Source organism: Equus caballus, chromosome 8, assembly GCF_041296265.1.
Source record: "Equus caballus isolate H_3958 breed thoroughbred chromosome 8, TB-T2T, whole genome shotgun sequence".
NCBI lineage: Eukaryota > Metazoa > Chordata > Mammalia > Perissodactyla > Equidae > Equus > Equus caballus.
The window spans coordinates 26,760,795-26,881,391 of NC_091691.1; the positions used below are offsets into that span (position 1 = coordinate 26,760,795).

The 120,597-nt window shown below is 52.6% G+C and overlaps 3 protein-coding genes, 3 long non-coding RNA genes, 4 other non-coding genes and 1 pseudogene across 15 annotated transcripts; 6 read left to right on the forward strand and 5 right to left on the reverse strand.

Moving 5' to 3' along the window:
* The first annotated feature begins 26,342 nt into the window (after positions 1 to 26,342).
* On the forward strand, positions 26,343 to 29,799 carry LOC100629555 (large ribosomal subunit protein uL11-like; annotated as a pseudogene).
* LOC111774869 (U6atac minor spliceosomal RNA) lies at positions 28,974 to 29,101 on the forward strand. Its single transcript, XR_002810169.1, has one exon. It is a non-coding gene; the product is annotated as a U6atac minor spliceosomal RNA (small nuclear RNA).
* A 10,775-nt stretch (positions 29,800 to 40,574) lies between the features above and the next one.
* UBC (ubiquitin C) lies at positions 40,575 to 43,358 on the reverse strand. Its single transcript, XM_023647315.2, has 2 exons — positions 42,745 to 43,358; positions 40,575 to 42,020 (listed from the first exon to the last, which is right to left on the reverse strand). Exon 2 carries the CDS (start codon positions 42,015 to 42,017, stop codon positions 40,644 to 40,646), a length of 1,374 nt encoding a protein of 457 aa, XP_023503083.2. The 5' UTR covers positions 42,018 to 42,020; positions 42,745 to 43,358; the 3' UTR covers positions 40,575 to 40,643.
* A 54-nt stretch (positions 43,359 to 43,412) lies between these two features.
* LOC111774677 (uncharacterized) lies at positions 43,413 to 47,869 on the forward strand. The gene is made up of 3 exons (XR_011420880.1): positions 43,413 to 44,222; positions 47,513 to 47,579; positions 47,688 to 47,869. It is a non-coding gene; the product is annotated as an uncharacterized lncRNA (long non-coding RNA).
* Positions 47,870 to 48,334: 465 nt separating this feature from the next.
* TRNAA-UGC (transfer RNA alanine (anticodon UGC)) lies at positions 48,335 to 48,406 on the reverse strand. The gene has a single exon. It is a non-coding gene; the product is annotated as a tRNA-Ala (tRNA).
* A 2,900-nt stretch (positions 48,407 to 51,306) lies between these two features.
* On the reverse strand, positions 51,307 to 51,379 carry TRNAF-GAA (transfer RNA phenylalanine (anticodon GAA)). The gene has a single exon. It is a non-coding gene; the product is annotated as a tRNA-Phe (tRNA).
* Positions 51,380 to 53,471: 2,092 nt separating this feature from the next.
* Positions 53,472 to 55,807, reverse strand: LOC111774678 (uncharacterized). Its single transcript, XR_011420879.1, has 2 exons — positions 55,618 to 55,807; positions 53,472 to 54,230 (listed from the first exon to the last, which is right to left on the reverse strand). It is a non-coding gene; the product is annotated as an uncharacterized lncRNA (long non-coding RNA).
* LOC111774679 (uncharacterized) lies at positions 55,659 to 60,011 on the forward strand. Its single transcript, XR_011420881.1, has 3 exons — positions 55,659 to 55,820; positions 55,989 to 56,289; positions 59,292 to 60,011. It is a non-coding gene; the product is annotated as an uncharacterized lncRNA (long non-coding RNA).
* Positions 55,889 to 55,960, forward strand: TRNAA-UGC (transfer RNA alanine (anticodon UGC)). The gene has a single exon. It is a non-coding gene; the product is annotated as a tRNA-Ala (tRNA).
* A 566-nt stretch (positions 60,012 to 60,577) lies between the features above and the next one.
* Positions 60,578 to 93,897, reverse strand: DHX37 (DEAH-box helicase 37). Of its 4 annotated transcripts, none has more exons than XR_011420878.1 (28): positions 93,651 to 93,874; positions 90,349 to 90,518; positions 86,775 to 86,887; positions 85,857 to 86,178; positions 83,593 to 83,741; positions 82,360 to 82,452; positions 80,719 to 80,815; positions 79,747 to 79,860; positions 77,428 to 77,529; positions 77,086 to 77,200; positions 74,244 to 74,339; positions 73,986 to 74,068; positions 73,080 to 73,230; positions 72,368 to 72,444; positions 71,791 to 72,023; positions 69,854 to 69,965; positions 68,468 to 68,574; positions 68,114 to 68,302; positions 67,186 to 67,310; positions 66,981 to 67,097; positions 65,527 to 65,699; positions 64,630 to 64,744; positions 64,398 to 64,535; positions 64,104 to 64,198; positions 63,937 to 64,010; positions 62,454 to 62,551; positions 62,083 to 62,302; positions 60,578 to 61,568 (listed from the first exon to the last, which is right to left on the reverse strand). XR_011420878.1 is itself a non-coding variant. In XM_023647318.2 (27 exons), exons 1-27 carry the CDS (start codon positions 93,754 to 93,756, stop codon positions 62,217 to 62,219), a joined length of 3,450 nt encoding a protein of 1,149 aa, XP_023503086.1. In that variant the 5' UTR covers positions 93,757 to 93,897; the 3' UTR covers positions 60,578 to 62,216. The 4 variants fall into 4 exon arrangements, 2 of the variants coding, with proteins under 2 accessions (XP_023503086.1, XP_023503085.1); XR_002809794.2 differs by having other exon boundaries at positions 85,857 to 86,181; positions 93,651 to 93,867; XM_023647318.2 differs by having other exon boundaries at positions 60,578 to 62,302; positions 93,651 to 93,897.
* A 2,527-nt stretch (positions 93,898 to 96,424) lies between these two features.
* Positions 96,425 to 119,824, forward strand: BRI3BP (BRI3 binding protein). Of its 3 annotated transcripts, none has more exons than XM_023647319.2 (4): positions 96,434 to 96,780; positions 104,408 to 104,510; positions 114,469 to 114,555; positions 114,981 to 119,824. In XM_023647319.2, exons 1-4 carry the CDS (start codon positions 96,577 to 96,579, stop codon positions 115,400 to 115,402), a joined length of 816 nt encoding a protein of 271 aa, XP_023503087.1. In that variant the 5' UTR covers positions 96,434 to 96,576; the 3' UTR covers positions 115,403 to 119,824. The 3 variants fall into 3 exon arrangements, with proteins under 3 accessions (XP_023503089.1, XP_023503087.1, XP_023503088.1); XM_023647320.2 differs by having other exon boundaries at positions 114,472 to 114,555; XM_023647321.2 differs by lacking the exon at positions 114,469 to 114,555 and having other exon boundaries at positions 96,425 to 96,780.
* The last annotated feature ends 773 nt before the right edge of the window (positions 119,825 to 120,597 follow it).

Sequence of the window (120,597 nt, forward strand, 5' to 3'; positions counted from 1 at the left end):
GAAGCGCCGTCTCTCCGGGACGCTTGCTCACAGCAAACGCCTCAGATGAACGGACGAGGAGCTTTTGGGGGCTGGGCCCTGCGTCAGGGCCTCGCACACGCACACGATGGCCCCATTTTACAGACAAGAAAACCGACTCTCAGAGGTTGAGTCAGCAGAGCTAAGTTTCCGCTTTCTAACGAAAAGGGAGACAGATGATGAGCAAGCGAGCCAATGAAGGATGGATGATTGCAGATGGGAAGCGCTCCCAGAAAACAGGAGAGGTGGGCTGTGCGCCCCTGCAGCCCTGCACAGCGCCCGCCTGGCCTGCAGCCCCCACCCCACGCTGGGTCCTGGACCGCTGGTGTAGGCCAGTCCCCTGTCTCCAGAAGCGGCTGTGGAGAGTGCACAGGCGCTCGCGCAGGCTGACACGGGATGGGAAGGCTGCGTCCCCAACACCGGGGTGAGGCAGGCCAGTCCCCGGGGGCTCAGAATAGGGCTTTTGAAAACTCTCATTCAGCCCTGGAAGGAAGCCCCCTTGTCCCAGGCCCATCCTTGAGCAGGACAGCCGGCCCGAGTCCGTATTTATTGAGCACCTCCTGTGTACTGGCCAGAGAGCCTTGAGCGCACTGTCTTCCCCTCAGGAGACCCACCTTGTCCAGGGCCTCAGGAGCAGGGGCCCAACCCCTGACCCAGATGAGGGCGGCGAGGGCAAGGCTGTGGTGTCAGACCAGAATGGTTCGAGAAATTCGTGCTCTGGGGTTTCCCACCCCAGAGTCCTGGGGCAAGTAGCGGGGCCCTCTCTGTGCCTGTTTCCTCATCTGTCGAATGGGGATAAGAGCCTCTCTCCAAGGGCTGTTGTGAGGATTAAATGAGTTGGGAAAATGCAGCAGTGCCCAGAATGTGTAAGCACAAGCTAGATGGTGGTGGTGGTGGTGTCCCAAGGCCCTGAGTGACCCAGCTCCTGCCCACCTCTCTGTCCCCATCCCCCCAACCTCTTCCTCTGTTCCCTCTACTCGCAGCCTCCTGTTCTTGAAGAGCCCCAGCTTATCCCTGCCACCGGGCCTTTGCACGTGCTGTTCCCTCTTCCTAGAGTTCTCTTCCCCCAGATCTCTCCAGGCCTGACTCCTCCTCCTCCTCCAGGTGTCAGCTCCAAGGCTACTCCTCAGAGAAGCCTTCACTGTTTAATCTGTGCAAAGTGGGAGCCCCAGCCCACCAGTTGCTCTCCATCACACCACCCCGTTTTCTCTGAAATCATTTTATTCATTTATCTGTTTACTTCCTCGTCTCCCCAGCTCCCAAGAGAGAGAAACGGGTCTGTTTTTGCTAATATATGTGTCCCCAGCATCTGGAACAATACCTAGCACCTAGTACATGAGTTAGCTAATTCATTCATTCATTAATCAGTCAAGTAACTCTCTGATTAATTAATTAATATGTTTCCTTGAATTCCTTAAAGCTTTCAATGGCCATCAGCTGTAGGGATTATTTATTTTTAATCGCTTTTGTATTTCTTGGGAATTAACCCATTCACTAAAATCTGGGGTGCGCCCTGGCCCCGATGCACCCCCTTCCTTGACACCGGCATCCCTCAGCAAGGACCAACTCGCCTTGACCATGTCATCCAATCTGGCTTTTATTTATTACTAAGACTTCAAGGTCTGGATGTGCATGGCGCTTACCCCAGAGAGCCCCAAGGCCGCAGCAGGAAGGCCCTTGTGTCACGCAGCGCCATCACTTGACAAGAGAAAGGCAGAGATGAAAGGACGTTTGACACATGTGACCAGCTGTGACCTCGCTGAGGGGAGTTGCTTCCGATGGTGGGGGCAGGGTGACCTCCGAAGCGGGAGAAAAGACCATCACGATTTAGAAAGAGGCCGGGCTGGGATGAGGAAAGACACGAACTCAGAAGAAGGGAGATGAGTGATAGTAAAGCGTGGTCAGCACGGACGTCAGAAGGTTCTGCAACAACCTGGTCAGGTGACTCTGCTGCTCGGCTCCGAGCCTCCCAGGGTCAGAAGACAGCCCGCGACTGTCGCACAGATGTGGAGGAATGGCAGCTCTCGTGCGCTGCGGGTTGGGCTGGGAGAAGAGTCTGGAAACGGCTGGTCCACTGCTGGGTGTACTCCCGAGAAATGAAGACTGTGTCCCCACGAACGCTTGCACCCCGTGGCCATTACGGCGCTAGTCACAGCAGCCAGAAGGTGGAAACAACCCAAACGGCCCTCAGCTGACGAGCAGACAAATGCAACAAGGACTGTCACACAATGGAGCATTGTTCGGCAGGGAGAGGAATGACAGACTGACACCTGCTACAGTGTGGACGGACCTTGAAAATTACCCTGAGTGAGAGCAGCCGGACACAAAAGGCCGCGTGTTGTAGGATTCCACGCGAGTGAACCGTCCAGAACAGGCCGATCTGTGGGGACAGAAGGCAGAGGCGTGCCTGCCCCGGCTGGCAGGGGGAGAGTGGGAGTGACAGCTGAGGGGTACAAGGCTTCTTCTTGGGGTGATGAAAAATGTTCTAAAATTGATGGTTGAGGTGGTGGCACAACACCGTGGATATATTCAATCTGTTGAATTGTGCACTTTACGTGAGTGAATCATATACTATGTGAATTATATGTCAATAAAGCTGTTAATAAGAAAAAGTAAAACCTTCGTATGGCCCCCACCTCATTCCGAGTAGAAGCCAGAGTCGTCGCCGCAGCTCACGAGGTCACCACCGTCTGCCTGGCTCAAGTTCGCCTCTCCCCGCTGGCCCACTCTACTGCACCTCCTGGGTGTTCTCCAAACCTTGCTCCTGCCTCAGGGCCTTTGCACTTACTGGTCCCTCCACTGGACCTCTCTTCTCTGGACCTCTCCTCTCTCGAGCTTCATGCGGCTCACCCTCCCTTCCTTCCAGTCCTTCTCAAATAGCGTCTTCTCAACAAGGACTTCTTGTCCACTCTTTTTAAATTACAGCCACACCCACAACACCCCCTATCTCCCTTCCCAGCGTACCTTTCTCCAGAGCACTTATCACCATCCAGCACACCACGTCACACATGTATTCATTTATTTTACTGGCTCTCTTCCCCGCTAGAATGAGAAAGCTGCACAAGAGCAGGACTCTGTCCATGCAGTCCACTGCCGTGTCCCCAGCTCCTAGAACAGTGCCCAGCACACAGTAGGTCCTTAATCCATATGTATTGTTGAATAATAGCTACCAGCTCCCAGTGGTTAAGAACTTGCCTCTCCAGCCAGGCAGCATAGCTGGGTGGCCTTGGGCAAGTTGCTTAACCTCTCTGTGCCCTGGCTTCCTTTTCTGTGCAGTAGAGATGATCCCAACAGTGTCCACCTGCTGGGGTGGTCTTGAGGACTAAACGAGTTAATGCCAGTTACACACTTAGCAAGGTGCCAGTGTTCAACAGGATCAACGCCCCCTGGAGGCAGCCGCATGCCGTCCGCCCCACGCCAGCCCGGGAGGCATCGTGACCCCCAGGGCAAGGGCTGCGGGGGATGGCATGGAAGCTGAACGGCTGGATTCAGCAGAGTCATCGCTGGTTAGCGGGAGAGCAGTCCCTCGGCTCTGGAGCCTGGGCGCAGATCTCCACTCTCTGCTGAGGAAAAGCAGCGAGAGGACAGGGAGGAGAGGCCGGGAGTGCGGTGGAGGGCAGACGGGCGGAGCGGAAGGACGGGAACAAGGGGAACGCCGGGCGGGAAGACGGACGCTCCGGCCTGGCCACATCGGCCACCCAGGTCGCGCTCGGGCATGAGCCCACTGGCCACGTGCAGCCACCAGGCGTGCGAGATGGTGCTCGTGCCAGGGGAGAGGTTCTGTGTCACAGACACGCCAGGTTTCAAAGGCTTAGGACGAAAGAAAGAACATAAAATATCTCAATATTTTTATTTGTTTTTTTTTATTGCAGTAACATTGGATTATAACATTATATAGCTTTCAGATGTACATCGTAATATATTACAAATTCTGTGTAGATTACATCATGTTCACCACCCAAAAACTAGTTATAGTCCATGCGCTCACACGTGAGCCTAACCACCCCTTTGGCCCTCCCCCCGCCCATGGTGACCACCAATCCAGTCTCCGTTGCTATGCGTTTGTTTGTCGTTGTTTTTATCTTCTACTTATGGGAGGGATCAGACGGTATTTGACTTTCTCCCTCTGACTTATTTCACTTTGTATAATACCCTCAAGGTCCATCCATCAATATTTTTATATTGATTACACGAGAAATGACAGCATTCGGATACTTTGGGTTAAATGAAACGTACTATTAAAATTAATTATGCCTGTTTCTTTTAAATTTTTAAAATGCGGTTATTAAAAACATTTTAATTGCATGTGTGGCTCCCATTGCATTTCTGTTGGACAGCACCGTGTCATAGGATGACACTGGCTTTAGGGGGAAAAGTCAGAGAACAGGGTAAGTGCCACCAGTGGGGGGAGGTGTAACTTGAATGGAGTGGCCTCTCTGAGAAGATGGCTTTTGAGAAAAGACCTAAAGGAAGTGCAGGAACGAACCATGCGGATGTCCGGGGGCCGTGAGGATGGCTGGGGGGCCATGCGGGTGTCCAGGAGCCGAGAGGATGTCCGGGGAAGAGTTTCACGCAGAGGGAGCAGCCAGTGCAAAGTCCGTAAGGCAGGAGTGTGCCTGGATAGGTTTTAATTAAGATGCTAGTTTCTCATGTTGATGCAAATGACGTCTTAGGAGCTGTGCTTCTTCGGGAGGTGAGAATGCCCCCTAGAATGTCGTGAGCGTTCGTTCTGGAGGTCTCCAGAGCCCCCAGATACCCCCCGGGAGCCTCGGTCTGGCCCCATGAGAAATCTCAGCTTCCTAAAGTCATTTACCCGTTGTGAGTCTCCAGCGGCCTCCCTTCCCCGGAGCTGGCAGCTGAACGTCACCTTCGCCCCCAGCTCTCAGGACTTGAGACACCGCCTCCCGGGTGGGCGAAGCCTCTGACACAGAGCCTCTTCCCAGGGTGCAGGTGCAGGCGTGTGGGAAGCACCAGCGGCCGCGGAGCAGTAGCGCGGCTCGCGTTCCGCCAGGCCACAGGAGGAAGGAGGCCTCTGTCAGCCCCCACAGTCCGCAGCCGCTGCAGACACGGGGACGGGTCCTGTCCCAACACCCAGAAGTTCCTCAGGGCCCCCAGCCCTGCCGTCCCTGCCCAGAGAAGGGATGCACCATTCATTCATTCATTCACGTGGCAAACATCTGCCAAGCACCCACCCTGTGTGCCGGGGGCTGGAGACAGAATGCTGAACCAGACAGGCAGGCTCCCTCTGTGCCGGCCTTGCTTTTCAGTGAAGGAGAGAGATTTAAAAACAAAACAAAACAAAAACACAGAAACAGGTAAACAAAGATTCTAGGTGACGCCAAGTGCTAATGAGAGAAACAAATGAGGTGAAGCCACAGAGAAATGAGGGGGTGGAAGGGTGAGCCCTGAAGGGCGAGAGCCATGGCAGGACATTTCTGGCAAAGTGCCCAGTGAGAGCAAAGGCCCTGTGGCAGGGAGGTGTCTGGCTTGTTCAAGGAATGGATAAGCAGAGATGGGCTGTGAAGGGCCCCTTAGATAGCACGACCACCCCGGTTCATACCTCTTGTCCCAACATCGTTGTTGATGGCACCCTTTTATTCGAAAAGTTTGTACAGTAAATTATATTGTCACCTTGTCCTGAGGCTGCAGTAAAGAATTCTGGTTTTAACCGTGGAGGTCTTGCGACAGAAGAGCAACCTGATCTGATTGAGGTTTGAAAATATCTTCAAATGATTGCTAATTTGAAAGGGGTGCTAATGGTCTCACGGTGACAGGAGGTGACCACCAGGCTTTGCAGAGGCACCTGCTGTAGGACGAGGCGGAAAGACCCCACGGCTGAGACCAGCTTCTCCTGAGACCAGGAGAGAAAGAGAGGAGGTGAATGAAGCCCAATTGTGGAATCTGGAAAGCGGATTTATGGGGGCTCCTGGTACGATTTTCTCTACTTTCGCGTCTGTTTCTGCTGTGGGCTGAGTGTCTGTGTCCCCGGAATTCATATGTTAAACCCTAACCCCCAGCATGCTGGAGTCAGGAGGGGGCCTTTGGGAGGAGTTAGGGCACGAGAGGGAGCCTCGTGACGGGGTTAGTGCCCTATGAAGGAGACCCCAGGAAGCTCAGTCGCCCCTCCCGCCGCCTGAGGACACGGGGACCCAGGGACCGTCTGCGGACCAGGAAGCGGGCCCTCCGCAGACGCGGAACCTGCCGGCGCCTTCGTCTTGGATGTCCAGCCTCCAGAACTGTGAGAAAGAAGTGTCTGTTGTTTGTAAGCTGCCCCTCTGTGGTATTCTGTTAGAGCAGCCCGAACAGACTACGACAATCTCCCTTTTTTTAGAATAAAAATGCATCTCCCCAGCCGCAGCTTGGGGGTCAAGAGTCAAAAGCGAGCCTCGGCTATGAACGAGATGCGGTTGCCCTGCGCAGCCTGGGCCATGGTGACCAGGTTTGGGGGGCCAGGGAGAGCCGGATGGACTCCAGGTGTGCGTGGGCTGCAGATCCCACAGCGCAAGCAGCTGGGTGGGGAGTGAAGGGGAAAGGGGGGTCCCATCAGGAAGGACTCACTCATTCAACAAATATTTGTTGGGCACCCACGCTGTGCCAGGCACAGTGCGGGCCTGGGGACCCAACCGGGGCAAAGCAGCCGTGGTCCCAGCCCCTCGGAGCTCACGGTCTGGAAGAAGAGATGGCAAACAAATAGTCACAGAGGTCTAGAATTGCAAATTGCACAATAACAGACAAACAGAAAGTTCTAGAAGGGCTTGAGGGAGGGAGGTATGCTAGGAGAGCCTCCTCTCCCTCAGGAACCACCTTCTGCTTCTGATCCCAACATCTTCCCTGAGAACCAACCCTCAGGAACCAGGTCCGCAGCCGCCCTGTCCTCTGGGTTCTCGCTGGCTCTGGCCAACGGGAGGTAGGGGATCTGAAGGTGAGCGAGGGAAAATGAGATTTGTACTGAGCTCCTAGTGCAGGAGATTAGAGATGGCCACTAACCCTCCTCTGCTACTCCTCTTATTGAGAATCAGTTTTCCTTCCCCAGAATCTGGACTGACACTGTGACCTTCTGCCTTCGCCTCCTAGAACATTCCTTCTTCTTCTTCTTCTTCTTTTTTTTTTTTTTTGGTGAGGAAGATTGGCCTTGAGCTAACATCTGTTGCCAATCTTCCTCTATCTTGCATGTGGGATGCCACCACAGTGCAGTTTGATGAGCAGTAGATCTGGGCCCAGGTCCAAACCCACAAACCCCAGGCCACTGAAGTGGAGTGCACCAACTTAAGCACTATGCCGCCAGGCCGGGCCCAGCACACTTTTTCTTGAACTCAGCTGCCGTGTTGGGAGGAAGCCCAAGCAGCTGTGTAGAGCAGCCATGAGAAGGAGAACCAAGTCCTCCGCCCACAGCCCAGCTGGCTGGTAACCAGCACCCTGAGGGAGGCCCTTTGGGACCTGCCAGGCATCCCTGCATCCCAGAACTGCCTACTTAACCCACAAAACCGTGAGAAATGCTCAGTGGACAAAGTTTTAAGTCACTACATTTTGGAGCGGTTTGTTACGTGGCAGCAGATAACAGAAACACTCGGGCTGGCCGCCGCCCCTCCTGGCCCGCAGCACTCTCCCCTTCCAGGTCTGGTACCCCCCCTCCCCTCCAACCTCCAGCCCTGGGGTGAGACCGGCCCCACCCTGCACCTCGGTAAATAGTCCCTCTGTTCACCCCCCTGCAACGTGCTGTCCCCTTCCTGCTCTGACTCTCACAGATCCAGGAAGGGAGTCTGTGGTGAAGAGGAATTAACCAGAGAAGAGGACGGAGATGCAGAGGCGGTGGCCCGTGCACAGGGAGCAGCCGGGACGGAAGCCCGGAGGCAGCAGTGCGCAGTTGTCGAAAACAGCAGGTCTGGACCCAGGGGACCAGCTGCGAGTCTCTGCTCTCCTGTGGGCAAGATCCTCGACTCCTCGGGCCTCGACGGCCCCGTCTGTAAAACGGAGCTCGTAATGCTCCTCTCCGAGGGTTGTGGTGTGCACGGAGTGGGCTCCTATCTGTGAGGCCCTTAGAACTGTGTTTGTTAAAGAAAACAAACTGGGGCTGGCCTAGTGGCGCAGTGGTTAGGTTCGCACGTTCCGCTTCAGCGGCCCGGGGTTCACCGGTTGGGATCCTGGTGCGGATATGGCACTGCTTGGGAAAAGCCATGCTGTGGTGGGCGTCCCACATGTAAAGTAGAGGAAGATGGGCACGGATGTGAGATCAGGGCTAGTCTTCCTCAACAAAAAGAGGAGGATTGGCAGCAGATGTTAGCTCAGGGCTAATCTTCCTCGAAAAAAAAAAGAAAAAAGAAAAACTGGTAGTGGGAAGAGACGAGAACACGGGATATGAGGCTAAAAAGCGAGCAGGGGCGGGGCCCTGGAGGACTCAGGGACCCCAAAACTCCGAGAGCAGATGGGTGCTCTCAGGATGTGCAGGGGAGTTGGGAGATCCACTTTGACCACCCCCACCCCATGCCCGAGGCCTCATCCTCAGCATGTCTCTCCCGTTTAATCCACCCCTGCACTGCGACAACAGTAAAAAAAAAACAAGCAGCACCCAGCTATTTTTTGAGCGTTCACTGTGTGCCAGGCGCCATCCTGAGGGCTTCGGACGTGTCAGCTCACCGCATGCTCCCTGCCAGGCGGGTGCTGTCATGCTTGTTCCCGTTGCACAGATGGGGAGACTGATGCCCAGAGAGAGCAGCCGCCGCCTCGTTGCTGTGAGACCAGACGCTCACCCACTGCCGGGCCCTCGTCAGCGGAAGACGAGGTCCAGGAGGGGCGTGTAAGGGGCCCCTGAGCGCAGGCTTTACCTGAGCCCCTGCGTCACTAGCCGCCAGGGGAAGAGAAATCAAAGCCACAACGAGATATCACGTCACATCATCAGGATGGCTACTGGGAGAGAAACAGAAAATAAGTGTTGGCAAGGATGTGGAGAACACAGAAGCCTGGCACTGGTGGTGGGGACGCACGATGGCGCAGCCGCTGTGGGAACCAGTCTGGCGCTTCCTCGAACAGTTAAACACAGAGTCACCCTCTGACCCAGCAGTTCCACTTCTGGGTGCGCACCCAAAAGGACTGCAAGCTGGGCCTCAGACAGATCTCTGTGCGCCCGTGTGCACAGCAGCATTATTCACAACAGCCAAAGGTGGAGACGGCCCGGGTGTTATCGCGGATGAGCGGGTAAACAGAACGTGGTGTCTCCGGTAATGGAATACGATTCAGCCTTAAAAAGGAAGGAGATTCCGACACCTGCGACAGTAGGGGTGAAACTTAAGGACATTATTTTAAGTGAAATAAGCCCATCACAAAAGGACAGCTACTATATGAATCCATTTGTGTGAGGTGCTCAGAGGAGTGGCATCCACAGAGACGGGATGGAGAACGGCGGCCTGGGGCTGGACGCGGGGCTGGGAGCCCATGTGGAAGGGGGCAGAGGCTCAGTGTGGGAAGACGATAACGTTCTGGAGACGGATGGTGGGGAGGGTTGCACACAGCGTGAATGTGCTGAATGCCATTGAGCCGCACTCTTAAAATGGCTTAAAAGAGACAAAGAAAGAAATCTACACAACAACAAAAGTCTGAGGCAGACAGAGGGAGGAGGGGTCCCCCGCAAAGTGTAGGCACAGGAGTCAGAGCTTCAAGAAGCCTCTCAGGACCCTGGAGGGAAACTGAGTCACGAGGAAGCAGACTGGGCAGTCGGTCTTTGAGCAAGATCTGGGGAGGCAGCAGGTGAGAAGCTGGGGAGGGCTTGGCGAGGAAAAGCAGGTCCATGAAGCAGCGGGCCCTCTGGAGAGTTCTCTGCAGCCTCCGGAGGAGGAAAGTGAGGGGCTGATGGAGGCCTCTGTGGAGGCTGTGGGCTCCGAACTGTCACCAAGCCCAACCCAGGGACTTCTTCCCTCCCTCCCCGTCCTTGGCCAGCGGGACAAGTGCTGCCAAGTGTGCGGGAGGAGCCTGCTGGCTTCCGAGCAAACAGACCCAGACGCAGCGTCTGCCCCCAAGAGCAGCCCCTCCTCGCAGGGACAGGGAGGAGAGAGGTGCTAGCCAGCGATGGGGGGTGCTTACTGACTTCCAGGCCATGGGAAAGAGCATGGGGCAGCCAGCCTGGATTTCTGCACAAGCTGCTCAGCCACTCGGAGCCCCAGATGCCCCTCACAGTCCCAGGGGCCCCTCTGAGCCCCAGGTATTCCTTCTGAGTTCCAGGCATCCCTTCCGAGGCCAGGTGCCCCCTCTATAAGACAGCAATCAGAGGTGCACCAAGGGCCAGACCATGGATGCAGTCCCCTCGGGGCCTCGACTTAATTTAAAAATAATAATAAAACCCACTCAAAGTCAGTCTGCTTTTTATTATCACCATGCACCAAAAAATGTCAGTGACAAAATATTCCCCCAGAAAATGTCCTTTACTGGCCTAAGTTCTAAGCCAAGTGTTGGCAAACTACAGCCCACAGGCCAAATCCGGCCCCCAGCCTGTTTCTGTAAATAAAGCTTTATCGGCACACGGCCACGCCCATTCATCACGTGTCGTCTCTGGCTGCTTTCCTGCCTCAATGGCAGAGCCCAGTAGTTTAGCAGAGACGCTATGGACCCAAAAGCCTAAAATATTTATCTGGTCATTTACAGAAACGGCGTGCCGATCCCTGTAGGAAACAACGGCAGCGGTTGCTGCTGAGTTTTAATAACATGCACATAAGCTTCAAATTAACACACGTGCATTAGTCACCTTTTAATAAATAGTATATTATACATGGATTTCAGTTCAGAGAACTCCAGATGCCCACACACACACACTGGGTCACACACACGAAATATTTTAATAAGTATCTTTAAAACAGAAATGTATTCCTCTTTTCATTTATTTTAAAACTAAAGGAGGAGTCCAGAAAATCTGATTCTTACTGACAATAATTGTCGTCTAAAGCGGGGTGTTAACAAACGATCCCCTCGGGGCTGGCACATGGGGCACAGCGCTGACGGGGTTTTGTGAGGACGAACTCAGTCACGGAGCTGTGGGAGGACACGCCGTCGGCGGCCTTCCCAGAGCTTATTCTCTCCCACCCTCTCCCTTCCTGGCGGCAGAGCGTCTGCCTTCCTCTAAGCAGCCACAGCTGCTCAGGAAAGGGGACCCCGAGCCCAGCAGGAAGGAGTCCTGAGTGTGCCAAGGCAGTCTGGGTAACACTACGCCTCGCACTGTGATTGACTTGGGGGTGGACATGTGACCAAATTCCGGCCAAGAAGACATGGGGTTGGTATGTGGGGAGACCTCCGAGAAGGGTGGTCTGCCTGATAAAAAGGGACACGAGGAGGAGACGCTCCCGCACTTCTGTTGGAGGCCATCCCGTCTGGACGAGACACCTGGATGGATGGCAGCCCTCTTGCAATGCAGAAAATGCCGGAGCAGGGAGATGCAAAGAACCTGGTCCTCGGTGACGTCCGACCACTGGCACAGAGAGCCCTGAAGCCGCTCCACGCCAGGACGGGCCCCCACGAGGAAATATTAAGTCTTCACTGTTCAACCTCTTGGGTTGGTGCTTTCTAGCACCTTCAGCTGAAAGCATCTCAAGGAATACAGATACGAAGGCCTCTGACAAGGGGCCAGCAGGAGCAGTCAAATTTATTAGTTCATTGACTATTTGCTGAGCTCCTTCTGTGTGTCAGGACAGTTCTGGGCCCCAGGGATCACTAGAGAGGTCCCTTCTGTCGCAGAGGCGCATTCCACTGGGTGAAGACAGACGCAAATGTGAATCCATAAATGAGCAAACAATAATCTCAGATAACGATAAATGTCAAGAAAGGAATAAAATAGAGTGGAGTGATCGAGAGTGCATGAGGGGGAGGCTGCTCAGGGAAGGTGACATTTGAGCAGAGAACTGATTGAAGAAGAGCCAACCATGTCAAGACCCAGGGAAGAACTCCAGATAGAAGGCACAGCAAGTGCAAAGGCCCTGAGGTGGGTGGTGGGAGGGAGATTTGTGTGTTCGAGGAACTGAAATGTGGGACGGGAGGTTGGCGTGATTATGGCAGAAGCTTTCAGGAAAGAATCCAAAAAGGTACAAAAGGCTCACAGTCCAATCTCTCTCTCTCTCTCTCTCTCTCTTTTCCTTGGGGCTTTTGTTCCCAGGCCCAAAGTGTTTGAGCTCTGCTTTGTTGAAATCTGGGCTGAGTTTCCAGGCTTCTCTTCCTAACTCGAGAGAACCACTTAACCTCTCACTGTGGTGGGGGGCTTGCCACACGCTTCCTTTTTACACCAAAGCCAAATTTTCATGTTTCGGCCTAACTACACAGCTCCACTCGCAGCAAGTCGCATCTGTTTCGCTACTTCTCCTGCCAGAGCAGCCTCTTCTGTCCCACCCAGACAACAGCAGCTCCCGGCCAGGCCCGTCCTCTCCAACCCCTGCCCCTCGGCCCGGGGCCTGCCTAGGGCGGCCTGGGGACACGTTCCCACGTTCCCACGTCAGAGGTGGGGGCCGGGCTGTGCAGGCAGGAGCCTTACTGAGGCCAGTGCTGGTTTGAGGACTCCTTTAGGAGAGGAGAGGTCCTTGCCCGTTTTAAAAAGTCACTCACCTGCACAACAGCCAAGGGGCCGGTTTCCTCCCTAAGGGGGAGACTGTCCCCAGGCACCGGGCTGAGGTGGATTCCAGAGACGGCTGGAACCCGGGCAGAAACAAGTTCCAAACATATTCTTTGTTAAGCAATGATAGCGACACCATTCGGGACACGGCTGCCAGCAGCCGGCACTCCTGAATGGGCGGGGTTGGGCCGTGCCAAGGGGGACCACAGGACACTCGCCCACAGGGTCGTTGTTTGTGTTTACTGGGTGTTTCCCACGGGCAGGGGCACAAGGCAGCACAGCCATGGCCTCACACAGGCCCGGGACCAGTGGGGGCCGAGAGATCATGCTCACACCAATGCGTCTGTACTGACACCTGAGAAAAGCGCTCTCAGGGAAGAGGATCAGCTTTGGGGAGGGTGTGTGACAGAGACACCAGAGTGGACCTTTTCAGAGGAAGCCTGATCATGTTACTTCCTGCTTAAAGCCTCCGCTGGCCTCCCGTTGCACAAGCATAAAGCCCAGACCCGTCCCAGGGGCCCCCAAGGCCCTGCAGCCCTGGTCCTGGCCCACATCCCCCACCACCCCCCCACTCACTCCCTGAGATGCAGCCACCTGCGCCTCTTGTAGATCTCCCCACGTGCCACAGGACCTTGGCACATGCTTCGCTCACTGCTTTAAACACTCCCCACAGGTGTCCATGGCAGCTCCCTCGTGGTCTAGCTCCAATGTCACCTCCTCAGAGAGGCCCCCCCTCACCCCCTGGCCAGCCCATTTAAAGTGACGCTCCTTATCACATCTTCCTGCTTTATTTTCATGGCACCCTGACACGGGCCCACCTGGTTGTTTGTGTCTGTTTCCTCTCCTGGTAGGAAAACACCAGGAAGGCAGAGACCTTGCCCGTCCTCACAGCAGGGCCCAACGCTTGCGGGGGCCTAACGGTTTGCGGAGTGAATGAATGAACAAATCGGCGAGGGGCCCAACCCTCCGCGGTAGCTAGGGAAGGCTTTCCCACTTGCCATCTGATGACAAGGAGGACCCGGGCTGTTGACCTCGAACCTGCTGACCATTAGAACCCTGGGGGGCTGTAAAGACGCCAGCCCTTGGGCCCCATCCTCAGAGAGTCTGGGAGTCATGGGTCCGGCCCCGGGGGTTGATGCCATTTTTAACTCCCCGTGTGATGGTCATGTGCAGCCAGGGCTGAGAGCTGAGCAGCAGTGGCCGGCCACCTGGAAAGTGACGACATGCAAATTACCCATCCTCACCCCGGATCTTCCCATGATGATGACACTCTGAGGCACAGTGATCTGTTTCCACAAGCCCTTCGGTTTCTGATGCAAGCTCGAGACAGGCGATGGGAGGAGAGAGGAGAAGAAACTTCCGGAAGAACCAGTGCAGTGAGCCAGGCCTGGGGTGGGGAGGGAGGGGCTCCCACACAGAGAGTCCCCTCAGTGCTCCTCGCAGAGCCAGGCCCCAGGCCGGCTCCCACTGCAGCCTTTCCCTTGAGACACGGCCCTTGGACTTGACCTTGGCTCTGGCATGTCCCTGCTCTGGAGCTCCTGCAGTGGCCCGGGGGGTGTTGTCGCCCCCAGACCCGCCCCCAGGGCAGGAAGGAGTTGTTTTCCTGCCCTGTTTACTGATCCCAAGATATTGGAATCCGGCTCCTGAAATTCTATTCTGAGGAGCTGTTTGGAGAGGAAGGAGACAGCAGCGTGGCTCCCGCGCCGTTCTTATGTAATCGCAGACTTCCGAGTTATTTTTCTCTTCATCCTACTTCCGGGCCCCCTCCCCCATCTGATCACTGGGACTTCTCTTGGTTGGATCTTTCCTGAATCCTTCACGTCGCTCCGTCTGCAGCGGGCAGACCCACGCCCCTTAAAACGATCTGGCCCAGTGCCACCCCCGGGCCGCAAGTGTAGGCCTATTTGGAAGGAGAGTCTTTGCGGATGCGATCAGCGAGGACAAGGTCACCTGGGATTAGGGGGTGCCGGTGGACCCAGTAAGACTGCTGACCCATAAGAGGACAGGACACGCGGAGACGCGGAGGGATGCAGGCCCTGTGGAGACCGAGGCGGAGACGGGAGCAGGGAGCGCCCGGGGCGCCAGGAGCTGGAGGAGGCAGGAAGGAGCCTCCTCGGAGCCTGTGGCGTTTCGTGGCTTGTGGACACGTCTGAGGCTCGGTCGTCTGCTCCCTGAGCGTCGTCACGGCCCCTGAGCGGAACACGCTGCACCCGGACCCCAGCCCGCAGCCGCTGGGAAAGCCCCTCCTCTGCATAAGGAGGCCAGTCCTACTGGGTCAGGGCCAGCCACTGGGAGGGCCTCACCCTCACTAATCTGCGACCACCTCGTTTCCAGATCGGGTCACAGTCAGAGGTGCTGGGCGGTAGGGCTTCCCCGCAGCCTTTCAGAGGACGCGGTCAACCAGAGCCGAGATGGGCCGTCACCACAGCTGGTATTGCCGAGCCTCAGCACGCCCGGCACCCTTCAAAAGGCTTTGCATCTCCACTCACTCACTCCCCACACTGACCCTCTCAAGTCGGAACTGGTATCAACCTGACTTTTCAGATGAGGAAACTGAGCAGTGAAGCGACTTGTCCAAGGTCACACAGCTAGGCAGTGACAGAGCCCGGATTTGAACCCGAGTCTTCAGATCTCAGAGCCTGAGCTCTACAAAATTCAGGAGAAACAGAGACATATTTGACAAAAAGTCAATCTCCTCCCTCACCTGTCGCCCAGCCACCAGTTCCACCCTCACAAATTCTGGAAAGGCTTTGGTATTTAATGTCTTAAAAAGGCATCCAGGGGCTTGGCCCCATGGTGTAGTGGTTGAGTTTGGAGTGTTCCACTTCAGCGGTCCAGGTTTGTGGGTTCAGAGCCCGGGCACAGACCTGTGCCATTCCTCAGCCATGCTGTGGCAGCAACCCACATATAAAGCGGAGGAACATTGGCACAGATGTTAGCTAAGGGCTAATCTTCCTCAGCAAAGGAAAAAAAAAGCATCCAAGGAGTCAGCATGAGAAGATCATTAGAAAGCATTAGACCTGCCTGTACTTTCTTTACTGCCGAGTGGTGGGGTTATTTTGAATTACTTCTTTGGGAGAAGGCACCATAAAAGTATAGAGATACGGGGCCGGCCCAGTGGCACAGCAGTTGAGTGCACACATTCTGCTTCGGCGGCCTGGGGTTTGCCGGTTCGGATCCCAGGTGCAGACATGGCACTGCTTGGCAAGCCATGCTGTGGCAGGCATCCCACATATAAAGTAGAGGAAAATGGGCATGGATGTTAGCTCAGGGCCAGTCTTCCTCAGCAAAAAGAGGAGGATTGGTGTAGATGTTAGCTCAGGGCTAATCTTCCTCAAAAAAAAAAAAAGAGAGAGAGAGAGATACAATCAAAACGTGTATTTTTTAAAAAGCAATCTGAACACAGATTTAGGAGGATGGTGGCCTCAGGCGAGGAAAAATAGGTCAAGTGGGTGGGGACCATATATGATCTGATACAGGTCATTGTCAAAGCCTTAATTTTTGTTTAGCATAATCGGTTATTTTAAAATAACCAATTAACTCTTTAAAAAAGGAAACAATTTTATTGAGATATGTCACACGCCATAAAATTCAGATTTTTAAGGTGTACAACTAAGGGTTTTCTAGTATAGTCATAATGTTGTACAATCATTACCACCATCTAATTCCAGAACATTCTCATCACCCCAAAAAGAAACCCCATCCTCTTTAGCAGTTGCTCCCTGCTCCCCTCCCCTCAGACCCTAGCAAATAAGAATTTACTTTCTGTCTCTATGGATTTGCTTATTCTGAACATTTCAAGTAGAATCTAATTAAATGTTAAAGAAATAAATAGAAGTGGGCCATGTATGGACTGAATGATAAGATTGTGGTGTGAACCAAGGAATAATGAGATTGCGGTGTGAACCAAGAAACTGAGGCCCAGTGGAAAAAAACAGAATCTGGGTTCTCGCAGCGGTGTTCACATACTCAGTTAACCCTCACTGGAGTAGGCTTGTCTCTGGCTTCTTTTTGTGCAGGATGACAAAGGGCTCCATTGTTAGAGTCACTTTTGATTCTGTTTTTATTTACTTGACACCGAGATCACTCAAACTGATATAACCCTCACACACACACACACACACAGACACACACAGACACACACACCCTTCTATTGCTGCTACTCCTTCCAGCAAAGGGCCTTTGCACATGCTGCTCCCTCCTGCCTGGAAAGACTCTGAGCACATGTTGCTTCCGCCTCCTTTTGGCTAATCCCTACCTATCCTTTGGTCTCTGTTTAGAAGTCACCAGAAAGTCTTGTCTAGGGGCTTGTTGGAGGTCCCTCCTACATCCTGCTGTGTGGGCCCCACCAACATTCACGACACCTGTACCGCAGAGGAGAGAGGGTTCTGCTCGGGAGGAGAAAGGAGGAGAACGAGGCTGAGAGCCACTGTCACTCGGCTGCTACTGCCCAGCAGGTGCTGGAACATGACGGTGAACAGGAGGCACGAGGCCGGTTCGCACAGAGCTCCTGTTTCAGTAAAACCACTCCGAAACACAAAAGCTGAAGCCGTGTGGAAAGGAGAATGCCCCCTACGTGAGGGTAAGTTAAGCTTCCATAACAAAGAGACCCAAAAACACAGTGGCTCTAACAAATTAGAAATTTATTTCTCTTAAGTTTTAAGGGAAAATAGGATCTTTACAAAATTTTATTTCTCTGGACTTAACAGTCCAGAGGCGGCTGGTGGTTCAGGGCGGGTAGGAGAGCCTGTGCCCCAGGGCATCGGGACAGCCTCCTGCTGCCTCAGTGCTCCGGCACCGCCCGGGGTCCGAGCTGGCTCAGCAGCACCCGGCCCACGTCCCAGCTCAAAGGAAGCAGGACAAGGAGAGTGGACAACCAGCTTCCTTTTCAACAGGGAGGCCCAGAAGTGGACCCCTCGCCTCCATCCATGTCTTGGAGGCCAGAACACAGCCTCGAGGTCACCCCTAGCTTCCTTGCAGGCTGGAAACATCACCTCCAGCTGGGTGGCCGTGTGCCCGCTGAGATGCTGAGCTCTAAAACTAAAGGAGAAAGGGGCGAGTGGTAATCGGGGAACGATTAAAATCCCCCACATTCTCTACAACTGAAACATCGCAATGTTATAAACTATCACGACCTCAATACAACGGTAAATAAACAAATAAATAGAACCCCTCCCCACACGCTCGCTTCGCCACCGGCCGCCAGCAGGAGAGGAATCAGCACAGGACAGCAGTTTTGATTTCTTCTGGCTGTCACATCTCCTGTTCTTTGGAATTTCTGAGAGATAAAGAACCAAAATTAGAGTTTCGCCCGGCACAGAGCTGACAGAGGAACTGAGTTCTTATTTAAATGAAACAAAACACAAACGCACGTATTCCCGCAGAAGAGCAGCTCAGACACTGCTCAGAGCGAACGCTGTCTCCCTGAAGACATCACCTGTCAGGCCAAATCGGAACCCCCGGACCCGTGTGACAGGACGCGGGAGGGCGCGGCAGGGGCACCCCAGCCCGAGTGTTCACCCAGAGACGGCGGCAAAGAGGGTCCTGCCCCAGCTCCCTCTCAAATGCAGATGGAGAGGTCCCAGCAGACCTGTCACAGGCCCACAGCTCACTGCGCAAACTCTGCCCAATTTCTCTGGAAACTTTATGCTCAAAGCCCCAAAGAAAACCTCGGAAAGCTCCAGAAGAAAGTGGTAATAGAGGTTGTCCCCACAGAGGGCGGGCAGAGCAGGGCGGCACTTCACTTTCCCAGAGAATCTTTTTATTCTTGTGGTGGCTTTAAAAGCGTATCTGAGAATTCTTTGATATTTCTTCATAAAAAGGTGGAGTTTATTGTGCGTCAAAGGATACAATCAACAGAGTGCAAGGGCTGCCTACAGAACGGGGAAAAGACTTGCAAATCACACTCCTGATGAGGGATTAACAGCCAGAATATGTAAAGAGCTCCTACAACCCCACAACAAAAGGGATCAAGTAGCCCGATTAAAAAGCGGAGGAAGGACTTGAGCAGAAATTTCTCTTAAGGCGATGTACGAATGGTCAACCAGCACAAACGTTGAGAAAGGATTTTCAACATCACTGATCATCAGAGAAATGCAAATCAAAACCACAGTGAAGAGCCCAGCCCCGTGGCCAAGTGGGTAAGTTCACACGCTCTGCTTTGGTGGCCCAGGGTTTCGCTGGTTCGGATCCTGGGTGTGGACATGGCACCACTCATCAGGCCACGCTGAGGTGGCATCCACATAGTGCAACCTGAGGCTCTCACAACTGGAATATACAACTATGTCCTGGGGGGCTTTGAGGAGAAGCAAAAGAAAAAGATTGGCAACAGTTGTTAGCTCAGGTGCCAATCTTTAAAAACAAAAAACAAAAACAACAAAACTACAGTGAGATATCACCTTGCACCCACTAGGCTGGCTATTATCCAAAAAACGGAGAATCGCAAGTGTTGACGAGAGTGTGGAGAGGTTGGAACCCTGTGCACAGGTGATGGGAATGTAACATGGTGTAGCCATTATGGAAAACGGGATGGCAGTTCCTCAAAAAATTAAAAACAGAACCACCATATATTCCAGCAAGCCCACTCTGCATATATACCCAAAAGAATTCAAAGTAGGATCTCAAAGAGATATTTGCACACTCACGTCCATAGCAACGTCATTCATAATGGCTGAGAGGTGGAAGCAACTCAAATGTCCAGTGACGGATGAAGGGATAAACAAAATGTGGTCTCTCCATACAATGGAATATTATGCAGCCATGAAAATCAGGAAGAAACCCTGTCACAGGCTGCAACATGGGTGAACCTTGAGGCCATGATGCTAAGTGAAATAAACCAGTCACAACAGGACAAATACTGTATGATCCCGCTTATACGAGGTATCTAGAGGAGTCAAACTCACAGACAGAAAGCAGAAGGGTGGGTGCTGGGGCTGGGGGAGGGCGAAGGGGAGATGATCGACGAGTTTTAGTTTTGCAAGATGCAAAAGTTCTGGAGCTCTGTCGTCAACGTGTATATACTTAACCCTGCTGAACCGCACACCTAAAAATGGTTAAGATGGTAACAGTTGATGTTATTTTTTTGTTACCACATTAAAAAAACAGCAAAAACCGAAACAAAAAGGGGGAACCTAGCTCTCTTCCCCTTGACTATGGGCAGCTGTCTTTCTGCTCCGTCACCTGCCAGGGTCAGAGCTGGCTCACCAGCACCCTGTCCGCATTCCAGCCCCAGGGAAGAGTGAAAGAGAGAGCAGAGGACAACTGGGTTCCTTTCTCATAACGTGCCGTTGAAGTCATACCTGCTAGGTGTCCTTGTTTCTAACGCGTAGGCTATGATGGAAGGGGTGCCGTGTTCGCCTGGCTCTCACGGGCCGCTAGGTCTTGGAATCCAGCCGCCACACAGGGAGGAAACCCAGACCACAGGGAGATGCCCTGTGTAGCCTTCTGGCAACACCTCCCTCTGAGGTTCCAGCCAAAAACCAGCTCCAGCTGCTGGATGCGTGAGCGAGGAAGCCCTCTTGACTCCCCCAGCCATTCCCGACACATGCTCACGAGACGTCCAAGCGTGAGCCGCCTTGCTGAGCCCAGCCGCGCCAGAACCATGTGAGGTCGTCATAACAGATTATTGTCGTTTTCCGCCACTAAGTTCGGAATCGTTTATTGAGCGGCAACAGATAACCAAAACAATACTGTAGAACTTTAGTTGTCTATATGTATTAGGTGTACTTTTAATTTTAGAAAGATAATTACAGCCTTATTGCTGCTTTTAAAGTCTAAAGATTTGCACAAAAGCTAAAAATGTTCTGGATCACAGATTTTGCCCATGTATCCTAAGGAATTACTTTCAGAATTTTTTCCTGATGGTGGAATATTTTAAACATTCATAAAAGGATAGAGAATAATATAATGAACACCACGCACCTAGCATCCAGCTCTAACAAATCTTAATATTATGACATATATGGTATGTTTTTGAAAACACTTTTTAAACATTTTTAATTGTGGTAAAATGTCCAGAACATAAAATGCGCCCTCTCAGCCATGTTTAAGTGGGCAGTTCATACATTCACGTCGTTGCACCACACGGCCTCCGCCTCGGAACTTTCACACCTTGCAACACTGAAGCTCTGTTCCCATTAAACAATGTCTCCCCACTTCCTCCTGCCCCCCAGCCCCTGCCATCCACCAGTCTACTTTCTGTTTCAATGAATTTGACTTCTTTACATACCTCCTGTAAGTAGAATCATACAGTAATTGTCTTTTGGTGACTGGCTTATTATTATTATTATTTTTTTTTTGGTGAGGAAGATTGGCCCTGAGCTAACGTCTGTGCCCATCTTCCTCTATTTTGTGTGGGGGATGCCTCCACAGCATGACCTGATGAGCGGTGTGCAGGTCTGTGCCCAGGATCTGAACTCACAAACTCTGGGCCGCTGAAGCAGAGTGTGTGAGCTTAACCGCTAGACCACTGGGCCAGCCCCTGGCTTATATATTTTTTTAATTGGAGGGAAATAACACAAAATTAACCATATTGAAGTGAACAATTCAGCGACATTTAATACATCCACAATGTGTGCAACACCACCTCTGTCTATTCCAAAACCTCTCAGCACCCCAAAAGAAAGCCCTGTACCCATGAAACAGTTACTCCTCAGCCACCCCCAGCCCCTGGCGAACACGAATCCAGTTCCTGTCTCTATACATTTGCCGATTCCGGACATTTCATATAAACGGAATCACACAATTTGTGGTCTTTTGTGTCTCTGCTTGTTTTTAAGAAATGAAGTATTATTGACACATTTGAAGACTCACATATCCCCTACCCAACATCGTGCTCATTCCAGCCTCAGAACTAACCATTTTTTTAAATGAAGAGGATGTTTCAGGAAGAGAACAAGACCCAACCTTGTAACAGAAGTATCTCCCCAAGATAGAAAAAATCATTGTTACTCATTCAGTATTGATTCCACAAATATTTATGGAGTACCTGCTGTTGTCAAGCCCTGTCCTAGGCACCAGGGCCACCACAGCGAATGGACAGACGAGGCCCCTGATTTTAAGAACAGGGGAGAGGCAGACAATAGTAAACACCGAAACGTAAATAAGAAAAGTGTTAAAGAAAGAAAGAAAACAGCGTGGTAGTGTCGAGTGACCAAATGGCCACTTCAGGCTGGGAGGCCAGGCGAGGCCTCTCTGACAGGTCAACTGAACCTGGAATGACAAAAGGAGCCTGCCACTCAAAGACAGGGAAAAGCATTCCAGGCAGAGGGAACAGCAGGTGCAAATGTTGGGAGGTTTGAACTAGCTCGATGTGGCAAAGAACAGCAACTTGATCAATGTGGTGCGGACACCAAGAGGTGGGAGAAGCGCCAGAGTGTCTCTGAGCAAACGACTTTGATGTAAGAACCGAATAGTCAGAGGGGGGAAGGCGGGAGATGAGGTCGGAAGGACCAGCAAGGCAAGATCATGTAAGGCCTTATCGGCCGCCATAAGGAAGTTGAATTTTATGTGTGTGCCCTGGGAACAAGCCGTTGGAGGGTTTAAGCAAAGAAGGGGCAGGATCGAGGCGTCTGTCTTGAAGGGATCTCAGGCTGCTTTGTGGAGAACAGACGGGTTTCAGATCTGAGCTGAAAACATTTTAGGTTGAGAAGGTTTGCTCATCAAAATCAAAAAGGAAGCAGGAGAAGAGTCTGGCGGTTCCCCCAGAAGTTACGCACGGAGTTAGCACGTAGCCAGCAGCTCTGCTCCTAGATGCGCACCCGAGGGAACTGAGGACAGGCGTTCACGCAAATGTGCTCCTGCACATGCGCGTGCACAACAGCACAAATGCCCACGCCAGAAAGCACCCACTGTAACCATGCCAGGACCACTTGGAAACAGCCCAAACACCCACCAACAGAGGAATGGAGAGACAAAATGTGGTCCAGCCGGACAACGGACTGCGAGTCGGCCACAGAAAGGGAAGCACGGACCCCTGCTAAACGTGGATGGACCTTGAAGACATGAACGCCGAGCGAAACAACCCAGACACCAACGGCCACATACTGTAGGGTTCCATGTGCAGGAAATGTCTAAAATGGGTAAATCCATAGACACAAAGCAGATTGGTGGTTGCCAAGGGGTGGGAGGAGGCAGGATTGGGGAGTCACTGGTTAATGACTATGGGGTTTCCACTTGGGGTGATGAGGAAAGTCTGGAACTAGATAGTGGTGATGGTTGCACAGCAATGTGAATGTACTAAATGCTACTGAATTATCACTTTAAAATGGTTAAAATGCTGAATTTTATTTTTTTAATTTTTTTTAAGGAAGATCAGCCCTCAGCTAACATCTTTTTTTGCTCTTTTTGCTGAGGAAGACCGGCCCTGAGCTCACATCTGTGCCCATCTTCCTCTACTTTGTAAGTGGGACGCCTGCCACAGCATGGCATGCCAAGGGGTGCCATGTCCACACTCGGCATCCGAACCGGCAAACCCCGTGCCGCCGAGAGAAGCGGAACATGCGAACTTAGCTGCTGCACCACTGGGCTAGCCCCTGCATTTTATGTTACATGAATTCTACCACAATTTTTAAAAAGGAAGGATGCCATTCTGGTGGGGGACGCTGATAGTGGGGGAGGCCGTGCATGTGTGTGGCACAACGTGTATGGGAAACCTCTGGATCTGCCCCTCAATTTTGCTGTGAACCTAAAACTGCTCTAAAAAATGAAATCTATTAAAAAAAAAAAAAACGAAAAACAAGAAGGAAGGAGGAAATGGAGGAAGGGAGGGAGGGAGGGACAGGGGCGCAGAGGAGGAAGGAAGGGAAAGGCCTCTCTGCACGCTGAGCCCCTCATCGCGCCCTCTTGTGGCGGCTGCCGTTGGGGGCGGCCTCGGCGAGAACGGGGTGCCAGGCACTCCCTGTGCCTCGAACAGTCCAGCCGAGTCCCAGCCTCCCCGCTGAGGTCGCCAACTCCTCCCTGGGGGCCCCCTCCGCCCTGAGACACCGTCCCCCCCGCCCCCCCCAGAGCATGTGGTGAAACCCGCGCGCCGGGTGATGAGCAGATGGTGCATCTTCTGGGCGACATTTAACAGTCTCCCACGTGGGAGCCTCCAGGACTATTTTCTGTTTCTCTGCCTATTTCCTAACCACTTTTCTATGTCTTGCCACTATATACATATATATATATTTTACCATTTTAACCGTTTTCCGAGTGTTTAGTTCAGGGGCGTTAAGTACACTGACATTGTTTGCAACCCTCCCCACCATCCGTGTCCGGAACTCTTCCATTTTCCCAACTGACACTCTGTCCCCCTTCAGCAACAACTTCCCACTGACCGTCCCAGCCCCTGGCAACCCCCCTTCCTCTCTCTGTCGCCATGAGTTTGACTCCTCCTGGTCCCTCACATGACTGGAATCACACAGCATTTGTCCTTCTGTGACTGGCTTATTTCACTCAGCGTAATGGCCTCAAGATTCGTCCATGTTGCAGCGTGTGTCAGAATTCCCTTCCTTTTCATGGCTGAATACTCCTCCTTTGTATGGATGGACCACATTTTATTTATCCATTCGGCCATCGGTGGACGTTTGGGGTGTTCCCACCTTTCGGCTGTTGGGATAGCGCCGCTGCGGACCTACGTCAACAGTCCAGTGTGCCTGCGGCTGCATGAATTTTGGATTCCAAGAGCAAATCAGTGACCCAGTCACTGAGGCTGAGGCCAGGGAACAGCCCTTGCTTGTTCAGGCCAGCGAACAAGCCGCACCTGGTAGCTAAGCCTCCCGTGGAAAACATCACACGTTCTTTCAGAAGTGACAGCCGGGCACCCTCACTGCCGGGCACCGCGCTGAGCCCTCCACGTCCAGTTTCACCTGTTCCTCTGCACCCACCATAGCTAATCATTAGCAGCGCACAGTTCAACAGCCGTGATGGATGAGGCAATCAATACAAACATGAGACGCCCTCCCGGAGGACAAAGTCTCCAAGTGAGACACAAAAAAGCTCCGAGAAATGTTTTTCACGTTGAAAGTGACTTTGTCAAGGGGAATAATGAATGAGGTCCTTATCGTGTTAGGGGGAAACGTAAAATAACTTTTAGGCTAAAACTATATGAGATACCGTTGTTCACCTAGGGGACGGGCAGAGATCAAAGTCTGAGAAGCCCCCTGTGCCGGCCCAGGGGCGGGAGGCCGGCGGTGTGGACTCCGGCTGGCAGCAGGGTAAATTTGTATAACCTCTGTGGAGGGGGATTTGGCAAAGGGTGTGTACATTGAAAATGCATATGCCCTTTGACCCAGCGAGTTCCCCTGAGAAGTTTATCTTTCAGACACACACGCACACGGGCAAAGATCTAGGTGCAACAGTAGCCTTTGTTGCACTGATTATAGTAGCAAAATATTGGAAGCAAGGTGAATATCCAGCAGTAGGGGATTGCCTTACTAAGTTACGGCCCATCCGCACCAGCACCATCTGTTCTGTGTGTTAGCTTCAGTCAAACCCTTCTACTGAGCACTTGAAATATGGCTAGCAATTGAGAAACGAATTTTATTAAATTTTACTTAATTTAAATTTAAACAGCCACATGTGATTAGTGGCTGCACTGTTAGTACAAATCTACACAATAGAATTTTTTTTTTTTTGAGGAAGATTAGCCTTGAGCTAACTAATGCCAATCCTCCTCTTTTTGCTGAGGAAGACTGACCCTGAGCTAACATCCATGCCCATCTTCCTCTACTTTATACATGGGGTGCCTGCCACAGCATGGCTTGACAAGTGATGCCATGTCCGCACCCGGGATCCGAACCAGAGAACCCCAGGCCGCCATAGCGAAACATGTGAATTTAACCGCTGCACAGGGCGCTGGTCTGACACAACACAATATTTTGTACCTGGGAACAAGAATGGGACAGATCTACATATACTAATAAAAAAGTTCTTCTCAAACTATATTCCTAAGCAAAAAAAGCAAGTTATAAAGAGTGTACATGATATGCTTTCATTTACGTAGGGAAAAGGGAATGTAAACAGCCTTGCAAATACATGGAATTTCCAGGGCACACAAGAAACTGGTACCCATGTGGGAGGGGAACTGATACGGTCTGAACTCCTTTTCCACCCGCAATTCCTGTGCTGAAACCTCCCCTCGATGTGATGGAACGGGAGGAGGGCCTCCAGGAGGAGATTAGGCCGTAAGGGTGGAGCCCTCACCCTGGGATTAGTGAGCTGATGAGAAAGACCCCAGAGAGCAGCTTGGCTGCTTCCACCACGAGGACACAGAGCACACAGCCGTCCAGGGACCAGGAAGGCGGCTCGCACCAGCGCCCAGGTCTGCTGACATCTTGACGTGGGACTTCAGCCTCCAGAATTGTGAGGAGCAAATGTCTGCTGTGGAAGCCCCCAGTGGGTGGTGCTTTGCTCCAGCTGCCCGAACAGACTAAGTCAGAGGGAACAGAGGGCCACAGACAGGGACGCAAGAGAAAAACGCCCTGTTTACTGTCTTCCATTTTTAATTTTTCACACGCACACGCATGCCTTTCTAAAAGTAGTTGTTTCAGTTCTGACAAGAAGGATGCGCTCCATCAGCTCCGCGAAGCCGTGGCTGCCTTGGAAACAAGGAAACAACCCGTGCTTCATAAATAAGCATTCGGGACTTGCTTCCCACCCTCACCCCCTGGCCAAAAGGATTTGTTCTTCTTTGTCCCTAAACTCACAGATCTGCCCCCGGACCTCATCTACACAGCTTGACAATGAACAAGCAGTGAAGGACAACATGCCGTGCTGGACGGAGGCCTTCGCCACTCGCGATCACGACCCGCCATCAGGAGGCAATTTAGACAGTGTGTTACAGAGATCAGGTGGCGGCCGGCGGGGCAGCTCGTAGCCCCAAAGGCAGTGTGTGAGCACCCCAGCCCATCTGAAAGCCAGGCAGGAAGCTGGCCAGCTCCTTCCCGTCTCTGCTTCCTCCCCGCCTCCTCGGGCTGCAGCAATGTGTCCCAGCAGAGGTCTGCAGAGTGTTTTCTCGAATTCAACAGTCCTGTCAAGGTTCTGGAAGGCCCCTAACATTTTTGGTGTAAACATTAACTCAGGTACCCCATTGCAAGGGAGTTCTTGGAAATACGGAATTTCAGACAAATGCCAGGTCAGTGGGGACACAGTTCTCCAGAAGAAGATCCTTGTCCATGGCTGGAAGAAGCCCACTGCCGGGCAATGTCCTATGAATAATTTGGATAAATACCCCGCCGTGACCTTTGTGATTCACCTCCAGGAAAGCGAAATCACGGTCCATCTACACTGGCACTGTCCAACAGAACTTTCCGGCATGATGAGAATGTTCTAGATCTGAGAATGTTCTAGATCTGTGCTGTCAAGTAGGGCAGCCCCTAGCCTTATGCTTCTACTGAGAGTGGAAAGGTAGCTAGTGCAATTGAGGAACACATTCTATTTCATTTTAATTAATTTACATTTATTTTTTATTTTTATTTATTTTTTTGAGGAAGATTAGCCCTGAGCCAACATCTGCTGCCAATCCTCCTTTTTCTTTTTGCTGAGGAAGACTGGCCCAGAGCTAACATCTGTGCCCATCTTCCTCCACTTTCTATGTGGGATGCCTACCACAGCATGGCTTGACAAGCGGTGCTATGTCCGCACCTGGGATCCGAACCCGCAAACCCCGGGCCACAAAGTAGCAGAATGTGCGCACTTAACCCCTGCGCCACCAGGCCCGCCCCTAATCTATGTTTAAATAGCCACACATGGTTAGCTTCTTAGAGTCAGCCACGAACCTGCAGCAGCCTGGCCTCGGCTTTGGTTTTTCCACACCAGCAACCTATTCCCGAGAGCTCCCTGAAGCCGTTGACTCTGCCACTCCCAAACGTGCGACCTGGTGAACTGTTCCTGAGGCCCTTGGCTTGCTGAAATGGCTCCGCCGCCCGTCCCAGCAAGAAGATGAAATGCTGTTTCTTGGGATTGGAGCCCGATTCAGGCCGTTTGGGTCCTCAGTGCCGAAAGCTGCCATCGGAGCAGAGAAAGTAACAGAAAAAGCCCTAATCTTTGCGGTGCTTAAATGCAGGTTCTGAGAGTGTCACGGTCAAGAACTCGGAGCTGGAGCCAGACTCCCTGGTGACCCCACATTACCTCTCTGTGCCTCAGTTTCCACACCAGTGAAATCTGAGAGAGCATCGTGCCTTCCTCCCAGGGCTGTTGTGAAGCTAGAAGCTAAAGCGCATGCTCAGAACCGCGCGGGGTGCAGTGTGAGTGCTCAGCCTGGGTGGGTATCAGTATTCTCGTGGGGTGCGCACACACAACCAGTCAGAGAGTTCCAGATACTGGAGCGCCAGATAAGGGAGTGCTGCGAAGGATATAGACGTGGATCACGGAATGAGAGAGCGAGTAGTTGGGGGCAAGTGGACTAGTTTAAAATGGTGGTCAGGGAAGGGAGGTTCCAGTTGAGACCTGCAGGAGGAGAAGGGGCCTCTGGTGAGAAGATCGGGGATGGGAGGGCGGGGGGGGAACATTCCAGGCAGAGGAGACTGCAAAGGCCCTGAGGCAGAAAAAGGCTCAGCCTGCTCAGGAGCCAGAAAGAAAACCGAGTGATTGAGGGCGAGCGAGCGGTGGGCAGAAGGGCCGTGCCGAGCTGGCTGCCCAGGGCCAGGAGCTGGGAGCGTGCTCTAAGCAGCGTGGCGGGTGGTCTTGGCGGAATGTTAAGCTGGGGGAGGAGAACCCTTCTCATTTTCAACAGCTGACTGGGACTGGCAACCCAGCAAGCAGGAAGACTCAGACACGACGGCCGGTGAGGCACACTGTCACCTTCTGGGGGTCCCAAGGCTCATCCCCTTCCTCCTGTCGTTCAACCCCATGTGTCTTCCTTTCCTGGTTGTTGTTTTTGCCCAAAGAGAGAGTCGGAAGTGAGGAACGAGGGACACGGGCTCAAGTCATCATCTCTCTAGAAATCTGCACCCAGACTGAGAGGAGTGGAGTGTCCAGGCCCACGTGAGAGCAGAGAGCCCAGCTTGGGGGTTCCGATAGAGAAATCGGTGGCTTGGACCAGGGCATCGGCAGGGAGGCAGGGCTGCCAGAGTCTGGCTATGTTTTCGAGGCTGAGTGGACGGGCTGCGCAGGAGGGAGGAGAAGAGAGAGGTGAAGGCCCAGCTGGACACGAAGACATGCTGGAGCCATCAGCTGAGCTGGAAAGACGACGGAGGGACGGGTGGAGACGGCAGCGCAAATTGGCAGATAAATGCGTTCTACTATATATTTTTCAAAATGGCACACTTTCATAAGGAAACAATCCGATGAATCCAGAATAGGGGACATTTCTTAAGTCAGCTAGCTTGATTCTTCAAAGTCAATGCCTTAGGAGATAAAAAAGGCAGGAGATTGTTCCAGATTAGGAGACCGAGGAGAGTTGTGTAAAAGGAGAGAGGTTAGCACTGCCCCGGACAAGGGTGTTCGAGGCCCTCAGGCCTGACAACACACGCACCGTCAAGGCTTCTGGCATGGCCACCTCGCCATGGTTTTTCATTTTTTTTTTCTTTTTTGTTTTTTTTTAAGATTTTTTTTTTTCCTTTTTCTCCCCAAAGCCCCCCGGTACATAGTTGTATATTCTTCGTTGTGGGTCCTTCTAGTTGTGGCATGTGGGATGCCGCCTCAGCGTGGTTTGATGAGCAGTGCCATGTCCGCGCCCAGGATTCAAACCAATGACACACTCGGCCGCCTGCAGCGGAGCGCGTGAACTTAACCACTCGGCCACAGGGCCAGCCCCTCGCCATGGTTTTTCAAAGTTGTGTACTTGAGGTGCACTGGTGGGAAAGCTGCTGCCACATCCCCCAAGATCAGCCCTCTGCGTCTGTCTCCCAAAAAGTTTGGTGATGACATCGCCAAAGCAACTGGTGCCTGGGTCTGAGGACAGCAGCGAAACTGACCATTCAGAACAGACAGGCCCAGACTGAGGGGGTAGCTTCCGCCTCTGCCCTGATCATCGAAGTCCTCGAGGAATGCCAGGAGACAGAAAGAAGTAGAAAAGCATCAAGCACAGGGCAAGTGTCACCTTTGATGAGATTGTCAACATTGGCCAACAGATGCAGCACCAGTCTTTGGCCAGAGAACTCTCTGGAACCGTTAAGAGGTCTGGGGACTGCCCAGTCTGTGGACTGTAATGTTGATGCTGCCACCATCACGACATCTTAGACGACATCAACCCTGGTGCAGTGGAATGCACAGCCACCTAAAAACTAGAAAGGAAAACGTTTCAATAAAGGATCATTCGACAACCAAAAAAGAGAGAGAGAGAGATGAAGGAGGTACGATAACCAATGCAAAGCACGGATTTTTATTGGCTCCTGGTTCAAAAAATAAATCAGCTATACAGACATTCTGGGATGATCAAGAAAATGTGAATGTAGATTGGATCACAGATAAAATTTATAGTATTCATTTTATTAGATGATAATAGTATCATGGTTATGTAAGGGAATGCCCTTCTTAGGAGAGACAAGCTGAAGAATCAGGATTTAGGGATAAAAATATGATGTTTTCAGGGCCAGCCCTGTGGCCGAGTGGTTACGTTCGTGCATTCCGCTGTGGCGGCCCAGGGTTTCGCCGGTTTGGATCCTGGGCACGGACATGGCACCGCTCATCAAGCCATGCTGAGGCAGCGTCCCAAATGCCACAACTAGAAAGACCCACAACTAAATACACAACTATGTACCGGGGGGGCTTTGGGGAGAAAAAGGAAAAATAAAATGTTTGAAAAAGAAAAGAAACTAGATATTTAAAAAGTATATTTGATGTTTTTTACAAGCATCTTCTCCGATCATAGTGCTATAAGGCTAGAAATTAATTACAAGAAAAAAAGCTGAGAAAGGCACAAAGATGTGGAGACTAAACAACACACTACTGAACAAGCAATGGATCTTTGAAGAAATTAAAGAAGAAATCAAAAAATACCTGGAAACAAATGAAAATGATAGCATGACATACCAACTCATATGGGATACAGCAAAAGCTGTATTAAGAGGAAAATTCATCGCAATACAGGCACATCTTAACAAACAAGAAAAATCCCAAATAAGCAATCTTAAACTACACCTAACTGAACTAGAGAAAAAAGAACAAATAAAGCCCAAAGTCAGCAGAAGGAGAGAAATAATAAAAATCAGAGCAGAAATAAATACTATTGAAATGAAAAAGGCAGTAGAAAGGATCAATGAAACAAAGAGCTGGTTTTTTGAGAAGATAAATAAAATTGACAAACCCCTAGCCAGACTTACAAAGAAAAAAAGGGAGAAAGCTCAAATGAACAAAATCAGAAATAAAAGAGGAGAAATAACAACAGACTCTGCAGAAATACAACGGATTATAAGAGAATACTACGAAAAACTATATGCCAACAGAATGGATAACCTAGAGGAAACGGATAAATTCCTGGACTCCTACAATCTCCCAAAGCTCACTCAAGAAGAGGCAGACAATTTGAACAGACCAATCACAAGGAAAGAGATTGAAACAGCAATCAAAAACATCCCAAAGAATAAAACCCCAGGACCAGATGGCTTTCCTGGGGAATTCTACCAAACTTTCAGAGAGGATTTAATACCTATCCTTTTCAAGCTATTCCAAAAAATTAGGGAAGATGGAACACTTCCTAACACATTCTATGAGGCCAACATCACACTGATACCAAAACCTGACAAGGACACCATGAAAAAAGAGAACTACAGGCCAATATCACTGATGAACATAGATGCAAAAATTCTAAACAAAATTTTGGCAACCAGAATTCAGCAATTCATCAAAAGGATCGTACATCATGATCAGGTGGGATTCATACCAGGGACACAGGGATGGTTCAACATCCGCAAATCAATCAACGTGATACACCACATCAACAAACTGAGGAATAAACACCACATGATCATCTCAATAGATGCAGAGAAGGCATTTGACAAGATCCAACAGCCATTTATGATAAAAACTCTGAACAAAATGGGCATAGAAGGAAACTACCTCAACATAATAAAGGCCACATATGACAAACCCATAGCCAACATCATACTCCATGGGCAAAAACTGAACCCCATCCCCCTGAAAACGGGAACGAGACGAGGATGCCCTCTATCACCACTCTTATTTAACACAGTACTGGAGGTCCTGGCCAGAGCAATCAGGCAAGAAAAAGGAATAAAAGGAATCCAAATAGGGAGGGAAGAAGTGAAACTCTCGCTGTTTGCAGACGACATGATCTTATATATAGAAAACCCCAAAGAATCCATTGGAAAACTCTTAGAAGTAATCAACAACTACAGCAAAGTTGCAGGGTACAAAATCAATTTGCATAAATCAGTAGCATTTCTATACTCCAATAACGAACTAACAGAAAAAGAACTCAAGAACACAACACCATTCACAATCACAACAAAAAGAATAAAATACCTTGGGGTAAATTTAACTAAGGAAGTGAAGGACCTATATAATGAAAATTACAAGGCCTTTCTGAGAGAATTGGATGACGACATAAGGAGATGGAAAGACATTCCATGTACATGGAATGGAAGAATAAACATAGTTAAAATGTCCGTTCTACCTGAAGCAATCTACAGATTCAACGCCATCCCAATCAGAATCCCAATGACATTCTTTACAGAATTAGAACAAAGAATCCGAAAATTCATATGAGGCAACAAAAGACCCCGAATTTCTAAAGCAATCCTGAGAAAAAAGAACAAAACGGGAGGCATCACAATCCCTGACTTCAAAACATACTACAAAGCTACAGTAATCAAAACAGCATGGTACTGGTACAAAAACAGGTGCACAGATCAATGGAACAGAATCGAAAGCATAGAAATAAAACCACACATCTATGGACAGCTTATCTTCGACAAAGGAGCTGAGGGCATACAATGGAGAAAAGAAAGTCTTTTCAACAAATGGTGCTGGGAAAACTGGAAAGCCACATGTAAAAGAATGAAAATTGACCATTCTTTTTCACCATTCACCAAAATAAACTCAAAATGGATCAAAGACCTAAAGGTGAGACCTGAAACCATAAGGTTTCTGGAAGAAAATGTAGGCAGTACACTCTTTGACATCAGTATTAAAAGGATCTTTTCAGACACCATGCCTTCTCAGAGAAGGGAAACAATAGAAAGAATAAACAAATGGGACTTCATCAGATTAAAGAGCTTCTTCAAGGCAAATGAAAACAGGATTGAAACAAAAAAACAACCCACTAACTGGGAAAAAATATTTGCAAGTCATATATCTGACAAAGGCTTAATATACATAATATATAAAGAACTCTCGCAACTCAACCACAAAACATCAAACAACCCAATCAAAAAATGGCCTGGAGACATGAACAGACATTTCTCCAAAGAAGATATACTGATGGCCAATAGGCACATGAAAAGATGCTCCTCATCGCTGATCATCAGGGAAATGCAAATCAAAACTACACTGAGATATCACCTTACACCCGTTAGAATGACAAAAATATCTAAAACTAATAGTAACAAATGTTGGAGAGGTTGTGGAGAAAAAGGAACCCTCATACACTGCTGGTGGGAATGCAAACTGGTGCAGCCACTATGGAAAACAGTATGGAGGTTCCTCAAAAAATTAAAAATAGAACTACCAAACGATCCAGCCATCCCACTACTGGGTATTTATCCAAAGAGCCTGAAGTCAGCAATCCCAAAAGTCCTGTGCACCCCAATGTTTATTGCAGCACTGTTTACAATAGCCAAGACGTGGAAGCAACCTAAGTGCCCATCAACAGACGAATGGATAAAGAAGATGTGGTACATATATACAATGGAATACTACTCAGCTGCAAAACAGAACAAAATCATTCCATTTGCAATAACATGGATGGACCTTGAGGGAATTATGTTAAGTGAAATAAGCCAGCTAGAGAAGGATAATCTGTGTATGACTCCACTCATATGAGGAATTTAAAATTATGGACTAAGAACAGTTTCGTGGATACCAGGGGAAAGGTGGGGTGGGGGGTGGGCACACAGGGTGAAGTGGTGCACCTACAACACGAATGACAAACATTAATGTACAACTGAAATTTCACAAGATTGTAACCTATCATTAACTCAATTAAAAAAAATATGATGTTTTCAATTTACTTTCAAATGATTCAGCTAGGCAGACAGATGAAGCAAATACGGCAAAATGTTAATTATGGAATCTAGGGGTAGGGTTCACTATACTGTTACATTATTCTTTCAACATTTTGGTATATCTGAGAATTTTTAAAATGAAAAATAGGTGGGAAAAGTTGAGAAAACAGATGTATTTATATGCATCCCAAAATGCAAATAACTTTTTTCTGGATTTTCAGATTGCAAATTAATTAATTGTTTGGTGTTTCTGTTTTGCCGGCATCAGCTGGCCAACAGTGTGCTTCCAGAGGAGAGTCCCATGCATACGAGGGCACACAGACCCGGATTATCCCGCACCACAAAGGGAGTGATTTGGCCCATTTCTTGGAAAAGCATCCCAGTGAGGAAGCAGCATTTTAGGGGTGACACCACTGAAAAGGGGGACGAGTTGGCCTCCAACACACAAGAACCATGTGAGGCAGTGTTTCTTCAACAACATCCAGAATCCCCAGGCGGTTGATTAAAAATGCAGATCCCGAATAAAGGCCATACATGACCAGCCCACAACCAACATCATACCCAACAGGGAAAAAGGAACGCCATCTCTCTGAGAACAGGAACAAGACAAGGGTGCCCACTCATGCCACTCTTATTCAACATAGTACTGGAGGTTTTGGGCCAAAGCAACTAGGCAAGAAAAAGAAATAAAAGGAATCCAAACAGGCAGGGAAGAAGTGAAACTCTCACTGCTTGCAGACATGATTTTATACATAGAAAAGCCTAAAGAATCTATTGGGAAATTTTTAGAAATAATCAACAACTACAGCAAAGTTGCAGGATACAAAGTCAACTTACAAAAACCAGTTGCATTTTTATACTTTAATAATGAACTTACAGAAAGAGAACTCAAGAATGCAATCCCATTTACAATCACAACAAAAAGAATAAAATATCTAGGAATAAATTTAACCAAGGAGGTCAAAGACCTATACAATGAAAACTATAAGACATTATTGGAAGAAATCGATGATGACATAAAGAAATAGAGAGATATTCCATCACATGGATTGGAAGAATAAACATAGTTAAAATGTCCATACTACCCAAAGCAAGCTACAGATTCAATGCAATACCAATCAGAATCCCAAAGACATTTTTCACAGAAATAGAACAAAGAATCCTAAAATTCATATGGGGCAACAAAAGACCTTGAATGGCTAAAGCAATCCTGAGAAAAAAGAACAAAGCTGGAGGCATCACAATCCCTGACTTCGAAATATACTACAAAGCCACAGTGATCAAAACAGCATGGTACTGGTACAAAAACAGACACACAGATCAATGGAACAGAACTAAAAGCCCAGAAATAAAACCACACATCTATGGACAGCTAATCTTCAACAAAGGAGCTGAGAACATACAGTGGAGAAAGGAAACTCTCTTTAATAAATGGTGTTGGGAAAACTGGACAGCCACATGCAAAAGAATGAAAGTAGACCATTGGGGGCCGGCCCCGTGGCCGAGTGGTTACGCTTCAGCAGCCCAAGGTTTCACTGGTTCAGATCCTAGGCGTGGACATAGCACCGCTCATCAGGCCATGCTGAGGTGGCGTCCCACATGCCACAACTAGAAGGACCCACAACTAGAATACACAACTGTGTATTTGGGGGATAAAAAACAAAAAGAAAGAAAGTAGAGCATTATCCTTCTCCATACACAAAAATTAACTCAAAATGGATCAAAGATTTGAAGGTAAGACCTGTAACCATAAAACTCCTAGAAGAAAATATAGGCAGTACACTCTTTGACACGGGTCTGAAAAGGATCTTTTCAAATTATACATATATATTATTATATTTTTATATATATAAAGACTTACAGGGGCCGGCTCCGTGGCCGAGTGGTTAAGTTCGCGTGCTCCGCTGTGGCAGCCCAGGGTTCGGATCCTGGGCGCGGACATGGCAGCACTCGTCAGGCCACGTTGAGGCGGCGTCCCACATCCCACAACTAGAAGGACCTGCAACTAAGATGTACAACTGTGTACAGGGGGTGGTTTGGGGAGATAAAGCAGAAAAAAAAAAAAAGATTGGCAACAGTTGTTAGCCCAGGTGCCAATCTTAAAAACAAAACAAAAAAACAAAAGCTCTATCTGAGATTTCTATAAATGATTGAGGAATCGGGCTTTCACTAAAAAAAAAAAAAAAAAAAAAAAGACTTACACAACTGAACAACAAAAAAACAAACAACCCAATCAAAAAATGGGCAGAGGACATGAACGGACATTTCTCCAAAGAAGATATACAGATGGCCAACAGGCACATGAAAAGATGTTCAGCATCACTAATCATCAGGGAAATGCAAATCAAAACTACAATGAGATATCATCTTACACCTGTTAGAACGGCTATAATCACCAAAACTAAAAATAAATGTTGGAGAGGATGTGGAGAAAAGGGAACCCTCATACAGTGCTGCTGCGAATGCAAACTGGTGCAGCCACTAGGGAAAACAGTATGGAGATTTCTCAAAAAATTGAAAATAAAAATACCATATGACCCAGCTATCCCACTACTGGATATTTATCCAAAGAGCTTGAAATCAACAATCCAAAGAGACTTATGCACCCCTATGTTCACTGCAGCATTATTCACAATAGCCAAGACGTGGAAGCAACCCAAGTGCCCATCAGTTACGACTGGACAAGGAAGATGTGCTATATACACACAATGGAATACTACTCAGCCATAAAAAAAGACAAAATCGTCCCATTCGCAACAACATGGATGGACCGTGAGGGTACTATGTTAAACGAAATAAGCCAGACAAAGACAAACATTGTACGATTTCACTCATGTGGGAGATAAACAAACACATGACAAGAGAACAGACTAGTGGTTACCAGAGGAGAAGGGGGTGGGGAGCAGGAACAAGGGTGAAAGGGGCACATATGCATGGTAATGGACAAATAATAATGTACAATTGAAACTTCACAATGTTATAAACTATTATGACCTCAATTAAAAAAAAATGCAGATCCTGGCACTACCCCAGCCCTGCTGAATCTGGGCCTCCGGGAGGGGGCTGAGGCACTGCATTTTTAACAAGTCCCCATGGTGTCCTCTTCTACACTGCGTCCTAAGAACCACTGGTCTAATGATGTGTAACACTGAGTTTTACCAAGACGACAAAAAATAAGAGTGCCCTTAGATTTCATTATCGCTGCTTTTAGCTGCCCACCCCTAGACCCATGACCGTCTTTTTGCTTTACTAATTCTGATTTTTTTTTCAAGGTGGAAATACAGCCAGCCTCAAGCAATGGATCATGACTGGTCTAAACCAGCGGTTCTCAAGGGGGGATGATTTTTGCCTCCCAGGGGACTTCAGAAACATCTGGAAATATTTTTAGTTGTCACCACTGAGGGCTACTGGCACCCAGTGGACAGAGGCCAGAAATGCTGCTAAACATCCTGCAGTGCACAGGACAGCTCCCACAATAAAGAGTTATCCAGGCTAAAAGGTCAATAGTGCTGAGTTTGAGAAACCCTGTATTTTAAACCATTCTGGCCCCTTGACCAGTTCTGATCAACGAGACCTGAGGGTAAGTCAGTGAAAGCCTGTATTTTCTTCATTAAAAAAACCTGACGTGGCTGACCCCACTGCTCCGCACTTCTCCCTGCTTTGAATACAGATGTGATATCTGGAGCTGTGACAACAATTTTGCAACTATGAGGGAAAGAACAAGAGAATCACAACAAAGCAAATGCTTGGGGTTTACATCCAGACTGCTTGTTATGAGAAGATGAACACCCCCTTGTTTGATCCTCTGTGATTTGGATCTTTCTGTGTCCTGTAGCCAAAAGCACTCCTAACTCACACACTGTTGTTCAGTCTAATTCTAGTTGGAGGACCACTGAGATTTCAGCCATCTCACCTCTGGTTACAGCCCAAGGCTTCTCTTCTGCCTGGTAAAAAACTAATGCTGTCGCAAAAGCCAGTCAAAAAGCAGAATGGCTTAAAAAAGGAAACAAAGACGCCTATATTCTTGACCACTCTGCAAGACAGAAATCAACTTTTTCTGGTGGTAGAGACAGGGCTTGACACAAACCACTGACTACTATTATTCATTGATTTACTACTCTTAAAAGCATCCTTTATTACTCGTTGAAAGCCTCTGATCATACAACCCCATCATTTTACTAATTGTTCAGATCTGTGCAATATACGTTTCAAGGTAGAAAACATTTGCCTTCTGTCTTCTATCTAGCTCTGTGCCTAGTTTTCTTTTCAAGCAAATTAGGAAGCCCCACAGGAATCATTTCAGGATTTCTACAGCCATCTTGTCTGGGGAAGGACTAATGAAGAGCCCATGAAACACTACATCTCATACTTAATAAAGACGCCACTGTGCTGGGGAAACACACAGGAGCAGAGCTCCCTCATTTGAGTGAAGAGCTTCAACACAAAATAGAAAGAGCTACGCGATTTCAGGGAAGACAGCCACTGTCCAGCTGGGACAGTCAAGGCAGGCTTTGGGCATTCTTTAAATCAGGGCTTGACATCGGGCAGGATTGGATTTGTCGAGGTGGGAGGGGTGGTATTTCAGAAAGACGGAGTAGCTCGAAGGAAAGAGGTGCAAAATGGCAGGGAGCAGGTGGGGAAAAGAAAGTGGCCAGCGGACAGGGGAAGCGGGCAGGAGGGCATTTGAGCGGTGAGGGCTGGTGAGATTCAGTAAGAAAGAGGGTCTGAGTAACAGCTATATTAGATATTATGGAGTAATTCGAGCTGGGGTAGAAACGGAGGTGGCTGCAGCACCGGTAGAAGGAGAAAAATGAGAGTAAAGTAACCCTTGCTGGTGAGTACATCAACTGCCTGGTCAACCGCAACCGCCTGGGAGCACTGCAGGCTGCAGGCCTCCACCGAAGTCTGTGCCCGGAGCTCCCTCTGCCGGCAGAAACCAGCACCGCACGCTAAGGTGGCTGACCGGCTTCATTGAAGGGCCCTTGCCGATCTCTCAACATTCTACCTCTATTAGGGCCATACTCATAACTTGCAGGAGATCCTGTTTTTAGTGAAGACTTTGTTGTGCTTTCAGACAAAACATAAAAAGGAACATGAGCTTAACACAAGCCATGCATATCTTTTCTGGTTTGTTCAAGAGACAGAACCACATGTCTGTGAGTTCTTACATAGTATTCATTCAAATGTGAAACCAAACTTTGGGGGGCTTTAAGATTTAACAATCTTTCAATGAAACTGAACAAGTCCAGCAAGTCTGCTCTTAGACTAAGGATCCCCTGATGGCAGAAAACCTTCTCATCCATCACTGGATCACTACGGCTTCTGACATGCCGTTTATTGGGTGGAGGGTACTGTAAAAGTTCACTAGGGATTGTGTTGCCCGGGTGGTTTGTCCTTGAGAAAATTACACAAAAGGTGTTTTTCCTTTATACAAAATGAAAAGATGTTAGAACTCTGCCAAAACCATGATATATAATACAAAAAACAAGGTGCAGGACAGACTACAAACCAGTATGCTACTGTGTGAGTGGGAATTAATACTTAGTAGTTGCCTGTAATACATTAACACTGACTAAGAACCTTACACCACCTGTCCTGCAGAGCGGTCATTTTCAAGATGCTATTAAGATGTTTTCCCTGTACTACGACCACTCATTTCTAACAAGCACCAAAATCACTTGCACAAAAACTCCTAGCATCGTAACTGGTAACTGGTTACAGCTGCTGGTGAAGTTCCTGGGGTTCTTGTAATGTTGCTTCCTGACCTATGTTATCTTGTACGGGCAAGGGATGGAAATTCAGCAAACTGTGTTACACATGCTTCTACCAGCCTATTGTGAAAAACCACAGAAACTAACAGACTTGCCTAAGATTTATGGATTTCTCAAATGGCCTCAATTTTCTAGTTGTGATCCCTGAACCTAGGACTTAAACCTGGTTCTGGCCATTTTACAACTGGCAGTGACAACACAAAATTTCCTTCTACATCAGAGGTTATGCATGGATACCCCAAAACTGGGGGAGTGCAAGGGAGCAGTGGAGGGAATGGTGCTCTCTGGAGAAGACAATCCCTTCCAGCGCTTAGATGGGGCTCCGATTTCTGGGGTGCCCATCACCAAGGGCCAATTGCTTATACTAGACCAGCTTCCCTGCAACCTCCACCTTAGGTTCTAGTTAAGACGTAAAAATAATCCCTTATCAGCACCAGCTGAGTGGGTAAATGCCACCACCACAAACTTCTGGAAACTAAGACCAAAGGCCAGATGCTCCACCCACCACCAATGAAGTTATATACAAACCTTTATCTGTAGCCACATGAAAACCGAGGAATCACCTTGACAACTTACTTCAGCAGTAATTATGACATTTCAAATAACCACTAATGCCCAAACACTAGCATAATGCCTACCAGGTAATTTTTATTTAATATACAATACTCGCCATATTCTTTAAAGTCTGTCAGATGACAACCTTCTGTGCAGCTCGTGGATTTAAGTACAGCTAGACATTAAAGCTACTTCTGTAAGTTCCCTTCTACCACAATCACCCCTCCTCTTATCTCCTTCCTGCTAGTGTTCCAGAAACTTCCCCATGCTCAGGTACCTCACAACCACCCCCAAACTCAGTATTTTTAATGTCAGTAGCCCTCAAATGTCTATATATGTGTATATACAGGAAATTCTAAAAGCAACCTCTAATTTGCCTAGTCTTTATTTGTACCCACCCACTACAATTCTATATTAAGGCAATCTTTTACTGGTATTTCTTAACTCTTGGTTACCAGAGAATCATTTGGTAGACTGGAAACCATGATCCCTTGCACCACACCCTAACGAAAAAGAACCTCACATGACATTAAAAAACCCACACTATTTGGGAATGCAACAACTTTATTGAAAGAAAAGTGCAATGTAATTTGTCAGAGGCTTAAAAGGGGGACCTTAGACACCTCCCCTCAAGCGCAGGACCAGGTGCAGAGTAGATTCTTTCTGGATGTTGTAGTCAGACAGGGTGCGCCCATCCTCCAGCTGCTTCCCGGCGAAGATGAGCCTCTGCTGGTCGGGGGGGATACCCTCCTTGTCCTGGATCTTGGCCTTGACGTTCTCGATGGTGTCGCTGGGCTCCACCTCCAGGGTGATGGTCTTCCCCGTCAGGGTCTTCACGAAAATCTGCATCCCACCTCTGAGACGCAGGACCAGGTGCAGAGTGGACTCCTTCTGGATGTTGTAGTCAGACAGGGTGCGCCCATCCTCCAGCTGCTTCCCGGCGAAGATGAGCCTCTGCTGGTCGGGGGGGATGCCCTCCTTATCCTGGATCTTGGCCTTGACGTTCTCGATGGTGTCGCTGGGCTCCACCTCCAGGGTGATGGTCTTCCCCGTCAGGGTCTTCACGAAAATCTGCATCCCACCTCTGAGACGCAGAACCAGGTGCAGAGTGGACTCCTTCTGGATGTTGTAGTCAGACAGGGTGCGCCCATCCTCCAGCTGCTTCCCGGCGAAGATGAGCCTCTGCTGGTCGGGGGGGATGCCCTCCTTGTCCTGGATCTTGGCCTTGACGTTCTCGATGGTGTCGCTGGGCTCCACCTCCAGGGTGATCGTCTTCCCGGTCAGGGTCTTCACGAAAATCTGCATCCCACCTCTGAGACGCAGAACCAGGTGCAGAGTGGACTCCTTCTGGATGTTGTAGTCAGACAGGGTGCGCCCATCCTCCAGCTGCTTCCCGGCGAAGATGAGCCTCTGCTGGTCGGGGGGGATGCCCTCCTTGTCCTGGATCTTGGCCTTGACGTTCTCGATGGTGTCGCTGGGCTCCACCTCCAGGGTGATGGTCTTCCCCGTCAGGGTCTTCACGAAAATCTGCATCCCACCTCTGAGACGCAGGACCAGGTGCAGAGTGGACTCCTTCTGGATGTTGTAGTCAGACAGGGTGCGCCCATCCTCCAGCTGCTTCCCGGCGAAGATGAGCCTCTGCTGGTCGGGGGGGATGCCCTCCTTGTCCTGGATCTTGGCCTTGACGTTCTCGATGGTGTCGCTGGGCTCCACCTCCAGGGTGATGGTCTTCCCCGTCAGGGTCTTCACGAAAATCTGCATCCCACCTCTGAGACGCAGGACCAGGTGCAGAGTGGACTCCTTCTGGATGTTGTAGTCAGACAGGGTGCGCCCATCCTCCAGCTGCTTCCCGGCGAAGATGAGCCTCTGCTGGTCGGGGGGGATGCCCTCCTTGTCCTGGATCTTGGCCTTGACGTTCTCGATGGTGTCGCTGGGCTCCACCTCCAGGGTGATGGTCTTCCCCGTCAGGGTCTTCACGAAGATCTGCATTGTCTGTCAGGACAGAGACATAAAGAAATAACTCAGGCGCTGAGCAAGCGGCTCACGCGTCCACCTGGTCCCGCGCTCAGACCAACTGTCACGTGACTCAAACGACCACCACAGACGTCTCCCCTAAGCCACCTCACGGGAGCAACCGGCACCGGCCTGACGAGCGAGCCGCGCCCGCTTCCGGTGCCCCCCGGAGAGCAGGAAACCTGACCCACGAGCCGAAGCCTCACGTCTGCGCCGCTGGACCCGCGTCCCCCGTCGGCCCGGCAGCGTCTCCCTCAGGCCCGGGACAGCCGCGGCCCCCCAGCGGACGCCCCCTATGAGCCCACAGAGAGTGACGTCACGGGCCGCACCCTCTCCCCCCGCGGTGCCGGGTCCTCCGGAACCGCCGCGCTACGAAAGCCCGGGCTGCGCGCCAGTCAGGCCGCCGGACGCGGGCCCGCCCGCGGGTCCCCACGCGCCGCCGCGCTCCCCCGCTCACGGCCTCCGCGGCTCCTTGCGCCCGCGAGCGGCCGTCTCTCGCCAACCTCCCTGCCCGCTTCGGAGCCGGAAGCAACCGCCATTTTGCTCGTCACCCTCCCCCCACCCCCCCGGGCTGCCACGCTCGCAGGCCCCGGCGACAAGCTCCTCGGCAGCCTCCCCGCCCGCGGCGCGCCGCCGTGCCTCCCGCCCGCCCAGCAGCCTGACAGCCGCGAGAGCCCCGGCCACCGCAGCGGCCTCCCCTCACCAAATCGCGATGACAGCCGCACGCAGAGAAGAGGAAGCAACGAACTCCCGGCCTGGACGAAACTGGCTGCACCACACCCGGCGCGCCCTTATATAGCAACCGTGGCCCCGCCCCGCAAGATCCCTCCGCAGAAACGCCTAGAAGGGACTACTTTTCTCAGCCCTTCCTGCTGCCTGTAGAGAAGCGCAGCCCCCCGGAATCCCCTAATCCCCCTCCTGAAGTGTTCCCCTGTTAAGACCGGGGCTCTGGAGCGGAGTCTGGTGGGGAGGGGGCCGCAGTCCTGAGAGGCCGGGCGGAGGGATCACCGCGTTCTCGGCGCGCTGCGTCCGCGGCGTGGCCGGCGTTCGACGGCGGGGGCGGGGGAGCGGCCCGCGGCGGGCGCGAAAACCCGGCGCGGAGTCTCCCGGGCGGCCGGAGCGGGCTCTCCGTGCAGCCCGGCCCCAGCGCCCCCTCCCCTCAACCCTAACGACCCCGCGTCTCCCGGGCACGGGACCCGCCCCTGGCGGACAGGCCTCCGGCCGAGCGCCTCAGGCGGAGTCGGGTCCCGCTCCCCTCGCGCGCACGCGCCCTGCGCGCCCCCCGCGACCCTGAGGGACCCTTGACAGGGTGACATTGAAAGTAACGGCAGTGTTCGTGCTTCCCCAAACTCCCTCCCCCCGGGCCGGGCCGGGCGCGGGCTCCCCGGGGCCCCAGCCCATCCCCCGCGCCGGCGGGCACCGGGACAGGGCGGATGACTCGGCAGATCGCGGCTTCCGGCCGGACGCGGCGGCGGCGCGCCCGCCCCCGACAAGGTGCTCGGGCCCGGCTGCCCGCCGCCGGCCAGGAAGGCGGGAATGCCTCCCGGCCTCGTCAGACCCCCGGCGCTGACAGGGCAGAACCTTCCAGATTGTTCTAGCCCGGCTGTGCGATCGCCTGGCCTTCCGCCTGGGACCTTTGTCCCCGATGATAACCGAGGAGCCCCCCGAATGTCAGCTCTGTCGCTGTGCAGCTGCGCTCGGAAATTTCACGTTTCAGAGATTTAGGTCAAGGCTCAGACAGACGCTGAGTGAGTCTCGGCCCTGTGTGTTTCTGGGGAAATAACCCTCAGTATCCCACACGCGATATTTAATTCCAGAGGCAAATCCCATTTTGATTAAAGCGGAGAAAAGTGTCTTAAAACACGTGAGCACGGTGCAGAGGTAAAGCAGGTCTGTGAGAGCTGGCGGTGAGAAGGCCCCCTCGTGCCCCCGTGCTGCAGGCCGCTCCTTCTGGACTCTTCTAGAAGTACTCCCTGTTTCTACAAATGAGCAGGAGGGAGGGCATTTTAATTTCCGCCCTGGAAGCTTCAGGAAGAAAACAGAAAGGCCGCTGACTGAAAGCTGTTGCCATCAGGAGAAGACCACACTCCTGTTCTAAATTCTGAGCACTTTAATATTTAAGCGTTCTCCCTGAGATGGGAATCAAGACGGAACTGCCCTGCGTCTCCCCGGGGAAGCCGTGTACGTGTGTATTTATGAAGAAGGGCTGAGGGACGCCGAGCCATGGGCGCCGTGTGAGCCAATTAATCACAACCAGCTAGGGGTCGAGAGAGGAAGTTTAATTCCGGCAAATCGGAAGATGGGTGACTAAGGTCTCAAAAACCCGTCTTCAAGGATTCCAGGGTCTCGAGGCAAATATAGGGAACGGGCAGCGAGGAGGGGTGCGGGCATCACGTTGCTCCCTTCTGCCCGCTGTGGTGGAGGCCTAGTGGGTGTGCCTCCCGCCTGTGGGCAGCCCGTGCCTGGAGGGAAACTCACAGAACAAAGTTTGAGTTTGTGAAGCTGTCAGGGAGCACCCACGTCAAGCGGAGGCCATAAACCAGGAGGGCGTGCGAATGCTTGTGCAGAGTACGTGCAGAGCGGCGAGTGGTCACACGGAGGAGGGGCTGGGGCCACTTAGCACAACAAGATGGCCTCACTCATGCTCACTTCCATGAGCGGTGCTGAAGATGCTTTACCCTCTGTGATTTTTAACCTTGTCCAAAGAGAATGAATTTATTAGTAGGAAATTAAAATAAATGGTAAAAATAGAATTCATTGTTCAGGAAAGCAGGAGACGCCAGCGACTGCCAATAAAGATTTGGGTGAAGGTTATTTCTTTCTAAATTTCTGGAAAGAGGTTTTAAAGGAACACCATGCAGAGGCTCTTTATGAGGTTATTTCTCCCTAAATTCCAGGGAGAAGTTTTCAAAGGAACGAAAACTGAGGTTCTTTCTCCGGTGGCCAGGCCTCACTTCAAACCACACCTTGTTTGCTTTCGGCTGTTGCTCGGCTGCAAGCCTTGTGATTCATGTCGTTTAAGGGCTGAGTCACACGCTTTGTGACGTGGCTTCTTTCGGAGTCCAAAAGGCATGGAGAAAAACAGGCCTGATTTCTGAGGGCGAGGAGGGGGGAGAGCGTCTCAGGGGGCGGGGAGAGGCCCAGGGTCAGCTCCGAAGAGAAAACAACATTCTTCGGAGCTGAGAACACTGATTTTTTTTCTCTAGCAGAAAATCTTCTCTGAAAACGTTTGCATCCCCTAATTTAAGTCCAAGAGTGAGTTTTTGTTGAAGCAAATAGAAGTAAACATTTGTCCCAGGGCACTGAGCGAGAGAGGGGAGGCGGCGCTGACCTCCCCCAAAGAGAGGGACTGGTGTGCCTCTGGAGCAGCGCTTCTCAACTGGGAATCATTTTTGCCCCTCCGTGGACACCTGGCAACGTCTGGAGGCGTTTTTGCCTGTCACAACTGTGGTGGTGCTTGGTGGGGGTGGGGGGCGCTGCTAGCATCTAGTGGTAGAGGCCAGGGATGCCATGAAACTTCCGACAGTGGACAGGCCCCCGCGACACAGAATCACCAGGCCCTAAATGTCCGTAATTTGGTTGAGGAACCCTGCTCTAGAGAGGATTTTTGTTGTTGTTATTGCCACTGCTTTTCCCTTTGCTGAGAAGGGCTCCCAAGGTCTAAATGTCCCGCTCGGACTCGGGAATCGGGAATCAGGTACCAAGTCACGCTCCTAAAACCTGAACGCCTCTGACTCAGAATGCAGTGTGCTGGAAGGTGCGAGAAGCTGGATGAGTCCCTGGATCCATTTTCAGTTCTTTCCGCCCACACAGATCCGTCCTTTGCAGGCGCCCCAGAAGAAATTGCTTCAGAGCTGGCACCAATGGGAAAGTGACAGAGGCCAGCAACAGGGCGGGATTGGCGGGCAGATCGGGCACGTGATGGGCTGAGCTCACAAAGGGCCTGGGTGTTGGGCTGTTGCGGGGAGGGGGTTGGACTGGTGCCTGTGTGTCTGCCTGCCTTTCTTCCTTCCTCCAAAACATTCGTTTCCCCTGAAGGTCACAACTAGTATGGGGCTTCACTCAGCCTCGTGAGAATGTCTCAGAGCACAATGGGCCGCAAACAGTGTCCTCCCAGGAGAAAGGGTGAAATCGGAGAGCTGGGTGGGAAAGGCTTGCCTTGCTTTGTCATCGGTTATATAACCGTAAAAGGGAGTCAAGGGTATCTGCAGCTTAGGAAGAAAAAAAAAAAGCCCAAGGGATTTTGTTCTTTTTCCTGTTTACATTTGTGCATTTGTGTTGTGTGCCAGAACACAAACTGCTCCAGTTTAAAAATAACCAATTTCGTCCCCTGCCAGTCAGAAAATCAGCCTTAAGTTCCAGTCCCTGAATTTGCCTAGTTTAGGAACGTTAAGGAGTTAGTTAACCTATTGGGACTTTTTTTTTTTAGATTGTGGCAAAATACGTATGCATAAAATTTACCATCTTAGCCATTTTTAAGTGTACAATTCAGTCGTGTTAAGTATGTTGGAGGGAAGGAGAAATAATTTTTCCTCTACTCTTCAGAGTTCTCAGCTGAGACCCCTGTAGTAAAAGATCAACAAGAGAAAAAAATGCCCAAAAGTTTATGGACGTGTCACCTTCATGTGTGCGTGAGAGAGACCCAGGGGAGAATGAGTGAGTCCCAGAGGAGCTTTAGCATTTAGATTTAGGCACCATCTCAGTCGGGGAAGGGGACGGGAACGCAGGCCTCAGGGAAGAGTAAATGGTTTTAGGAAAGATGACCAGGCCTTAGAAGAATCGCTGGGAGGTGTGACAGTTTGTGACATAGTTTGGTGTCAAGTCCTAGTGTCCTCCTTGTGACAAGAGCCAGTCACCTGGTTGGTGAGACTCCCGGGAGGGGAGCTGTGACCACGAGCTGCTTTGGGGGGACCTGTCTTCAGGCAGAGAAGGGGGCACAGAGAAAGCCTCTCCCGCACCTGCTGTTTTTCAAGCACCCACTGCTCAAAATCAATAAACCAAAGCAGCATAATTTAGGGCGGCCTGTTCTGGGGCCTTCCACATTCGCATTGCTGTGCAACCATCACCGCCAGGCATCTCCAGAACTCTTCATCAGGCAAAAAGGAAACTTTGTACCCATTAACCAGTTCCCCATCTCCCCTCCCCCAGCCCCCGGCAACCACTGTTCTGCTTTTTGTCTCTATGAATTTGACTGCTCTAGGGACCTCAAATAATGGGCTCTTTTATATATGTATATAAAATAAAATGTAGTAGTTTAAAAAACACTTTCTTCAAAGGTTCACAAAGACTTTTCTAGGAAGCTGCCTTTCCCCACACAAGCCTTATGTATTTTTTCCTTGTCACTGCACTATGGGAAATGCTTAATTATAAGATACAAAGTAAAACAGAAACATAATTGGTTTTGTGTTAGATGTGATAACTTTAGAAATAACCTCAACGTTTTGTTCCCTTAAAACCTTGTTGACATTTAGGGAGAAATAACCTTCACGGAAGCTCCATAGAAACAGGGGCTATCACCACTCCCCCACGACCTAACTGGTGAGTCATTTCACGAATTTCAGTGTCGTCATCTCGAAAGTGAAGGCTTTGCAAAGAGTCAGGTCACTCCAGATCTCAGAGGAGATGTTTTCTGATTTAAAACACCAGGTCAAGTCAAATGAGACAGAAGACTTCCTGGGGAAAGAATTCATTCATTGTTACAGCAGACAAAGGACTGCACCTCCAGGATACAACAGGATCTCTGCTTTCAACAAAATACACCTTTTATTTTTATTGATAAAATACAGATACAGTGTATAAATATAAAAATAAACGATATGTGCACCAAAGCCATTCATTCCTTCCTTCGTGGCCTGTTGCTGATGAAGCGGGGAGCAAACCCTGCCTGCTGGGCACGCTCCGGCTCCCTCTGAGAAGGCCGTTGCTGACCGCACGGACACCCAGAGACTCAGAGCTTTCCCTCGCTTACACACTTGCCCTCTGACGGCCAGGAATGAGTCCCCAGGCCTCGAGGCCTTTCCTGCAGTCACGAGGCCAGGAACCGTGCGGGAAACTCCCCAAACCTGTGGTGTCAGATTTTGCCTTTCCATTTTTCTGCTGACTGCTCCTTTTCTGACAAAAGTACCTTTGGAGTGTTGGGGGTTTCAGAAAGAGAAGATCATGCCTTGTGAAAATCCCACCTCCAAGTAGTAATTGGGTACTTGTTAATAACTTGATAATACTTGTTATAATCACATCCATGGCACTTTAATGATGGGCAGAAACTAAAAAGAAAAAGTTCAGGAAAACAGCAGTGGAGATGCCGGGGATCGAACCCGGGGCCTCATACATGCAAAGCATGCGCTCTACCACTGAGCTACATCCCCTGACCTTGCTTCTAGGTTTTCTGAAATTCTCTGCTATACTCTATTCTTAAGATTTTTTTTTTTCTAAATTAGAATTTTGTATAGTATTTAAATGGATGTTAGGGTTTAGCAAACGCAAACCAAAATAAGTCATTTTATGTCTCCCAAGCAGACCCGTTCTTCACAGCCTTGCAGCTGAAATTCTAGCTGACACCGGAAATAGCCCTGTTCCTGAATGTTTCTCCTCACAGACAGAAAAGAAGGGAAGGGAAAGGAAAGCTTCCTTCCAATAAGCAGGAGTGTTGCCCTGACTGCACCTCCACCCAGAAATCTCTGCTTTCCTGTCCTTTAAATCCCTTCCAAGCTTCGGTGACTTTGAGGTTTCCACATGTGCGTGAAGACCTTTTTTTCTCCCAAAAGAACTCTTCTGAATATAAAAATGAGCAAACTAGAAGGAAGCAGATCCAGCCCTCAGGATGACGGGTTAAACTCTGAGGAAGGGACCTCTTTGCAACAGCCCACTGAAAAACGCCATTCTCTACCTGTCAGGGAGCCCCTCTCTTCCAGATACTTAGCATCCTGCTGGGGTCACCAAGGGCTACCCAGTGGGGAAGGAGCAGGTGAGTGGCAAGGAGAGGGCTCCAAACTGAAGGCCACACCTCTTTCCACCAGCGCTTGAGATTTCCTGGCAGGAAACAGTGACTTAGGGAGAACCCCACCCAAAAATGTCCTGCCGGCTTGGTCCGCAGTCAGCTCCCTTCCAGCGTGCTGAGGCCTGACACCCTTTGCAGCTAAAGGCCTAAGTGAGCTGGTGCACAGGATGCTGGACCCAGCAGCTGTGACTTCCTCTGGGCTCGTCTGTAAAATGGAGATGGAATAGGACCTGCTTCACAGGGGGGTTGTGAGCATTGAACGAGTTACACGTAGAAGCTTTAGAACAGTGCCTGGCACAGGGTCCGGGCTTGGAAACGTGAGTCGTCTTTATTGTACACGTTGTTAGGATGTGAAATCCCGGGAAGGGCCCTGCGTCTCATCTTCACCCCAGGTGTGAGCTGGTGCTTTGCTGATGGTTTTAGTGAAGCAGAACAGATGAGCAGGAGGGCAGCGGGGCGAGGTGCGGAATAGGGCTCTACGTAAGCCGCTCTTTGTCCTTATCCTCTAGCTCAAGGAGGTAGCCACGAGAGAGCGACCTTGGCCACAGAAAGATGGCGCCACAGATGGCGTTCTTTTGGACAGGGTTTGGGAGGGAGCTAAAGGGTTGTATGCAGTTCTGGAAGTGCCCCTGCTTGCTCTCTCGCCAGACAGCTCTGCTCAAAGCAAACTCAGTTATGTTTCCCCGCCGCATAAAACTCTCGGAGTCAAATCCATACTCCGCACTCTGCCCTCTGTGATCTGGCCTCTGTGGACCTTGCTAACATCCCTGCTCTGCTCCTCCTCCCTGGGGGCCCTCCAGCCACAGCTGCCTGCTTGCTGTTCCCCAGGCATGCCAGGCTCCTCTGCACCTCCGTGCCTTTGCACTTGCCATTCCCTCTGCCTGGAATGCGGTTCCCCAGATCTCTGTGATCGGCTCCTTCTCATTGTCCAGGTCCTCGGAAAGGCCCTCCTGGCCTCCTCTCTAAAGGGCCGACGAATCCCATGCATTGTTTTTCTTCACAGCATCTGCCACCCTCAAAAGCTGTGTTTCTACTTGTTCACTGTCTGCGTCCCTCCGTCGCTCCCTGGCTCAGCAGGGCAGGGCCTAGTCTCCCTCCTGCTGGATCCCCAGCGCCTGGCGCATCCCGGGTGCCCAGCACCGATGCGAGGGATGAATGTGAAGCGAACAGACAAACGCAGGAAGGCAGGCGCGGGAGCCTGGGAAGCGGGAGCGCTGTGTTCAGAGGTGGAGTCTGCAAGGTCAGAGGAGAAAACGTTCCTGTTTGGAGGCACCCCGCCTCCTGCCTCAATCCCTAAACCTTTTCCGAGAGCCAGGCTCTGGGCTGGAAGGACGTAGGAAGAGGGGAGGTTTGCAGCCGAGCGAGCAGCTCCGGGCTGAGAACCTGACGGTTTCTGGGAAACGATCATGTACAGCTAACGCTCTGCGGCCGCGCCGTGGGCCTGCAGGAATCGAAAACACCGCTTCAGCGAAAGAACGGGGACTCTTTTTTGCAACCACGTGACACTGGGGAGCCAGAGCGTGCCTGGGACTAAGCTGCCGAAAGGCAACTGCTGTCAGGGGGAGTGTCGCCTGCCTGTCGGGTGTATTCTTCGCGAGGAGAATAAGGAATTTCTACGGCAGTTGGAGAATTTTATTTGTTTAGAAGAAAAAAGAAAAAAATAGAGACGAATGGTAAAACATAGACAGCCTCCCCGTCGGGGAATCGAACCCCGGTCTCCCGCGTGACAGGCGGGGATACTCACCACTATACTAACGAGGACGGGCGCTACCCGCCGCTCCTCAGACCTCCCCTTTAAGGCATGCTTAGCTTCCCCTAAATAGTAATATGTTTCCAATGGTTCAATATTTTATCTTTTCCTACAAAACCAAAGAATGCAAAGTCCCGTTTGGCTTAATTCCGTCTTAAAGAAGCCGTTTCCTGCCGGATCCTTGATTTAGCCGCTAGGTTCAGACAGCAGACGTTAATAAACAGCAAAAACTAACGGACAGACATCAACAAACATGCAACAGAGATTAATAAACGTTTACGAAATTAAAGAAATGGGGTCAGGAAAAACTCGGCCTTGGTGGATATCCCCGGATGAGGAGTTGCGCGCAAGTTTCCATCCCTCTGGCTTCCCGTGGCTGCTGCTCGGAGCTGTTTGAAACTAAAAAAGTGAAATGTCTTCGTTCATTGGGAAGAATCGGCTTCGTCTATTCACTCCCTGCCCCCCGCCTCTTTCTCTTGGGGGAAAGACAAAAAAAAAAAAAAAAAAAAGCCACCAGCTGCCGAAACCCGGGATCGAACCAGGGACCTTTAGATCTTCAGTCTAACGCTCTCCCAACTGAGCTATTTCGGCCACTGTTGGCGGTCGGCTGCGATTCTCTCCTCCTCGTCGTCCTGACGGCCCTGGGTCTTCGACTTGGGGACCAGATGCCGCGAGACCAGGAGCAGGTGGAACCCGTGACCGCCAGGCTCGCCCTGCACCTGCCCCTTCGCGTCCTTTAAGGCCACCGCCTCCAAGAAGCCTTCCCTGACCACTCCTCCAAACAAGACCCCAGCCCCTTATTGTTTGTTAGCTTATGTATTGTTTTCCTTTTCCAATACCTGTCTCTCCAGCTAGGACAGACCCAGGAGGAGCAGGGAAGTCATCTGCCTGTGTCACTGCTGTATCCCTCAGGGCCTGGAGCAGTGCCTGGCACATAACAGGTGCTTAATAAATATTTGCTGAATTAATGAACGAAAGAACGAATGAATGAATCCTACTTGGCTCAGAGCTTTGCTTTTTCAAGCTCCCTTCTCTGTGCGAAGAAACAAGGCCAGCTTCCCAAGCAGCCCAAGGTATGGCAGGGATGCTGACCACGCCAAGGCGCGTGGGAGGACGCATTGGCCAGAAGGTGGCTTTCCTTGGGGCCATGAGTGACTCACATCCGGCCTGCAATCACGGCGGCCGCACCTGTGGCCCCTGCGGCACCTGCTCGGCAGCCTGGCATGGGGACACCGACAGGTGGGCATCAGGGTTCAGATCTGCATCCCTCCCCTTTGGGCAATGGGTGGGTGGGGAGTGTTGTCTGGGAGCTGATGAGCAAGTGGGGAGGTCCTTCATGATGTGTTTGCTGAGCACCCAGTGACCCTCTGGCCCATCCACAAATACAGTAACAGGATAGTTGGGTACAAGAGTAATGCTGAGAAGTACAATAAATCGTCGTGATGGGGTGGGATGCCAGGGGTGGGAGCAGGACGAGAAGAGAGAGGAGGAGAGAGCTGGGAAGACCTGAACAGTGAAGAGCCAGCTGTGCCGGGAGCTGCAGGGAGAGCCTCTGGGCAGAGGGGACAGCAGGGGCAAAGGCCCTGAGGCTGAAACAAGGTCAACTAGTTGGAGCAACAGAAAGAAAGTCAGCCTGGAAGAGCTGAAGAGGGGAAGGGGGGTGTATCTGATGCAGCAGTAATGGAAAGGAAGGGTGAAGGATGACACCAAGGGGCTGGTCTGCACTACCAGGCAGCTGCTGGATGCTCTGGAGCCAGGGCGGGAGCACCGCAGGCTGAGTGCGGGAATCGAGACTCTGTCACAGAGGCCTGAGGTTTTGAGACGCCAGCTAGACTTCCAAATGGAAACTCGGAGATGGCCATTTTCCTGAACTTGCGGGAGCAAACCAGAGTCCTCTCAGTGTCCCCAAACCCAATGTGATGGGCTGAATTGTGCCCCCTCCGAATTCCTGTGTTGAAGCCCTAACCCCAGCCACCTCAGAACGCGGCCGGATGTGGAGACGGGGCCTCTAAAGAGGTGATGAAGTTAGAAGGGGTCGTTCCTCCAGCAGGACTGGTATTCTTCTAAGAGGAGGCTAAGACACGGACCCAGAGGGACTGCCATGTGAGGTCGCAGCGCCAAGTCAGCCCCCTGCACGCCAGGGACAGGCCTCAGGAGAAACCAAACGCCAGCACCTCCATCTCAGACTTCCAGCCTCCAGGACTCAGAGAATACATCTGTGGTTTAAGCCACTCCATCTGTGGTGTTTTGTTTTGGAAGCTGCGGCAACTAATACACCCGCCTGCCCGTCCTAACACCTACCGTGGCTGCATTTTCCTGGATGGGGGAAGATTTCTGATTTCAAGGGTCTGGGAGAAATAGGAATGTCTGTCTCCCTTCTGGAATCCTTGGCTCCCTCTCTATCGAGAATAGGTCCCCTTCTGAAGATCCTCCTGCAGAGGCCTTGCAAATGGCCTCTCAGAGGTACAGCCCAGTGTGTTCATTTCTGATCAGGTGTCAGGTCTGGCCAGATCCAGCTCCAAACAGCCAGACCAGCAGTACAGCACACCCAGCCTTGCACATCTGAGAGAAGAGCAGGCTTCAGTGTCCATTGGGCATGAATCTACAGTGATCCTAAAGCAAAATGTGTTTTGGAAATGTAATTGATGTCATTAACAACTGAGAAGGTAAAATGCTATCCCAGTCTCATGACCATTGTTACTACTTTTTAAAATGGTTTATTCACTTTGTTTTGTTTCCTCATAATTTCTTTCCCAATCATTCAGTTCATGCAGTCTGTCCCGTTCTTCTCAAACATGTCAGCCCAATGACCAGGAGAGAGGAAGCTGGCAACAAACATTTGTTGAATAAATGAGTCACGAGGTCATCATTACTGTGTCTCCTGGGGCTGCTGTAACGAATGACCACAAACTGGATTTATTCTCACAGTTTAGAGGCTAAAAGTCTGAAGTCAAGGTGTCCGCAGGGTTGGTTCCTCCTGGAGGCTTCGAGGATGAAACCTCTCGGAGCTCCTGGTGTGGCGGGCAATCCTCGGCACTCCTCGGCTTTTAGATGCATCGCTCCATCGCTCCCCCGTCGGCCCCTGTCCTTCTACGTCTCTGTGTGGCCTTTCCTTTTCTGTCTCTTGTAAGGACACGTGTCACTAGACTCAGGACCTACCCTAATTCACGATGATCTCCTCTCGAGTCTCTTACTTTAATGACACCTGCAAAGGCCCTTATTTCAAGATCACACTCCTAGCTTCCAGGCGGACACATCTTGCGGAGGCTACTATTCAGTCCGCTACAATCACTGCCACATCATTTTATTTTTATGATTGATTTTTTATCAAAATACACTCAAGATTGAAAACCACAGAAAAGTATCAACAGGTGGGCTGATGCACGCCCACATTCCGCTGCTGAGAAACAGCCTCATGAGAGCAGCTGACGGAATTCCACCTCTACAGACATAAACAGAGAGAAAGGGAGAGAGAGAGATGGGCGCTTCATTTTTATTAAAATAGGATCACATTCTATATCCCGTTTTTAACAAAAAGCATCAACATTAACTTTATTTTAATTTAACAAAAGAAAAAGAAATCATAATGAAACGGACAGAGTTACTGAACTTCAGATAAATGTTTTCTTCACCCCCAAAAGACAAGTTGGTTTCTAATGAATTGTTAATATCACATGTACGGGGCATCACAGGATTAAATAGCGACTAAACCCAAACCAGCTGCGAGACTTGAGTTTCTATAGTGCGTTAACCGGGGAAGGGCACGGGAACGCAGGCCTCAGCGGAGAGGAAGTGGATTTTAGGAAAGACGACCGGGCCTTGGAAGGACAGCTGGGAGGTGACAGCTTGTGACGCAGTTTGGTGTCAAGTCCTAGTCTCCTCTCCTGCGACGAGAGCCAGTCACCTGGCTGGCGGGGCTCCCGGGAGGGGATCTGTGCGCACGAGCTGCTCTGGTGGGCCCCGTCCTCAGGCGGAGAAGGGGGCGCAGACAGAGCCTCCCGCACCTGCCGCTGTTCGGGCCGCAGCTCGGGGGCGGCGGTGCACCGAGCACACGCGCCGGCCCTCGGGAGCAGGGGCGCAGCAGGGGCGCCCAGGCCGCGCTTCGGGGCGGCGCAGCCGGTCTTTGCAAACCGTTCAGGTGCATCGTGTCGACAGAAGCGGAGTGGAGAAGAAAGGAAGGGAGGGAGGGAGGAAGGAAGGGAGGGAGGGAGGGAGGGAGGGGGACGGGAAGACACATTTCAAACAGTCCAGAGAGGCGGGGAGTGGAAAGTCGGGGTCGCCCCCGTCTCCCCGCCCTCCTCCCCCGAGGGCAGCGGGGCGCAGAGCGGACGGTGCGGCGGCCGGGGCCTCTCCATGGGCCGCGCCCCACGGCGCCCCGGGGGAACGAGGCGGCCCCACACCGCCCTGGGAGGACGAGGCGGCCAGACACCGCCCCGGGGGGAGCAGCGCGCCTGCACGGGCCGCACGGACGCCGCCCGGCGCCCGGTGGGAACGAGGTCGCGGTGAGCTGCTGTCACTGTGATGCCGATCAGAAAAGGAAATAGAAACGTACTCCAAGATATGGACACACCTACTGGGGCCTCCGCTGAGGACGCAGCTTTTCTGGCTCAGCGCCTTCCGGGGCAGCACGGCACCTCTCGCAGGCGCCCTAATTTACACGGTTCCAGGCACAACGGGGACGGACGGCTCCTCGTGCGTCTGCACAGAGCACGTGTCAGAGAGCACCTCGCGGCGGCGGTGACGAGTCTCTTTTTAGTTAAAAGATGCACCTGGCCTCCCCGTCGGGGAATCGAACCCCGGTCTCCCGCGTGACAGGCGGGGATACTCACCACTATACTAACGAGGACGAGCCGTTCTCGCTCTTCTCCAGGTCGCTCCATATGGGGACCGGGTTCTCCGGCTACCGCTGCCGTCTGCTCGGGGCCGGGTCTCCGGAGTCGCAGCGCCGGGCGCCCCGGGTCAGCGAGCTCCCGCAGCGCTCCGAGAGACCTTCTTGAGCCCACGGAGACGCTGAGCGTCCTTAAAGTAAGAAGTAGGTACAAGCGGAGCGAAGGCGCGACTTCCTACATCCTCATTCCCGGAAAACGCGCTTAAGAGTCAGGGGATGTAGCTCAGTGGTAGAGCGCATGCTTTGCATGTATGAGGCCCCGGGTTCAATCCCCGGCATCTCCACGTTTTAGTCTTTTTCTCTAAACCACAGTTACCGGTTGGGAAGGCCAAGCAGCGAAGGGGTCTCCGACGCCCCCATCAGCCAGCCTGAGGACGGAGCTCCCTTGGAGCAGGCAGCTCTAGGAACCGTCCCTGAGCCGCATCGCAGACACCCGGATTCCCTCCGCTGGAGAGTTGGGCGCAGTACGTCGGCGGCGGGCCAAGGAATCTGCATCTTTAAACAGATGCTCCTAGCTATCCACGTCATCAGGCAGTTGGGAAAACACTGGGTTTCTAAGGAGAGTTTTGCAGCGGCCCATTCACCCGATAGACTCCTGAGCGCCTGATGCCAGGTAACGTGCACACACTGAGCACCTACTGTGTACCCCGGTAGCGTCGAGTACCATAGTATATCCCTGGATAAGACAGGTAAGGTTTCTCCGCCCTCCTGGCCTTTATATTCCAGTTCCAAGACTAGCACTAAGCGAGTAGTGATAAGTTCTATGAAGACAGTAATAGCAATGAGATGGAGACCGAAGGGGGATGCTGTAGACAAGCTGTCAGGGAGGCCTAACTGCAGAAACAGAGGAAATGGTAGGTGCAAAGGCCCTGAGGTTGAAGGTGTGTGTGTGTGTGTGTGTGTGTGTGCTCTGTGTCAAAGGGACAGAAAGAAAGCCTTGTGCATGGAGTGTAGTTTATGGGCTTAGGAGGGGGTTGAAATTTAGCTGGAAGGCCTGATACAGGGGAATGGCATGATCTGATTTAGATTTTAAAAGGCTCCCTCTGGCTGCCATGTTGGAGAATACACCACGGGCTGGCAGGGTGGACACCAGACACCAGCGAGGAAGCCACAGCCATGGCCCAGGCGGCCAGTGGGGGAGGCAGGCTGTGGAAGGTGGGTGGGGGCTTGCAGTGCAGGTGGTGAGCATGGGGGTCCTGGATAAAGGCTGGAGGTGGAGCCCACAGAACCTGCAGGCGGCTTGAATGTAGAGAGACAGAGAGAGAGTGGGGGAGGGCTCCTAGGCTGGGGGATGGGGTTAGAGGCCCGGCTGTGGAGAAGCGGAAGAGTTTTGGAATATTAAACGTGGATCTTTGTTGTCTTGTTTTATTTATGTATTTATATGATGGAATTTATGCATTTACATTGTGATAGCACAAACTGACTTAGGAAAAATACCTAAGTGAGAGGAAATCAACTGCCTCTCCAGACTCACGGTGCCAGATGACCATCCTAACAGGTCCCGAGCGCCATCTAGATGTTTCCATACACACGTGTGGGCCGGGGAGGATGTCCCCATGACCACCCCCACATTCAGAGGTTCTCTAGACGGATCCACTGCACTCGGTGTACAGTTGCTCTCACAGCTGAGATTTATGATAACAGTGTAGGGAGGATACACACTCGGATCTTAAGGGAGAAGACACTGGTGGCGTCTGGAGGAATCCACCTGTGGGCTTCCTCATGTTCTCTCCCTGCCATGGGGGACACCGGGGCACGCTTCCCCCAACAACAAAAACAGAGCAGCACGTGTTCAGAGCTTCTGCCCAGGGAGGCCCCTGAGAGACTCAGCACGCCAGGATGTCACGGGGGTCTGACCACGCTGGCATCCTCTGCCCGGCTTGCAGCAAAATGTCAGACTCCCCAAAGGAAAGCAGGTGTGGAGCACAAGCCATGTCATTTGTACAGTGTGGGCGCAGTGAGCCAACCCTTATCAGTCAGAGAGCAGTGAGAATCCTCCTGAAACCCAAGTTCCGGGACCCAGCCCAGGGCCCAGCCCGCCAGCTGGGCTTTCTAAGGAGGCGCTGCGGCCGGCCATGTGAGCTCCTCTCGCGCGGCACAGACAGGAGCTCGCCGGGCAGCTGTGTAGCCAGATTGTTTTCACTCAGGGCACTTCTGAGATGCTGCTTTGTGTTGATGGCATTATGACATCACGTTGAAGGGCTGCAAAGTATTTCACAATCTGGTTGTGCCGTAATTTACTAATACCCTCTCCACGTGTGATATTTCCAAATTTTTGCTGTTAACAGCATCTGTCATGAACATCCTCCACGTATGTCTTCATGCTGTTTTCCTATGATTTCTTTGGTCTTGCAATGTGAATTTGTTTTCTTTTCTTCTCTTATTTCTTCAGTTTGTCCCTCTAACCCCCCCGACCCCCCAGATAATCAGTTGGGTGCCTTTCACATCGTCTCCCTCTCTCACAGTATCATACACGGCAGTGAGGGCGGGGGACGGTTGGGGCTGTCTGCTGTCTTTCCTGAAGTGGAATCATGCAGTTTACGCTGACACTTGCTTTTCTCACTTGATGGGCAGTGGGAGTCCCTCCAGGTGAGCAGAGACCAGGCTCATTTGTATGAGTAGTGTACCACACTCCCCTCAGCCGATCAGCCGTCACTCAGCGCCCTGTGCTTTGTCTCCTGAGGAGCTGTGGTCAACATCTAACCCATCCGTGAGGCTTGCTTCCTGGCTCCCGTCTCTGCGCGAAGGCCCCCGTGGAGCACTGTGTTTTTACTGTAAATACTGCTGGATTTCTCCCCCAAGGCTGTGGCGATTCCCACAGCCACCAACACTGTGAAGATGCTTTGTCCCATGTTCTCACCAGTGCTGGGTGTTGCCACGATTCTTAATGTTTTCTGGATCTGCTGTTATTGCATTACTGATTTGATGTTCATTTCCTGCCCATTTGCGAGGTTGAGCATCTTTCTGAACCTACCAGCCACTGAGACGGGCTTTCACAGCTCCCCTCGCCACAGCCTTCTCTCTCGTCTTTTTCTCATATCGCAATAGCTCATCCACTGGTATGTTGTTTCTTTATCATGTTTGGCAATATTTGTCTATTTTTTCATTTCCTGACCTCATTTCTATCATTTTCCACATCACATGATCGACAATTTCCCCGACGTCAGACGTCTTCCCTTTCCTTTAGATTCCTGGGACGCCTGTTTGGCTTCAGGTTTTTCTTTTTACAATTTGCTGCAATTTTCTCCTAACATTTGCACTCCCACGTGTTGGGGACACAAGATGACGAGCGAGACACAGGCTTGCCCACCTAAGTGGATGGCAGCCAGGCCAGCTTCCCTGGGGATGGTCCAGAGGGGCTTAACCCTGAAGGTGAGAAGCCACCCAGAGGGCGCGAGGGAGCAAGGCACAGAAGCGTCCCGGGAGAGGGAACAGCACCTGGGGGGGCTGACAAGGGTGCTTGAGGGAAGATGGAAGGAGTCCAGGGTGGTCCGAGGGCTGTGGTGTGAGATGACGCAGGGGTGCAAGGTCTGTGCACGCACACCCTTGGAAGCTGCGTCACAGGGGTGGCCTTCAGCCCTCAAGTAATGGAGAATCTTCCCACGTTTTAAGCAGGGCAGTGACGTGGCCCAATATGGTCTCGAGGAGAGCACGGTGGGAAGCCCAATCTCCCTGGAGGACAACGGGACCATCTTTCACACAGACACGAAGTGACACATACACAAGGCTACCCAACACAGCTTTGCTTGTAGCAGCAAATGATTCCAGAGGCCCATCCCTGGGGCCTGGGCTAACAACCGCGGCAGGGCTGCGCTGTGGGCCATCGCGCAGCTGCTGGGAAGGACGGGGCCACTCCGGAGCAGAGGGAATCTCGGTGATGTGCTGAGGAAGCCGGGGGTTCAGATGCCCCTGTGCCGATTCCCAGGCAGGAAACTGGCTACAGGGGGGTGCCTCTGGGATGGGGATTCATGTTTCTGCTAGAAAATTCTGAATTTCATAACGTGCAAAAATTCTTTAGTCAGTTCAGAGATAAACCCCATGCATCTATGATTAGCAAATTTTTGACAAGGGTCCCAAGACCATTTAACGGGGGAAGTAACAGTCTCTTCAACAGACAGTGGTGGGACAACTGGATAACCACACGCAAAGGATGTTGGCCACCTACCTCACACCGTTTACAAAAATGAACTCCAGATGGATGACAGACCTAAACCTAAGAGCTATGAACTCTTCTGAAACTATGAACTCTTAAGAAAACACAAGGGAAAAGCTTCATGACATTGGACTGGTTTCCTGGATGACACCAAAAGCACAAGCAACCAAAGGAAAAAACAGGTAAGCCGGATCCACTGAAACCTCTTGTGCTTCAAAGGGCGCTATCAAGAAGGCAAAGACAGGGGCTGGCATGGCAGCATAGTGGTTAAGTTCACATGATCTGCTTTGGCAGCCCAGGGGGACCATGGCTTTGGATCCTGGGTGCGGACCTACACACACTGCTCATCAAGCCATGCTGTGGTGGCATCCCACGTACAAAATGGAGGGGGATTGGCAACAGATGTTAGCTCAGGGCCAATCTTCCTCACCAAAAAAAAAAAAAAAAAAAAAGTGAAACGACAGCTCACAGAATGGGAGAAAGTATTTGCGGATCATTTATCTGATAAAGAACTTGTTTCCAGAACTCTTACAATTCAGTAAGATGAACTGGGTAATAGCAGCATTATTCACAATGGCCAAAAGGTGGAAACTCATGTCCATCAACAGATGGATGGATAAACAGAATGTGGTAGATCCACACAATGAATATCGTTCAGGCATAAAGGAATCAAGAGCTGACACCTGCTACAACCTGGATGAAACCTGAAAGGGTTGTTAAATGAAAGAAGCCAGACACAAAGGCCACATGTGGTGTGATTCTTTATAAGAAACACCCAGAGCGGGCACATCTATGGAGACAGACAGATCAGTGGTTGCCTACAGCTGAGGAAGTGGGGTTGACTCTGATGGGTACAGGTTTCTTCCTCTTTTTTTAAAGATTTTATTTTTCCTTTTTCTCCCCAAATCCCCCCGGTACACAGTTGTATATTTTTAGTTGTAGGTCCTTCCAGTTGTGGCATGTAGGATGCCACCTCAGCATGGCCCAACGAGCAGTGCCATGTCTGTGCCCAGGATCCGAACCGGTGAAACCCTGGGCCACCGAAGCAGAGCCGAGAAGTTAACCACTCAGCTACGGGGCCGGCCCCTGAGTACGGGTATTTTTTTCGGAGCCATGAAAATGCTCTAGAATTAGACAGTGATGACAGCTGCACAACTGTGAACATAAGTCATTGAATTATACACTTTAAAACAGTGAATTTCATGGTACGTTAATTATATCTCAAAAATCTTTTTTAAAAACCTGCCTAATCAGAACAGTTTTCCTTTGCTGAGTGAGATGGAGGAGGGCCGGGCGGTCAGGCAGGAGGCTGCGCAGCACCGAGAGGACGGCTCCCACGGTCACCTGGGAACTGCCAGCACTTGTGTGCTCAGAGTTTTGTAGAAAAGCTGGAGATCGGGACTTGTGAGTGGGAAATATTGCAGTTCTACACATCAGCGAGGAGGTAAAGCTGCCCTCAGTCACGGCAGGCACGGGTCGAGCAGCCTGGTCTGCAGGCCACCCGGGGCCGGGGAGGGGTGTGGAGTGGAAGCTCGGGGCCTGGCACCCCGTCTGAAGGGCGGGAGGGAAGAGGCAGCCCGTGAAGGCCTTCGAGAGACGCCTGGGAGGTGGAGAACCAGTGAGGGGGCCTCCCTCAGGAGCCGGAGTCGGGCAGCAGGCAGGCCTGGCCGACGAGCCACGCCCCTGGAGCGGCCAAGTGTCCATTGCTGCGTCCTTCCCCGAGTCAAGGACAAAAGGGTCTGGGCGGAAGGGATATTTATTTTGTGACGCCGCCTCCGTGTGCAGCAGAAGCAGGACGCTGGTGACGAGTCCATTCTGTCTCTCGCCTTGCAGGATGGAGGGGCATGGCCTCGGTCCAGCCCACAGCCCTCTCGTCCTTCTGTCCTGCCCAGGGACCCCCCTCTGCCCCTCTACTTTCCTCCTTGACCACCAGAGAAAAGGGGGAGGGAATGGAAGGGGGCAGGGTCCCGGGGGCTCCACTTCAAGGGCAGCAGGGCAGCTGTGTGGGTGCCCAGCACAAGCCCACCCTCTGCGGGGTGCAGTGTGAGCTCCCTGCCGCCCAGGGGCTGACCACCGGGGGGAGATGCTCTGCTCCATGCTGTCACCCTTCCACACGGGAGGGTGTGGACTGTGGGGGAGGCCAGGGGGACGAATGAAGTCCACAGGGCACATTTAAAACGGCATGAGCACGGGAGCTAAGTCATCATCCACCACGCAACCCACGCAATAAATAGTTTAAAAAAAAAGTCACACCTCGGTCAGACTGCCAGGGCAGGAGCAGGCTGTGTCCAGAATCGGGCTGGACCCGCCTCCTGGAGTAGTCCCACGCCAGGGTGACCAGCCCCTGGGCTCCAGAGCAGCCCTCGGCCCCGTGGCCAGGCGTCGACTCAGCGGTCAGGGGTGGGCGGCCAGGCCTTCTCCACGTCGGCGTGCATGGCCTGCGGGAGCCACTCGCAGTACTCGGCCAGCAGGTCTGTGGGGCAGGTGGGGAGGCAGTGTCAGGGTGGCCCTGTGCCAGGTGCTCACTGCAGGGCAGACCCCCCCGACCCTGGGCGGCCTCAGTGGGCCCCATCCTGCCCACTCCCAACCCTGAACCATCGGGCACCTACGCTGGTCAAACTCACATTTGGGGTTTTTCTTCCAAGCAGCCAGCAAGGCATCTCGGCAGTCAGCTTTCTCAGCTACAAGGGCTCTCAGGAGGCTCTCTGTCCTGGGCTGGAGCCTGTGGATGGGACGTGGGTTAGAGGCCACCATGCTGGCCACCGATGGGCCTGGTCAGGAGCCATGGGAGTGGGCAGGCGGCACCGCCAGGCCAGCCCTGTCGGGAGGGTGAAGACACTCCTTCCATCACGCCAGGGGTGTCGGCCAATGGAATGATCTAGACTCCATCGCCTCTCCGACCCCACCTCCTCCTATCACTTGAGTCTTTGCTGCCCCTGATGCAGCTGCCCTGGCCTTCCTCATGCTCCCCGAGCACCTGCCTTCCCAGGCTGCTTCTGCACCCACTGCTCATCCCACCCAGAACCTTCCTCCAGGCTTCCGCCCGCCTCACAGCCCTGCCGTCCCCGAATCTGCTCAGTCAGGCTCTCCTGACCACCCCAACCCCGCCCGCGGCCTCGTCCCCGATGCCCTTCTTTGTCCCTTCATAGTGGCGCCACCACCTGCCGTATGTTCTAGTCACATTCTGTTTGGCGTCCACCTCCATGTGCGGGAACACCCCCATGGGGACGGGGTCGTGCCCGCCTCCTAGCACGAGAACGTGCCAGCAGAGGGCGGGCGCTTAGAGCGGGCTGCTGGGTGAATGAATGGGCTGGCAGCAGCCTGGAGGGGGGCCCAAGCCACAGGGAGGGAGGCACCTGCCTGCACCTTCAGGGCCCCGCATCATCCAGCTTCGGGAAGGGGAGGGGTCTTCTTGGGGCTGAGCAGTGGGCAGAAAGAAAACAAGAGGGAGGGGCAGGGATAGGTGGGGAGGAGGGGAAGGACGAGGGGGAGGAAGATGGGGGGGAGGAGGAGGAGGAGGAGTTGGGAGGAGGGGGAGGAGGACAGTGAGGAGGAGGATGGGCGCGACGGAAGTGGGCTTGTGCTCAGCTGGCAGGAAGGCCCCAGGGGCTCAGGTGTGCAGGATGCCCCCGGCTAACACCTGGCAACTCCATAGTAGGTTGACCAGTGTCCCCCCAAAAGTTCATGTCCACCCAGAACCTTAGGATGTGACCTTATTTGGAAAGAGTCTCTGCTGATGTTAATTAAGATGAAGTCACACTGCACTGGGGTGAGGCCTGAGTCCAAGGACTGGTGTATAAGAGAACACAGACGGAAGGGACGGCCACGTGAGGAGGGAAGCAGAGATGGGAGGAATGCGGCCACAAGCCAAGGAACGAATGCCCGGAGCCACCAGGAGCTGCAGGAGGCAGGAGGGACCCTCCCCTGGAGCCTTCAGAGGGAGCACAGCCCTGCTCATGCCCTGATTTTGAACGTCTGGCCTCCAGAGCTGTGAGAGAAGACACTTCTATTGTTTTAAACCCCTCAGGTGGAGGTCATCTGTTATGGTCACCCCAGGACACTAGTCCCCGCTCTCTTCACTGCCCCGGTGCTCTGGGAAGGCTGTACCTGGCCCATGTCTTCAACATCGTGCTGGGGCTGGACAGCAAACAGCCCTGGTACGAGGCCAGCTTGCGGAAGACCTGGGGAGAGACCACAAGACAGGGTGAGGGACCCCGGGCTCATACCCCGCCACGGCACCAAAGAAGGGCTGAGGGAGCCGCAGGGCCGCATACCTGCCCCTCCAGCAGAACCCGGGCGAAGTGCTTGTAGCGGTCAATGCCCTCTGGGAAGTCCACCTGGACCGCGGGGAGTGGCCAGCTGACGCGATCTGGAGGGCGGGAGCCGCTGAGCGAGGGACGGGGACGGGTTCCCACGGCCCCCAAGTCCTTCCCTGAGCCCCGGGCCCCACCCATCAAAGGCGCAGGTGCCCTGGGATGACACTACCCGTGTCACACAGTTTCCAGGGCAGGGTGGGGGACCATGTGTCTGCCGGAGCCCAAGGCCACCAGGAAGTCGCCCCAACTCACAGAACACGCTGGCCCGGTGGCACAGCACCCGCCCCTTCTCGGGGCAGTAGGTGGGGGGTGGCTCGTCCAGCGGCTGGTCAAACTGGCAGTAAGAGGGCAGCAGGACTGGGATCCATGGCACGTCTACGGTCGAGACGCCTGGGGACCAGGGGAGAAAGGCTGGGGGTCACAGTGGACACAGCTCAGCAGAGCCACATGGGTGAGGCGAGGGCCCGGCCGCCAGCTCTGCTACCTTTCATGTACATCTTGGTGGTCTCCACAATTTCCTGGTAGACCACAAACTCGGGGAGCTCTCTGAAAAGGACGGAACTGGGGTGGATGAAGACGGGGTCGTCGAGGAGCGGGGTCTGCGGAGAGACAGGGAGTGGACGTGAGTCCAGGAGACACAAGCACCAGGTGAGATGAAGCCACGTGAGTGCAGCTCCACACTCAGCCCGAGAAGCGTGAGAGCGCTCCATCCACAGACGGACAGACGGGCCAACGTGGGCGTCTGTGTCACGAAGAGTGTTCCGCCACGGAGGATACTGGTGCGGGTTCTGACAGCTGCTACACATGGACAAACCTCAAAAACAGGATGCTGAGTGAGAGAAGCCACACACAAAAGGCCACACACTGTCCGATTCCACTTATGTAAAATGTCTTAAACAGGCGAATCCAGAGACAGAAGGTGGCTTCACGGGGTGGGGAGATGAGAAGAGGGAGAGTGACTCCTAATCGGCATGGCGTCTCTTTTCGGGGTGATAAACGTGTTCTACATGTGCTTGTGGTGACGGTTACGGAACCGTGAATATACTAAAAACCAGTGAATTGTACAGTCCATGGTTTACATCTCAATTAAGCTGTTATAAAAACAAAGTTGGGGGTGAAGCTAACACCCAAAGCAAGACTGACTCCACCGTACACCCCACCCTCTTCCTTGGTGGGGATGTTCCCTGAGGCTGTGGGACCCGTGACGGAGGAGGACAGGCCCACCCAGACCCCCACGGGTCCCCCGGCTACCCCTCACCAGGTGTCCTGACGATGCCCAGGCTGGGGGGACGAGAGACACATGGAGGGTGGAGAGGGCAGGGCAGTGGGGGCGCCTGGGGGCAGCGACTGCCACGCCGCCCGTGCCCCGCCAGGGACCAACCTTGTAGGCGTTCCTCCACTTGTCGTCCAGCAGATCCTCACTCTGGACCCTGCGGGCCAGGCGGTCGCCCAGGCCGGCCGCCACGATCTGCCGCAGGTAGGTCACCTGGCTCTCGGAAGGCGGCTGCATCTTGGGGTCCACGAAGAGCCCGGCCTCAGGGCACACAGCGTTGACTGGGGGGAGAGCCCGCTGTGAGGATGGCAGCAGCCTGGGGCTGGCTTTGCCCTGACCTTCTGGAAGGCCCCACACCACTCGACACGGAGCTCCAGCCTCAGGCACCTGCTTATCTTGGCCCCTGCTGGGGGACCTCAGCAGGGCAGAACGCGCTGCCCACCCACACCCACACCCACGTGCTTGTCTTCCTTAGGACAAAACCCCAAATCCTCTGTGGGTGGCAGAGCGAGCGGCTACGAGGGGACTTGCCCAGCCTGCGCTGGAACTCCCGTTAGCCTCAGTGCAGGCAGCCTGCCCAGAAGATCGGGGCGTCCTCTCTGAGTGTGCACGACCGGCGGAGGCCACCTCTCCTCCCGAGGGTCCCTGGTGCCGCGACGGGACAGTCACCCTTGCTGCCGAGCCCAGGCACAAACCCAGGGCGACACTGTGTCCTTCCGCAGGAGGGAAGGACGGGAGCTGAAGCTCTGGGGACACCGCGGAGGGGCAGAGAGAGGGGACTTCGGGCGCTGCTGCTGGGAGTGGGAGGGGGCAGAGAGGGGCAGAGAGAAGACAGAGGAGCAGGCTGGGGAAGGAAAGCGAAGACAGGGTGGATTTCCTTATTCTCAGGTTTGCAACGTAAACCTCTGATTTCCCTTCAAAACCTTCAGCAAGAAATACACTGTTTAATTTAAAGAGAGACAAAAGGAAAGAAGTAAGAAGGAAGGAGGCATCTAGGACAGGACACAGGAGCCCTGCCTCCCAAACCCGGCCCTGACGTGGCCTCAAACAGGTCCCGTCTCTGCCAGCCCCAACCATGAGCAGGAGGGCGGTGGGCACAGAATCGCCAGCTGCTCCCTGCTCCACAGCCAGAGAACAAACTAGCGCCAGCCCTACTCCAGAGTGGGACCCCAGGATGAGGCCAGGGGCCCAGGGGCAGCTGGGCAGGAGGTGGCACGCAGCCGGTCCAGGCCAGAGCCGGGGACACAGGGTGATGAGACAGATGTCACCAAGGAAAAGACAAGACCAACGGACGACCTGACAGGAGACCACGCACGCTGCTCGTGTGAGTGTCATCGAAGGACCACAGAAGCACCGAGTGCTAATTTTGGGGTTACAAGTAAATTTTAGTGAGCAGGGGAATTCGCAAACGTGGAATCTGTGAGTAATGGGGATCAGCTGTACACAGGTAACATTTCCCAGAACAAGTTTTAACGTTCAAAGGGCCAGCTCAAGTTCTCGGCAGGGTGCTGCCGGTGGACGGAGGACCTGGGAGCCCCGGGAGGCCGACGCGGGGGCTGTACCTGCAGTGGTCAGCTGGCCCCGCAGGCGCCGGATCTCCATCATGGCCTTGTACCGCAGCCCGTTGGCCTCGCAGAACTGGGGTGAGCAGCCGGCATATTCGCAGGCTCCCACGGCGCCTGTGGACGAGGGGGCACGCTCACTCACTGGCCGCCCCACCCCAGGCCCGCCTGACCCTCCCCTCCCCCTCCACAGTCGGGCACGCACCCAGCAGCACCATCAGGTCCCCGAGTTTCAAAGAAGCGCCTTGCCCAGCCCAGATCCTCTTCATCTGGGCCACCCGGGCCCGCCTGCCCTTCAGCGTGGCGAGCTCCTTGTCGCTGGCAGCCGGTCTGCAGACACACACACATCACCGGGGTTACTGCCCGGGCCGCCCTCGGGGCCACAGTGGCAGGAACACAGCTGTCAATCAGGGCAGGCTCGCAGGCTTGGGGACAGACAGAATGCCTGGTGGGATTGCTCATCAACACGAGTAAGGGCTTAAACTCTGGCTCAAAATTCACCTGCGGCAGCCACTAAGGTTAGAAACGTGCATGCCTCCCAACTAGCAATTCCACGTTTAGAGAGTAACAGAAAGAAGCAATCCCACCAACGAGGAACGTCAGACACTGCTGTGCTGCTTACGAAAAATAAAAAACCCTGAAAACTGACGTAATATCCACCAAATGTACACTGGATAAAGGAATTATTCTTGTGGTTCCCAAACCTGAAAATAACAGCTGACATGTACACTCGTGTCAGGCACAGTTTGAAGTCTTTTACTCGTGCTAATTTACAGCTAACAACAACTTCAATATTATCAACATCTCATCCCCATTGTCCTGATGGGGAAGATGAAGCCCAGAGAGGTGAAGCTGCCTTCCCAAGGCCACACAGCTTGGAAGTGCAGAGGGAGATCTGAATCCAGGTGCCTGGCCGAGTACAGGCGCTTAGCCATCATGCTACAGAGCCTGGACGCTAGCACCGCTTGAGGAATGTTACTAAAACAGAGTTCTGCAGAGATCAGAATGCTGTCGAGCTCAGGGAGGACAGGGGTCTTGCACAAGGCCACCCATGAGCCATTACTCCCATGGAGCTGGGCTCCAGGTTGCCTCTCAGGCCAGGGGCCCCTGAACGCCCAGCCCCCAGGCCCCACCTGTCCAGCTCCTCGAACAGCTCCCGGACGGTCATGGCAGCCACAATGGTGATGGCGTAGGGGAGGCAGCCGTGCTGCCTGCTTAGTGCCAGCATCTTGGCGTAGCGGGGCGCCACAGGGAACGTGGCCATGGTCCTGCCCAGCGTGGTGATGGGGCAGCTCAGCCGGGACCTCTGCAGCTGCTTCATCCTGGAGGACAGAGGTCTGCGGTTGCGTGCTCCTCCAGGCGGCTTTGGTGCCAGAGCTAAGAGGCCCCAGTGCCCAGGGCAGTTCAGGAGAGGGGAAGGGAGGGGCAGCGTGCCGAGAACAAGGCGGGAACTAGGCTCTCCGCCCCCGCCCTCGCCCCTGCCCTACCTCTCTGCTTTCTCCGGCGCCTGCAGGGCACCCAGCGCGATCAACAGCTCCTCTGCGGCAATGAGGGCCTCCACGGAGGGAGGGGTTGGAAAAGGGAAGTTGATGACCTGGGACAAGGGAGACGAGGCACGAAACAGAAGTAAACGCAGAGAAGCCAGCATGGTGACCGCAAGAAGGAGCCAGGCTGGGCCCGGCAGGAGGACGGGGCTCTGCCTCTGTCCTCTGAGCACCAGCCATGCCAACTGCAGCCCAGGGCCTGGACGCCCAGAAACGGGCCCTGGGTACTCTCACAGCCCACGTGCCAGGGAACCCACAACCTCCCTCCTTCACTGACTCCCATCATCAACTTGCACAAAAGCACCAAGCACCCAATGTGTGCACGTACTGAGCACCTAATGAGCGCCAGGGGCTGCCCCGCAATGGAGACAGAGGGAAGCACAGGGCAAGGGCTCTGTCCCCACCGAGCTTTCATTGAGTCACAAGGGACCACAGGTAATCAGTGAGTAAATATGTAAACAAATGGGAGTAAAAGTCCCCAGACAATAAAATGGTGAGGGACAGAGCGACCCAGCTCAGGAATGGCGGCACCCTGGAAATAGGCCAACTGACAACAGAGTTCAAATAAGTACTTGTATGCGAATGTTCACAGAAGCCAAAAGGTGCCAACAGCCCGAGCATCCATCACTGATGGACGGATGGACAGAATGAGGGCCCTCCACCCAAGGGAGTACGATTCAGCCACGAGGGAGCAAAATGCTGACACGCTACAACATGGACTAACTATTAAAACACTTGGCTGAGTAAAAGCACCCAGTCATAAAAGGACAAACACCGTGTGACTCCATTGATAAAAAACGTCTCAATGGACAGATCCATAGGAACACAAAGTAGACGCGTGGCTGCCAAGGGCTGGGAGATGGAAGGAACGGGAGCGACTGCCAAGAGGTGGGGGTTTCCTGTGGGTACCGGGTTTCTCTATCTGCCTGCACGACCCCTCCTGGAGCAGGGGAGAGGTGGGTGACCCTGGACAAAGGGAACATGAGGATGCTGTTCCTCCTCCCCGCAAAGGACTGAGTCAGCAGAACATTCTGCGAGCCCCCAGGACACTGACAGCCCTACACACATGGGGTGGGCCCTCTGCCCGGCTTCTCTCCCAGGCAGCTGTCCCCTGGGTGTTCAAGGGGTGCAGCATGGGGCAAGCGGGGGTCTCGGGAGGCAGGAAGCCCAGGGAGGCTGGGCAAAGCCCTCTGGGCTCAGCTCCTGGCTCCCTGTGTGTGGGGAAGGGGAGACGGCCCGTGAGGGGCTGGGGCCGCCCCACCGACCAGGCCGGATGCAGGTGCGCTGGGAGCTCAGCGGGAGACGGCAGGCCTAGGGGCTGCGACAGACCTTTTCAATGTTGAGAGCTTTCATCTGAAGGATCAAGTCCTCGACGGGCCTCCGCGTGATTTCAGGAGGAGGAAACTGCTCAAAGTCTCCAAAAACCGCAGATGAATAGAGCCTGCGCGGAGGGGAGCACCGACCACAGAGGACGTGAACAAAGGCAAAGAAACTCAGCCACACCACCCGGCATGAATCTGGACTCGGCCACCTACTAGGCAAGGTGTCCACCTCTTCCTGTCTCACTGTCCTCACCCGGGAAACGGGCCTAACCAAGCAGCTGCCCTCGGGCCTGGCCAGATACCACATCAGAGAGCTCAGAACAGTGCCCGGCTCCCAGCACCCAGGCAAGCTGAACTACTGTCATTCTTTAGCAGTTTCTCAACTTTCTTTTTTGTAGTTTAAAACAATGTTGAAAACAGCAATAAAGCTATTAAAAAATTACAGCACATGGGGCTGGCCCAGCGGCACACTCGTTAAGTTCACACGCACTGTTTTGGGGGCCCAGGGTTCGCCGGTTCGGATCCTGGGTGTAGAGCTACACACCACTCATCAAGCCACGTTGTGGCGTTGTCCCACACATAAAGTAGAGGAAAATGGGCACAGATGTCAGCTTAGGACCAGTCTTCCTCAGCAAAAAGAGAAGAATTGGCAGTGGATATTAGCTCAAGGCTAATCTTCCTCAAGAAAAAAAATAATAGTAACAGGACACAGACTGGGAGAAAATATTTGCTAATGATACCTCTGATAAGATCTTAATATCCAGATTATATGAACAACTTTTATAACTCAATAATAAAAAGACAAATAACCCCATCAAAAAATAAGTGAATGGGGTCAGCCTGGTGGGACAGCGGTCAAGTTTGCACGTTCTGCTTTGGCGGCCAGGGGTTCGCCGGTTCGGATCCTGGGTGCCGACAAGGCACTGCTTGGGAAGCCATGCTGTGGCAGGCGTCCCATATATAAACTAGAAGAAGATGGGCACAGACGTTAGCTCAGGGCCAGTCTTCCTCAGCAAAAAGAGGAGGACTGGCAGCAGTTAGCTCAGGGCTAATCTTCCTCAAAAAAAAAAAGTAAGTGAAAGATCAGAATATACATTTCTCCAAAGAACATATACAAATGGCGACTAAGCCTGTGCAAACATGCTCAGTGTCATTAGCCATGAGGGAAATGCACCACAGTGAGCTACCAATTCACATTTCCATTTTTAAAAAATGGAAAATAACAAGCGTTGGCAAGAATGTGGAGAAATTAGAACCTTCACACTATGAATGTGGGAATGTAAATGATGCAGCTGCTGTTACCATCTGACCAAGCACCTCCGCTCCCAGGTACAGACCCATGAGAAACAGAAACAGATATTCAAGCAAAAACATGTCCATGCACGTCCACAGCAGCACCATTCACGACAGCCAAAATGTGAACCACCCAAATCATCAACAGACACACACAACACGGTCCACGCACCCAGTGGAATATGAGTCGGCCGTAAGGAATGAAGCCCTGACAGCTGCCACATCATGCATGGACCTTGAAAACATGCTAAGTCAAAGAAGTGAGACACAAAAGGCCACACACTGTATGACTCCACCACAGGAAAGGTCCAGAACAGGCAAATCCATAGGGACAGAAAGCAGACTGGTGGCTGCCAGGGGCAGGGGTGGGGTGGGTGGGGAGAAGTGCCTAACGCGTGCATGATGAGAACGTTTCAAAATTGATTGTGGTGATGGGTGTACCACTCTGTGAATACACTAAAAACCACGGAATTGCACACTTCAAAATGGTGAATTTTGTGGTATGAGAATTCTATCTTGATAAAGCTGTTCACACAACAAAAACAAATCAGCTAAGAACAAAGTCTGCCTTCAGCTGCGGAATAAAGAAGTGAGGACGGAATGAAGAGCGAGCCTGCGGACAAGCCAAGGAGAGTCCCCGGGGAGCCCCACCTGTAGCAGTGCCCGGGCTCTGTGCGGCCTGCGCGGCCCGCCCGCTGATCGGCCGAGGCCTGGGAGACCCAGGTGACGCGGAAGGAGGACACGCCAGTGACACGGTCGTAGTGCCGCTTCTTGACCTTCCCGCAGTCCACCACATACTTGATGCCCGGGATGGTGAGGGATGTCTCGGCCACATTGGTGGCCACGACACACAGCCGAGTCCCCTCTGGAGGAGGTTTGAAGACCTAGGGTGCGGGGAGGGGCAGCAAGAAAACATCAGAATCAGAAAAGAAGTCGTGGGACAGAGGTGGGGGCAAAGCCAGGAGGTGTCTCTTGATCACAGAGAAGTCGGCTGGGCTGGACGGGCCCGGAGGTGACAAGGCTAAGTCGTCTCCTTGCCTCCGGCCACAAAGTGCCTAAGCTGGATGCAGGGAAGCGTTTCTGTCCTCCGAGAACGAGATGCCAACAGCCCCTCAGAAATCTGGGTGCTGACAGGGTGAAGGACTCAGGGCCTGACCCGCACCCTCTGGAGGCCGTGAGGAGGGCCCCAAGAGCAGCCCGGCACCCGCCCGAGACCCCGTGCTCGTACCTGTGCTTGCTTCTCCGGGGCCAGCAAAGAGTAGAGCGGGAGCACGTACAGGGGCAGCGAGGCATCCGGATGGTCACCTGCAGGGCGAGCAGAGGCCTGCTGGCACCCCACTTGCTCCCCAGGGAAGCCAGCTGCAGGCAGGCAGCACCCCCCACCCTGCTCTGTCGAGAGGTCCCTGTGCCAGAGCTGCTGCCAGGGGTCAACCCAGCACAGGGAGTGGCGGAGCCTGGGTGGCCAGGAGAGGCTCCTGAAGGCCCTCCTGCCCACTGCCCTGGCCCCAGGCGGGCATGGCCACCACACAGCAGAATGTCCGCCTCGGAAGAGCCCGGCCTGGCCTAGAGCTTGCTCTGGCACTGCTGCAGTGTGGCTCGTGGGGCTGCCTGACGGCTTGACCTTGGCTCCCCCTGAGGGTGTGCATTCGCCCAGCGGAGCTGAGCTCGGGGCGGCACCCTCATCACAACCAACACAACAAGTGTTTGAGGGCCTCCTCTGGGCCAGGCAGCTGCTGCAGCTCAGAAAACAGCAGGGAACGAGCAGCCAGAAAGCCCGGCTTTCTTGGGGCACAATGCCAGTGGGGACCAAAGATGCTCCAGGTCACCTCACTTGGCTCAAAAGCCCCCCAGGGTGGGACAAACGAGTCTGGGCTACAACAGGAGCTGGTGCAGCAGGGGCTCCACAGACAAGGGGGCAGGAGGCCCTGCTGAGGTCATACCTCCGTCCGCTCCGTCATCCCCACCGTCTCCCAAGTCCAGGTCGAGGTCGGAGCCCAGGGCCTCCTCGTCATCCATTTCCGCTTCCCTGTCCTCGTCGCCTTCACCCACTGGCAACACTGAGTAATTGTCCAAACTGATCTGGGGCAATGTCTGCGGTAAACAAGACATCGGCCCATGAGGCCGCTCAAGCCCGAGGCCCAGCCCCACCACCCTTGGGCCACGCCACTGTGGCAGGTCACGCAGCCCCGTTCTGCCTCAGTTTCCTCATCTAAAAATTGGGGACAATGCTAGCACTCTACTGCCAGGGCTGCCGCGTGCACTCCATTAGTTAACACACGTGGAGCGCTCGGCGGGCCGCCGGGCATGCTGTGAACACAGGAGGTTACCAGCTCTAAGTAATGCCGCCAATGCCAATGGCTCCACGGCGACATCGTGCAGACGTCCTGGGGGTGAGCGTCCACCACGGCCTGGCCTGGCCCTCACCTCGCACCCTCCCCTGGGTCTTGAGCAAGCCCTGAGGGTCCCTTGCCCTTGTTCCACCCGCCCTCCCTGGGAATCCTTGCAGGCCCTACTCAGGGCCCAGCCTTCTAGAAGCTTCCTCTGGGCCCACAGCACAGGGAACCTTGAATGTTTCAAATCACAGCCCCTTGCAGCCTCTAGAGCAGCCCCATCCAACAGAACTCCCTTTATCAGTAGGAAGGTTCTAGACCTGCGCTTGCAAATGTGGTCATCATAGCCCAGGAGATCACCGAGCATCTGAAATGTGTCTAACACGACCGAGAACTTGAATTATAAGTTTACTTTATTTTAATTAAATCTGTATCTACACAGGCGCACAGGGCAAGCGGCAACCATACAGACAAGGCAGCTACCGAGCCCGAGCAGCCCCACGAGACCCTACGTACCGCCACCCGGGCCTTCTTTGCCCTCGCTCTCGACTTCTTAAACTTCCGCATTTCTTCTGCCGAATCTTTCTGATCCTCCTTTTCTGGGAAAGATGAGCAGGTTAGGGGCAGACACCCAGTGGCCAGGGCCTGGGTATCAGGACTCTGCTCGTCCCGATCCAGAGCGAGGTCACTGCAGCGGTGACCTTCATCGGGAGGGGCGACGGAGGGAGGCCTGGAAGCCTGCTGGCGGCCCCAGCCTCTCGGGGCGCCTATTACCTGGTGGCCCGGGTGTGGCACGTGGGAAGGCTCTCCTCAGCCTGCGGCACAGCGCATGGACCTCTGCCTGCCCCGTCAGGAACACCAGGATGCCGCCTGCGGAGAGAACGGGGCCCCCATGATCTGGCCATTCACGAAGCAAACACCATCCCAGTGACGACCAGCTGCCGAGCCCTGCTCTGGGGGGGGACGGGCAGAGCAGGGCTGCAGACACGGACGGGCCACGGGCAGCCGCCTCCAGACAGAGGGCACTGGGCGGGGAGTCAAGCAGAGACACCAGACGACCCGGCAGTTGCATCCTGGGCAAGCGCCCACAGGAAGGGGGAAGAGGGAAGCAAACCCAAAGCTGTCCAGACGCTCGTGCATCTGGCGTCACGACAGCCAAGACGTGGCAGCCGCCCAAGTGTCCACAATGGATGAACAGACGTACAAGGTATGGTCCATCTGCACAGTGGAACAGCATTCAGCCACGAAAGGAACGAAGCACTGACACCTGCTACAACCTGGATGAACCCTGACAACATTACATTAAATGAAAGAAGACGGGGCCAGCCTGGTGGCGCAGTGGTTAATTGTGCACCTTCCACTTCGGTGGCCCGGGGTTCCCTGGTTTGGATCCCGGGTGTGGACCCATGCAGTGCTTATCAAGCCTTGCTGTGGCAGGCGTCCCACATATAAAATAGAGAAAGACGGGTACAGATGCTAGCTCAGGGCTAGTCTTCCTCAAAAAAAAAAAAAAGCAAGCAGACAGACACAGAAGATTACCTACAGTACGATCCCACTGATATGAAATGTCTAGAATAAGTAAATCCTCAAAGATGAAGTAGATTAGTGGTTGCCAGGAGCTGGGAGGAGGGCAAATGGGGAGTTAGTGTTTAAAGGGGACACAGTTTCTGTTTGGGGCGATGAAAAGTTCTGGAGACAGACGGTGGTGATAGTTACACAGCACTGTGAATATACTAAATGCCATTGAATTGTACAAAGATGGTTAAAATGAAAAAAACAGTTAAAATGATAAACCTTATGTATAGTTTACCACCAAAGAAAAGCTAGTGACATTAAGCTGAAGCCCCGGGGTGGCCGTGGCTGTCCAGGGAAAGGGCATCATGTGGGAAGAGGGCCAGGCATAACCATGAACCACAGTGACACCCGAGGGGGAGGAGGAAAAGGAGCGAGAGATGAGACGGAGAAAGGCCAGAGGTGGGTGACACCACCCAGAGGAGGTGGGGGCCGTCTCTGTTGACCAACGGCACCAAAAACTCAGCAGGACCTTTTCACAAGTGTAAAGAGAGATGGTGGTGACCTCAGGGAGGCAAGTTCAGGTGTGGGGTGCAGAGGCCGCGCCGTGAGCTGAGGAGCTGGTGAGAAACGGGTGCAGAAGGTGGAGCGCTCTCAGGGAGGCTGGACCGGAGGGCTTCCCCAGGGACGGCATCTGAAAACGTTCCCTGGGACGGCGGGAGGAGGAGACCAGAGGCCAGTGGGAAACAGGAGGCGCGGGAGACATGGCCACCCCCAGGCGACGCAGGAAGAGGCGGTGGGTTAAGGAGGGCTGGGCATTCGCAGCTGCGATGGCAGCACATTGGTGGCACTCCCCATCGACGGCCCCCATCCCCTCCGCGGGAGGAGTGACCAGGGCGGGGGGAAGAGTGGATAAGGAAACAAGACCGCCAGGCACAAGGGAGGGACAGGCCCTGGCGTTCAAGACCCCAGTCCACACAGCAGCGTGGCGGGGGTCCCGGATCAACGTCCAGGAGGTGGACACGACGAAGAGAACACAGGAGGGCCGAGGGGAGGACGCGGTGAAAGAACAGGAGGAAACGAGCCGGGCAACCTCCGCTGACGAGCAGACCGCCCAGGAAGGGGAGGCCACTCCACCGCGCCCGCCCAAGCTCCTGCCTCGGCCTCACGCCCTCTGACCTCCCGCCATCTCCTCCGCCACCAGCTCAGTCTCCCAGAGGCAGCAGGTGAACACCGAGACGCCCTAGGCAGACATGCACAGGGCATCGGGAGCACCTTCGCTGCTCTCAGTGCCTCCGCAGGGGAGGCGGGCTCGGTCGGCCTCAGCGGCCCCCGCTCGGCTAGAAGTCACCACGGCTGGCTCAGCTGTGGCGTTTCCTCTGCGTGGTGACCGCCTATGTCTGCTCAGTGAAGCTGGTTCCTATCACCGTTGTTCCTTTTGGCATCCACTTGTTCACCCAGAAAAGGTCAAGCCAGCTTAAGTAACACCATTCCATAAATAACCCAGCGAGCACCACGGGGACACGGTGAAAGCGCGGGCAGGGGCAGGAGCGAAACCCAGGCAGGACGCCTGCTCACCTGCCCTGTATCCGGGGCGCCTGCCTGGGTCAGCGCGGACGAAGGCGCACCCCCACCCCCGACCCAGTTAATCACTGAGCAGCACCACCCTCTGGGTGGGACCCAGCGGGGCAGGTGTTGAGAACGCTCCAGAACCAGGGAGGAAACCGAGGCCCAGCTGGGACCAGGGACTGCCCCACGCCCCGAGCTGGGCCCAGAACCCAGGCTGGCCGCGCCGCGGGTCTGCAGGGCCAGGCCGCCTCCCTCCCTCCGGCCTCACCCGCGGGTCTGCAGGGCCAGGCCGCCTCCCTCCCTCGGGCCTCACCCGCGGGCAGCAGGGCCAGGCCGCCTCCCTCCCTCGGGCCTCACCCGCGGGTCTGCAGGGCCAGGCCGCCTCCCTCCCTCGGGCCTCACCCGCGGGCAGCAGGGCCAGGCCGCCTCCCTCCCTCGGGCCTCACCCGCGGGTCTGCAGGGCCAGGCCGCCTCCCTCCCTCGGGCCTCACCCGCAGGCAGCAGGGCCAGGCCGCCTCCCTCCCTCGGGCCTCACCCGCGGGCAGCAGCCGGTGGATCCTGCAGACCTTGCGGAAGCACTCCCCGCTGTAGTCGTCCAGCGGCGTCCGCTTGTTAAAGTGAACCGTCACCGGAAACTGCCGGGCCTCGACCTGCCAGACGCCCGGGGAGGCGACGGGGTGGGCATGAGTATCTGCTCAGGCTCGGCCCCTCCCCTTTCCAGAACTTTCTGCCCACGCTGGCCTCAGTCTGGTGCTCGAGGCTCTTTGCTGCCTCTCCTGCACTGACAACCCTCCACGTGGCAGAGCGAGGGCTCCCTGCCACCAGATGTCCTCGCTGTCAGCCAAGAGGCCCCGTGTCCCCGGTGGCCCGGCCTCACCTTGATGACTGGGGGTGGCGTGGCAAAGAGCCGCTGGTTCTGGGTGAAGTCCTCCACCCGCAGCGTGGCAGACATGATGAGCAGCTTCAGCGGCAGGTGCCTCTGCGGGACGACAGCCTCGGTGACCCACCGCCTCCCAGGGCGGGTCGGGGAGACCTCTGCCCTCCCAGCCTCCCTCCAGCCCCCACCCGAGGGCCCTTTCCAGCTGCCAAAGATCCCAGAAAACGTGGAAAAGTGAGCTGAGGCAGGGGCTGCCTCTCCTGAGGCAGAGGCTTGTCAAGGGCGGTCCTTAAAGTCCCCCAAAGTCATGCTCCACGGGCAGACGGTGAAGCTGGAGGGCTGGGCCTGGGGGCTGCCCAGTTCTCAGGGACAGTGGGCGTGGCTGCCGTCAGCTCCCACGCCACGTCATGCCTGTGTTTGTCCCTGAGATCCAGGAGAAGCGGCCCTCCCTCTGGCGTGTGGAGGGGGTCCCTGCTTCCTGGCCCCTTGGCAGCACCCGATGTGCCTCATGGTGGGCTTTGCTCAAGTCCTGGACGCTGTCCTCTGCTGCCGGTAAACCCCAAACCCCAAAGCTAAGTGCAGAGTGTTTTTGGTGAAAAAAGCCCAGGTGAGAGGCCTGGCGCAGATCAAAGGCCCCTCTCCTGCCGACGAGGTCCCCGAGCTGGCCCCACTGGCGCCCCTTCCTGCCCACCTCCTGTTTTCCCTCCTCGCTCACTCGGCTTGGCCGCCCCAGGCTCCCTGACGGTCCTCAAAGACACCAGTCAGAACCACGAGACACCACTTTACCCCTAGGGACAGAGGGGACTAAAAACACGGACAATAACCAGTGTTGGTGAGGATGTGGGAAGTGGACCCCCGTACAGCGCTGGGGCGGCCACATGGTGCAGCCGCTGTGGAGAACGGCCTGGCAGGTGGTTCAAGTGGTTCAACGTGGAGGCCTGTGTGAGCAGCCTTTCCACCTGAGCCACAGCCCCAAGAGAATGAACCGTGTCCACACAGAAACCTGCACACGAATGTTCACGACAGCCAGAAACTGGGAACAAACCACACGCCCACCAACAGATGAATGGATAAATGTGGTCCACCCACAGTGGAATACTATTCAGCCGTGAAAAGAATGAAGCACTGACACCTGTGACAATGTGGATGGAGCTTGAAACACTGCTGAGTGAGAGAAGCCAGCCACAAAGGCCACGCATTGTATGATTCCATTCATACGAAATGTCCAGAATAGACAAACAGAAAGTAGACTAATGGATACCTGAAGACGGGAGGAGTGTGGGTGGATTGGGGCTGACAGCTAAGGGGTACAGTTTCTTTTCGGGGTGATGAAGATATTCTAAAACTAACCATGGTGATGTTAGCACAACTCTGAAGAGACTAAAAACCACTGAACTGTACGCTTTACGCAGATCAATTATATAGGATAGAGCTTGTTAAAAAAAAAAAGATAGCAGGCCAACTGCTGCCCCAGGGCCTTTGCACCATTCTTCTCTCTACTCAGAATCTCTTCACCCAGTAGCCACTGCTAGCTCCCCACCTTCCTTCGGCCCACCACTCAAAGGCCCCTTCTCTCACCACCTGCTCTCCACCTTCCCCCTGTCCCCAGCTTTGTCCATCATCAGCTCACAGACTCTCGGACTTTCTTACTGCCAGCTGCCCTAACTAAAACGGAAGCCCCAGGAGGGTAGGAACTGTTGTCCCGTGCCTTGAGCATGGCCTGGCACAGCACGCACAGAACCGCTATCTGCCTGATGACCGGTCCTCACTGTGAGAATCAGGCACAGTCACATGTCGTCTTCTCGGCAGGGCTGGGCAGCCAGAACAGGCCGCCTTCGTGGAGCCCCCACCCCAGGGCGCAGCCTCAGCCCTGCAGGCCTGCCGTCCACCTCTGCCCCCGAGGGGTGAGGTGCAGAAGACAGAGGGAGAGGCTGACCCAGCGGGGAGCTGGGCGAGCCTATCGCGGCACGGGGAGCACAGGGCTCAGCTGGCGGCCCCGCCCGCTCTGCAGGTTGCACAGAACTGCCACCATCTCAAAGCCGGCTCCACGTGAAGCCTGGCCCACCACAAACCCCCTGCTCTGGACAGAGGGAAGGGTCGCAGTCCACGAGGCTGGAGCCAGGGTGGCAGCCAGGTGGACTCACACAGGGCTGTTCACACCGAGACCTGCAGCCCAGCCCTGGCCCGGGGACCCTGCCCTCGGGAGACCTCCCTCTCAGTGCGGCCCTGGGTGCAGATGGGCACGGGCCTCGGGGGCCGGGCTCCTGACAGGCTGGAGGGAGCCTGGGCCTCGGCTCCCAGCACCCGCCTCCCGCCTACCTTTGCCCGGAGGGCCACGATGCGGGACAGGAGGCCAATGAGGATGTCCGTGTACACGCTCCGCTCGTGGGCCTCGTCGATGACCACCACCTTGTACCTCAGCAGCAGGAAGTCCTGGGGGGTCAGTGGTGTGAGCCCGCCGGCCAGGCCGCACCCACCCACGTTCACACGCCAGAACCCCCTGGAGGAGCCCTCCCACAGCCGGCACGGAGCCTCAGCACTCGGGCTGGGGGATGCTGGGCTGCGACCTCGGGCAAGTGACTTGACCTCCCCATGACTCAGTTTCTTCATCTGTAAAATAGGGACAACGGAACCCACCGACGGGGGTCACGGTGATGTTTAGATGACAATCACTACCTGTAAAGTACACGGCCTGGGGCCTGCAGAGAAAGGGCAGCCACTATTTATGAGAGCTGAGGTACCAAACACGGACGCTGTGTGGTGGGGAGGGCTGCAGGAAACGGAGATGAGATGCTGGGTGGGGACTGAGGGCAACTGGACATGCGCCCCATACAGAAAGATGCCATCAGACCCAAAACCACCTTCCCAGGTGACCACAGCAAGCGTCGGGGCAGAGGCAGGAGCCATCCCTGCCCTCCCCAGACACCCCTGCCCGGGGAACATCACACAGCCAGGAGGGGCAGTGTGCATTTCGCCCATGCACAAAGTCTGTGAACCAGATCATGATAAAAACAGGCGTAACACTGATATGCACCTACTGGGCATTGTGTTAAGATGCTCTCACGCATTATACAATTTCCGCTTCAAAACAATTATATGAGGAAGGCACCAGCTTGCAGATCAAGAAACTAAGGCTCAGAGAGATTAAGTAACCCACCCAAGGTCACACAGTGGCACAGAGGTGCATCCTGCTTTGCCAACAGGTGGCATGCTAGCTGCTCATATCCAGGAGGACATCCTAACTCCTCACCCCCCCAGGCCATGCTTTCTGAGACAAGATGAGCACCCAACCTTCTGGATTTCCTTGAGCAACACACCGTCCGTCATGAACTTGATCCTGGTGTCTTCAGTCACGTTTCCTTCGTATCGGATCTGGTAGGAGACAACCCTGTGGGGACAGGCAACGACTCAGGGCAGGCCAGTCCCCAGAGCTGCAACTGGTTAGGGCTGTGGCCACGTGGCTACTCCAAGGTAGGCAGCGGAAGTCTGACCCCGCTGGGCAGGCGGCCAAGGGCAGGGCCCGCCAGCTCCTCCAGCAAGGCCCGGACCCCTGCCCACTGCTCTGCCTCTCAGCATGAGGTGCAGGGAGCCGTCCCAGCCGACTGCAGAGCACGTCAACCCAACACGGGCGGACCCCGGCCAGAGCCCAGCCAACAACCAGGTGTGGAGGCGCCCGAGGAGCCGGTTGGACTGGAGGATGCTCCGGAGCTGGCACACACTTTGCAGTTATGACAGAGACACGGCACTTGGGTTTAAAGAGTCCTTATCTAGAAAAGGAGAATCTCGGTGTTCCAGACCCGCACGGTGAAATACTGAGGGTGAGACAACGTGACATCTGGGACCTGCTTCTCAACGACAGGGGGAGTGGGTGGCACAGACGGACAAAGCTGGTCACGAGCTGACAATTACTGAAACGGGATCTAGGGTACAAGGGGGCTGCTCATTCTTCTGACTTCTGTATATGCTTGAAATTTTCACAATAAAAAGTAAAAAAAAAAGATAAAAAAGGACAGCTTCTTTGTACTGTCATTTTGAAGATACACTATTAGACGGAGTAGGAAAGCCACAGAAGACTGAACGGCATGAACCGCGTATGTAGAAGTCAGACAGGGAGAAACAGACACACAGATAGTTGCCTGTCTGTGCACAGAACTGTCTAGAAGGATCCACAGTAAACGTGCAGTGGTGGCTGCAGCTGGGGAGGGGAGCTGGGGGCGCCTCGCCTAGCTAACAAGGCTCCCCACTCGCAGGCCAGCCCCAGGGGCACAGGCAGCCCACAGCCACGTCCGGGAGCCTGGAACAGGCCGGCACACAGCAGGCGCTGCTCACCTGGCGACAGGACGGAAGAGGAGACTGGCTCTGGCTCTTCTGTGCTTTCCGGACTCTAGTCCGTCCTGGACGTGCTACCCCTCCAACCTGAATTTGACAGTCTGGGCTGAGGCCCAGGCGTCTGCCTTATAAACGCGGTCCCAGGCTACTCTAGCAAATGCCTCATTGCTTTGCTCAAACTGCTTCCCAAGGCACATCCTGCAGCCCTACTGCCAGCGAGGACTCGCACTCTGGAAGCCTGCATTCTGAAGTAAGCGGGCAGTGCTGGGGACGCACCACTGCCTGCCTGCGCCTGGCCACCTGCTGTTCTGCTCTGCCCTTGACCCCTGTAAGGGCGACCTGTCCCCTCACTGCACGTGCGTGACATGAGCCGAGGGGCCTGGCTGGCTCGCCCCTGCTCCGTGGCCCAGGAGGGTCGTGCTGACCAGAGCGCAGGAAGCCTTCCTGTATGTGGAGACTCCTGCACTGAGATGCAGAAGCGACACTCCCACCCGGCACCCTCGGGCTGGATGGGGCCCGCGACGTTGCTCGGCTGCTCCTGGACAGCCGGCCCCAGGCAAGGCCAGAAGACCCCCCGGCCCTCCCCCAGGAGACAGGCCTCACCTCTGCGACAGGTTCATCTCCTTGGCCACTCGCTGGGACATGGCCATGGCGGCCACTCGGCGGGGCTCCGTGACGCCGATGATGCTGTTGTCGCTGGTGGGGAGAACACAATCCATCAGCAGTCCTCGGCCCCGCCTGTCTGTCCCAAGTCACACGCAGTTCCATGTCAGGAGTGACTGTGTAGACGTGGCCCTCAGCAGGGGCGACAGGACACGCACAGCAGGCGAGGCAGCACCACTCAGTGGCCCAGGGGAATGCCCGCAGGCCAGCACGCAGAAGGTGCTTCGGCTGCCACAGCGCGTGGAAGCCAAGCCACGGCTACAGGAACGAGGTCCGGGTGGCCCGGAGCCTGCCCCAGCCGAGCACGGCTCCAGACACAGAACCCACCGAGGGCACAGCGGCTGGTTTCTGGGCCGTGCAGAAAACAGCAAACACGGCAGGTCCGAGCTGCCCTCACCAAAAAGACCTCCTGACGGGGCTGGGGCTGGTGGCCCCTGGGACCCTGGTCTGCAGCAAGGGCCCACCACTCCCTGGCTGACGAGGCATCTCTGCGCCTGGGCTGTCTGGAACAACGTGGTACATGCGGACCACCTGCTCTCCGCTCACTGCGCCAGGCAGGGGGGCCAACGTGACCCCCACAGACAGCCTGGGTACAGGGTCTCCTCTGGGCTTCCCTGGTGGACCCTTTACACGTGCTGTCGCAACCCACTGGCTGGAGGAGCTCGGTGTGCCCTGTGTGACTCCCCCGGCAGCGGGCTCTGGAAGCCTGTGCCTGGTCCCCCACAGCCCACCCCATGCGCCTTTCCCTTCGCTGGCTGCACCTCGTGTCCTTTCACTGTAATAATCACAGCCATGAGCACCACCATGTGCTCAGTCCTCCTAGCAAACCAGAGTCTGGGGGTGGTCTGGCGGACCCCTGACACACACGGCTCAGAAGCATTGACAGGAGGAGACACACCGGCCCACGAGTCAGGGGCGGATTCAGGTGTTTTACGTGAATTCAGTCATTTCATCTACATAACCAGCCTGTGAAACAGGTGCAATGATTATCCCCGTCTCACAGCTCAGGAAACTGAGGCCCAGAGAGGGCAAGCAACCTGGCCAAAGTCACACAGCAGGTCGAGGGCATAGCCAGGATTAGATCACCAGGAGCCCATGCTCAGAATGACTTTCGGGGACCACATCTCTGCTGTCACCCAAGGGACCTGTGGAGGACCCTGCGCCAGCCCCTACCTGCTGTAGCCCGCTTCGTAGAGAAACTGGGGCACCTGCGTGGTCTTCCCGCTGCCGGTCTCGCCGCACACGATGACGATGGGGTGCTCGGCCACCGCCTCCATGATCACTTGTTCTTCGGAGAGAATCGGGAGCTTCAGCCTTTCCTCCTGGTGACAGAGAGGAAGTCAGCACTCAGGGAATCGGGGGGAGGGGTCCCTGCAGAATGGCAGAGGGGACAAGGGGACCCCAGTCAGATGGAGCACGACTACGCAGGGTGACGTGGTTTCTACAAAGGGGGCAGCTGGCGCATGGACAGTGCTCAGCCCACAGGAACAGGTGTGCCCTTTAGTGACGGCAGCCGTGACAGCTGGGAAGGGGGACAGAGAGCCATGGCCCAGGTGCTTCGGGGCATCGGTTGCCCTGGAGGACAGCCCGGCTGGCGCAGAGGAGCCCGAGACGCGGGAACCTCAGCTGCGGCTGCTGGGCATCAACATTCACGCACATCCATGTGAGCAGGTAACCTGGCGCTAATTCCACCAGGATGGAGGACGTGCACATAGCAACCCCTGTCCTGGTTGAGCCCACAGAAGGCAGCACATTTCATGTCGTGACTCAGTGCACACACGTCAGCGTGGGTAAGTAAAGCTCAGCAACGTCATGCTGACTGACGAAGAAAGCAAACTGCAGAAAAAGACCTGTGACAGGATGCAAACCTGGGCAATAAAGGGCTTAGAAACAGGGAAGAACCACACAGAAAGGCAGAACGAAGCCCGGGGGCGGGGAGGGGATGCAGGACACGGGATGGTGGGCCGGGGGCCCTGGACGACCGCGTGGAGCAGAGCCCCACACCACCGCTTGCCAGCAGCTGGCATGGCGCTCTGACCTCCCCTAGAAGTCGACCCCTGTGGCGAGAGCCCAGTGGCTCTTTGGGGTCGTCGGTGAGAGCAGACAGCTGACCCTGACTAACTCTTCACACGCAAGCGCACAGACGCACCTCCGACTGAAATCACAACTTCGTTAGACAGTACTTATTCTTATTTGGAGCTGCACTGTGTTCTCTATTCTTTTCTTTTCTATTTAAAAAAAAGGAGCTGGGGGATAGCCCAGTGGCGCAGTGGTTAAGTCTGTGCTCTGCTTCAGCGGCCCGGGGTTCAAAGGGTTTGGATCCCAGGTGCGGATGTACACGCCACTCATCAAGCCGTGGTGTGGCAGCATCCCACATACAAGATAAAGGAAGACAGGCACAGATGTTATGTCAGCAACAACCTTCCTCAGCAAAAAAATAAAATAAAAAAAAAAGGAGCTGGTCACATCCCATCTGTTTCCACAACCCAATTCATGCTGTGAAACAGCTGCTCAGGGGCCCCGGGAGCCCTCATGCCTCAGGACCATTGCTCATGGGGTTCCCAGCGTGGGACGCCTCCCCACTCCCAGCTTCTACTGCTCCCTCAGCACTCGCCCTGGACGCTCTTTCCCCAGACGCCTTCCCTGACGAGACCAGGCCCTTCCATGTCCCCCTCATGGGACCCCATCTTTTCCTCCAGGGCTCTTGGCCCTGTTCATGATGCTGGTGACCAATGTCAGTCTCCCCAGCTGGACTGAGAGCCCGGAGGCCACAAAGCATTCCCCCATGGACACGTGGGGATGGATGGAGAGAATGTTCACCCCTCATGACGGGCCAGGCCCCGGGCTAAGAGACCTCCCGTCGGCCGCGTCACCAACACCTCCCACCCACCCTAGGCGAGACGGCCCACAACTCCACTGCAACATTTCCCCAGGGCCTTCTGTGGGCCTCGGGCTTCCCGTTCCTGCCTCTTTCCATTGTCAAGACAACCCAGCAAGAGCCATGTTTACCAGAGAAGGAAACCGAGGGAGGCAGAGAGGAGGGCGCCTGAGGCAGAGGATGCCCATTCCACAGATGAACAAAACGAGGCCCAGGGATGGGCTGGGAAGTGGTGGAACCAGCACTCCACCTCAGGCCAACGGACCCCACAGCCCAGCCTGTAGGGACTGGTGGCCGCCTGGGCCCGACCTGAGGTCAGAGGCCAACCACTAAGGCAGCCAACACCCATTGCGACAGCCCGACCCTGTGCCGGGCCTGCTGTAAGCACATGCCCACGTGCAGCCCCTCATCAGTCTTGGCCATGACCCTGCCAGGCAGGTACCGAGGACACTGAGGCGCAGGAGGCAGTACGACCTGCCCCAATCACGGGACGTCCCCTCCGCCCCTCACCCCTCACATGCTGCCCTGAGTTCCCATCACAGACACCCGGGCAGCACACCTGCATTTCAGGGGAGCGGTTCACAGGGATGAAGACGGCGGGCTCTGCTGGGCACTTGGCCACGGCGGGGGCTGCGGCCGGAGGGGGCTGACCCCTGGGTGCTGGGCTCTCGCTCCTGGCCCCCGGCAGAGCTGGCGGCTGATGCGCTGCCGTCGTCCCTGTACCAGCCTGCGCCTGCTCAGTGCCTGGGGCCTCGTCAGGTTCAGACTCCATCGAGGACTCGGACTCTTCCTCCTCTGCCTCCTGGCGGTGGCGCTTCCGGTGGGCCCCACTGAGGCTGCTGATCTTCTCCTGACCCGGGGCTGCAATCTCGTCAGATTTCCTGCTGAGAGAACCACAAGTCAGGTACGAAGGCCCTAGGATGGGCCAGTGGACCTGAGGCAGCTCTGGGTTGGTGAGCACTCACCAGAGGCCCGGACTGAAAGGCCACATCCCTTCCTACCTCAGGGCCTTTGCACTTGCTGTTCCTGCTCCCTGCTAAAAACTTTTGCTTCACTCCAATGCCCTCTCTCAGGGAGACTGACCCTGACCATGCAGCAGGAAACGCCCCTCTCATCTCCTTCCACCCTCCTTTCCCTGCTTCATTTTCCCCTTCGTGCTCACCAGCACTAGATACATAGGTATCTGTTTAATTACTGCCCACCTCCCCAACATGAGAACGTCAGCTTCTTAAAGGAAGCCTATTTCTTACTTCACTGTTGTGCACTGCTCTATGCCCAGGGCCTGCAGGAGAGCCTGGCACACAGTTTACACTCAAGAAGCAGTCATCAAATGCTCAACGATGCTTACAGGGACCAGGCCAATACCAGCATAAACGAACTGAGCGGGCAGAGGGTAAGACAGCAGAGAGCGGGGGTGGGACTCTGCAACCTGTGAGCCCTCCCCCAGGAGCCCGGCAGGAGGGGCAGGCCGACTCACTCTCGGGTCTGGTACATGCGGTGCCCCATGCCCAGCTTGGAGGTGGTGAAGAAGAGCCTCATCTCGGCTTCCGAGGCCTGGACCTCACTCAGCTTCCGCAGCATCTCTGCCCGCTGGGGAGGAGACGAGTGTGTGACACTGGGGCCACGACCCTCTCTCCAGAAGGGAAGTGGGACTCCACGTAAAGTTCAGCCTCGCTAACGACACCTAGTCTTTAGGAACCGAAGGTCACACTGCAATGGCTCGGCCGCCTGTGTTCTCACTGACTGACCGGTGAGCCCGGAGGGAAACTGGGGCTGCAAAAACACGGCTCTCGTTGCATCCGTGTCCCGAGAGAAGATCTTCGACCTTCCAGATGCTGTCATCAGGAGAGTGAGTGAAGCAGGGCCGCCAGCTGTGGTGACGGGACAGCTCCGTGTGGGACGGGCAGTGTCTCCTCGCCTGTGAAACATGTGTGCGGGCGACCCAGGTGGTTTCTTTCCCCTGGGTGAGCGTTTCATGAGTTTTGGCTTTTTTTAATTTTTAAAATTTTTTTGAGGAAGATTAGCCCTGAGCTAACATCCGTGCCCATCTTCCTCTACTTTATACATGGGACACCTGCCACAGCATGGCATGCCAAGCGGTGCCATGTCCGCACCTGGGATCCAAACCAGTGAACCCCGGCCCGCCGAAGCGGAACGTCCCCACTTAACTGCTGCGCCACTGGGCCAGCCCCAAGAGTTTTTGTTTTATTATTCTTAAAATTACACATTTTATGTTTTTGTATATGTTTCATAATCAATAAAAGAAAAAACAAGTCAGAGAACAGTGGAGAAAATACTGCACAGGATGCAAAAAGGACACACTCCCCGGGGGGGCAAGTCTCCCTCACAGTGAGGGCTCCAGGGCTGAGTGTGCGGTGACCCAGCGAGAAAGCCCCACGCACATCTGATGAGGCCTCTGGACTGGGGTCCCAGTCTTCACGTCACTGCACTTCCAGTTGTACCATTTTGTTTGTGTGCAGGGCAGGCATTTAGTGGCACCCAGGCCTCTACCCACGAGGTGCCAGGAGCACCCCAAGTCCTCACAACCTAAGCGTCTTCAGACGCAGCCATGTGTTCCCAGGAGCCAAACTGTCCCGGCTGGGAATGGCTGCCCCAGACTCAAATCCCACTTTATAGGAAATTCGGAGGGCGAGGAGTGCGTGTAACTGTACCACAGAGACAAAATTTTAAAAATCCAGACCATGGGAAACTCTACGAGACAAACAACCCAATGTCTTCAACAACTAAATTATAAGGAGAATAAAGAGGTGGGGTGGGGGAGTACCTACCTATGAAAGAACTGGAGGTTTGACCCTTTACGGGATATTTGATGATCTTTTCTGAGAATTTAGGTGTGCTAATGGTATTATGGTTATTTGAAATGATCCTTATTGATCTCTTTGAATACCATGTCTTCTCAGACAAGGGAAGCAAAAGAAAAAATAAACAAGTGGGAGTTCATCAGACTAAAGAGCTTCTGCAAGGCAAAAGAAACTAGGATCAAAACCAAGAGACAACCCACCAACTGGGAGAAAATATTTGCAAATCATATATTTGATAAGGGGTTAATCTCCATAATATATAAGGAACTCACACAACTTAACAACACAAAAACAAACAGCCTGATCAAAAAATGGGCAGAGGATATAAACAGATATTTTTCCAAAGCAGATACAGAGATAACCAATAAACACATGAAAAGATGTTCAACATCACTAATCATCAGGGAAATGCAAATCAGAACTACACTAAGCTACCACCTTACGCCTGTTAAAATGGCTCTAATCACTGAGACTAAAAATAAAAAATGTTGGAGAGGGTGTGGAGAGAAGGGAACCCTCACACACTGCTGGTGGGAATGCAAACTGGTGCAGCCACTATGCAAAACAGTAGGGAGATTCTGCAAAAAACTAAAAATAGAAATACCATACCACCCAGCTATCCCACTACTGGATATCTATCCAAGCAACTTGAAATCAACAATCCAAAGTAACATATGCACCCCTACGCTCACTGCAGCACTATCCACAATAGCCAAGACATGGAAACAATCCAAGTGCCCATCACCGATGACTGGATAAGGAAGATGTGGCGTATATATATATACAACAGAATACTACTCAGCCAGAAAAAGGGACAAACTCATCCCATTTGCAACAATGTGGAAAGACCTGGAGGGAATTATGCTAAGTGAAATAAGCCAGAATGAGAAAGACAAACACCAGATGATTCCACTCGTATGTGGAAGATAAACAAGCACATGGACAAAGAAAACAGTTCAGCGGTTACTAGGGGGAGGGGGAGGGGGTGGGCACAGGGGGTGCAGGGGAGCACCTATGTGGTGACAGTCAAGAAATAATGTACAACTGAAATTTTACAATGACGTAAACTATTATGAACTCAAATTAAAAAAAAAAAAAGATCCTTACTTTAGAGCTACAAACTGAAACATTTACGGATGAATTGTTATGGATAGCGGGTTCAGTGGTGGCCCCCAAAGATAGGTCCGCTTCCGAGAAAATCATCTTCTTTGGCAAAAGGGTCTTTGCCAATGTACATCAGTTAAGGACCTTGAGATGAGAGCCTGGACTACCCAGGTGGGTTCTAGACCCAAAGACAAGTGTCCTGGGAAGACACACAGAGAGGAGGCCGGGGGAAGACAGAGGCGGGGATGGAGGGAAGTGGCCACCGGCCAAGGAATGCTGGGAGCCACCAGGAGCCAGAGGAGGCAGGAAGGACCCTCGCCCGGAGCCCTCAGAGGGAGCACGGCCCTGCCACACCTGCGCTTCAGACTGCTGGACGCCACAACTGTGACAGAATGACCTTCCGCTGCTTTAAGCCACCGAGTTTGTGGTCACCTGTTGCGGCCCCGGGAAACTAGTACAGATTTGTGCGACTGCGGCTTTGACCCAGGAGGTGGGAAAGCGACCCGCAGCGGCGATGACCCAAGGTCCACCGTGGGGTGATGACCGGTGGAGCTGGCGTCTGGGCCACAGCAGTTCCTTACACTATTTTTTCTACTTTTGTATGTTTGAATTTCCCATTACAAAATTTTTTCCTTAAAATATAAGAAAAAAAGGTTAAAATTCTCCAAAATAAAGTTAAAAAATAAAATAACACAAAATGATAGGAAAAAAAAAAGATGAGCATGTTGATTGACTGACTCCCCAGTTAACAAACACGTGACCTCAACAGACGTGGGCCCGTCCCAGACCGACAGAGACCCAGACAGCACAGCCCCCGGAGGGTGGAAGGTTCTGGAGCCGAGTGTCAGACAGGGGGGCCGCTAGGCATATGTGGCTATTTGAATTTAAGTTAATTAAAATTAAATCACATTAAAAATTCAACTCCTTCCACACTAGCCACATTTCAAGTACTCAACACCCACACGTGGCTAGTGACTACTGTACTGGACTGTGCAGACACAGAACATGCCCTGCATTCCAGAAAGTTCTACTGGACAGTCGTGCTGCAGAGACTAAGCCAGGGGATACAGGCCTCCCGCTCGCCCGGTCTGGAGGGCCGCGTGCAGACCTGGCGGGGCAGCGTACCTGGCTCTTCTTCTCCTTCTGCTCTAAGACCTTCTGCAGCACTTTCCGCTCTTTCCTGGTCAGAGGCTTCTTCTCCTTCTTCGACAGCGGAGGGGCCTTGGTCTTCTTCTTCCTCCTCCCCGGCAGAACCAGCGCGTTGCTTGCATCAACTCCTTTCAACGTGCCCTGATCTGAAAAGACACGCTGGCCTGACCCCCAGCCTCGGAGGCTGGGCAGCGCAGGCGCTGGGACCCTGGAGATTGTGCATTAAGCCCTCTTTCTCCAGCGGTCCTGTCCCGCCCCCCACAGGCCCTCCTGTCCCCCATGTGAGCCGCGAGTGCGAGTGCCGCACAGGACCCGGGGCGCAGGCCCGCGATGCACTCACTCGACCCGTCTACTTGGCACCTGCCGCAGGTCGGGCTCCGCGGCGGGCGGCTCCGGCCCCGTGTGTGTGGGGGGCCAGGAAGGAGGACGTGCTCCCCTCGGAGCGTGGCTCTGCTCTCAGCCGGCCCATGAGGTCCAAACTATTTCTGTAAGAACACTGACGTTCTAAAGAGCGTGCAGTGGACTCAGGACTGGGTTTGGTTCATACCTATTTTTAAATGTCACAGTTTGAAAGTATACGATCTAGACCAAAATCCAGCTATCATTTTCCTCTTCCACGCAGCCCACTGCAGTAGCCTGGGGACCTACGGGCAGTCCGACTCTTTTATTAACTGCTCAGGCTTTCTGCGCCTTTCTTTACGTTAAAAAGGGTAGGAGAGGTTGTGCGACCCTCATTAAGAAGAAGAAAACTTTAAGCAATGCAAGCTACCCCTTCTGCAGTTCTCAAATAAACAGAATTAAAAGCAGAAAAAAAAAAGAGCGTTATGGTGGCATTTTCCCGAGGCTCCAAATCGTGTAACGTGCGGCTGCTCTGACGGCTAAAGGAGCGTGTGCTTCCATATGCCTGTGCTGCAAAACTCCTCATTTTTAATTTCTAATACGGTAAATATCGATAGATATAACCCACACTAACAAAAGCACTCTGGGGCCCTCAAATTTTAAGAATATCAAAGTGTCCTCAGTCCAAAAAACTTGAGAACAACTGTGCGATAGGAAAAAAAAACCAGAGGATGTGAGAAAGATAAAAATAAGTGGCAGCGACAGTGGACTGGTGGCAGGGAAGGCTCTATGAAGAAGGCAATCTGATTTACGTTCTTGTAAGACCCCTCTGGCCCTTGAGAAAGGCAGGGAGACACGACGGTGACCTGCTCTGAGGTGAGAAACCACTTTCCCCAATCTTTGGGTCTAAGAGACCTCAGCCCCTCTGCTCTGGTCGCCCAGCTCCAACTGTCAGCCTGGGGGTCTCCTGTCTCACGTCCTGAGCTGTCACTGCTGTTTACAATGGATGATGCCCATCACAGACATCACATCTCAGCTTTTCAAAGAATTCCTGTTTCAGTCATAAACATATTCTCCCAAAATACCACCTCCAAAACTCTCATAGCAGGTTCCCACCTGGCTATTGCTACTGGACCCATTTTACAGAAGAGAAAACTGAGGCACAGAGATGTCAGGTGATTTGCTTCAACTCCCAGCCTATCTGCGCGACTTCTGGGGAGGGAATTCACGCTCCGGATTCCCACGCTGACATCCCTTCCTACAACCTCACGCCCTCCATGTCCAGTGAGTGGAATGCGGAACGGAGTCCGACTAGTGGGTCGAGGGAAGCAGGCTTCTCCAGGGGCTCCGGCTCCCCCTCCCTCCGTCCCCGGAATCTAGGCCCACTGTCCTAAATCGACGAGGACCTCAGGGAGCACACAGGAGCAGCTTGGAATGCGCTGCTGAAGGGGCCTGTAAGACACCTTTGAACCCACTCAATCGCTTCACCCCAACTCTCCTCTGATGCTGGCTCCATCAAGGTCCTCGACGGCCTCCCCAGGGTTACATCCAGGGTCCCTCTCTCCCTCCCTGAGCTGACAGCAACATCTGACACACACAGTGGGTCCCCCTCCATGGCGCCCCGGACACTCACACTCTCCCCCCACCTCCCAGGCTGCTCCACCTCCTCCTCATTTCCCTCTCCTCCAGGGCTGGACTCATTCCCTCAGCGAGCAAATCCAGTCTGTGGACTCTAAATATCGTCTATTCACAGATGATTCCAAATTGGCATCTCCACCGGGACGCACCTCCGAGTCAGGAGCTGCCCACCTACCCTCTTTACCTGGATGTCTAACAGGCCCCCAACCACTGGTTTCCAAAACCAAGCTCTTGGCCTCCCCCCAAGCTGCCCAGCCCTGCCTTCTGCTGAGGCTGGGCCCAACGCCTGGCAGTCAGTCTTGACATCTCCTTTGTCCTTGTGTTCGGTCAGCCAGCAAATCCCGTCATCTCCACCTTCAAGATATATCGTGAATCCAAACACCTCTCACCTCCCGTGCAGCTGTCTCCCTGGTCCAGGCACCCACACCTGCCCCAGCAAGCGGACTCAACAGCCTCCTAACCCATCACCCGGGCTCTGCTTTGCCCTCTGCTGCTTTTCCTCAACACAGCAGCCAAACTGATGCTGTCAAAGCGTAAGCGCAAGCAGTGTCCCTTCTCTGCTCTAAACGCGCCCATGGCCACCCTCCTTGCCATGACCCACAGGCCCTACATGATCCTGACCCCACTGCTAATTTCATCTCCCCTCAGCCATTCCAGCGGCCTTCAGGTCTTGACTCAAGTCATGCTTTCTCAGTGGGGCCTTCCCCGCCCACCCCAGGGAACACTGCAACCCACCCAAACACCTCTTCTGCTTTATCTTCTTAGTGATAGAACCATGCAACACTCTATATATTTTACCTGTTCATCTTTGCCCATCTCCTCCCAGGAGCATCTGAGCTCAGCAGGGCACGGATTTTTGTTAAATCTCCTCTTCTGCTATGGCTCCTACAATAGTGCTTGGCACACAGTGGGCGCTCCTACTAAAAGGAGTCTGAGTAGAAATGTCAAGCAGCCTGGAGCTGAGCACACATTGGGCTGAAAACCCAAATTTAGGGGTCACTAGCAAAGAGACTATAATCGAAGCCATCGGAATGGATGGAATGACCTCATTTTCCTGCCCAAATTCCTCATGCTGCTATACTAAGACCCCAGGTATTGTCCCAAATTCGCTGTTAAAACTCGACTGTCAGCGGCTCCCCTTCCTCTGGATCCTCCGAGAGGGGGTTCTCTCTGGTCCCCTGCCCCGGCGTCGCGGAGGCAGGGCACAGTCCGGAAGCCCGTGGGCCCCCACTGCCCAGTCCTGGCCGCGAGGCCCTGGGCGGCCGCCCCCGAAACCCAGCTCCAGTCCCGGGACACCTTACCCTCTAGTTCCAGGCGCACGGGGGGCGGCTCGGGGGGGCCCTTCGAGGGGCCGGGGGCCGCCTGCAGGCGCCCCCTGACGTTGTACCGCCGGCGCAGCTTCCCCATGGCGCCCCGCTCCCGTTCGGCTCCGGCAGAGTCTCCAGCGGCGCACCCCTAGGCCCGGCCCACGTGAGCCCCCAGACCACCCGCTCCGCCAGGAGACTTCCGGAATGTGCTCTCGCGAGAGCTGAGGATAAAAGGGCCCGCGAGGTGACGGCTGGGGGCGGGGCTAACTTAGAGGCGGGGGCGGGGCTAACTTAGAGGCGGGGGCGGAGCCTGAGGCCCCAGCAGAGGCCGCGCGCTGTGGTCTGAGTCTCTAAGACGGCATTATCTACTAATACGAATTTGGCTGTGTGGGAGTGGGAGTGTTTTGGTACCTTTTAAAATATAACCCCGCCGCTAATGCAAGCTTCTTCCCTCCCTTTTTTGCTTATTTGCATTTTCTGGTATTCCTACAAGAAACGTACATTAGTTGTGTCGTATAAAAAGGCACTAAATATTTCCACTAGAGGGATAGAACCAAGAGAAGAAGGCATCCATTAGATAACTTTAAAGCCTCATTACCACATCACACTGTCTGTAGCGCACTCGGAAATAATGTATTTTCTGAATCCTGTAATTATCTGGTAAATAGAACTGTGACATTGTGTCGCCTTTTTTCTGTTAAAAGCATTAACTCGTTAAGGGCAAAGATTTAAATTATATCACAAAAGAATATGAAGGCACTAAGAGTTATTTTAGAATTTTAGAAAGGATAACGTTATTTTTTTTAATTACTTAAAGATACTGCCCGAGGAAAAACCTTTGAAGACACGAGAACAAGGTCTGGCTGCAGAGTAGGCAAGCAATGAATAGTTGGAGAATGAGTAAATGAATGAATAGCGTGCCTGAATTTGGATAAATTCCCCTTCTTCCCTGAAAAACAAAAACAGACTACCACAGCACACTGGTGGTGCGTGAGAGGATTTAGATAGTATACATATGAATACATTCTTAAAGTTATATATTAATTTAAAAGAATTTTGGGGGAAAAGTATAATTAGCATATCAAACCTGTATTTCATGTATTTTATTGCTTGGGATAATAGTGATCCACAGTTTCTTTTTAAAATACGCTTATTTAAGTAAAAAAAAACTTTGTTCATTTTTAAATTATTAAGTAGGTAATAGTACATTTTCCTATATTTTCTTCTAAAATACTACATATCAAAGGATTATCTCCAGAAGATGTAAAGAACATTCTATGAAGTAGGAAGAAAAAGACAAATACCCGACAACATGGATCTCACAAATATAATATTGAACAAAAGAAGCCAATCGCAGAAGATCATGCTGTGTGATCCCATTTACATAAAGTTCAAAACCAGGTAAAACGGATCCCCTAAATTTTGGAAGGGGACACAGGGAACCGGAGAGGACAAAGGGAGCCTTTCTGGGAAGCTGGAAATGCTCTGTTTCTCAAGCTGGGTGCTGGGTACCTGTGTGTTCACTTTGTGAAAATTCATAGAGAGGCACCATATGATTTGTGTATTTTTCTGTTCATATGCTATACATTGATTAAAAAGTTTACTTTAAAAAAAGATAATACAAGAAAAATGGTCAGAGGACATGAACAGGCAGTTCACAGAAGAGTAGGTCACATGGCCAAGAAATACATGAAAACTTCACTGGGAATCCGGGAAAAAGTTAAGTTCAAAAATGAGAGATCATTTTTCACCCCGGGGTTGGCAAAAATTAACTTTCATTTTCCTGGTTGTCTCAAAGAACGTGTGGTTAGACTTGGTTGGTTTGATGAGGACCCGAACAAGCCCCTTGCTTTGCGTTTGGTTATTAGGACTCTTAAGTCTTTTAAAACCAGTAATCCCCCCTCCCTTCACTTTTTATGCCATTTACTTATTGAAGAAACTGGGTCGTTTGTCCTGCAGAATGCTTCACATTCTGGATTTGGCTGATTGCTTCTGCTGCTTCTAATTTTTGCCTCCATCCCCCATATTTCCGCTAAACTGTCGGTTTGGTGTAGAGGCCACATCGAGTTGTGGCTCCAAGCGCTTTGGCAAGAATCCATCATAGGTGGCGCTGGTACTTCCTGCTACTAAGATTGGCGGGTCCGAGTCTGGACAACTTGGCCCCTCCATTTTCAAGTTCCCCACCAACTGTCACCTCTTGGTTTCAGTCCCTTGATGATCGTCGCCTGAATTGGTCATTTCATGAAGGGGTGCAAAATGATTTTCTAATTCTCTCGCTCCCTCCTCATTTACTGGCTGGACTTATCTTAAAGGGACTTCCCCTCCTCTACTATCTTGGGACTCTGAAATAGTTTGTTCAGAAAGAGCAGGACGGATGCCTGATTCCTTCCCTTTATTTAAGCATTTCAGAATGAATGAGTGAGCTGGCGCCCTTGCCATCCGCAACGGTGGCTAATTATTGGGTACCATTATAAATATAATGATACATAATATATGTATTTCACGTTTTCCCATCAATTGCAGTCATTATCCTTGCTGAGGCTGTAGCAACTTTTACAGGCATGGGTTGCTTTTTACAGAAAAGTTAAAAATAGAAATTATTTTTTTCAAGGTTCAAAACCCACCAGTTCAGGGAGGGCCTGGCGGGGGCGGGGACACAGAGCAGCCTGAACCGCTGCCGCCCCCTCGGCGGGGTCGCGGGCCGGGTTCCCGCGTCCGGGGGCGGGGCGAGGCGTGGGCAGGGCCGTCGCGCCTTTGCGCGCGGGGCGGGGCAGGTGGCGCAGCGGCGGCGGCGGCGGCGGCAGCGGGCAGAAGCGAGGCGCGCGGCCCGGAGCGCGCCAACGCGGTCCCCGCCGGAGCCGCGGCGTCCGTCCGTGCGCCCCTCACCCCTCTCCCCGAGCCCGAGCCCGCTGGCCGCAGGATGGGCGCGCGCGCCTCGGGCGGGCCCCGGGCCCGGGCTGGGCTCCTGCTGCTTCTGCTGCTGCTCGGGCTGCTGGCCCCCGGCGCGCAGGGGGCAAGGGGCCGCGGCGGCACGGAGAAGAACAGCTACCGCCGCACGGTCAACACCTTCTCGCAGAGCGTCAGCAGCCTGTTCGGCGAGGACAACGTGCGCGCGGCTCAGAAGGTGGGCGCCGGGCCCGCGCCCGCGGTCACCTTGCCCCGGTCGCCGCGCACCTGGCGCCGGGGGCCGGCCTGGGCCACGCGCGGCCTCCGGGGCTGCCGGCCGGCCGGGGCGCTGGAAGAGGGGTGCCCGGGCCGGGGGCGGGGGTGCCCGACCTGCGCCCCGGGGCCTGCTGCCTGCGGCCCCCCGTCCTGCCCGGCCAGCGTCGGGTCTGGGGGCCGGTTGCGGCGCGGGGCCGGGGCGCAGGGCCTCGGGGCGCCCTCTGCTCAGCGCGCGGCGCTTCTCCTTGGACCTTGCCCCCTAGGGCCGCGCGCCCGGGGGCCTCCCCTGGGCTTCGCTGACGCCGGCCGCGCCTCTCATTCATTCATTCAACACGTTTGAATGAGCACCTACTGTGAGCCAGGCACCGTCCGCGCCCAGGGGGCGCCCTGCCCGCCCGCGCCCTCTCCCCGCGCTGCGGCGCTCTCCCCGACAGCCCCGAATTCCGTCTAGCCTCGCACCCGACCCACTTCCCCTGAGCACCTTAGGTCTTCCTCCTTCTGCTTTGAAGATATTTAGGCTGCTTTTTTTTTTTTTTTACTTTGTAAGCAAAGGAAAAGGCAATAATGCACTCTGCTCTGTTGCTTTGGCAACCTGGCACAGTAACCCTCCTAAGCACCTACTGTGTGCTGGGCCTTTCACTGGGAGCGTTCTGTGTACTTTGGAGCTGTTTGGGCACCTGCAGCCCCCTGGGGGTGGTGCTGAGCGCTCAGGAGCAGCGAGGGAGGCTCCCGCCGGCCCTCTGGGGCTGGATGAGACGGGCTTGCCCCTGGGGCAGAAGTCCACAGAGCAGCCGAGAGAGGGGAAGTGAGTGGGGGACAGTTGCCTGTGGGACTGCGGTTTTCTGAGTACAGCTCTTGCCTTCCCTCCTCTTAAGTCTTTTGCTCCGCCCTGGCCCTCGGGTTTTGGAGAGAAGTTGGGTTCAAGTGTGGGCTCTGCCACTTAAGAGCTGGCTGGCTTTAGGCAAGTGGCTTCACTTCTCTGAGCCTCAGTTTTTTAATTCGTTAAATGGGAATAATAATAACATGCCCTTCCTTATGAGGTTGTAATTGTGAGTCGTTGGTGCTTTCCTGGCCCAGAGTAGTGGCTGAATCAGTGTCCATTATTGTTATTGTTATATATCCTGGCCAACGTGCCAACCAGCGTTGCTTAGCCCTGCTGGAAAGGCTTTCAGGGTGAGAGAAAGTTTTCTGGGGCTTGAGATGGATGGAGAAAAAAAGAACATTGAAACCTAAATCAGAGTGGTTGAATAGTCTTACAGGATAAAATGAAAGACAGGTTAATTTGTTCGGACAACTGTAACTTCTGACCACCCTCTCCTATGGGTGTGCGGACGCCTCTCGTGGAGGTTGTGGGTTCTTGGGGGGAGAGAATGCTGTAGGTGGCCAAGGAGGGAGAAAGCCGACCTGGCACCTGAGTGCCAAAAGAGGGCCCTCCAGCCGGCCTGGGCGCGAGGGATGTGAGCGGGTGAGGCCCCGCTTGTGCAGACAGCGTTCAGATAGAACAGAAAGAAGTGTGGCTTCGTGCGGGCTGAGCACAGGCAACGCGTGTCTTAGCAGACACCCAAGATCCACAGACGTGAAATTCAAACTAGATAGGAGGGGCTTAACCTCTGGGTGAGTGTCAATAAGACAGCTGTGTTCTGGCAGAGAATCTGAGCATCTCGAGGCCAGAACTCTCTCTGGGGTAAACCAGGGTTTGTGCCTTGAGTAGAGACGATGATAATTCTAGCTTGTTAATTGCCTAAAATGTCCTAAGTGCTCTTAGAGATAGGGAAACTCATTTGATCCTTGGAACAACCCTATGAGGTAGGTAGTGTTACTGTTTTCATTTTACAAATGGGGAAACTGAGGCACAGAGTGGTGAAGTGACTGGCTCCAGGTCAGGCAGAGCCGGGATTTGAACCCAGGCAGAGTGGGCCTGGAGCCCACACTGGTGCCCTCCCTGGTCTTCCTCATGACCTTTCCCGGCTCCCCTAATCAGTACAGCATCTAGAACGAGGCTGACCTGACATTTTATTTCCTGCAGAGTGTAGCCCAGACCAGCTAGGCTTGGGGGAGATTGTTCTGTTAATCGTAATTAAAGGAAAACTGGGTCTGCTAGCAGCTGGAGTTTTCAGCGCCCCTGGGTTTGCTAATTAGAGCCAGACCTGCTTGGTGGGTTGTGAAGTTTGAGGGTGTTTAAAGAAACACCCCATATTCTGATCTAGGGCTTGTCTAAAATAAACCCACGGCTTTTGTGTTTGGAGCACGGGCCTGGCTGTCCAGCAGACGTGGATTCGAATCCCGGCTCTGCTTCTCGCCAGCTCTCTGACTTTGGGCCAGTTGTCCTATGGTGGACATTTCATGTAAATGGAATCATACAATATGACTGGCTTCTTGTTTTAGTGTAGTGTTTTCAAGGTTCATCCATGTCGTAGCAGGTGTCGGTGCTTCCTTCTCTCTTATGACTTTTTATTTATCCATCAGTTAATAGACATTTGGGTTGTTTCTTCTTCGTGTAAGACTGCTAAGACCATTCCTGTATAAGTTTTCGTGTGAACGTATGTTTTCAATATTTTGAGTATATACCTAGGAGTGGATTTCCTGGGTCATATGGTAACTAACCTTTCAAGGAACCATTGTACAGCTGTACCATTTTGCGTTCCCACCGGCAGTGTGTGAGGGTTCCAGTTCCCCACATCCTTGCCAACGCTTGCTATTGTCTGTCTTTTTGATTGTAGCCGTCCTGGTGGGGCTGAAAAGGTATCTCGCTGTGGTTTTGACTCGCTTGTCTCTTGAAATGTCCTGTAGTGTGTATTGCCTGAGTGTTTCTAGTGGGGCTAGATGGACGGCATGCAATTTCAGCAAGAATTCTACGTCAGGGGTTTTGTGTCCTTGCTCTGGTAGCGCAGTGGTGCACATGGTGTCTTCTTGTCCCTTTCCTTTGACCTTTGGTTGAGGCTCAGCAGACCATCTGCCCTAGAGGTGCCTTTCTCTCCTTCGTGATTTGTTTCGTGGTCTGTCTGTCCGTTCCAGCAGTGTTAGTTCATGTCACCTTTGCACCTCACCGTGTCCCTTAGATGCTTGGGCAGCCTCTGAACTGCAGACGCTCTCACCTGATCTCTGACTTTTTTGTTATATCTGTCCCCCCCATCAAAATTTCTTTTTAACCTAGAATAGTAAAATTAATCCAAAATATATTAGTTCACCTTTGACTATCTCAATCTGCATCTTTAACAAGTAAAAAGTTTGTAAAGTCATGACCACAATACCATGACCACAGCCCCTGACAATTCTTTAGTAACTGACCCGAGTCCATTTTCCGATTTCTCCATCTCAAAATGTCTTTTTACAAAATTGCTTTGTTTGACTTGGGATCCAAACAAAGTCTACACTTGCGCTTAACTGGTAGGTATTTTAAGTCTCTCACCTTTTTAATATCTTTATTTTTTTAGCTCAGTTTTAGATTTATAGAAGATTGAGAATATAGTACAGGGTTCCCCAATACCCTGCACCCGTTTTCCCCTCTCCTTAGCATCTTACGTTTTTATAGTACGTTTGTTACGTTAACGAGCCAGTATGCATACGTCATTATTAGCTAGAGTCCATACTGTATTTAGATGTCCTTGGTTTTTCTCTGATGCCCTTTGTCGGCTCCAGGATCCTCTCCGGGACACCATGTCGCACGCAGTTGTGTCTCCGTAGGCTCCTTTTGCTGTGACGCTTTCTCAGACTTTCCTTGGTTTTGATGACCTGGACGGTTTTCAGGGGGGCTGATCAGGGACACCCCTCTGCTGGGATTGGTCTGCTGGTTTCCTCCTGATGAGACTGTCGTTATGGTTTTGAGAGGAAGAGCACAGAGGTAAAGTGCCGTTGTCATCACATCACGTCAAGGGCACATGCCCTCAACTGATTTCAGTGGCTTTTTGTTTTTACGGCTCCTCCTCTCTCTCCTGCTGTGTTGTTTGCTTCAAGGCCAGGTTACCTGGTGGAGAAGCCGGGCCAGGGGTCCTATAGCTGTCTCCACGTTTGCATTTGGTGGCTGCGTCCTGGTGGTGGTGTCCCCCTCCCTCCACCCCCCATTCCCGTGGACCAGTGAGACCCAGGCCCTGATGGGATTCCACCTGACTTCTGTGACCTGCTTCGGGCTCTGGGCTTCGTTGCAGCCCCTGTCTTGGTCTGCTCGGGCTCCATAACAAAGTACCACCCGTCGGGCAGCCTAAACAACAGGAATTTACTAGAAGTCTGAGATCAACTTGTGGGCAGGGCTGGTTTCTCCTGAGGCCTCTGTCCTTGGCTCGGGGATGGCCGTCTTCTCCCTGTGTCTTCACACAGTCTTCCCTCTGTCCGTGTCTGTGTCCTCATCTCCTTTTCTCATAAGGACACAAGTCCTGTTGGGTTAGGGCCACCCTAATGACCTCATTTTGCCTTAGCGACATCTTTACAGACCCCATCTCCAAATCCAGTCACATTCTGAGGAGCTGGGCGTTTGGGCTTCAGCAAAGGAATTTTGGAGGAACAACTTTGGCCCACGACACCTGCCTGGGGGCTCCTTTGTCTTCACAGACACACACTGGGCCAAGGTGTCCCATTGCAGGAGCCAAAGCAAGCAGTGCCAGCCCTCGGGGCAGAGAGCGAGCTCTCCAGTCCGTGGTGGAGAGGCAGCCGTGGGCCCTGCCTGCCCGTCCTGCCCGGCCAGTTCTTGGTGTCCCGCATCCCTGTGCATGCCTGGAGCCAGGCCTTCCGTGGCTGGGTGGCACTCGGTCCAGAGCAAGTGCCATCGCCCAGCCATCCGCGCCTCTGCCAGAGATGGCCTGAGTGGCTCTAGCGCCCGGGCACCTGCTGGATGCCGCCTGTGCGGAGGTCTCTACCGGGCCTGGGGTCCAGCCCTCTCTGAGCCCCATCTTACAGCTGAGAAAGCCGAGTCCCCCAGGGGTTCATCGGCAGGAGCAGTTTCTGTCCCAAGTAACTGCTTCCTCACCTGCTTTCCAGGGGAGCTGGTGCCGTTTCAAGGCCCGATATCCTTTTCTCACAAAAGCCATGCTGTGTGGCCCTTTCCTTGCCTCCACTGGAACAGATTATAAAGACTGCGTTCCGTCGACCAATGTGCACAAATTGTGTGCACTTTAAAGAATTGTGAGGGTATCAGCAAGATCTCGTAACTCTGTAAAATAGGACGCTATTGGGCAATAAAAAGGAATTAAGGACTGATTCATGCTACAACATGGATGAGCCTTGAAAAATGTTATTTTGAGTGAAAGGGGCCAGGCACAAAAGGTCAGGTACTGTATGGAAAGTCCGGGAAAGGCAAATCCATGGAGACAGAAAGGAGATTAGTGGCTGCCTGGGCTGGAGGAGGAGGGGATGGGCGTGACTGCTGATGGGCGCAAGGCTTCTTTGGGGACGATGAAAATGTTCTAAAATTAGATTATGGTGATGGCTGTACACTCTTGTGAATATGCCAAAAATCACTGAACTGTCCATTTTAAAGACATGAACTTAATATGTCAATAAAGCTCTTTTAAAAAAAGAATTATAGCTAACCCAGTACCAGTGTGCCTTCCACGCTGGTGGAGATGCATTCTCCCCCATCCCCCACCCACCTGCCCCACGAAAGGGGCCGTCTCCTTCTCTCCGACGTGTGCGCTTCCTTCTGGCGTTCTCCACCTAGTCTTTGGTGTTTTTTTTTAACGTGAGCTCTCCCGTTATCTTTTTTACCCTTGCATTTTTTTAAACAGGTATAAAATTATACCTTTATGGAGGTATAATTCACATACCATACAATTCATCCATTTAAAGTGTACAATTCAATGGTTGTTAGTATATTCACAGAGCTGTGCAACCATCACCACAGTCAACGTTAGAACATTTTCATCACCACAAAAAGAAATCCTGTACCTTTTCGCCATCACCCCCTCCCAAGCCCTAAGCAACCGCTAATCTACTTTCTGTCTCAATGGATTTGCCTGTTCTGGACATTTCATACAAATAGAATCATGTAACATGCAGTCTTTTGTTTCTGGCTTCTTTTCCTTAGAATCATGTTTTCAAGGTTCATTGATGTGGAGGCACGCAACAGTACTTCATTCCTTTGTTAGGGCCAAATATTATCCCATTGTATGGATAGGCCAGGCTGTGTTTATCCATTCCTCAGCTGGTGGCCACATGGTCTTTAAATATACAAATCCCTTTAGTGCAATTACCTAAGGCTAAAAGGATGAGGTCCCTGCAGGACACATTGGGGTGAGCGCGCTGTCAGAATATTGGATATCAGTAAGAATGTTGACCGTATGCCAAGTGCTCAAAGTGTTTCACGTGCATATCCTATTTAATGCTCAAATAACCAGATGGGGAGGTGCTATTACCTCCATTTGTTACCTGGAGACTTGGGATGTCTCATATGTAACATACCCGTGGTCACCTAGCTGGTAGTAAGAGGCAGAGCGGGGATTTGAACTCAGGCAGTTGCAGTCCCAGGCTGGTGCACGCTCAGCCAAGCCACAGTCCTGCACGGAGGTTGTTGGCATCCTCTGTTCTCCTGTGATGATTCAGCCCCGCGCCTCCTTTTCCCCTGGAGGAACAATCCAATTTGAAATGCTGTAGCCAGTTCACTTCGAGGCATTTATGCTGCACTTGTCAGCCAGAGGGCACGTGTACGGGGTCCTGTGGCAGCTCCCCCATTCGCTGTAATCACGCAGGTCGGGAACAACATAGATGTCCATCAGGAGGGGATTGGCTCAGCAGCTGCAGGGGTACCATCTTTAAAAAGAATGAGGCGGCTCTGTACAGGCTAAGGTTCAGTAACCACCGAGACAGAGTGTTCCACGAGAAAGTCTGCAGAGCTGTACACATATGCTGCCGTTTGTGAGAAAAACACTTGTCTATGCCATTTTCACCCGGTGCCTGTCAGGGAGGCTAATAAGCGAGTGGTGACCATGGTGTCTCCGAAACGGGATTTGGGTTTCTGGGCAGTGAGACGGGAGGCTTGCATTTCACTGAATTCCCATTTGTAGCTCTGAGTTGTTTACCGTGTGTATAGAGCATCACGGGTTCAAACAAACAGGGTGCAATGAGGCTGCCCCTCGTCTTTATGTCACTCCTGCCTGGTGGTTCTCTGGAATCACCTGGAGAGCGATGCAGCCCTCCGAGGCCCCTTGCAAGTCCTTAAAGCTGGACAGGGGTGGGTCTCCGTCACTTCCATGTGCCCGGGAGATGCTGATATGGGGAGAACGTCTGGGTGAAATAAGTTGGGGGCAGAAACTCCCACCGTTTAAAACTGAGAAATCAGGCAGAGGCCTTGACAAAGGGGGAGCAGGAGGGCTCCAGGAGGAGTGGGAAGCGGGGCGAAGCAGCTTTGCAGAGAGCGCCAGTCTCCTGTGGGTGCCGCTTGGCCTGTGGGAGGGAGGCTTGCCCAGATTTCACTCAGTTCTCGGCCTGCCCACAATTAGCTCTGAGCTCAGGTCCATCCCCTGGGCTCCTCGGCCCTCCTGTGTGGCCTCACCATCAGCCGCCACGTTTTCCCCTTGAAGTATGAACTAACGGGCCTGGCCGGACCGGGAAGAAGGGAGCGCTGGCCGAGGCGGGAGTGACCGTTCACTTGTTTCTTGCAGTTCCTGACCAGGCTGACTGAGAGGTTCGTGCTGGGAGTGGACATGTGTGTGGAGACGCTGTGGAAAGTCTGGACTGAGCTCCTGGACGTTCTCGGCCTTGATGGTAGGTGTGTGGGGGGCATCCATTGAAGGTGCCGATTTATTCGAGTGGTTCCCAAAGTGAGGAACAGGCACCCACCCGGGGTGGCACAGGAAAAGACTTGGGGAGGCTGAGTGAGGATACAAATAACCGTCTTTTATTGTAATAGTTGCATATAAAAATGGCCCATCAAAGCTGGGAGTCAGAGATGCTGCTTAGGCTCAGGCGCGAGTCTGCCCCCAGGCAAACCACAGGCCCCAGAGCCGGAGTTCTCTCTCTGGCTTGTTGGGATCCTGGAGAAACTACTCCAGTTCTTTAGGCAGAAGGGGATCTAATCCAGAGGACCAGGCTCTCAGAGCATCATCAGGAGGGCTGAAGGAGCCACGTGTGACCCCCAGGGCACTGCCCACCTGGGCTGCCAGGGGTTGCTGCCCTGCTTAAGGAATCAGGAGGCTGCCGCTGGACCCCTCGACTTCAAGGACGCGGCCCTGGTCCAGGCTCCGCCTCTCTCTCCAGGAAGTCTGCGCGGGCCTCCTGTGCCAGCCCCCCAAGACCAAGCCCAGGGTTGGCGAATCGCTGGGAGAGTCAGCCCGCAGTGGTGCTCGTGGGCCTTATTACAGCTAAAGGACACAAACCACAGTCAGCAAGGAGAAGGCGCAGGGGGTGGAGGCAGGCTCAGGCTTCCAGAGCCCTCCCGGGGACTCGCATGGGACACGCTTAATCCCCCAGCAACAAGTGTGACACCATGTGTGAAGTGTCGTCTACCAGGGAAGCCCATTGGAGACTCAGCGCCCAGTGCGTTGATTGGGGTTGCGGTGGCCCTCTGCCTGAATTCACCCACCCGAATCCCAGACTCCCCAAGGAGGGCAGGTGGTCAGCCTGCACCACATTGTCTGTACAGACAGTCTGGGCGCCGTGCGTCCCGCTTATCAGGGAGTAGAGGGCACCCCGCCTCCAGTGTGTGGTTTTTTTTCCTCACTACCAAGCAATGAACTCACTTCTCCTCCAGCACTGACCAGGTGCCCACAAATTGAACTCAGTTCTCAGTTCTGCCTGGAGAATGCGTCGGGTCCCATAGGTCAAGGGCTCTGTCCCACTTCAGATGCCAATTGCAAGTCCAGCTTGTCACCTGTGCCTCAGACCAACCAGCTATAAATCGGAGGTTCCTGTGACCCCCTCCTTGGGTTCAGTTAATTTGCTAGAGCGGCTCACAGAAGTCGGGAAACCAGCCTACTTGCTAGATTACTGGTCTATGACAAAGACTATAACTCAGGACCAGCCAGATGGAGGAGACACATGGGGCAAGGTCTGCGGGAAGGGGCTCGGGGCTTCCACGTTCCCTAGTTCACCAACCTGGGAACCTCTCTGAACCCCATCCTTTTGGGTTTTTATGGAGGCCTCGTTACATGGGCACGACCCGGTTGGCCATTGGCGATGGATTCAACCTCCAGGCCCTCTCCCTCCCCAGAGGTCCGGGGTGGGGGGACGGGAAGTTCCAGCCCTCTAATCACGTGGTCGGTTCCCCTGGCATCCAGCTCCCATCCTGTGGTTGTCTAGGAGCTGTCCAAAAGTCACTGCATTAACGTAAGCTCAGGTGTGGTTGAAAGGGGCTTGTTCTGAGTTCTCAAGACCCCTCGATGGCTCACAGCAATGGGGAAGTCCCAAGGGTTTTGGGAGCTCTGTGCCAGGAACGGGGACGGAGACCAAATATATGTTTCTTATTATGGATCACATCAGACTTCAGAAATCCTAGTTCCCAGATGCCGGCCAAGGGCCCTCCTTGCCAGCAGGGCCTCCTGGAGAGCTCAGCCTCAGGCCCCACGTTAACTCCTGCGTACACACCTCCTGACTCGGCTTCCTCTCCTGCCCACTGTGGTCCCTTCTCAACAAATCAGCCAATGAGATTTCTTTTAAAAACATACTTCGGGGGGCCGGCCCAGTGGCCTCCATCCCATTCTTGGACATGCCCTCTAGTCCCTTAGGTGTTCCCTGCGGGGGGCAATTCCCCAGCCCTTTGCCTGCTCTGGTCTTTCCCATCCTGGGTCTCTGGTACATGCCGCCTCCTGCAAGGGGCCCATCCTGATTACCCCATGTAAAGGGAACTCGTTGTCTGTTCTCACACTGCCCATTCCTTCTCTTTATGGCACTTGTCAGCTGTACCATCCCGTATATGTGTGTGTGTGTGTGTGTGTGTGTGTGTGTATGTGCTCTCCCCTCTGGCATCTCAGCTCCTGTGGGTGGGGTCTCCTCTGGGCTGTGCCCTCAACCCCGGCTCTGTCCCGGCACAAAGCGGCCCATCGTTAATGCGAGCTGGAGGGCTGCTGGCCCTGCTGCTTCGCTGCTGCTGTGAGTTGACTTGTGTCCTCCCGAAAGCGCGGTACCTGTGCACGTGGCCTTATTTGGGAAGAGAGTCTTTGCAGATGTCATCAAGTCACGATGAGGTCATCCTGGGTTAGGGTGGCTCCCCAATCCAGTATGTGGTGAACTGCAGGAAGGGGGAAATTTGGACCCCGGCCCACAGAGACGCACAGGGAGAAGACGGCCACGTGACGATGGAGACTGAGATGGGCGAGTGCAGCCGGGAGCCCGCAGGAGCTGAGGAGGCAGGAGGGACCTCCCCTAGAGCCTGCGGAGGGAGCGCAGCCCTGCCCACGCCTTGCTTTCAGACTCTCGTCTCCAGAACTGTGAGAGAAGACATTCCTCTTGTTTTAAGCTGCCAAGCCCATCGTCGTATGTCACAGCGGCCCCAGGAAGGTAACAGAGCTCCAATTACGTGCAAAATCTCTCGGAGTTCTCCTGTCGGCCCTTGACATTCCCCCCTTACTGATCGGAGACCAGGGCATGAGGTTGAGGCCCTGGCCCAAAGCTGCACAGGTTGGGGCGCCCTGGTCCACACCTGCTGTCGTCCCCCTCAGCCACTCAGAGCCGTCACCAGCCTTGAAGCCTTGAGTTCAACCTCTGAGAGGCCTTAGGCCAGCGCCGGGCACCGTGCCGCTCAGATGAAGGACAGGAGGCAGCCGCATGGCCGTGTGAGAAGATGCTGTGCAGCCCGCAGCCCCTAGGGCCGGTGAGGGCCCCTCTGGGACGCAGGCTGAGTCAACACATAACCCAGATGCAGCAACTGCGTGCAATCCCACTTGAAGTCCCTAGTCACCGCCTGCCCGGATTGCTGAACTCTCAGTCTTTCCACCTCTGACCAGTGAGCCTGGAGAAACAAAGCTGATTGCGAGAGATTGCGTGCAGCTCGGGATGAAGAACTATGAGCAGACAGCCTTCTAATCCCGTGGGAGAGGACCAGGGCGGAGCCAGGAGGTCGTGAACGCTGGCATTCGTGATGAGTGCAGCTGACGCATACCTCAGGTGAAGAGCTCGCTTCCATGGTATCGTTTCCCCTTCTATTTGATGCACAAGCTGCAAGCATCCGAAGGCCTTTGGAATTTGTGTCTTATGCTTAGAAGCTTGAGTGTGTGAAAGGCTTTACAGGAAACCGTATTCCAAGTTGGATATTCTGGTAGAAAGTGTTTCCCTGAGCACAATCCTCTAATTTCCTCCTTTGGAAGTTTTTAGGGTTAAAATGGAGACTCTCTAGAAAAAGGAACCCTCATACACTGTTGGTGGGAATGCAAACTGGTACAGCCACTATGGAAAACAGTATGGAGATTCCTCAAAAAGTTAAAAAGAGAAATACCCTATGACCCAGCCATCCCGTTACTGGGTATCTATCCTAAGAACCTGAAATCAGAAATCCCAAGAGTCCCTTGCACCCCTATGTTCATTGCAGCATTATTTACAATAGCCAGACGTGGAACCAACCTACATGCCCAGAAACTGATGATTGGACAAAGAAGATATGGTATATATACACAATGGAATACTACTCAGCCATAAAAAAAGACAAAATTGGCCCATTCGCAGCAACGTGGATGAACCTCGAGGGTATTATGTTAAGCGAAATAAGCCAGTCAGAGAAAGACGAACTCTATATGACTCCACTCATAGGTGGAAGTTAACATATTGACAAGGAGATCTGATCAGTGGTTACCAGGGAAAAGGGGGGGGTGGGGGGAGGGCACAAAGGGGGAAGAGGTGTACCCACAACATGACTAACAAAAATGTACAACTGAAATCTCACAAGGTTGTAATCTGTCATAACATTAATTAAAAAAAAAAATTGGATAGCCTTATGCAAAAAAAAAAAAAGGAGACTCCCTAGTCTGGAACAGTCTGATAAAACTCGAACGCCAGCCACACGTGTGATGTTCAGTGTTCTGGTTGCCACATTAAAAACGTAAAAAGAAATGGGTGAAATTAATTTTAATAAGGTATTTTGGTTAACCTACTAAATGGAAAATATTGTCATCTCAACTTGTGATCAGTATGAAAAATGATTAACGCGGTGTCTTACGTTCTGGGGGGTCTTGTCTCCCAGATCCAGTCTGTATCTGACACAGTGCATCTCAGTTCAGACTTGCCACATTTCCGGTGCTTGGTGGCCACATGTGGCCTGCGGTGTCTGTAAAGGACCGCACAGTTTTTGCCCACCCCAGATCTGCTGGCTCAGGACCCTTTTCCGGGAAATAGAGCATTTGTCCAGGAGTTGAAAGGATGGATTTCAGTCGCCCATCTTCCTCAAGTTCTTTACTTTCTCTGAAGCCTCTGAGGCCACTTCCAACAAAATGGGACCCTGGGCAAGTCCCACTCTGTGCCTGTGTCCTCATGTGGAAAATGCTAGAATCCCCTCATCACAGCATGAGGATCAAATGACAATTCATGGAGATCGGTCAGAACAGTGCCTGGCCCACGGTAAACGCCTTGTGAAGGGGCTTTGCTCCAAAAAGTCAGTCATCGTGCAGGTCGGGAGCCCGCCCCGTCTCGATTCTCTGCCGGGAGGGCCGGCTGTGTCCAGCTGCACCTGCTTTCCCCTGTCTGCCCGTGGGGACGCTACAGATGTGTGGTGACATAAACCCTGGCCCAGCTGAGAAGCACGTCTGCCACCAGAAGGCTTACTTTTCTCTGAGTGGTACCTATTATGGTACCGAATTCATTTGTTGAAGTCCTAATTCCCAGCACCTCAGAATGTGGCCTTATTTGGAACCAGGGGCGTTGCCGATGTAATTAGTAAGATGAGGTCCTGCTGGAGTAGGGTGGACTCTAAATCCTGTATGACTCGGGACCTCATAAGAAGGGGAAATTTGGACCCAGAGGCACGCCCGGGGAGACAGCCATGTGAGGATGAAGGCGGAGGTCAGGGTGATGCTTCTCTGAGTCAAGAACACCAAAGATGGCCAGCAAATAGCAGAAGCTGGGGAGAGGCCTGGAACAGATTCTCCCTCAGTCTCGGAAGGGACGAACCCTGCCAACACCTCAGTCTCCAATTCTAACCTCCAGGACGGGAGGGAATGGATTCCTGCTGTTTAAAACACTCAGCTTGAGGTGCTTGTTGGCAGCCCCAGGAAGGTAACGCAGTACGCTTTGCCGGAAGGCAGGACAGCCAGTGTTGCCTGTGTTCTCTTTAGGACTTTTAGGGCCTGTGGGGAGCAAGGTTGCTTCTTCCCACACTCCTTTGATTGAGATGGCAGTTTTGACTTCCACCGTCGGATTGTGGAGCAGGTTAGCACTCTCATCTCCAGGCCAGGATTTCCTCAGGTGGCCTCGCACCTGCTGCTCACCTGTCTTAGCCCCTTGGCAGCAGGTAGTACATGTTATGTGGCCATGCACATAGAGTCTGTTCCAATGGTTCTCAAAGTCTGCTCTGAGGAACCCAGGGGTGCCGAGGCCCTCTCGGGAACTGTGAGGTCCTCCTCTTTCCAACCTTGTGTTTCCATGGGGCCAGGCAGTCACACGTGCTTCAATACTTTTTAATATCCTTTATGTGGTGATGATATTTTGAATATATTGGGTTAAATGAAATATCTTAACATTAATTTTCCCTGTTTCACTTGCCTTTTTAATGTGAGTACTAGAACATTTTAAATGACGTATGTGGCCCAAATTTGCAGCTGGCATTCTGTTTCTGTGAATTCAAAAACAGATCTGGGGGCTGGCCCCATAGAGAAGCAGTTAAGTTCCTGTGCTCCGCTTTGATGGCCCAGGGTTTCACTGGTTCAGATCCCAGGTGTGGACCTAGCACCACTCATCAGGCCAAGCTGAGGCGGCGTCCACACAGCAGAGCCAGAAGGACCCACAACTAGAAGATACAACTGTGTACTGGGGGGCTTTGGGGAGGAGAAGAAGAAGAAGAAGAAAAAGAAGAGTGGCAACAGATGTTAGCCCCGGTGCCAATCTTTAAAAACTAAAAAAACAGGTCTGAGAATCCAGCTCTCCTAACAAGCTAGATATTAAAGAGATTTGCAAAAACTGCAAAGCAACACCACCGTTCTCACTGTGTTTTTTTCATATTGTTTTGGAAAAGTTATTTTTCATAAAAAATATATTTTGTGTGTTAACTGTAATGGGTTCAGTGTTATTTTTAAATGAATACTACTTGAAAATTATAAACAGCTTGCGTCTTCTACTCAGTTTTGCTGTGAACCTAAAACTGCTCTGAAAAATAAAGTATTTTTTTAAAAAGTAGGGAGCGGGGCCGGCCCCGTGGCTGAGTGGTTAAGTTCGCGTGCTCCGCTGCAGGTGGCCCAGGGTTTTACCGGTTCGAATCCCGGGCGCGGACATGGCACTGCTCATGAAACCACGCTCGAATCCTGGGCGCAGACATGGCACTGCTCATCAAACCACGCTGAGGCAGCGTCCCACATGCCACAACTAGAAGCACCCACAACTAAGAATATACAACTATGTACCGGGGGGGCTTTGGGGAGAAAAAGGAAAAAAATAAAATCTTTAAAAAAAGTAGTGATTAAGAAAGATCAGCCTGAAAGTATGAGGTGTCTCAAAGTACGAAGTCACAATGAATTTTTTTGTTGAGGGTATTAGATATTAGTTTTAGTTTCTAATGTGATAAATACAAAAAGATAGAAACCATCTAAGTGAAAGCTCCTGGGGGTCCTGAGACCAAAAGGTCTGCCTTAGCCCCATCTTCTGCAGGGGCTCAGTGTAAAATCAGCCCCAAAGTCAAAACCGCATTCGGTCAGAATGCTCCCGACGCCTCTGGGAGGCAGTGAAGGAGTGTGGCCCCCCGACTTTCGGGGGGTCCTGGGTGACCCTGAGCCCTCAGCCCTGGGCAACGTTGCTGTTTATGAGGTTGGGCCCCAGATGAGGTGGCACCCTGTGCACCACAGTCTGCTCTGCTTGGGGGTTGCGGGGGGTGTGAGATGTTCACACTCAATGCATTTAGAGACTTGAAATGCCCCAGGTTCCAGTCATCCCATCTCGTACTTGCTCTGGGTCCACACTGACCCCCTCCAAGTCGCCACATCCCGCTTCACCCCAGGCTCCCGCCTCCCCCCGGGGAAAGACCTGATTGTGCATCAGCCAGCGGGGCTGAAAGCGAGGCCCTGAGAGCAGCCGCAGCAGCTGTGACATCCCGGGAGCTGGTGAGAGGTGCACATTCCTGGGCCCACCGCAGACCTAGGGAATGGCGTGTCCTGGGCTGGGCCCGGCTGCCTGTGTCCCGAGCCTTCCAGGGGCTGCGGATGCACTCGCTGAGGGGAGGACCTGCTGTGTAAGCTAAGACACACGGGATGTAGCTCCCCTTGAACGTGGCAAACGACACCCCGAGAAAGCAACCAGACGTCCCACAGTGTAGGACCTTCTGCGAAAAAACCCATCTTCAGAAAGTCGCCGTCACGGGACTCTTCTAGATTACCCCATATTCGTGGACTGGAAGAATTAATATTGTTAAAATGTCCGTAGTACCCAAAGCAATCTATAGATTCAATGCAAACCATATCAAGATTCCATTGGCATTTGTTACAGAAATAGAAAAAACAATCCTAAAATTTATATAGAACCACAAAAGAGCCCGAATAGCCAAAGGAACCCTGAGAAAGAAGAACAAAGTGGGAGACGTCACGCTACCTGATTTTAAACTATATTATAAAGCTATAGTAATCAGAACAGTACAGTCCTGGCATAGAAACAGACACAGGCCAATGGAACAGAATCGAGAGCCCGGAAGTAAACCCCTGCATATATGGGCGGCTAATATCTGGTAAGAGAGCCGAGAATACTCAAAGGAGAAAAGACAGTCTCTTCAATAAATAATACTGGGGAAATTGTATATTTTCATGTAAAAGAGTGACACTGGACCCCCATCTTACACTACTCAACAATGAACTAAAAATAGATTAAAGACTTGAACCAAAGACCTGGAACCATAAAACTCCTAGAAGAAAACATAGGCAGTAAGCTCTTTGACAGTGGTCTTGGTGATGATCTTTTGGATTTGAGACCAAAAGCAAAGGCATCAAAAGCGAAAATAAAGAAGTGGAATTAGATCAAACTAAAAAGCTTCTGCACAGCAAAAGAAACCATCACAAAATGAAAAGACAACCTACAGAATGGGAAAAATATTTGCAAGGCGTATATCTGATAAGGGCTTAATATCCAAAATATGTAAAGAACTCATACAACTCAATAGCAAAAAACCAAATAATCCAATTACATAATGGGCAGAGGACCTGAGTAGACATTTTTCCAAAGAAGATATATGAATGGCCAACAGGTATGTGAAAAGATGCTCACGGTCAGTAATCATTAGGGAAATGCAAATCCAAATCACAATGACATATCACCTCATACCTGTTTAGAATGGCCGTCATAAACAGACAAGAGACAACAGTGATGGTGAGGATGTGGAGAAAAGGGAACCCTCCTGCACTCTTGGTGGGAATGTAAATTGGTGCAGCCGCTATGGAAAACAGTATGGAGGTTGCTCAAAAAATTAAAAATAGAACTACCATATGATCCAGCAATTCCACTGCTGGGAATATATCCAAAGGAAAACAAAACGCTATATGGGATATAGTGTATAAGATATAGTACAAGAGACATCTGCACCCATGTTCATAGCAGTATTATCTACAATATCCAAGACATGGAAACAACCCAAGTGTCCATCAATGGATGAATGGGTAAAGAAGATGTGCCATAGATAATGTGCAATGGAATACTATTCAGCCATAAAAAAATGGGAATCCTACCATTTACAACAACATGGACCTTGAGGGCATTATGCTAAGTGAAATAAGTCAGACAGAGAAAGGCAAATACTGAATAACCTCACTTACATGTGGAACCTAAAAAACAAACCAACCCAAGCTCGTAGAAAAAGCAATCCCATTTGTTGTTATGGGGGGTGGGGCGGGGGAACTGGAGGAAGGTGGTTGAAAGGTACAAACTTCCATCGATAAGATAAAAAAGTCCCGGGGATGTAACGTACAACACAATAACTGTAGTTCACACTGTTGTATGATTTATAGGAAAGTTGTTAAGAGTAGATCCTGAGAGTTCTCATCAGAAGGAAAAAAAAAGATTCTTTTCTTTTTTTGTTGTTTCTGTGTGAGATGATGATTGTTAACAACTTATTGTGGTAATCATTTCGCAGGATAAGTCAAATCATTATGCTGTACACCTTCAACTTGCACAGTGCTATATGTCAATTATATCTCAATAAAACTGGAAAAAAGATGCATGCTGAAGTACGACGTGGGCATCTTGGAAGTGGTTTGGTAAAAAAGTATGTGACTAGAGAGATGAAGCCAGATATGGCAAGGTGTTAATTGGTAAACCTAGGTGGTTTCAATAGAAGTATTTATTTTACCGTTCTTTTAACTTTTCTGTTGAAAATTTTCTTAAGTCGGGCACAGAGAAGACGCAAGTCCTCCTTTTCACTTCACTCTTAAGATGGAGCTTCATGTGTGCGTACCAGTCATGGTTAGGTTTGGCTGTGAGTAACAGGGACCCAAAATCACAGCAGCTTAAACAAGATGGAAGCTTGTTTCTCTTTTGTGAAAGTTCACAGGTAGGTGGCTTTGTGGCACATAGTCCTCAGGACCGAGGCGCCTTCCATCTTATTGCTCCCCAGTAGGTGACTTCCCTTCCCTCATGGCCCAAGACGGCTGCTTGCATTCCAGCTATCGAATCCACATTTCAGCAGGCAGAAGAAGAAGAGGTAAAGGGCACATTCTTGCTACTTTTAGGTCCCCCTTGAAGCCACCACAAAACACTTCTGCTTACCTCTCCTTGACCAAAGCTTAGTCGTGTATAGCTGCAAGGGAGGCTGGGAAATGCCTTTATCCTAGGCAGCCATGTGGCCAGCCTGAAATGACGTTTGTTACTATGGAAGACAAGAAGGAAGGAAATTGAAAGACAGTGTGCAGGCTCTCCCCAGCCATGAAAGGTGTTTGAAAGCTGTGGTCATGGCAGGCCGTCTTATCGAGTTGCCCTGCTTCTCATAAGACTTAGTCTGTGGGTTAATGAGGCAGTTACAAAAGCCCAGCCAGTGAGCAGAGGGGCCCAAAAGAGAGCTGCTCTCTCTTTTGTAGAGAAACCCCGACTCCCTGTAATCCGTTGCTGTCCCTCTTTTCTGTTCTGCAGTCTCGAACCTGTCCCAGTATTTCAGCCCAGCCTCCGTGGCCAACAGCCCGGCCCGGGCCCTCCTCCTGGTCGGCGTCGTCCTCCTGGCCTACTGGTTCTTGTCTCTGACCCTGGGCTTCACCTTCAGCGTCCTGCACATGGTGTTCGGCCGCTTCTTCTGGGTCGTGCGGGTCATCCTGTTTTCCATGTCGTGCGTGTACATCCTGCACAAGTACGAGGGCGAGCCGGAGAACGCCGTGCTGCCGCTCTGCTTCGTGGTGGCCGTCTACTTCATGACCGGGCCCATGGGCTTCTACTGGCGCAGCAGCCCCAGCGGCCCCAGCGTGGAGGAGAAACTGGAGCATCTGGAAAACCAGGTCCGGCTGCTCAACATCCGCCTCAACAGAGTGTTGGAGACTCTGGACCGCTCCAACGGCAAGTGACAATCAGCCAGCCGGCCGCGTCCCATCGTGCCAGCGCCCTCTCTCAGAAAGCAAAAAAGAAGAAGAAAAAAAAGAACACCAAACCCTAAACAATCTTAATAAACATACCTGAGCAAGAGGGAGGCGCTCTGTGAGGGTATTTCCGGCCACATGTCGACTCCCAGGATGCGTTCCAAGAGGAGTGACGAGAGCGTTTATGTAGAACTACCCGCCAAGTGTCATTAGTGGAGAAGATATTTTTTAAACAAAGGTTATAAACCATATAAGCTGTACAGTCAGAGAAGTTTATCTGTGCATAGAGCATAAAAGTTAATTTTTTCAAGCATTTAAATACATCTTTTGTAAGGTTTTTTAATAAAGGCAGATCGAGTCAAGTTTATTAAAACTTCACATTGAGGGGAAGAACCGTGCTAATTCGACGTTTTAGGGAAGTTTCCATGCTGGCGTTTGTTTTCACGGCATAGGGATTGGTGGGTGAGGTCTGTGTGCGTTATTTTCATTTTCCAAAACTGTGAGCTTCATTTCAGCTTCCTTTTGGTGGATGTCGACTTAGCTGAGTGTTGTCGCTTGTGAATGTGGACGGTTGTGCCTCGAGGATAAACCTAAGCATCCTTTGGACCCTAGCGATCCCAGCCAAGCCCCCATCAATTATATTATTAGATGAAGAAATCATTATTTGTAGAAAACCTGATATTTTTTTCCCCTTCTGTACTTTGATGTTTTAACCTCAACATCTTGTAGAGGAAAGTTCAAGGACCTGGCAAATGTCTTTGGGGTTTGAAGCCAAGAGCTGTACTGGCTGAGCATCGAGGCTCGCTCGGGAATCATTTGATGTCCTCGTTCTGCCGTTTGCCAGCTAGGCTGCTATAGGAAGGATCTGCTCTCGAGGGTTTTTTGTGTGTTTCATTTGGTTTTCGGTTGACTCAGGACCTTAGAAGGAAAACACACCGTAGCAGCTAATAATATTTTCAAGTCTGTTGCTGCTTATAAAGCATTCTCAGGAACCATAAGCAGGAATCAACAAGCTTTGGAGAAAATCTGGATTGTTTTTCCTCAAATTTTTACAATACACGTGTGAGTTGCTTTTTGTCTGAAGACTGTGGTGTCCTTGTCTTCCGTGGTCTCGGGGCAGAGGAGAGGTACGTGCAGGGCAGACAGCTGTGGGCTCCTGGTTGGGGGAGCTTTGCCAGGCTTGGATCTGGGGCTGGTGGAAAGCCCCCTTTTGGGATTCCCCAAGTGTGTTGTTATGCACCAGGAGCACAGGGCAAGGAGGAGAAGCCGCAGCTTTTGCACAACCCAGTTTTGCAGGCTGCCAGTCGAGGCTGTCTCGAGTCCTTTGCTGCCCCTGGACGTGCCCTGGCCAGCCCCTCAAGAGCCCCTGTACGCTGATTTCCAGAGACCCCGCCAGATTGGGTAGAACCAACACCTTAGGGTCCACGTATCGTTTTGGAGAAAACTCAGCTGTCTGCCAACTTCTCTGCGGTGTTTCTGTGAACTTTTATTTTTGGTTGCAAGTATCTGGAAAACAAAAGCAGGTGTTTCTGAGGATGTGTGAGACTTCTATTTTTAAGGTGCACGTAATGGGACCCAAACTCTCCTGTGTTTGTTTCACCTCCTGAAATGCATACGTGTTCTCCAGGATGTGCTTGGGGAAATCTTTATCCAAGGGCATCTGAGCCCTGTGCTTTCTGGGTTGGAACCGTTCTGGTTTTGTCATCGAGATACTTATAGATGAAGCCATTTTAGCACAGGGTCTAAATAAGTCCAAGGAGGTCGTCTTTGCCCTCCTTCCTTTTGCTCATTTGGCTTTTGTGTGTTTGGCACGTGTAAGGTACTAAAACCTTGCTTTGCGGACGTTGGCCAGGGGAAAGTTGCCGTTCTCCGCACAAAGCTTTTAAATGTTAAACCATCAGTGTGGTCTGGGTTTACTGTCCACTCCCTTCCCCTCCTCCCTCACCCTCGAAACTCGAAGGGCACGGTGCTCTCCTGAGATCTAGACAGGAAACCACGTTAACGGCAGTCACTCGAGGGAGCAGGTGTGTATCTGGGCGCTGGTGGGTTGAGACCACAAGCACCAACTGAAAACTGCTGTTGAGAATATGCACCGTTTTACCGAATTCGCGAAGTGTGGGCTCTGGAGCCAATTTTACAGTTTGCTACACTCAAGTGAAAAATGTCCTGATTTTTCGTGAAAGAACCTGCAGTTAATTAGGAGTCTCACTTCAGGGGAGAACATTATTTGAAATTCTGGTAGAAATCCTAGATGGAAGGTCTGAATAACTTGCTTTTTAATGCATAAATTTGACTTTTGTTCAGGCATATTCTTAACCCTGAATAGTTGGGCGTTTTTTTTTTCTCCATTCTGTGGAAGGGCACGTGGCCTCCCCCGCCTGCCCCATCTCTTTCTTTTTTCTCTCTTTTGTACGTGGAAAAATGTATTTTTGTACCATATCTCATACCTTGAAGAGAAACGTTTTTTGTATCTTCAGGGCTGTAGAGTATCTTAGTGCAACTCTTCCTTCAATGTGACATAAAAACACCCTGACGGAAACTGCTGTGGGTCTGTGATAACGGCGTTTCTTAGCTTAAAGTTGGTCAGTGTTAATTTCCCACACTTCAGTGTCACGGTCAATCCTAAGAACTGAAAATGGTCCAGAAAAGAAAAAGGACCAACTCTCTCTAAACTGCTGGAGCTGTGTGGCTCTTTTGGAGCCGATGTTTAGAGTGACCTCTTCCTGGACATGCTAGCAAAGATGCTTTCGTGGTGCATAACCCGTCCATATGTATGTTTTCCAATACCAGTGAGCATTTCCTGCCTTCTGGGGTTTTTTTTGCTTCACGTTTCAGTGACACCCCATATCTTTTCTGGGAACAAAGTGCAGCCACAGAATTTCTGCAAAGCTGCTTTGTGCCTGTGGGGTCTTAAACTTCTAAAGGTGACTGAGTGACAGCACGGAGAGGTTAAAGCCATTGGAAGAAGGTTTTTAATGCGGTTCCACAAAGATGACAGACACAGCGTGCCACGCAGGGCCACACGAAGCCTGTCCCACGCAGGGTCAGGAAGCAGAGAGGGGACCTGGGACTATGATTTGTGACTGGTGGTGGGCAGGGACTGGGTTGGGACATCCCCTACTGGGTGCTAAGTGTAAACGTGCAGGTCCAGGTCAGTGGTTGGGAAGATTATAAGGTGACTTCTGCACATGCACAGGGGTGGCTTGTGGGGCAGATGTAAATTTCCCACTTTGGTCTTGAGTGTGGCCTGGGGTTGAGCGGTCGTGGAGAGGTTAGGGAGGATGTGTCGGATTCCAAAGCAGAATCTAAAACGTGGTCCATCCGCCTCGTCCCTAGTGGGAAGCCTGAATTGCGGCGTTTCCGCCCGCTGCTTAAGATGCTTTGGATGAAGGCCGCCTGCCTGACAAGTTGGCACCTGCTGACTTCTCCCTGGTGGGTTTTGCACTGGCTGACTTAACCAAAGAGCCAGCTCTCGACATCTAGTTAGCTCGGTTAAAAGGAGTTCTAAGGCCCTAAGGTGTCAATCCCCTCTCCCACCTTTTTTTAAAAATAATACATCACCATTCGGCAAAGTTTTTGTTTATGGCCATTTGAGTCATGGGACTTTGCTCCTCGCTTGTGAATAACAGAATTATATATTTTTGGCAGGACCTAACACAGTACCCTTAACATTAATATTGGACACCCATCAGTATGATGTATAGGACCTGGAATAAACCAGCTTTGTTCAGCACACTGAATTCTGCGCTTTGCTCCTCAACGATTCCTTGGTGTGTCGGTGCCCCAGGACCAGTTTTTCCCTCGTGGTGGCACCAAAAGCTGATCATCATTTGCATCGTCTACTGAAAACCTGTGGCAGCTAGTGGTGTTATTGACCATATGTTCTGATATCTTTCTGCAGATTTAAAGGTTTTATTGTAGTGTCAATTTAATATCCGCATGTGTGTTAAATCTCTGAATACCGTGTAATTAAATTGATTTCTTGTCATGGTGATGGTGATTCGCGCACACTTAAAATCCAGCGAAGCAATTATTTCCCTCCTCTTAACTGGAAGTCATGTGTGAGGTATGGTAGCCTTATCAACGCTGTATTCACGATTCAATTCATATTTTGTGTATCTGGTTATAAATTTTATATAGCATTTAATTTGACACTTAATATAAACCCATTTGATTTAAATATAGTGGTGTGTGTGTGTATGTGGTGTGTGTACTCTTCAGTCCCAGGAGCCTTGGGAAAATGATTGTACAAATATCATATATAGACAAAAATGTATAAGGCTTATTTTTTTTTGAAAAGCAGTACATTCATTTCTCTTATTTATTAAATCACTGGCTTTGGTGTTACGTAGAGATATTTGTAGACTGATTTCAGAACAGAATTAAAATATTGTGAAAATTACAGCTTAATAAGTGTTTATTGTAATTTCATTGTACAGACTTCCTAAATATATTTTATCACTTCCGGCCAAATATTTCTGGAGTTTTGCCAATTTTGACATGTAACAGTGATTCTATGATTCTATTCCCCAATCTCATACAGTCTTGAATTTAAGTGTTCAAATGGGGGCAGGGTTGCCAGAGAAAATACAGGACACCTGGTTAAATTTGAGTTTCAGATAAACAATAAGTATTTGAGTGTGTGTGTGCTTTTTTTCTTTTTTGAGGAAGATTAGCCCTGAGCTAACATCCGCTGCCAATCCTCCTCTTTTTGCTGAGGAAGATCACCCTCCCTGAGCTAACATCCATGCCGGATGTTATATGTGGGACGCCTGCCACAACATGGCTTGACAAATGGTGCGTAGGTCTGCACCCGGGATCCGAACCGAGAACCCGGGCCGCCGAAGTGGAAGGTGTGAACTTAACAGCTGCACCACCGGGCCGGCCTCAACAGCAAATACTTTTTTAATATAAGTATGTCCCATGAAATATTTAGGACTTATACCAAAAAGAAATATTTGTCGCTCATCTGAAATTCAAATTCAAGCAGGTGTCCTGTATTCGTTTGCTAATTTAGGCAATCTCACAGGGCCTTGCAACTGAGTACACCTCTCTGGCCCACCCTGATGCTTTCATGGGTGCTAAAAATTATTTCCTTAGGAAACATTCAGGAACAAATGTAGCAGGAGAACAGTGAAGTGAAATACACTTAGGACCCAAGAGTACAGCTCCTGGGCATATAT

What these genes read in the sequence shown, in the direction of transcription:
- DHX37 (XM_023647317.2), bottom strand. Translation starts at nt 93,756, where the DNA reads ATGGGGAAGCTGCGCCGGCGGTACAACGTCAGGGGGCGCCTGCAGGCG. An exon ending in CGCCACCCCCAGTCATCAAG is followed by an intron (nt 77,201 to 77,427) that starts GTGAGGCCGGGC and finishes GGCGTCTGGCAG; the next exon opens with GTCGAGGCCCGGCAGTTTCC. An exon ending in ATGTTGAAGACATGGGCCAG is followed by an intron (nt 62,552 to 63,936) that starts GTACAGCCTTCC and finishes TCCCATCCACAG; the next exon opens with GCTCCAGCCCAGGACAGAGA.
- UBC (XM_023647315.2), bottom strand. Translation starts at nt 42,017, where the DNA reads ATGCAGATCTTCGTGAAGACCCTGACGGGGAAGACCATCACCCTGGAG.
- BRI3BP (XM_023647319.2), top strand. Translation starts at nt 96,577, where the DNA reads ATGGGCGCGCGCGCCTCGGGCGGGCCCCGGGCCCGGGCTGGGCTCCTG. An exon ending in ACGTGCGCGCGGCTCAGAAG is followed by an intron (nt 96,781 to 104,407) that starts GTGGGCGCCGGG and finishes TGTTTCTTGCAG; the next exon opens with TTCCTGACCAGGCTGACTGA. An exon ending in GGACGTTCTCGGCCTTGATG is followed by an intron (nt 104,511 to 114,468) that starts GTAGGTGTGTGG and finishes ATTGCTCCCCAG; the next exon opens with TAGGTGACTTCCCTTCCCTC.